This window comes from Battus philenor, unplaced genomic scaffold (assembly GCF_028537555.1).
Source record: "Battus philenor isolate CCGP_79_NKW_IND1 unplaced genomic scaffold, ilBatPhil1.0.hap1 SCAF_6, whole genome shotgun sequence".
Taxonomy (NCBI): domain Eukaryota; kingdom Metazoa; phylum Arthropoda; class Insecta; order Lepidoptera; family Papilionidae; genus Battus; species Battus philenor.
The window spans coordinates 12,596,686-12,740,864 of record NW_027181726.1 but is presented as its reverse complement, the minus strand read 5'-3'; the positions used below and the strand labels follow the sequence as shown (position 1 = coordinate 12,740,864).

Sequence of the window (144,179 nt, the reverse complement as noted above, 5' to 3'; positions counted from 1 at the left end):
AGTACTCGTATATAATTGCTAATAAAATATAATAATAAGAGTTTTAATTTCGCATTTTTAAACTACGGAATCTTTTAAAAATGAGCACACAGATTTTAGAAGTAGAATTAAGGATGTAGCTCTGGACCTCAATTGAAAGGACTTCACAATAAAAGATAATATTGTGCATATGTTAATATAAAATGATAATTAGTTATAACTTTAACTGATTATAATTTTATTTATTCTTAATAATTTATTACCTTTTATTTTATTTAATTTAGAAAAAGTTAACTTTAATTTCCGAAATGTTATATTACCTTTTTGTTTAGAGTAGATTCGTATAGGACGTCTTTGTTATAGGTATTTAATAAAGGTCAATATTATTTTAAATGAATGTATAATAACACTCGAATAATCGATATATCGAAAATAGAAATTATGTTCAGTACAGTTCAGTAACCATACATGAACTAATATTTTTATTGCTGTTGACCCATTTCTAATTAATAAACCGTTGCCTCAATAAAAATTTTATCGAAAAATAAACTTTATTAAGAGCAGCGACATTTTTTTGATAGACGTTGATAAGTAATTATTTTTTTATTTTATCCGTATATGAAAAACCGTAATTCCGAATATAAACAACAAGTTAATTACGTAATAAGTTTATATATTCATTCAAAATTCAAAACAGTTGCATGAATTAAATAAAATGGGAAGTTTCATTTCTATTAAAAAAATACGCCCAATTCAAATACAAAATATTTAAAACCTTTGCGGATTAAGGTGTTTAAATGTTTTATATTATGTTAATAAAACTTTATACAGAAAAGCGAAATATAACAAAATTTACCAAAAGCCTTCTTTATATTTTGATAACTTTCTAAGGGTCATACAATAAAGCATTCTGATTTTCTCACGAACAGAAAATTAACAGTATCAAAGGCTTATTCGGGCTCTCCTTGGCGCATAAAATAGATTTAACGACATCAGCGTTTGGCTGGCCGGCTTTTATTATTTGTTTTATATACGTGCGTCTCTATTTTAGGTTGATATTGTAAGCAAATAGGAACAGTGATCCACTGTATACCAACACCTACCACACTTAAATTTAAATATTTTATATTATATAAACCAGTGATTCCCAAAGTGGTCTATATCGACCCTAGGGGTCTATGACAACCTGCAAGGGGTCTACGTCAGCGAAAAAAAATTTGGGGGTCCATGAAATGAAAATGGGGGTCTTTAAGTTTTTAACAATAAACTTCACTGCAGTTAAAAATTTACAGGAAATCTATATCAGGTAAGTAGGGGGTCTACCCAACACGTAAAAACATGGCAAGCGGTCTACGACACAAATAAGTTTGGGGAACTCTGCCGTAGAGCATTCGGAGCGTGGGCCACCTCACCATCTGTTATATATAAACAGTTTCAGCGCCCACTCGTATCCAATTAAAGAAACTTTTAATCCCAGTAACAAAGAGAAGAATTTGTTTAAAAGCAACATGTCCTTACAGTACCTAAAATTTGGGGAACTCTGATTTAAATTATCTTTCCTAATTTAACAATATACCAAAAATACTTCTACGGATAATAAATATCAAAAACGTTATTTCTATCTATACAAAAGTTTCAACAATTGATTCAACATATTTCTTACGGTTTCCTATGTAACTAAAATAACATTCTCTAGGACATCACATCATAGCATATGATATATATAATGTAATGTTTGCAAGATATTTTAAATCTAAAAATACTTTATCACAGCGTTTGTTCTTATTACGTTAAGTAGCAAAGTTTGGAAGCTACGAAATATCTTATCCAAACTATCGCAATGTCTGAAAACGAACGGTTACGACTTACCAGCACAAGGAGTCTGAATGTCACCCAGAGAGCAATGGAAGGAGCTATACTTGGAGTATCGCTGTAAGATAGATTAAGAAATGAGGAGATCCACAGAAAAATCATGGTCACCAACGTAGATCTAATGGTGCGATCTAGTGGGTGAGGCACGTCGCTTGTACAACTGATGGCCGTTAGGGCCGAAACGTCGTAAGAAATTACTCAATGCAGGAAGCATAAGACTGGTCATCGTATCAATCTTTGCCTACGCCTTGTAGTGGGCGCTTCCGGCCTAAAAAAAGGAGAGGGCTTAATGAATACACCAAGTACGACGGTAATAAACCTAAAACAACCAAATTCTGTACTTAGGCACCAAATAATATTCTCTTTTGCTATAACTACAACGAAAGATCAAACTTAAAAAGAACAGCTTGAAATAACAAAGAAGAAAAAACCTTCTATATGCATAAAACACAAATTTCGTGTAAATATTTTTATTTGTTACAACCATTAACACGGGTCGTAACTTTTGCGGCTGGTTGTGTTTGATACTTATGTCTGTGCATTTGTCGCCAGGTGTACAAACATACGCTGAGAATAGAGCAACAGTCCCGGTTTGCTTAGGACAATACGAACAAATACAACCTAAGCAGTGGCAATTTCAACTTGTGATTCTACTCTTAATGTTTTTCACGATTTTTTTTGTTGCTTGGGGAGAAATAGATGATGGTGACGTTATATTTTTCACCAGAAAGTGATGATCTCCTATTAGTAAACGATGAAATCTCCGTCTCAAAATATAACTTAAATAGCTCAAAAGGTATATCAACCGGTACCCGGGCTATTGAGAATTTACCGCGAAGTGTGTGCGAATGTATTATGAAATGGTTATTTGGCGACTGCAGCTCGTCGAATATATTGCGATATTAAGTAGACACTTTGTGCGAATAAGAGTTTGTCCCACTAGTGGTTATTTTATATTTCATTAGTTAGACTTAAAATTTCAGAACTGTCTGATAAAGTGTTTATTCAAATTCAAAATATGTATCTTTTCAGTTGGAACTTGTATGTACTTTTATATATGTGATTAAGCTACTGAAGGTTAATAATGTTGATCTGCGGACTTTTTCGGCCAGACAGAAAATTTACAGTTACACTTTTTAAAGGATATTTAAGAATATTTGATGTATACATTATAATATCAACCCTGCAAATTAATCAACTAACCAAATTCCAAAAAAGTTTTGAATATCTACAATAAAATTTTACATTAAATAAGTGATTTTTAAGTTTTATTGGCTGTGGAAGTGTTTTTGAATTCCATGTTAAGCTGTCACAAGCTCATGACGCCTTGATGTTCTTAGATGTGAAGTCTTTACTCGCTGTCAGAGGCATAACTAGAGGGGTACTTACATATATTAACAGGAGTTGTAGAGACAAACGACTGCTTATTGTTTCGTGTCATTCATATTAATAAAAATAATTGTTTAATCGACTTGGACGAAACTTGTATTAAAATTTATAATTTTTGTTTTGTTCAATTAATTTGGAAACAAGGCAGCGAAGATTTTCATAGGAGATAATTTTTATGAATTTATGAGATATATTCTTGAACTATGAATTTGATAGACACTAGTCTTTGTAAGCATTGGGGTCAAAGTACGTGTGTGAAGTTCATTCATTTCGTCCTAAGCAAACATTAGACGTTAGCAAAACAAATATAATCACACTATTCCGCTGCCGTACGGTTGTGAGTTTGTTGATATTTTTGTTGTTAGGACTGGTGTACAAACTGATGATTTTTAAGTACTTAGCATATACGTACATCGTCGCAAAGGCCTTTTCTAAAGATATCTATGGAGGGATATATCATATTCGTCACGCTTGGCAGGCGGGTTGGCAGTCGCAGTGTCGTATTCTGATGTCCAGAGGTCGATGCTGTCCATCCTCAGGAAACTGTGGCAAACCTAGGTAATCAATGCGAAAATGTGAATTATATAAGATTATAACCCGAGAATCAAACCAGGGACCTACGATCGCAAGCCTCAAGCTTCTACTGCTCCATATAATGTACTTGCTTGTAGGTAAATAAATTGTTTATGTTCTAGAAGTAGTCCGAATGGCTTAGAAGGAATGCGTATATTAACAAAATTTTATGGCTATTTATACACCTACGGGAAAAACAACACAAAGAGTTTAGACAGTCGGGCGGGTGTTCATTTAAATAATGTCACAACATAACCAAGTAATAGACAATTCTATATGTAATATTTTTGCATCGTTTTCTCATTAATTATTTCTATTATAATCTAATATCTTTATGCTTAAACGTCCTTGGTTAAGGATAACTTTATAACTTTGAACTAATTTATTAGCTACAAAAAGTCATATTTGAATGTACATCAATATTCAATACGTAAATTTATTTTTAACTATTTTTGGCGAAATGTTATAGAACTATTTATAATACTATGTTTTAAAATTGTTAAAAAACTAAAATTATAATCAGAAAAATTCCAATGCACAGTGAATACTTTTATAAGCCATAGTTTGAACCATAACAATCATAGTTAGTGTGAACTATGCTAGTGCATTTTTTCCACTAGTTTCCACTAGACAACTTATCACTTCTATGGTTATCGAACGAGTGACCGAGCTCCCGACTAAATAATCAAAACGCTGTTTCAACCCCACCACTCTAAATCCGTTTACCGGAAGTTGTCACAAAAGAGTGACGGGGTCGAGTAGTGTTGCCATTTAAGAAAAATAAAACTACTTTTTATAAAATTGTTTCGTTCTCATGCCCCTTATATATGTATGTTAATTTTTAAATAATATAACAATTGCCCATATATTTCCAGTGCTTGATATTACTGCCTCAAAATAATGTGAAATTTTAATAGAAATAGAATTTATTAACGATACAGAAATAAAATAATATATATATCTTATACATTAATATAAAAATATAATGGGCAATAATTTAACATAATCATGGTATTTAGCTACTAAAGAGTCTATTACAATGATCCTAACCGTTTAACCCTTAATTAGGCGCATGGGGTCAGGGCCGCTTAAAATTCAAAAAATAATGGCTTACAGTCTTCAGAGCGTACTAACGCTCTTTCTAGCTTCCTCATTCCCCTCGGGGTATGCAAATTAGTCGCATCCAGAACATTAACTCTTGCACACACATCGCTGTTCTTTAGAGACCTGACCCCATGCGCCCAGTTACGTTCCATTTTTTGGCAAAGGTAAGTTTTTACTTTTGTGATTTTTTTTTGTGTTTATATTAGTATATTGTTTACTGTTTATCTTTGTATGTGTGTATTTTGATACGGTATGATTTCTTTATGTATTTTTGAGTTTTTTTCTATGCTTTTTCTTTTTTTTGAATTGAAATGCCTAACGACAAACAAATATTGCAATGGCTGGATGAAGTGCTTGATGAAGAGCAAGATGTTGCTGGTTCGGATTCGCAAGACAAAACTTTAAACGATGCTGTCATTGATAGTGCTCATAATTCAGAAAGCGAAATTGAGGAGTCTGAACATATTCAAGACATCCCTGTATCGACGGAAGATAATTATTTTTTATCTCGACATACTCAGAGAAATGGCCCGAAAGTGAAATGGTGTAAAGTACCACCATCGAACGCAGTAAGGACCCGTGCACAAAATATTATTTTACATTTACCTGAAGTATAAACATATCTGGAATCAACCCATTTGTCATACACAAAGCGAATACTGAGAAGACTTTGACTTATACAAGACGGATTTTCTTGAAGAAAATAGCTGCGGCACATGTGGAAGGTCACCAAAAACGTCGCATACAACTACGTGCTGTACCAGCGACAACAAAAAGACGGCTCCGTGAAGTTTATAATGTGAACAAGGCGGTTTATCAATCAACAGCTAAGCGCGGGCGCTGTTCATCATGTCCTAGAAAGGACGACAAAAAAGTGCCACCAAAATGTTTCAAGTGTCGTAAATTTATTTGTCAGCAACACTCAAGGATTTACTGCGTCGGATGCAGAACAGAAGATTCCGCTGATGAGGCTGAATAAACTTTATTTCTTAAGTTGATCTTGGCTATGCCAAAAAAATTAGTTTAAAGAGAGGTTTACTATTTTTGTTTTTTTTTCTAATATTTTTAATGTCATAGTATGTATTTGTTTCTTAAAGTTAAGTATATTAAAGTACTTTATTAATTACTAAAGAAATCCATTAAGTTTTATTCCTTTTTGATACTCTTTTCTCAATACTTTTTTGGGGTCATTTAAGACCCCATGCGCCTAATTGAGTGATTTTCTCAATGCGCCTAATTAAGGGTTAAAAGAGCGCACGGAGCATTAATAAACTTCTATTTACCCGAAATGATGGGTAAACCCTATTTAAAATTAATGTTAAACGCCAGGGAGCCCTCATTGTCGTAAAATTTTATTTATCTAGCAACACATGTACTGAATAAATATTAGCGGAATTCTAGCTTCGAGTCCGATATTGTTTCTTAAATACCATTAAGCATCAGTTATAAAAATATGAAAAACAGGCACGGGCTGATAAACCTAACAACAATGGTTGCACTTTATAAAAAAGTTACAGCTAAAAATAGCAAAACGGTAATTAAAATGATGCCTTTTAAACTATGTTTCGTTAGTAAGTATTAAAATGTCAAAACAGTCGGACAAAGCGTTTGTACTGAATAAACACTTGCTAAGTTTTACCGATTAGCTTATCAAAGCGTTTCGGAAAGTCCACGCTTCAGCTGTCACAAAATCATGTCCATTTTTAAAAAAAAAGTATTCTTACATCTTTATTCGCGGTCCGTCGAAATTGCCGCAGGGACCTGTAATTCATGCATTTTAATATACGATATTCAAAATTTTTTTGATATCCTTTTTATTTTAATTTGGTAAAGGCAAATGTATACTACTTGCACAGACTTAATAGACATGATTTGTTTTAATTTATCGCTATGAAAATAATTAAAAAATCACTTATACCAAGTTTGTCTAAAAAGTTTAACATTTTTATGGTCGTTACTACGTGAAAATATACTTTATTTATTATTAAACAAAAGTTAAACACGAATAATTAAAAAAAATGAAGGTTTAATACGGTAGTGATCGAAGTAAAATAGTTATCTTAATAATATTAGGAAAACCGTTGGATTTGATTACTACTAACTATATTTTCATTATATATGTGAAAATGTCGATTCGCTTAAATTTAAGAAAAGTAATAAGTTGGAGTTATATCAAATAATCTTATTCCTTCGTCGCTATTTACTCAAAAAAGTGCATTACAAGCGATACAGGTAAACACAAAACGAAGTTAAATTTTAATTGTCCACGTTGTACTTATTCATTTGTTTATTAACTTTTTGTTGTCCATGATTCTAATAAAAATAGGCAAATGACGGTCACAAACATGTCTCGTAAACGGCGATTTGTTCCAGACAACCATTAGATGGACTTAGTTAATGAGAAAAAATATAATAAGAGGTTATAAGTAATAGAAAGGGTTGGGAATGGTACATTATTTTCCATTCCCTTCTGACATAGATTTCTAATAATATGTAAAAAATTGCGTATGTACGTAGTGATACGAGCGTGCAAACCCAGTGGTACAAGACTGAGACTTGCGATTGTAGGTTGTGGGTTCGATTCTGGGGATACAATATTATATAACTTACACTTAGTGCATTGATTAAATATGATTGTCACTATTCAGAAACAAATTTTCTAAGGGAGGGCAATGGCATCCTCTACATACCATAATACCACACTGCGAACGTTAACCCGCCTACCAAAGGTGGTGATTATAATATATACTCCACAGATATCTTTGAGGGAAGCCTATGCCCAGCAGTGGGCGTCTTTTAGTTTCTATTTTTATTGCGTACAAAATATTACAGCGACGAGAAGTAAAGTTTTGCTAACTTCCAATGCGTTATAATATATAATATTCATTTACGGTAAATTTAAACATAATATGTTTTAACTAAAGAAAATCTTTATTTTTATTAATAAAATCATTTATAGCGCAATAAATATTTTCGGAAAATAGAGGTCGTTGTAAACTGTGGCTTACATTGCCGAGATGAGAGGATCAAAATGAGAAAACCTTTTCATGCTGTAAAGATTATTTATTTATTTTACGAAACTTGAAAGTATTTTCCAGAAGAAAATTTTTTAAAATAGCATATTTGACTATTAAAAAGGATCATAAATATTTGGGTTTTTGTAACTTAACTGTTTTTGTAACTTCTGTAACTTTAGTAAGTATCTAATCTTAAATAAATAATGTACACAAAATAATTAGTTTTTTAAGCTTATATATTGCTCAATTTATTATATTTTATTGTCTTTACCAAAAAAATTATTGTCGTACACACAGGTTGATTGGTTATGGATATAAAAGCTTTTAAAGGGGCGAATGTAAAACTCATTTATACGAATGAAAGATTTTTACCTAAAAACAATCATTCTGTATATAGGTTAAGAATCTAATAGATTCACATATAAAAGAGTACTCGTTTTCAATGAAATAAAACACGCTACTTGCATATTTAGTGATGTTAAGAGCTATTAGCCTTACTTAGCTTTTAAAGTTTTATAGCTTTCCTCGAAGCCCACAACAGAACTAATTTATTTTAAGTACTGTGTCTCATATTACAGCTAGGTTAAACATACTGTATACGAATCTTAACATTAAGAAAATCACATTATATACTATATGAGATTCTAGAGAGATACGTTTCTTTAACAATTTACCTTTGAACTAGGATTAGTGATGTATATCGCATGTATGTTGTTACACTGCGGAATGTATAAGCGAGTATCAAAGGGAAGCTTCCTTTTGCTTTTTATATATAATAGATGTACGATAAACGCAGCCTTGAGACATGCTAGCGAATACAAAACATATATATGGAATTGTACTTTTCACAACAGTGTCATGTAATATCTGATACGTTTTACTTCCGATGGATATGGCGTCTGCCCTAAGAGGAGTAGGCACCCTCATTTTGGGGTGAATATACCGAAGCACAGAAACACCCTGTATGTAACACCTAAACCGATGAACAAGTTCTCATTAGCCTAGGTTAGAGTACAGATGTTCAAGGACGCTCACCAACGACGAGATACAGGGACTAAAGAGTGGGACGGTCAACGTCGTTCGTCGAACAACAGACACCCTAGGGCTATATACAAGTATCCATAATGCGGTGGAAGCAACGTCACGTTCCACGGACTCGTGCGTGTATTATAAGGATGAGACTCAAGATAAAATTCATCGATATGGCGAAAATTTGTATATGTGTAATGTTTAGAAACAGGGCATTGTTTGGTAGTTGTGAAAAACTAATCAGTTATTTGAGAACCTAAGATTTATGTTAGGAGCAGAAACGCGAGCATAAAGATTATATAGTCGAAAATATTAAATGTAATAGTAAAAACAATGGCACGGACGCTAACGCCTGTGGAATATAGGAGAAAATACGGTTTACTATAGTTTGTTACAATTATGTAAGAAAAAGACCAATATTTAGCCACTTCCGCACATGCAGATCCAAGGGGCATCTTCGGGGGTTATGTATGTTACACCGATTAGTGCCAAACACAGAGTCAACTCTGGTGGGGTGAAACACGTGTTGAGTGATTTGATGGTGGCAGTTGTGTAATTCGCATTGTTTGCCGCATACGCATTTATCAGCGGGCTGGCGGGCGGTGCACTTTGTTGCACGACTACCACTGCATGTGCGGAAGTAGCTAAATATTGGTCTTTTTTTCCTTAAGATGGACTTCCGCAAGGTAACGCCTGATTCCATTAAATGTTGCAATTATGTCTGTAAAGGAATTAGAGGTTGGCATCCGAAAATGCTGAATGCTAGCTGCTTCCTTCAGTCTTTCCCAAACACTTATAACTAATCAATTTTAATTATATGATTATTACGATCATTAGCATTATTTATGTTATTTATTTCGAGTAATCCATAGCTTAATTCGATTTCACAATATGTCTTTAGTTTGTAAAGTTTTAACGCTTTAAAAAAAATTAAAAAAAATACAAGTTTATTTGGTCTTAAGTTTTTTATTTTATTTTTGTGTATATTTTATAACTATTCAGTGTTTTGCTATGTAGTTGTTTGTTTTTGCACAATTTCTTATAATCTTATTTTCGTTTCCTAATTAGCTCTTTATTAATGTAATTTAATATTATTTTATTATAAAATCACAATGCCCATAAGTGTATAACAAGTCGTACATGTGCCTTAAAAAGTAGCACAATGATGTGGACAACAAAATTATTAAGTTTATGAAGTTTTTTTTTTACGTTTTTACTTATATTGAAGTAAGAAGAAAGTAAGTAAAATGAAAGTAAAGCATTAATTATTCCGAATTAAATCAGACATCTGCAAGTACAAGTCCCGTCATCGGTCCAATCATCTGAAAGATAAACTGGAACTTATGTTATCAGCTTATCTTTCAGATGGCTTTTTAGAGAGACAGAAAAAAACGTAATTTTGGGATATGTATCATATACATATTTATATGCATGTATTAAAAAGCGGTTATTTTAATATTGCAGACAGACACTCCAATTTTATTTATTTGTATAAATATATAATTGTTATTATATGTTAATATTTGTAACTACTACTGACGGTCCTAACTGCATATTTAAACTTTGCTTTCTGCCGCTATAAATAATGTAAAAAAAAAATACTCACTATCTGTTAGTTTCACAAAATAAATAAAATAGAATGGAGGTAACTATATGAATACATTAATGAAAATAGAAAATACTGCGCATAAAACTTAAATATGAAACTGGTTTGCTCCATACAATAAATTCCCATATTTCACTAGAACGGTGTTTAATTAATCGAAGTTCCAGCGACGCCGCCTAGAGGAAAGTAACCGGATATTGTGAGAAAAGCCAGTTAGAGCTTCAACAACGTTAAGAAATTTTCATGTAACAATTAATGCATAATTTATTGTTGTTTATTGATATAGGAATTTGGTAAAAACATATTTAAAAAAACGATGCGTTAATAAAATTAAACGCTTACCCTTACTTTAAACCTTAAATGGAAACCTATGTCTTAAAGTGAAAAAATTGGTTAGATAAGAAGAGGAATCTGGTTTAGTTTTATTGCACTGTAAGGCTTTAGTAAGACTGCTACGCTAGTCGTTAGCCACGAATATTGTAAGTAGTTCGTCTTCATACAACGCACGATGAATTCTTTGAAGAAGAAATTACATTTCTTCTGATATAATACGAAAATTTCTTTCTAATACCGCCTCATCGGTTTATCTCATAGACGCCTTCTACAAGGCCTTCACCAAAGATATCCATGTTGTATATACTATAATCGCCACGTCTGGCAGGTGGGTTGGCAATCTGTGTGGTATTATGCGATGCAGAGGATCCTGCTGCCTATCCTCCGGGAACTTGTATGTGAGCAGTGGCAATCCCATGTAATTAATCCACAAAGTGTGAATTATATATATTTGTATCCCGTGAATCTCGCGACTAACGACCACAAGTTTTAGCCCTTTAACGCTGGGCTACCATTACTCAACCTCTCTCTGCGTTTTAATATGTAGTTTTAGCATATAGACGTACACTACAAAACTCCGAAAAGTATTTATGGAAACCCTAAGCTAACTAAAAATCCTACCATAAGCCTTCACCGATTAAACGTGTCACCACGTTCCTTCCATAAGTCAGATAATTTGCCCATATAAAAAAACTTTTATATTGGATAGACTAAACAAAGATTTGCTGGCTTACTCAGCGCAGTTTAAAAGCTCGCCGTTATAAAAGCTGCCGACGTGTTAGCAACACGAGAAGCTTTTAATAATTTCAAAGTGGATAGCGGGTGAGTGCCTTAGATGCTCTTAAAGTTACGATGATATAATTCTTGCACGGCGGAATCGGAAATTGTTCCCACTGAATGTTTGGAGTGTTATATCATTTTATAAATAAAAAGTAAAGCATAATCTATTCATCAGTGTAGCACCAAAAAAAAAATAATTATCTATTAATAATGAATATAAAATTATTGAAAAGCAATTGAATCTTTTACAACAATTGTATTTTTTGGCGTGGATAAACGACACAAAAATAAAATCTAAGCTAACAGCATACCACAAAACAATGGGGAGAAGCGTATTAAAAATAGAAATAATAAAAACATAAAAAGCAAAAAATAAGTTGAAAGACTAAAATTATAGACGTCTTACAAGCTTAAAAACAAAAATGACATAGGCAGCACGTGTAGCAAGATATAAACACAAAACATGGACGTTGAAGACGAAGATTATATGGCAGAATCAAAAGAAAAGAAAAGAAGGCGCCTTAGAAAAAGGAGGATAGATACATAAAAGCAATAGCAGAAAGTAAATGAAAAACAAAAGCTATGGCTAGTCGTCTGAAACACAGAAGAAAATAAAGACAGCGAAAAAGATAAAATAAAAAAATAATAATTGAATTCACGTATAAACTCATGTTATTGTAAAATATACTATAATGCATGTTACAAAAATTATAGATTGGAAATAAACAGGTTTTATTATTGTTATTATCATTATTATTAATTCACTACCAATAATAGCCGTTTATTATTAAAATATTCAAGCTTGTACGTTTCGTATTTAATAACAAAGCGGAAACCTCAAGGGTTAGATGACAATCACTGTACTAATTGAGTTATGTAGATGCAGTCCCTTTAACTTTGTCCTAATATTAAACTTCATATGCCGCTTTAAATAAATATTATATGATTATTTAATATTGTAAATTGTTTATAAAACTAAAAGGCAATTCGATTAAATCTCTTAAGGTCTGTTTATTAGTATTATGTTTATAAATTTATTATGACACATTGACTAGCAAAGGGTAAATTTCTTTTTAAGAATATATATATAAAAAATTATCAGTATACCATTATCTGTCTTACTATGTTATTTTCTTTGGAATATTTTAAGACTATTACAAAGTCGTATAAGTCATTGTAAGGCGGACTTCTTCAACTTCTTCTTTATAGCCGGCTACTGCAAGGCATAGTCCTACTCGAAAGATCACAACAAAGACCGGTTTTGAGCTGCCGGCATTTAGCGACTTCCCATGACTTAACTATATTGTCAGTATACTTAGTGGGCCACGTCTACCGGCTTATGGCTGCACGAGCGATTTTTCCCGTCTACTGTCTCTTCAGACGAACAATTCTTCGAGCTACGTTCGTGACTTTAGCTCTTCTGCAGACTGTTAGATGGACTATACTATAAATAATAAATTATTTTATTCGAATTTATCCACGTAGGAAAATTTTCACTAACCACTAGGGTACGTCATAAGAAAAATGCCAGAAGGGCCCAGTTTGATAAAAACGAGAATAAAATTGAGCTCCCTTTAATGACGACTAGTTTCTCAAATATGTTAAGTGATTTATCTTATTTTGTATTATAGAAGTGAATACTGCTGGTTTTTTTTTGGAGAATACTTTACTACATACGGTATCCTTTATCTAGTAATCAAAGCATGTGATTTCCAAGCTCTAGTTTATTAGGGCTTTTAAAGCATATTTGTCTCATAATCTTTTAAAATAAATACTTTTATATTCATGCGCAAGATTATCGCACGTATATCGGCAATGTATTTCCATGAAATTTTTATTGATACGCTATATTAATACTGCGCTATTTATACTTATGTAAAAAAATATCGGTTTGTCGATTAAGTTCTTGCATATACACTTACACAACTTGCGTTCTCTTAATAACCTATTTGAATATTTTTCCTCTAAATTTCTGCTACAAATTGTGAAATACCGACAATGCCCATGATACAAGTTAAAACTTGTCAACGGGATGTTACTACATATTTTTTTGTGTCCCAGGGTGATGTCAATTGTATAAGAAAAAAAATTATAATTTAAATGGATAGAAAGTAAAGTGTAATAACGAAAGCATGGTGATCGACAAAGGCGTAATTCTTCACAAGAATCAAAAAAAATTATTCACAAGAATAAAATAGATAATGAAAACTGAATAACTTTAACCAATTTTTGTTCCTTGATCGAAATATTGTATCGTTTATCTATATTCATGGTTAATAACAAAAGCGATATGAATACAGATTGAAAAAGTATACGGAGTGGTAAAAAGATTCGCGTATAAATTGCACGTGGGGTTAGCCGTGAAAGCAAATCAATTTGTCCATTCCCGCGAGATTATATACGGCGAGCTCCATTTATAATACAAGTTCACATTAAAATTTATTAAATATATACATAAATTAAATAGTACTATATACTTTAATAAACAAAAGAATGGTAGTTTTAACCAATATATAGGTTCATTAATTGTTTGGAACCATTGTTTAAATTTTCAGTTGATTATTATTCTGTGAAATCTGAATGAATGGTATTAATATCCTCGTGATTTGTAAACTGCTTTCAACGTCTTTCGATGACATTTTCAAAGTCGTCTTTAAAACTTTTGGAGGGACGTTCTAAGCTTCGCTTGCCCATCCGTGGTTTACATTCTAGAATTAGAATTTCTTAGGATTCCTGCAGCTAACTGTGCCGTTAATATCATGACTATAAATATGGTTGAATAAGTAATAATTGCATCCTCAGTTTTTCAGATTTCACCTTCCTTTATAATTTCATTTTGTAGCAGAAAGAAAAACACGTCGCTTCCCAAGCAAACTCCCGCCCAAATAAATGTTCTCTTACAGTACAAACTTTACTTTCTCCTTTTTTGTAATATAATCTGTTCTGCCTTGGACCGCGCTTTCCCTTGATATTAGGATCACCACAAATTGTTGTACATTCAAATCAAACTTTTGAATTCAGTAGTTATTATCTGAAGGAATCATCACAATATTTAAGATATATTATTTGTTATATATAATATTTATACAAATATATATTTTGATATCTAGAGGCTCGTACAAAAATTTGTTTATCATTATGTTGTTTATATTTCCCGAAAATATTAATTTTTGGACAAAGCGACACATTTTACAATACATTAATTGATAGGGGATGAGTTCTATATTCACTTCTTTAAAGCTTTTATATCTATAACTAATCATCCTGTATACACATGTGTACCTGTTATTAAGCAACTATGGTAGTACGTCAAAGCACTGGTCGGATGCGATTCAGGGATATTACAAAGGAATTGTATAACCGCAGAGCGTCTATGCGGTTGCGGCACGGCACTGATGAAAATGCCGTATTAACACATAGAGGATATTTAATAATCCACCTGGCAAAGCAAACAGTAAAGATATGTTATCAAACGAACGGGAAACTTGTTTAGAACAGGTTAATTAATTCCATTCAAATAAACGTACAAAGATCTATCTACATGTTTATATGGTCGAATGTTTGGACTAACATTTCACAGACGAATAATGTTCACTTATTTATGACGGGCTTAAATTTTCTGTATAATAGTTCTATACCTCTACAAGCTTGTTATAATAACTATTAAATATAACAATCGATCATATGCATTACTCAAAGTAGTTAGTTCCACTGTTGGACATAGGCCTCGTAGATCTCCAAAACACCTGTTGGAAACAACCTCCCACGTCACCACGTTCACGTTCTAAGTGGACATCTTACGTTGCGCTTACCGGTTCTTGGGTTACACTCTACAAACTTAAGGGTCCCGCAGTCTGCTCTACGCACAGTGTTGGCCTGTTTACTGCTATGAGAACTGTTTCGGATATTTTAGTTCGTTCGTTTCCTCGATTCGTTCGAACTCCTTTTTTTCTAATTATATCTCATAGAGCTTATAGGTTACTGACCGACATTTAAAAAGATTTTAAAACTCCTCGATTGTATTTATTGTTTCTATTGGTAATGCAATGAAATTGTAACTCTATTGACGAGATAATGAAATTGTATTTATCAATAACACGGATAAGTTGTATATGGCTAAATTGTATATATGTTGATGATATGGTGAAATGGTAATTTTATAGCTAAACTGAATTTTATAGCTAATTTAATTGTGTAATTTAGCGGAATTAATAAATCATGATTTGCCCATCTGTTTATAACATATCTCTGTTTCTACGAAAACATAAAACATTTCCGAGCTTTTAGCGCGTTTCGGAAGAAACATATAACGTATTATCGGATATGAGGCTAGTATGATAAAATGACCAAAGTTATTTGGGTGTAGAAATTTTGTCAATATAATTGCAAAAACTGCACTCATGCTCATTAAAAACTTTCAAGACTTAAAAAGACTATCTCTTCGAGTAGAGATTCATAAATGTATTAAACTTTAAGAAGTAAAAACACATTTTTATTTATTTAATTAAGGATGTCTTCTTATACAATTTAATATAAAATTATTCATCAGTATTATTGCGTGGCGGTTTTTTGAAAATGAAAACAAACATTGTATCACCGCTAAAACTTTGGATTATTTATTAAAGACAACAATGTAAAATAAAAGGGTACATTAATATTATATCTAGTTTCCACTAGGCTATATCTTAACTAGGCTTTGCCTAGGTCTTAGATATCAGAGAGTTCTTGTGCATATAGAACATAATATTTACTTAAAATATCTATACAATATTGTAACCTTGCAAATTTTAAGTTACTTGTAAGTGTGTATTGTTTAAAAATGGGCAGAAAACTTGAAACTAATTAGACACATTTAGTAATGCCATCGCCCCTTCAAACGTTTGGGACCATAGAGAATGCATTTGTTATAAACAAGAATCGTATTGGAAGTTTATCATATAAGGAATATTATTCTTTAGTGAGGCTTTTAAAAGGTTTAAAATATATGACTTTAAGTATTAAACTTTGAGTTCTTTTCATTTTAATTAAATAAGTGAAAAGGTTAGTTGTTATCTCTACACTAAAAATGAAATTTATAGTTCTATGAACAACAGCAACGATGAGAAAGTATTGCTACGAATGGTTGTATAAAATCGACATTACTTTTATATATAAACGTATAGTGAATGAATGACTTATAGTTTTGTACATTATTTTAATCAACTAAAGTATATATACCGTGATCATAACATTTGACATTATGAATGAATCACATTATTGTATAAAACGCACATTACTAAATTAGTTCTAATTTAAATTAGTTTCAATAACATTAATTTATATAATGCTTTAACTGATTATTAAGTATAAGCCTTCATAATCAGAGCAACGAATACATTGCCTGAATTTGATTCATCATTAATAGCTTTGTGTGTATTTATATTGACATATATGTAATTATAAAGTATAATCGACTCACCATGCATTTATGTAAAAAGTGGGCATCGTTTAATACGAAATCGCCTAATTATTACATTTACAAAAAATTTAAGCCATAATTCATAAAAAAACATTTATAAGCTGCAGCCGAAATACGTATTTTAAATTTTGCTTCTCTATTAGGATACATTGCTCTCATAGAGTCGCAAGTAAATTTATGCGCGAAAAATGCTTTCGAAACGAATTCTGTGTGGCTGTTAAAATTCTCGAAAAAGTTTTCGGCTCGTAATTTTTAAACAGTATCTCGTACGAATTTTGGTATTTTTAAGTTGAATAAATATTTTTCTAAATATTCATGTATCTATTAAGTTTTTTTATGTCGTTCCGTACATTAAATAAATAAAATATTGGTCATAGAGATAAAATAAATCAGGTGCTGTTTTTCCCGCGGTAGTAGATTTTGTTGCAAACTATAGTCTAAATCAAGGTTAATCAACCTTTTCTATCAAAGGGCTTAAAAAATAAAAATTAAAATATTTAAATTTGTTGGCGAGAAAATGCTCATACTTCATAGGAGTATTTAAAATTACATTCATGTTATAAATATTACATTGCAAGAACCTTATATTATCTGAAGAACTTTTGGCCGCATAACATTTTAAAGTGGGTCGCATGCGGCCCGGGTACCACGGGTTGGGGGGCCCCTAGTGATTTGTAAGTTAGTGTTTGGGCCGCGAATGATTTGTAATGTGTCCGCTGCAAGTTTTCCTAAATTTTAATTGATCTTTTTTTAATTACAATAATATGTTGCCACCATTTACAAAGCACTATATTATAGGGGCTAATAATTTACTAATATTATTGTAGCGTTAGTACATGTTTGTTTTTATTCTCCCTCCTGTCCTGTGATAAACAAAAACTTGCTTTCACCGCGCTGAAATTTTTTCGCGGAATTACTTTGAAAAAGATTGACCACCTCTGGTCATTAAACCTTTTCGTAATTCAAAGTATTGCTTTCGGGTTTCCATTTCATTATGAATTGATTACAATAAGAGATGTCCTTTGGAATTTGGATTTCAAATTTTTTAATTGTACAATTTTCTTTTAGTAAAAGTGTATTTCGTTACCATACTTCTTTTGTACAAGGGCAGACGAACGTCAAATTATGTTAAAAGAGTACAATTTCAATCATGATGATCATGATCATGTTTTTGTTCCCGAATCTTTTTCATGAAGCAGAGATATATATTCAGTAATAACATTAATGTAAAATTTATGTGCAGTATCAAAAGTTAACATGTTAAGTTCTAGTCTAGAACTGATAATATGATTTGGAATAAATAAAAGTTATAGTCCTAGTTGTATAGTTTATTTCACATATTTTTTAAAATTTCATATTATTACTTCAGTTTGGGTTTAATTTTAATTAGAAGCGATTTAAATGATGTTTTAACCTTGATAAACAGCGAAGAGATGTAACTTGTCAGTATTGTATGAACTCATCGTGAGACTATCGGGTTCATTGCTTTGTAGGGGGAAGGGAAGGGAGTGACGAGCGTAACAGGTGTGAGCAGGCCTTTTTCTTTGCTATGCATTGCATTCATTTTCATCGACCAGGCTCATCTCCATACCTAAACAAATTTTAAGTCACCCTCTCAATGTTCCATAGGAAGGCCGTTTTAAAATTGTGCTGATGTTCGGTGTTAACAGGCCTAAAAAAAAAAATGTTATTTAATTTTATATCAACCTTAATTTTTATACTGACAATAAGATGTATGATTTCAAAATTGCAAATTTTAATAAAATAGCAATATATGTACATTATAATTAGCATAAACTCAAGAAAGTTAAATATGGCTTTGATAAGTTAATTAAAGGCTTTGTCGCGAATTATAGGAAATGAAATTTGAAAGCTCTTTTTTATTTTTTCTTTAGTTTTAAAAACGAAAAGCACTTTTTAATGGCCGCTTTTCGTATTTTTTTATTTAACTTTACCATTTTTTATATTGCAAAGTTCACGGATTTAAAACATTAATTTTCAACCGTTTAATTTCCTCTTTAATTTTCGCGCCCGTGCAACTACAGAAGCAATTATAACGAGACGTTTTAAATGAATCTTTTAATTTTCAAACACTTTGATGGGTTAGTGAGGTAAACCGCTAAAAGGCGCTCGAATCGAGTTTACACCCCTGAAGTAGTCGGTAATTTATTTAAAAATAGATGAATGAAACTTTTCAAGTTGCCTTTTAATGTTAAAAAGGTTAACGCGATGTTTTTCACCTTTAAAAAAATGCTTGAAGATAAGGATTTCGTAGATAAGATTTTTTGTTGATGGCTTTGTGTCTTTTATTTATTTGTATATTTCGTAAAAATCAAAAAGTTATAAAATGAAGAGACCATCAGTTAAATATTAAATACTAATGGAGTATCAATTTGTATCGAATACTAAATCATACCTTAAATCTATTTTCGTACAGAGGGCTTATCATATAAAAATACCGTGATAAAAAATTTATGAAAAAACCATTTGATGGGAGCATGACATATGAGTAACAGGTTTACATAATTGATTATTCGTTCCATGAACAACAGAAATCAAACGATGAATGTTTTTATATATTTTTATTTGAAAACGTAATGTACGATGAAATAATCTGTTTTCGACGGCAATGGGACGACGTATAATAAAGGGACGACTCTTCAACTCCATTGAGTAGAAAATTATTATTCGCTAAAAAAAATGAATATTTCTTTAAAAAAAATAAGTTTTAGAAGATGATTTGTTGTAGATATAAAATCTTGAAAAGGGCGAATGATTAAATCATTTCCTGACAATTAATGTAAGGTATACTCTTTCCAAAACTCACATTTCGTTATTAATATGATTACCGATGGCCTTTGGGGCAGAAAGATACTCGAGTGGAGACCACGTGCCGGTAGTACGGTAGTACGGTAGTAGAAGCGGCGTGCCTAGCCTCCCCTACTAAGTGGACCGACGATATAGCTAAGGTTGCTGGAAATCGTAAGACACGGGTACCGCAGGACAGGTCAAAGTGGCGATCTTTTGGCCTATGCCGTGCAATAGCCGTCATTCGGTTGAAAATAAGAATGAAAATAAAAAGTGTTTTCAAAGTTCAGATTACTGATACTAACTTTTTATTTACTACTGACCCTGTAGACTCTGTACAGTAAGCAGGTATAAGCATGTCGCAGTCGAACAGAAAATACATAAATATTCGAAAGTGATCGCTTTATACAGGATTGGGAATAGGTGTAAAAGCTTTAAATTTTTTGATGATAATTATCTATGCATTCACCGATTTAAATTTATATATATATATAAAATATATATACGTATGTGAGATGTATAGTTTTTAATGTTATATCGTCACAGTTATTTAATCAAAAAGTCCACTGCTGATCTATATTATACATATGTCTATTTTACTAAATAACATAAATGAAAATAAATCTACTTTCATAACAGCCTAAAATATATTTATTTGGATACGTTATACTTCCCCAGACATTTAGATTATTCGCGGCGAATGGAGCGCGTTACAGGTGGAACGAGTTTTATGAGTGCCACCTTCAACTTTTAGCTCGTTCAAAAAGTCCCATTTTAAAAAGAGAAATCACAATTTATTTTAATTTTAAATTCACATGTTACAGTGATATTTATTTTTAACAATATACGAATATCATTTAATTTGTGTTGGATAATGGTAATGAAGATGTAAATTATACATTTATAATCACAACTACCATTTTTTAAAACTCGAAAAACTAAAAGTAACATAAAACAATAATTTTCTTTTCCAAATTTTGATATATGTATCTTAGACTATTCTCTTTTTCGACGCGGTACTAGTTAACCCATTAATAAGACTTACAAATATTCGTCCACTTTCAATATAAACTTTTAACCTACAATAATAATAAAAAGTAGTAGCCCGGAGTAGTCGATAAAGGATTGTAACTTGCGATCCTAGGCCGCGGGTTCAATTCCCAGGATACAATCATATATAATTCACACTATACGCATTAATTGTATAGGATTGCCGATCCTCACAAAGTCATACATAGAGGATGGGCAGCAGTGTCTTCTGCGAACCATAATACCGCACTGCGATTGCCAAACTGCCTGCCGAGCATGGCATATATGATATCATATGAGAATATATATTCTCCTTAGATATCTTTGGTGGAGACTATGCCTTGCAGTTGGCTTCTATTGGCTGATACAAAGAACTTACACCAACAAATTTTAAATTTGATGTTATTTTACAATGCAGTCACGCAGACAAATATATAACTTTAATGCCACATACTTATTCTTTTCTGTAAATTGATTCACAAAAAATTCTTTCGTTTGTTATTTTTTCCAACCACTTTAAGCATGTCTCATCAGGCATGCCTTTTTATAACTTTTATTCATTACAGTACAACAGACCATTAAGAGGTCCACAGGCTTGTCGCTTGAATACACTGTAATATTGTTATACTTTTTATTTAAAATTTTAACTACGTATTCGCTTCCTCATATGAGGGTTAAGGCCGATCACGTTAGCCCACCACTTTCCTAATTTTAATTTTTTTTACCTGCGTTAGTACAGCGAGTAAATGACTGTTCTCTAACCCTGTTACAATTTACATACAATACGTATCGGTAAATATTTAATTTATTTATTTATAGCCAAGATAAGGAACGAAAGTTTTTTTTTAAATCACCTAGTTAATGCTTTATAGTTTTATTTCTTTGAAGTATAGGACTTGTTCGCACCACGCATAACAAATATTGGGTTTTTACATAAGTGATAGTCAATGAACTTTAATGTACCAAACTAAGTTGAGATATGTACGCTTAACCAGAGCAAGTGAAAGTAACTTTAGTTATTATGCCGCTTAGCTTAACTTCTATTAAACAGTCGTGCTTAATTTAATTTCCTTTCACTTATAATAATTAAGTACGGGTCCAGGTGAGCCATAGCTTCGCAAGATTGAGGTAGTTTTACTGCGAAACTTTCAGCGTTTTAAACTTTGAATCGTATTAAATTCAGAAATGTTACTATATGGGCATAAATTGCTTTTATGAGAAGCAACGAAATGTTGCACGTTGCACTGTTTTATGCAATTGCAACAATATCTCGTTTACATTTTGTAAGGTGTATATCAATTATAAGTCCAATCATGTAATCGTGTTATGTGATCAATGTTATAAAATTAAAAAGAGTATGAATTTTTTTTGAAACTGCAAAATAGCCGTTTGTTATAAAACTGTCCTGTGAATTTTATTTTTTACGTAAATCATCTATTTTATTTTTACATCCTGTAGTTATGTGCGATAGATAGTATGTAAACGAGAGAAAAAAAATTGTAAATAGATTTGACTTTTAACAAACTTTATTCGTAAAAATGATTTTAATATTGCTTTCAGTTATCTTTACAAATTATCCATTAAAATAATGAAGAAATTTATTAATTAACTTATTGACATTATTATACACTTAGAATCATTTATTTGTCATAAATGTTGTTTCACTCAATATGTTATGATCTAAAATTAATTTGCACTCTCCCATATTGAATTCAACTTAAAGCTAGGAAGCCTTACGTGGCAATGAATGAAGCATGACCAAACTCAGTCGGTCTACTTTGTGATTACTTTTACAATATGCTTAACACTGCAGGTATTAATTTCCAATCTTTACTATTATCTAAAATTAGTTTACACTGTACTGTGTCACGATTTTATTTAACCAACTTTTTAAATTTAAAAGAACAATACTTATTCTTTACCATTAAAGTGAATAGTGATGACGTCACAAATGATCATCACATTTTAACTCGAGCACATGTACTTCTACAGCCCTTTTATATATCAAAACTTGTACAATCCAACTAGTCTTTTTTACCCAATTTAGAAGTGTCATCTATATTTGGCAATAGTATTAAACAGACCCGAATATAAGTACGCAAATAAAAAATAAGGGCTTGCCGGAACACGAAATTTCGACTCAAAGTTCGTTATATAAATCCGAAGCAATAAGCATTTACATTTAACGATAAAATGTTTTCAAAAGCATGTTAAGAAAATTATATTATTTATGATTTTAATAGAGTTGTGTATCAAAATTTAGTTTTACATTTAGAGTTAATATTTTATAATTAATATGAAGCTAATATAAAATATTTATATTGTTGTAGTTACGATAGCATGTTAGTAACAGATTTATTGACTATTAGCTACCAAACTTCGTACTGCCTGAAATTTTTGCCCTGGCGCATTCCAATAAAAATATATAATTAATGTTTTATTAATATTCTTATTTTAGTACAGAGCGATACTTTATTTATTCATTAAATGTTAAATTATTAAAATTAAACCAGTAAATACTAAATAAATTTCAAATTGAAGTATCAAATGCGCAACTTTCAATAATCATTGTATTTTTTTTTGTTAATTTCTTAAGTCTCTACGCAGTTGTATATTTTTTCCATGAAAACGTTTAACAAAGTATTAGGAATTTTTAAAATATGCTGTGACCAAGAGAAATGGGAAGAAAAATAAACTGTTAGACTTTTGGCACTGAGGACCTTCGAATCGGAATACTATGTCTCAAGTGACAGCCCCCGACGAAAATCTTCTGTCGAAGACCCTTTCTAAAATCATTTTAATTTTTCCCGTTTTTCCATAGGACCCCTATATAATATATTACAAAGTTTATAAAAAAATATTACGTAAGTGGTGCGTTACGTAAATGATATCTCATTTTCAAATTAAGCATGACAAAAAAAAAGAATAATTTTTCATCATAATACTGAAACCTTTACCGGTCTTATATAAAATGTATGGTGGAGGCCTATGTTCAGAAGTAACGTCCTACAGTTGAAATGATGAAAAAAACTTTCGTCTAACACGTTCTTAAAACATTTTCTGTTACGTTTAAAACCTTAAAATTTTCCAGTTTTATACGTCGAGCAAATCAGACGGCTTGTCTCGCACAAGTAACGCTGAGTAATATGTGACGTATTTTGTAATCGTTTCGCGCTTATTTCCAAGCGCCTGACATCGGGGGAAATTGATTCAGCGACCGTTCTAAGAAGAACATGAACAATTTGAGATAGACATGCGTAATATACTGGAGCTCGTTTAATTAAAATAATTATTTCTTCTCCAAACGTTTTAAAGAAAATTTCCTTTACAAGGTTAGCGAGTTTTTTGAGTATAGGTATTAAAGGTTTTAACATTATTTATATTATATATTATTTATATTTATTTATTATAGGAGTTAATACTATTTGTCAGTAAATTATTTTATAGCTTTTACACTAATTTTCAATTAGCCTGTATAAAGTAATCACTTCAAAATATGTTACACTAAAGTATTTTACAGATGGTTTTTAGATTCTGGAGTGAAAACCTCGGTCCGACAAGCGTGGCGTTGGACGTCCACCCACAAATTGGATAGACGATTTTGCTAAGGTCTTCGGATGAAGTTAAACGCCAGCAGATTCATATCGGTCTTATTCGGTCTTAGTTCTGGTCTTAGTTCGGTCTTATCGGTCTATTAGAGAGACCTATGTCCAGTAGTGGGTGTCTGAATAGATACGAAGAAACTTTTTTATTTCATAATATTGTACATTTCGTGTGATAAAATGTTTTAAAAATAATAAAAAAGTTTCTTAATAAATTTTCTTTTACATTTTAACACGATCGAAAAACACAAATGCCTAATAAATATTCCAATACAAAAGTTGTACGACGAAACAAGAACTTATCCGTGTTTTTTTTTTATTCATGCAATATAAAACGCGTCCGACCGCTAAAACTTTTTAACGACACCTCGAAATTTACCAGCTCGATGTAATCCCATTTCGTAATTGCCTAAATAGAATTACTTAGAATTTTTCATTTGGAAGATTAAGAAGGTACTGAATGTACTGTTCGTTTTACTTACATAAATCCTCTGCAGCATATAAATTGAATTTAAATGTATTAATTCAAATACATTAGAAAACAACTTCTAATATGAGTACAACATTTTGCGAATGCCATGTTTTTAAGTATTTTACTGAACAAGCATTATGTGCAATTTACCTCGGTGAATAAAAATATTATTCTTGAATTAAAATTTTCAATTACTCCGTAACTTTAATAGTAACTATTCCTTCTATTAATATTATCACACAAGACACTATTTGCAAATTTTATAGTTAATGATTACTTATAAAATCTGTTCTAATAATTGCCAACCAAATTGAGTCCATCGCAGCCTTTATACGCTACGGCGATATATAAAGTATCTAGCAGATATAATGACATACGTAAGTTACTGTGATGATTAGACTAGCCATGGTTGTACTGAAGCTCTTCTCTCATGCTTTCGGTTAAAGCCGGCTAAGGAAAATATATTCAGCAGCAGTATCTGTCCAACATGTTTTAAATTAAAAAAAATTGTGATAATCATCACCCGCTCTCCCACACCTGTGAAAGATAAAAAGACTAGGCCTCCAGTCACTTGCAACTTAGCTTTGTTAAAGTCAGAATATGCAGGCCATTTTCCACTAATCTGTAAAGAAGGACTTAGGCCACAGTTGAGGTCCTATGGATTAATTGATGAAGTTGCTGAATAAGACTTGAAGTAGTAGCGTGATGACGTAAGCAAAAATGCAATAATTTGTTTTTCAAAATTATTTATGACTCATGTGTGCATATATGTATATGTATATATATATATATTTATATATATATATATATATATATATATGTGTGTGTGTGTGTGTGTGTATTTAAATACACTCATTTAGTTACTACTAATAACTTGCTGTCATTGTTAATCGTTAAAGTAACCGCCATAACGGTTAAATTTTAATCTTATAACAAAGTCACATAAACCTAAAGATTAATTTTAACTTTGAACCATCATATGGATAATGAAGCTCACAAAAGCACTTAATTACAAATTAAATGTCACTAAAATAGAACGGAATCGCAGTTTGATTCTTTAGTTTAAAGAATAAAACTGCGTTTCCTAACAGTTCAAAATCAATAGATAAAGAACCTCTAATGGGCACCGGCAAGAAAAGCTGATTGCAGTTTTCCGCAGTCTATTTCTCAAGCGTTTAAGACAGGACTGATTCTAAAAGAATTCGTGTAACCTCTTAGGAAATCCTTAATCGTTCCTAGATTGAACATAATCTTTTTAAAATCGTGGTCACGATTGAGAAAATTATGAAAATCGAACATTAATCGGTTTAATGTTTTTCGTTTATACAAACACACACACGGTGGGTGTTATTGACTAAATTGTGAATAATAAATTGTAAAATTACCGGTAATTAAGATTTTTAACTGAAATTATCTCAATCTTCCAAGGTGTTGAACGAATTAATAAGCAATTTCAGACCGCAGGGAAAAGGTAGATAAGACACGTATTGGCTTCGACCCAATCTACGTTGCAAAGGGGAGTTAAAAATATCTCACTTTAATAGGGCAAGGTAACCTTAGTAGGGTAGGATTTTTAATAACCAATATTCACATCGTTTACTTCAGGGCATAACGCTTACATAATTTTATATTTTAACTTTGCCTGTTTTCCAGATTCTGCAAACTGTGATCGTAAAACTTGACTCTTTTGTGGCTTTGAAATTATAAGTGTGTATATATGTGGTGAAAGATTTATTTTTTCAAACTTGAATAGTTTTAATAAAAGCATTGTAAATTTAAATAAAAGTGCGGATTTTTTAAAAAATATATCACCAAAATGTCTTTTGTTGAGTTGTACACTGTCCAACACAAAGCCTTTTTAAATAACCTCCGCTGTTGGTGATCTCAAGTACAACCCCTGTCTTTAGTTCACAGAGACAGTTTTGCTTAATCATTGATTCACACTCTTTTTTAATTTTCTTACTCTTACTCTTTTTACGTCCTTCTTAATATTTCTCACTCGTTCCTTTTTATCCCTCGCATTATTTTCCATTCCTATCCATTCCATTACCTTTCATACCTTGCCTCGAGCCTAATGTTCTGCTACACACGCTGCAATAAGCTTGGTTGAATTGAGCTATTTCTCTACGAATATTTTTTTTTAAATTCACATATGTTTTTTATTCGTTATCTACCCATTATTTATACTTCTACTGTTTCCATATCATAGTTGTCAGTAAGAGATTACCTCGTGTGATAAGACCGACCACTTATTTGCTTATTTGCACTTGCACTTTATTGTTTTATTATTTTGAAACTATTTAAATGTATACTAGCGTGCACATTAAAGAATATTAAATTAAATAAATGAGTTCGGGGATAGTTATTGCAAATTCTCTCGTTAGGTCGAGTGATCTTTGTAACCACAGGATATCCCATAAGCGACTGCCCAGTTTTTGGAGAAAAGCTTCGCGAAACTTTTTATAAGTACTATTGCTGACCCCCGCCCACGTCGTTTAATTGATCAGCATTTACGCAACTCCCTGCGGGCAGAATTTCGTAACATCCGTTCATAACTAGTTGAAAGAAATATTTCTGTGTAATCTTAGGTCTCTAAGTCTAATGGGTCCAGAAAAATCGCGATGAGTCAATATATAAGTCCAAATCACCCATATATAGTATGGATAAGAGTTTATGTGTATAGCAAATTCGTGACATTACTGAAAATTAACTTGAATTATTTCGTATAAAATAGTGATGAGAAACAGTGGTTTTTATTCTGTAAAATATAATTAACCCTTTTTACCATATTTTTAAAGTTTTCATAATGAATTTCTTTTCGTAATCAATTTAATCTCACATGGTACCCATTTAAAGTATATTAAAATTGACAACTGGCAAGGTAAAAGGTTTCGTTGATGTTTACACACTGTAATTAAATTGGTTTCTGCGCTAAGGATCAACATACTTCAAAGTATGTTGATACGGTAATTAATTTGTATTTTATTGGAAATTTAAACCAACTTTTTAACATAACGTGGCGAGATCAGAAGGATGTAAACTGGATGCTGGAGACATTAACGCGTTAGTACTCTGGTTTTAAAAAAAAAAACAAAATTCATACCTCTATAACAAAGGATACCTATCGGTAATAAATACACAATGCACATATAACATACGTACATTATGACCACAGTCAAATAAATGTTCAGTTCTGAAATGTATTTAAGATATTTTACCATTTAATTATTATTATTTCAGTCGAAGGACTTTCCCAGCGGGGCATAGGCATATTACATAGATTTTCAATATGACCGGTGTAAAGCAGCCATAACCGTCGTCTTCAGAAGTTCTTTGTAAGGTTGTTTGTGTTTCTACCTTGTGGGTGGACTCGGTCTTTGGTCTCCAGTCCAAAACCTTAAGGCTTACCGACTAAGCGTACTACGCGCTATACGGCCTTACTACTGCCACTTAAACTTTGTAATCTGCTGGCCTATGGCGACTTACGTTTGTCTATGAATCGTTTTATTACTGAATCGATCCTGTATTGCCGTACCATACACGCAAGACAATCAAACCCATTATTAATAAGAAATTTAATATTTAATTTTTATCAAAATATCAGAGATATTCAAGTATAATTATTTATAGTTATCAAATTTGAATGTTTTTTCCGTTTTAACATTAATTATATGAAATATTACTTACGATGAATAATACGTAACTCTGAGAATAATATTTTTTAATTAATTCTGTAATTACGCTAGTACTAATCTCGTAAAGCAGTGTCTTGTGTAAGCTAATTTACACAATTAATTGTTTTGTCTTTTCGGAGTCATTTACTCGCCGTCTGTTTCTTAATTATAATTTCGTACACACTGAACAAGATATAAATTAACGTCAGATTGAATGTTATTTATTTAGGATGATTTGACTTCTTGGTAGGATACTTTTGTTCTATTTATAGAAAAAAATGTACTTTAAAATAAAGTGATCACTATGAAATATATAACATTAATTTATTTTTTCTATTAGAATGCAAATGGCCAATAAGTTCTACCAATACAGTCTTCAAAAACAGATAAAAAATTATATATTTTTTTAAACATATAACACTTCGAATTTTAAAAATATTTTTTTCTGTATTATTATTACTTTTAGCGTTATTTCTGAAATCATTGATTTTTGGATATATAGTGCCATATATTAATTGACAGCAATTAAGATGTACATTCACTTCTTTAAACCTTTTTCACAGATAACCAATTAACTTGCATGATAAAATTAGGGAATTTAAATTAAAAGCTTTTTTATTATATAATTACGTACTTTTTTTTAACTCTGAAACCATATATTAATTAACAGCAAATAAACTATACTCTTTTAAAGCTTTTACAACTGTTACTAATCACCCTGCTTACCTGCAGTCTCGGGTGACAATAATGTAGTTAGAATATAATATAATTACGGAAACGGTTTCCGGACTATTAACAAATTGTAGCCCCCGGTCTCGTTGTTAGATAAGACACTTATCCCACTGCTTTACACAAAGTCCGGACAGAAATAAAAGAATGCATTTCTGCTATTGCGCTCTAATGAATCCATTTATAGATATTACATTTTAAACTGGTTTTAGAAATATATTTTAACCACCATTTATCACTATTAAAATCTGAGCATGGATTAAAAAATTATGCAGAAAGTATGACCGTATTTTTAATTTCTTCCTTAATCGTGACTTATGTAAAGGTTAATAATACCAATATAAGTACGTAAATGTACTTATATTACTATTTTACAATAATAAGTTAATGGTTTATATGTTATGGTTTATAATGTAAAATATTGAAATTAAAAATAAATTCTTGTAAAACGGACATGATCAGATCTATTAACTTGTTGTCCCGACGAACTTGGTACTATCATAAATTATTGAAGTGTTGCATTCCAACAAAAATTAATTAATGAAACAACTATGCGTTAACTGTTGAATGCAAATGTTAAAATTCAAAGTTTTAATAGTCAGTTTTCTAAAATTTTTCAAGTTTCTGCGCAATTTTGCTGTTTTTACAAATAAAGACTTTTTACAGAGTAATAGGAAACTAAAATACAAATAAAGATAAATGAAATCGGTTATGCCGTTCTTAAACCAAGACATAACCAAAGAAAATAGTACCAATAGGAAAATTAAAAAGATACGGGAAAATTACAATGTATTGCGATTAGTTTGTCTTGTCTATGTATATACTATCGTTACTTACGTACTATGATACTTTGGGTGAATTACTCGTAGAGTTGACGATAATAAAGGCCGAAGTCCCTAGTGATGAGACCAGATATCGTAGAAGCGCAAGTGTTGGAATCAGCTAGTGGATGCAGTTAAAAGTAGCCACTATCATCAACGACCAAAGGAAAATACTATTGAAGATTCTTAAAAAATATTCTTTATGTAACAATCATGTCAAATATATTCAAAGTAAAAATTATTCTATGTATAATTCAATTTCTTCATAAAAAATTATATTTTATATACATGTTCGTTTGTTTGTTAATATGTATTTTTTGTACACGTAAACTACCCATTATTATTATTTTACCTTTTCCATACTATGGTTATCTGTAAAAGATTGCCTTGTGTGATAAGACTGTCCATTTTACTTTTTTTGTATATTATTGTAAAACTTATTAAATTTATCTTAACGTGTACAATAAAGAATATTAAATAAAAAAATAAAATAAATATGTATTATAAAAATTACAGATTTCATTATAACCGATAACTGAAACGAGTCATGAGTGACTAAAAATAAGTCTGATTTAGATTTATTCATTTTGTTCGATATTAGATATATTTTAATACGATACGATTTTGTAAACACGTTGCGATGTGTAGATATATATCAGTTTAATATATTAATGCGGATCTTTACAATTGGTTAAACCGCAATTCGAGAAGGGATCAAAGAGATTCTTAAGCTTTCAGTCTTGAATGTTTACGTTTTGTTTCAATTTTCGCCTCTATTTACAGCCTAAAATTATTTTAACACATAACTTCGATGACATTTAATGTTTACTGCCCAGGGTCCATCGTAGTTGATCACCGTGAACCAAAACAGATCTTCTGTTTAAAGACGGCAGAGTGTAAACAAAAGCGTACTTAAATACATTTGTTTCAAAGACTTCTAAATGCTTGTACTATCCTAAGCATTAGTTGAAGGCGGGGCTTGCTTCCCGAAACTAAAATATTTGAAAGGATCTTCTACAAATACTAAACGCGAAACGACAATGATTTGTTATGGGTGTTAAACAAAAAGTTTAGGAGCTTTTAAACGTATTTTCAATCACTTTGTATAAAGTGACTACTCTTACATATATCATCACATTAATTATTTTTTTTATTGATATGCTACAGATTAATACCTTCTGGCTATATAGAATCTGCAGAGACATTTGACATAATGATTTACTTTAATATGTAACAATACGAATTTTGTAAAAGCTTTCTTCTTCTTTATGATTATTTTCCAAACAAACATTAATTGACATCATGTAAGCTATACATTCACTCCTTTAAAACTTTTACACCGATAACCAAAAGCTTAATTTTACATGAGGTAATTTTAATTAAATACACTTTATACACAGTAACTTTTTATTATTAAATAATTTTAATTACGCACAACTTTTGTAGCAATTTCGCGCTCGAATCGCGCGTGAGTGTAATCACTTCGGCTTCATTACGGAGCGCTGACGACGACCTGACAACTTGATCCATAGACGTAAAGTGACGTATCCAACTAACATGAACGTTATGATAATAGGAATTTTAAACGAGATATATTATACACTGCATTCTTTAATAGTTGTTAACAGGAAACAAATACATTTAAAAAACTTTTAAGTGAAACAGTTTTTTGTTACCCATATTGTGGTGGTTGTGGAAAAATATGTAGCTAGTCCGCGATATTGGAACGACGTCCATCTTGAATTTTAAATTTTGACATAATCAACGTGTTTTACTAGTGTAGCCCTTTCATTTGATACCCATATTAAGGGGGTTAAGGAAAAATATGTAATCCGTCATTTTGTATCGGCGGCCATCTTAGATTTATAATGTTATTGATTTTATTATATTGTATTGTCATCTAAATTAAATGTGTCTACCAAATTTCAGATCAATCTGACAACGGGAAGGTGCTTAAATTTCAATTTCTAATTTTGACCCAAATAAACAAATTTCGTACGGGTCGAACTAGATAAAACCGTTTAAAAACACAGTGAACTCTTAGTAAAGGACACAAACAAAAGTTTACTATGATGTTATGGAATACCAGATTAAAAAAAAAAAAAACAAATACACACACATAAACGCGCACAAACACACATGTGAACTTAAGAATTTATGATTAATACTTAATACAATACGTATGCGAATATATGGGGCTCTTTTGTTTTCATTCCCCTAATCTACTCGATAAATCGATCCAACCAAATGGCTTGTAATGGTTGTAGCATTCACGCCTGAAAGCTTCATATTACTGACCATTGCGGCCACAATACCTTATTTTAAATTATTCTTGCGATTTCGAATTCAAATTCGAATGAGGATATGAATTCAGACGCCGATAGTAATGTTACCGTCATCGTTGCATTTGGACTGATTTTTAGCAGCAAATACATGCGTGGGTGGTAATTCCGATCACTCGGTTTTAAAAGGAAGGTCCCGCTGTCGAAAATAGAACAGTTTTGCGAGAGGCCAAACAAATACGCTTTTAAATTTGTGACGATCCTTTTGGAACGTAGAAATTATAAAATTAAACAGTTATCTATTATTAAGTCATGAGACCAAGAGTAGCACACTGAACGTGATACCCAGTAATAAGGGTATACGACCTAAAGGAAAATCTACTGCTGTTATGTGCAGATTGATCGACAAATTATATGATAATAATATTTCTGTATATTAAATACAAAAGTAAAATATATTCTACTTTTTACAAACCATTTTAGATAATTACTATGCAAAGCGTGCTCAATATGCAACAGCCGAAATGTAAACAATGAATTTACTTGAAAATTTATTGCAAATTTCATTCTAAATTTAAAAGTTTTTTTTTAAACACTCATTCATATTTGGATGATATCACACCGAAGACGTTTGAACATTTTCCCCGGGGAAGTTGCTGAAATATATGAACATCGTTGTTTATTAAATATAAGGTTAACTCTTTACCAAAATATTAAATGTAATAATTGCAAAAAACTTATTGCTGGATAAAATATAGCAACCGATAATTTTTTTTTCTAAATTTCGTTATTTTACGTAGATATTTTAGAAAAAGCCACTTATTATTACAGACAATGCCTAGAAACCAGTGAAAACAATTATAATTTATAATTGACGGTAATAAATTATAATTTGGTATTAAGTACACGATATAGGTAATGTAATCATTATGTTAAGAAAGTTCCATCTTTGTTCGTTTTTTCAACAAGTGAGTGTAAATGTATTTATGAATTCAAATTGTTTTAAGCTAGCTATTGCGAACTGTGTTACTTGCAAAATTCGTTAAAAAAATTTGCGTCGTTTTTATATTTATGGGACCAAAAAGTAAAGTGGTTTCTGTCAACATATTTTAAAGAAAAGCTAATTGATTTTTACCGCTTCGGCATTGAAAATTTGTATACTTATATATATATATGTATTGCAAAAGGTTGTTGATAACGAAGGCAATTTGTTAATTAGATATAAAAACTTGTTAAAAATGTAGCCGTGTGAATTTAACTTAAGATAGCAACATTACTTTCCGGTCCACTTAATATCATGTAGATATTGTTTACAGCCAAAATCAGATATAGAATAAAAACAATCTAAATATAGCTCTTATTACTAGATGTCAGTTTACAGTTGGCTTAATTCATCAGTGAGCCGTGCCAATACAATCCTCGTAGCGGATGCTCAATTGGCTGGTAAATTGCCGTGAACTGCCATAGCGCCGTGCGGCAATCTTACGCTAGTAGCTTGAAAATTACTGCATCGACTCACTATATTACTAACATCGCTACCGCTATTAAATGATTAGTTTGCTAAATTGATCGAGATTTAGATAAAACTTTTCTTCGTCTTTTTCCTTCATCGTTGTTTTCTGTTATTCTTATGTATGAATGCAAAAGTGGACACAGTTGAAATATTGACAAAGGATATTGAACAGCAATACGATAGGTTTTGTGAATAGGAGAAAAGAGAATACAAGAAAAGGTAAATAATTAAAGAAGATATAGTAAAAAACTTGCAAAGGATGACAGAGGATAACGCCAATAACAAATATACTGATCGTTATTTGAAAAAAAAAGTCCCTATCATAGATTTAAGATAATGTAACGAATAAAAAAATAAGGCAGGTTCGCTAACACGGTTACGGATTAAACGTGTTGTATTAATTTAACATTTTTCAAATTTAGAGTACCTATCACGCGAGCTCAATGAAAATGTACTAATTTTCACACAATACTCTCCTTCTTTGTTTAAGAAACGTCTGTTTACCTATCGGGAAAAGAACTCGTCATTTATAGTCATACTTATATTTAGCCTCTTAAACGAAGGATAATATTTAGTGATAAATGTAGTTGTGAAGCTCAGCGGTAGAAAACTGAGACTTGCGATCGTAAGTCGAGGTTTCTTTTTCCCGGACATAATGTTATATAATTTACACTTTGTGTGTTAATTATATACGACTTTGGTACATCGTTCCACAGATACCTTTGGAACAGGCATAAGCTTTGCAGTGAGTGCCTAAAGGCTTGAAAGGAAATAGTTAAAGTAGTTAACTGTAATGTGAACATGTAGTAAATTATACGATTTATGTTTAGGTAAGACCAGAAAACCAAATATTGAAAGTAGCCTTGAACTTTTTACAAGGATGAAAAAATACAGCGAAAGTCATAATAATTATTTAGCGAGTCCTAGCCATACCATTCATCATATTTTTTTTTTATTTTGAACGTTTTCTAAACCATCAAGTAATTTGATTACATCGTTAGATTTTTCACTATTTACTGTATCAGAGATACCGTCTTATTAATGAGTAAATAAACCTTAAATATTTGTAATCACTGACGATCAAGCAAATTTCCTTAATTACACATACAAATGTGAGTATTAGTGAAAAGGTTTAAAGTAAATAAAGTATGTCTTTTTAATTATTTTAATAAATTATTTAAGAAATTCAATCAATAATTCGTCTTGATGTCGAAATTCGCGCAAAGACTACTTTGTTATTTAATCATTGCCACATAACAGGGCCAGACATTTGCAAATATCCGCTGCTGTCCTAACGACAGGCGTCAACGCTATCCTGTCGTCTGTGCAAAAATAAAATTCTCCCTACTTTTTCCCAAAGAATTGTACTTTAATTATCTAATTTTTAACATACTTTAATTCTCGGCCTCTTCCAACGACCACGAAACAAATCACAGGTACAAGTCATTCTCAGCCCTGTGGCAGATCGTACTGTGCTGCTAACCATAATTTGGTGGTGAAAGAGGTCCTCGCATCGTCCCTCTGCCATCACATCTGATCCTGCTTGATTGTTTTCCGCATTTCTCCCAGAGCCTCTCCTATCACATAAAGGCAGGAAACAGTTAGTGGACACCCAGAAGAACTTAAAAAATCGCTGCATTTACAACACAGTAATAAAGCACGAAAGACCATTCAAAGGTATTATAGCAAGATTATTTTATGTCCAAATATTTATTAAATATCACATGCTTCTTATTTAATCAAGTAAATATTTAAACAATCTCAATTTATCTTCACAACTAATTTTATGCAAACATACATTATTTGCTTTGAAAGTCATGTAAATAAATATATTTGCACGAATATTATGTCGTCATGGTGACTGTGATCATTTTATCATCGTTAGCAAAGCATTTTTTATCAATAAATTTTCGTAAAAATTTATTACTATTTTCATTAATTTTTTGCAATAAGAGAACCAGAGCCTCTTAGAGAAAAGTATCGAGAAGAAAATATTATGCCAATACATAGTCGATATATGATAATATTATTTAGGTACATAAGAATATCAATAAATATAAAAAATGGAAATTTACTAAAGATTAGCTATAGATATATAGATAAGCTTGTTACATATTTTTCTAAGCTTCGTAAAATCGGTATTTTTCGCAGATAATTGTCTACGGTTTTAACAATACACAACACTACATACCTTATGTCACAGAATTATCAAACAATAAATTTAAGAAGTTTATTATGAAGAAAAATTTACAATAATTGTCTTTCTGTGTGAATTTTTAAGTGATAATAAAGCTTTGGAATATATTACTCCGCTACAGTATTAAGAATATTGTAAATGTGACGACCAAAAAACCTGCGACTGTCTGAAAATATATCTATAATATGTATATCTCTTACTTAGCTATAAGCACGCTAGTGGTACGACGCATAAACCTTATTAACTACTTATCGTAAATATTACATAACGTACATATACGATCATAAAAGTTTCGAGTTAAAATTACCTTAATTTTTTAAAATTAGTTGTATAAAGATGGTACGTATTAAGTGTAAAGGCGTTAAATAGTGAATGTATTGCTTTTTAGCTGAAAGCTTTCAAGATTTTACTGTTATTTCCAATCACCCCGTATAAAGTAATCACTCCGAAACATGTAGCATTCATTTATTTTTTCTATTGAAATGCACCTAGCTGATTAAACTGTATAAACATGCGAAGTTTAAATCTCAAACCAATCAGAGACGATGTCGTGATCAAAGAACATTCGTAGTAAAAGAGGCAACGTAACGTTTCTAACGTAAAATTTAACGTGAAATTTCTCGTGCAACATTAAACTCAAATCATTTCAATGTCTAATTTCTTCCCGCAACTGCACTGTTTTGTATATCACCTAAGAAAATATTTCAAATAAATGATTAAACTGACACTTGTATTAAATTGTATGTAATGTATTATTTAATTTATTAACATTATTTTATACAGAACAAGACTTGAAAAAAATGATGATTGTACACAATTTACTTTTATATTTAAAACATAAACATCAAAATTACACTAGTTTATAAACTTTTCTATATGAAAGATATGTATTAATAACTTTTTAAAAACACATCAAGAACTAAAATCTTACTTACATTAGCATTCGTAAATAAAATTTCATAGAAGCAGTAAAATAATTCATTTATCACAAAATTTAGGATATAAATATAGGTTTCCCCACAGATTTTAAATAAAACTAGTAGGAAATAGAGTAAATCGAATGTCTTTTGATGGCCTTAACAAAACTTGTGGGTGGACGTAATATGCTGCGCTTGTCGATCTATTGTTTCGATTCCACAATACTAAGGTCTCCACAAGCATCAGTTTCACCTTTCATAAAAATTAATGAATTTAAGTTTATAAATTCTTTTATTTTTATATAGAACAATGTTTTAGATTCTGATTTTACTAGTTGACTTATTTGTCACTAACTTTTCAGCAGATTAATAAAATTTGATAGAAAAAAAATCCTGCTAACGTAAATGGGAACGTAATACAGCCTTAAAATTAAGGTTGCATCACTTAAGCCATGAAGGCAGAAATTTAAAAAAAAATTATACAAGATAATAATATCCTTTATTAAAATTAATAATATCCTTATTATCCTTTTGGATGTCTAACACCCAAATGATGAAACTTGTAAGCAAGATGGGTGGGAAAGAATTTGTATATTGTATTTTACCACAATATTTACCGTTGCATATATAATTTGATATACATTTAAACATGACCTTTAATAATAAGGATATAAAATTCATTTAGGTTCATTTGCGTGATCTGTGGTCAGCCGGTCGTGTTGGATGAGCTGCATGCGCGATTAACTTGTTTATTAATATCCATACGGACAAGGCTTTGACATCGTCGCACACGGGAGGTGGGAACGATCATAATCCACCTGTGTAGAGCGCTGCTTATATTATCATTATATAAAGTAAGAAATAAATATCGCATGATCTTCGTGGTGACTTGCACATATGTTACTTATATTGTTTACAAGTTATGTTTACATGTAGAACATGGCTGACAAGGACTTTTGCCGGTATATTTTTATAGAATCCGTAATTTTAAAACTTAACTAAGCTTAGCGATCCCAGAGCTATCATGATGAGTCAATGCTTAGGTAATTAAGTTAATCTCTTAAGCATATATGCACATTACATTGTACATTTCGGGAACCGGCTCCTGAAACAGCACAGGTAAACTTAGTTACGCAGAAAGAAAAATCTTGAAGATGAAGATAAACGGCAATACTTTGCAAGGTGTCCTTAAACCGGATACTAGGGTTCTCAGCCCCGACTACCGTACATCGGCCTATTCCACGCAATGGACCCGACACCCGCACGGTGATTCCATGGAATGCAGAGAAGTTGCGTCACATTTCTCTTTTTAGGACATAATTTAGAAATATCTTTAAGTGCTTATTTTCATTTCTATTTATTTTCAATTTATTGATTTATTTTTCAGTTTTATTTAAAGCATTTGTTTTTCTCCAGAATAATGTTATCATATAATTTATTACTTTAATATGTACTAAAAAAATAAATAAAAATTAGGTTTATTCATCCCACAACGAAAAAAAATAAACTATTAAATAGTTATTTAAATACTTGAAAATCTGTTAAGTAATATTATTATTTTGTTAATAAAACACGTAAAGCGTTTTTTATTCTTTATTCATTAATTCATTCATGTCAGCCCTCTGCGAGACATTGTCCACACCGTGTCTACCGTCTCGTGGTCGCCAATCAAGAACCTTTCGGCCCCGATGGCTGTCGGCTGCATGAACGATGTGACCCGTTGACTGCCACTTTACACGAGCAATTTTTCGAGTTAAGCCTGTGGATTTCTTATATATAAGAAAACTAATTATACGTTATTTTAACCATACATTTCTTTTATGCATATAAACAATTTATTTTTGGTTATAAATATAACACTTTTATAACATCGAACAAAAAGTTTTCAACTTATATTTACATTTAAAGTTAAATTAAACTCAAATTGTCTCTTGTATCCCTGTTCAGGTTATTTGAATTTATGAAAACAACGAAACGGTATAACGAACCGTCTTTTTGTTTACCATAATAGAGATTCTCCGAAATAATTACAGCACTACGTTATACCAACCTATTTAACATTCTACAATGTTTACAATGCAATATTTTCATTGTACATATTTATAAAAATCTTAACGTACATTAATAATAATAAATAAATAAATTCAGTAAGTTGGTTACAATTTTTACTTAAAATATGTTAGTAGTAAATTATTGTTCTACAAAATATAACGATAAAGATCTATTTGAAATTAATATCTACATTGTTGAGCAGTACAAATGAACAATATTAACACTTGAATAAAATAAACTGGACACATAGCTAGCTAAACACATAGGACTTCAAGGATCTGGAATAGAGACCACAGGCTGGCAAGCGCAACGTGGGACATTCGTCGACAAGGTGAACAGGCGACCTTGTCATGGTTAGCAGAAGACGCTTGATGCCACTTCCAGCTGGTTCTATAGACACTCTATAGGATAAGCCTTTCTTTAGCAGTGAGCGTCCTATAGCTGCAATGATGATGATGATAAAATAAACAGACAGATTAAGCTTAATATCTCTTTTATTTAATATTATATTACATACACCATATCGCTTATACTGGCTATCCTTTTCCTCGCAGTCGAGAAGGAACTAGGCGCTTCGGTGATTTCTATTTGTATAAAGCGTATGAACTCGTACTGTATATAAGAAAAGGATTCATATATAGCTACTTCCGCTATGTAGCAGTAGTCGCTGATAAATTCGTATCGATTAGTGCCAAACACCGAGTAAACTCAGTGTAACATTACTCCTGAGGATGCTCCGTGGATGGGTGAAACACGTGTTGAGTGATTAAACGGTGGTAGTTGTGTAATTCACATTGTTTGCCGCATGCGCATTTATCAGCGGGCTGGCGGGTGTTGCATTTTATTGCACGGCTACTGCTACATAGCGGAAGTAGCTATATATTAGTCCTTTTCTTACTTAGGATGGACTTCCGCAAAGTAACGCCTGAATCTATTAGATATCGTACAGTTAAATCAGAATGAGTACCATAATGATAAATCGAGTTTTCTTATTTCTAAATTCTAAGCTATAAGCTCGTAACAGCCATGTTACAACTACTAGCAATATATTACTATCGAAACTGCTAAAATTCGTTTTTTTGGCCCCGTTATTAAAGGCCTCTAGTTCTCTTCAATCTCATTTATGGACAGGGAACTAATAATTTTTAATTAATTATTTCACATCCCTCTTTTTATTTCTATTCCCCTCTTTCAGTCTTCTTAAGATCATTCATTCGATCTTCTAACATACTTCACATGATCTAACAAACTCATTCATTTTAGTTTCCTCTTTTTCATCACCTTGCATACTTTTTCTCACTTCTCAATTATCATAGGTATGGGGGTTTCTTATCTTTTTATCTCAATTTATTTAGGGCTTAAACAATTTTTACTAATTAAATTTATAGGTATTGTCACAGTTGGTATCACATTTAATTTTATTTATTCTTATATTGAAACGCGCGTTAGGAAAGCGCGGTAAGGAGGAAGCTGAAGAAGAAATATACTATGAAAAAATATAAATATACTACTTATATAAGGCGCGGTACAGTGTTATATAAACACATATATTATATCTGCTACCTTCGTGAGATCGTCATTGTGAATACGGCTGTTTAGTTAAATACTGAACATTTCACGGACCCTTTTGTTCCATGGACACTACCGATGAAGCTAGATAAACTTCCAGAGCCAATAGCACTAACATCATCCGAAACACAGGCTGGTAGCACTATTACATCAAACCAGCTGTACACTAAGTTATCTGCAATCTGTACTTAGTTACCCGTGTAATAAAATAAATCATTGTACCAATTTACAAATAAAGTATGTGATATCTCGTTTTTGTAAATATACGCAATATAGTATTAGTAGCATAGTATTTATTGTACATATACAGTCACCGCAAATAATAAAGTTTGACACAGATAATTTTATTTCGTAGCTGATTTCATTTAATATCAGTTTAATATTGCATTAAAACAAAAACAGTGGAATAGTGAAATAAATATTTATTCTTTCAAATAGGCTGTGTTAAGCACCTTTGAAACCTTCCTTAAACCTTAGAAAAATCAAGATTAGAAATGTTAATATTATGTACATTTAAATATGTTTTTATTCTAGTGCACCAATGGATGCTGTTTTACTTAGTTATAAACAAAACAAAAAGGAGATATTATTAAAATACTAATTTAAATAAACAGGTTTGAAAAGAAAGTCTTAAATTTTAAACAATACATACTCATTCCCACGGCGTTTGAGACATAGGGTTGTTTAGTTTTGATAATGCGATCACATGTTTGGGTACCACGGTATGACTTCATCAATATGCAAGATGCGTGTTTAAATATTATCAAAAGCAGCAAGCACATGACTTGATACCGTCCTGTGACAGATCACACGGTTGATAACAAACATGTGAAAACTGTGCTATTGACTTTGATTAAATATTAATGCACATAAACAAATTGAAATGTATAAAACAAATAATTATTTAAAATTACGTATAATCCGTCCATTTAACCACTTAGGAAATTGTAAATTAAATTTAAAATACTTTTAGGTATTTAAAAGGATATATACAATTTGGATATACCTTTACTAAATTCCAGTCTTGTTTAAGCGTTATTCTACAGGATGATTAGTTATAAATGTAAAATCTTTAAAGAGGTTTACGTGTAGGTTATATATCAGCAAAAAGTTTTTGCAACCAATTCAAACCACTCTCTATAAAATGATGACTCTAAAATACGTTACAATCATTTTTTTTCTATTGCATTGCGACGGATACTAACTTCTGATAGTACAAAGTCTACAGGGACTGATTTTTGAAAACGCTTTTTCTTTCTATTACATTAATAACTTATAATTACATTATGTATTATTTCTCAATCAACAGATTTTTGAATAGGGTGTACCTTACACTAGTTGACAGAGTGAGTAAACTGAGCTATATGTTCATTCCTTTAACCCTTAATTAGGCGCATTAAGAAAATCACTCAATTAGGCGCATGGGGTCTTAAATGACCCCAAAAAAACATTGAGAAAGGAGTATCAAAAAGGAATAAAATTTAATGGATTTCTATAGTAATTAATAAAGTTCTTTAATATACTTAACTTCAAGAAACAAATACTTACTATGACATTAAAAATATTAAAAAAAAACTAAAACAGTAAACCTCTCTTTAAACTAATTTTTTTGGCATAGCCGAGATCAACTTAAGAAATAAAGTTTATTCAGTCTCATCAGCGGAATCTTCTGTTCTGCATCCGACGCAGTAAATCCTTGAGTGTTGCTGACAAATAAATTTACGACACTTTAAAACATTTTTTTGGCACTTTTTTGGCGTCCTTTCTAGGACATGATGAACAGCGCCCGCGCTTAGCTGTCGATTGATAAACCGCCTTGTTCACATTATAAACTTCATGGAGCCGTTTTTTTGTTGTCGCTGGTACAGCACGTAGTTGTATGCGACATTTTTGGTGATCTTCCACAAGTGCCGCAGCTATTTTCTTCAAGAAAATCCGTCTTGAATATGTCAAAGTCTTCTCAATATTAGCTTTGTGTATGACAAACGCCAGATATGTTTATACTCCAGGTAAATATAAAATAATATTTTGTGCTCGGGTCCTTACTGCGTTCGATGGTGGTACTTTACACCATTTCACTTTCGGGCCATTTCTCTGAGTATGTCGAGATAAAAAATAATTATCTTCCGTCTTCCGATGTCTTGGATATGTTCAGACTCCTCATTTTCGCTTTCTGAATTATGAGCACTATCAATAACAGCATCGTTTAAAGTTTCGTCTTGCGAATCCGAAGCAGCAACATCTTGCTCTTCATCAAGCACTTCATCCAGCCATTGCAATACTTGTTTGTCGTTAGCCATTTCAATCAAAAAAAAAAAAGAAAAAGCATAGAAAAAACTCAAAAATACATAAAGAAATCATACCGTATCAAAATACACACATACAAAGATAAATAGTAAACATTATACTAATATAAACACAAAAAAATCACAAAAGTAAAAACTTAGCTTCGCCAAAAAATGTAACGTAACTGGGCGCATGGGGTCAGCTCTCTAAAGGACAGCGATGCATGCATATGCGTTAATGTTCTGGATGTTACTAATTCGCGTACCCCGGGTAGAGTGAGGAAGCTAGAAAGAGCGTTAGCACGCTCTGAAGACTGTAAGCCATAATTTTTTGAATTTCAAGTGGCCCTGACCCCATGCGCCTAATTAAGGGTTAAAGCTTTTACACCTTTTTACAATTATTCCATATATTTTAAGTTTTTACTGATGTTTCTTTATTTTCATTCATGTCGACGTTTAGTATATCACAATAACGCGGCCTCCCAAAGTTGGTATTTTATGTCCTCCCTTCACTGATTCATATATTAGAAAGAATATAATCCTAGTTTGGCCGCAATTTACTTAATTTCTGGACGTCTTCTGATAAAGAGATCAGATAGAAAATGAAATTTTCAAAATATTTAATATATAGTTTTGAGACTATTCGACATTTACAAACGCTGTATTTTATTACCAGTAAATTATGTAAATGTTTTTAACTAACCTTGGGGTTATCTCAATTATATTAGACCTCTTTGAAGATGATACATAAGTTGGTTACATGGATTGCTTTAAGAACTGACCGATTTTAATTTTGATAAAGAAAAAGGAACTAAACTTTTTTAAGTAGATCATAAGTCAGTAAAGCGTCGCTGCAGTGCCTTTCGGGAACAAAGTTACAATAGATTTTGCTTAACTTTAGGTGATAAAGCTCCATCTCGTGCTAATATTTACAACTATATTAACGAGTTCAAAAGTAATAATCTCAATATTGATCTGTGTGAGGAACATCAACAGGGTCCTACAACAGTTCTTAAATATAAAATGAATCTTACTGTGACTAGTTGAAGGCATACTTTTAAATATTATTTTAAATTCTTAACACGTGACTTTTTTGGGGCCTCTCGCTTTACACCTTTCATTAGTGGATACGATTTTTCTTTTTTATTTCGATACTTATCTTTTGTCCTTCTCAATATCTTTCATTCTTTCCTTTAACTTCTTTCACAATCTATTTTCATAATCGATCTTTCATTGCTTGCCATATTTTACTTAAATACATCGATCTACTTCCTTCGCCCAACCGGAGCTCTACAATTTTACATTTTTTTTTATTTCTTATTATTATTTATTTTGTTATTGTCTATTTCGCACTTAATTTAGATTTTTATTATCGCTCCAATTTATCATTTTCATTAAATCAGATTAGATTGATAGCATGATTTCATATTACAAATATACAATTTTTTTTCTAGTATTTAAAAAAAAATTAAATGCAGGCATTTTGAAGTTTTCATCTGAGAAAATTCCAGTTTCTTATCATATTTGATTTTTATTATTGTGAGCAGTATTACAATGTGAGTTATATTATATAGTTCATGTAAGAAATGCAAACTCCGGGAGATAATCCCGTCTTTGACAATTGCAAATTTCTTCCAACAAAACTAGCACTGCGAACTATCATAAAGGTTAGATAATTAAAGCTAAAATTGAAAAAAAAATTAATGCGTTGATAAGCGCTGTACACACGCACGCACACACGCTGTACACACTCGAAAGCGGTTCAAATCATTAGACTACTTTTTTAAATTTTAAAGTCATTTCACGTCTCCAATCAATACGAACCGTTTTTAAGTTTAGAATAAAATAAGAGGTATTCATCCACTAATACCAATGCCCAAGCTTGCTCTAATTTTCATATAGTTTACTCTTTTGTTAGACTTTATTATGAGCCGTAGAACTACGATGTTAATTTAAATATCATCAGTGAAATTACTGCAACGACCATTGAACTTGTTAAACAGGTAACACAAGACAGACCTTTATCACCAAAATCTAACCGAAGTTAATCGTGACTAGCTTTATTTTACTGACAAAAATCCTTAGATTATGCAACGAAAATTTTTTGTATGATGATTGATTATGTATGATTTTTAATTTTTTCAAATTGAAATTGATTGAAAATTAATGATGGTTAGATTTAATGTATAAGAAAGGATTAGAAGAGTCTTTTATTTTCAAATAAAAGTAAATAATATGGCTTTTGAACGGGCCAGTTCTGAAAATTTTCAGTACCACTTACTTATTAGGCTGGTAAATTTCTCATTACTCTGAACTAAATCTTTCAAAGGGATGTTCTGAGGGCCCAGAATGGAAAGTAATGGAATAAATATCACATTACTTTCAACATTTTTTGTAGTAAAATATAACTGATTTCCTTTTCACGTCTTTCCTTAACGTTTGCTTGCAGTAACAATATTTTCCGTCTTCATGTCAGTAATTTTAGAAATCGAATCTATAACTTCATATGTAGTAGTTTTCATCGCTAAGTTACGACAGATTTATAAAAAAAATAATCCTATCACGAGCGCTATAGTGTCACTAACCCACTTAATGAAATATACTAAAAGCATGACGTAATATTTATAGTGTATTCAGTTGTAAAAACAATGTAAAACTCATGTGAACCCATGTTTACTAACACACAGATAATGACTCCATTGATGCCTTCTCACTAGATAAAACTGTTATATATACATCGACTAGAAGGTGGTAGCCCCTAGTACGCATACGTTCGTCTTCAACTTCTATGCTTTAAAAAATAAAATCATTTTTGTATACATATTAAAACACAAAAATGGCTCCCGGTATTATTCAAAACACTGACAATATTTTAAATGATCCTCTCACTCTAGCAGTTGACAGTAATAAATTTTTAGAAAAATTAGTGACGGTTAAATCGTGTCCTATCGATCAAACGGAAGGTGCTATTAACAGTGATGTTCCTGATATCGAAAGTAAAGATATTTCGATTAAAGCTAATGCTGCAGTTAGTAAAATTGAAATTACAAAACTGGATAAAAAGGTACAACGCAAAGTCACCAGACCAAAGGTCCTGAAAAATATCGAGTCTACGGAATACTTGTACGACCGCCTTTACGATACAACGTGCCCTAGAATAGTAAGTATGAATATTATTAAAATCTATATTTTAAGTAGAACAAAATTCCATTTGTGTGTATGTTAGAATATAAATTAAACAAAATTGGTTGAAAAAGTGGTGCATTTCTTTTTTTGTCGACGATAGGTGAATTTTGTTATTATTATTGGTTTTATATATTTTCATTGCTGATAAAATATGAGGAATAAGGTCTTACGCCTTTCATTTTGATTTCCAATAAGATCGGTCAGCGTATCGTCCATCTAGCATTTTTCTCCCTGGTGATAGATGTCTTGCACTTTCTTGGTCTTGATTCCAAAACCTTAAAACACCAATGGCCATCAAATCTGTGCAGTATATTGCTTAGCAACTGCCCTTTCAACTTACTTAACCGCAGGGCTGCGTCCTTAAATCAATCTTGTAGCGATATCCCGATCATATCACATGTATTTGAATTTAGTAATTTTATAGAAATTGCGTATTATCAAACTGTGCTCAACGAGCTACTTGGAGATCTTGTTGCAAAGGATGTTTGTTAATCCCTCTTTCTTTTTAAATTATCGAGTACAGCAGTTTATAGATTTTCGTTTAAGCCTATCATGACAGTTTCCTTCCTGTGGTGCAACCAACTTATTTCTTACGATTTTGACTCGTTATTATTATTCCAAAAAAAGCTAATCTCTATTATTTTCCCTCTTATATAAAATAATAAACAAGAATTAAAGGGTAAAATTAACAGTCTATTATTAATCCCGTTTTTTGATAAATCTGTTTTTTTTTTGTAGTATTTTTAGTTGATTTTTAAGCAATAAAATTAATAGTTATTGCTCCTATAAAGAACAAATTCTGAATCTAGGAGTCGTATAGAGTGATATTATGGTATTTATTTCGTTTTAAATAATCCTTAGTTCTTCGTTTACGGGATTTATTCACAACATCTTGCGGATTTTCGTAATGTGTTAGTTAGCTAGAAACGAAATCGATTGAAACCTTAAATCTATTATTCTCACTACTTAACTCTTCATATACCGTATACATTTATTACATATTCATTTATTATTATGTATTCATATACAGTCACTATATGGAATTTTGCCAATATTTGGTTTTATCCGATATTGTAATTTGAAATCGTCAATCAATATAAAACTTAAACGCAGCGATTACTACGAGTGCAATCACTATATTGATATAATTTGTGGCTACGAGAACGAAAGCAGTATACAATGTACAATGTACTGAGTAGCGCACTATAGTTAAAAAAATTTGAATCTTTATATATTTTTTTTTATTTAAGTAAAAAGTAGCAGTAGTCAGACATGCATTTTTAAAAGGTTAATATATTTTTTAGAATTCATGTTCAGATTTTCGTGTGTAAATTTTTGTCATATCCAAAATATTCGTAAATTATATTTAAATAGTAAACCATTAAATGCTAAATTGTGCCTGTGTCGCCAAAACTAAAACAAACTAAAACGTAATAAACCCCGTCACGGCGTATTGCTAATTTTATTATTTGAAGAATTAGTACGTTCAAGCCATAAACTTACCTTTGTTTTAGAACTAATGTAGAATTTGTACAAAAACAACGATTTGCTACATTTGTACAGCCAATAACGACCTTTAAGCGACTTATATGTTTTAACTTTGTGTTTACTTAAAACTTTACACATGATCAATGTCGAAATAACTTTCAAAAATGGAATATCAATTATCATTGTTAATGACAACCGCTAAAAACAAAGTTATTTTCTTTTAAAAGAAACGCCTAAAAGTAACTTAAGCACCCTGCTATATTCATTCTTTTGTAATTTATAAGAAATAATGAAATACGTATATTTGGGAAAATCTATCTCAAAAAAGATACAATGCATTGAAAAGAATACTATTAATTTGCCCTTTATGGCTATGGTATCGTCTTTATTGCCAATATGGGTCTCGTGTGACTAAGCTCTTAAGATAGATCGGTTTTTACTGAGCGTACATTTGTTTTATCATATTCTTTCTTTTTTTAAAGATAGTATTATTGTGGCATTTTACAATAAAATTTATGATCTTATAAGCATAATTTTAATATATAAAATTTGGAATTAAAAATCGTTTTATTAATAGTTAGGGTAAAAATGATATAAATGGTTTTAAATTTAAATACTTCTTCCGCACATGATGTTATAGACAACAACTCATAGTTTTCAACGTCCATTTCAAAACGTAGAATAACTAAGACAAATAGCGATGTAAATAAGTTTAGCACAAGAAACAAAGATAAGCTAGTTATATCTTCTCTGGTTCCATAAAATTAGCAAATCATTTGTGGACAACTGTGTTACAATATACTTTCCAGTAATACCTCCGAATTTTTAAAATTATACATAAATTATAACTTATCGACATGTTTTTTATATAAAATTAAAAACTCATTACCATTAACAAAGCCCGCTGATAAATGCGCATGCGGCAAACAATGCGAATTACACAACTACCACCGTTAAATCACTCAGCACGTGTTTTACCCCTCCACGGGGCATCTTCAGGAGTTATGTTACATCGATTAAACGTTGTTGCCAAACACAGAGTCAACCGGGCTGCCGGGCGGTGCACTTTGTTGCACGACTGCGACTGCATGTGCGGAAGTGGCTAAATATTGGTCCTTTTCTTACTTAGGATGGACTTCTGCAAAATAACGCCTGATGCCATTAAATATAAAAGTGTCAATTTAACAAATATATCAGTAATATAAAGATTGCGCACCGAATCTAATTCGGATGGGCAGCGATCGGAAAACTCCGAAACATCTTCTTGTACAAAATAACGCAGGGTTTAAAGAGGTAGGTCTTTTACCTGTGTCTTGCCTTTGATGACATATGGACTCGCAACGTGCTCTTGATAAGAGAGCTGAAGTTCATTCAGAGAGTAATAGGGAAGGGCTATGTTAAGAGTTTCGCTGCGAGATCGAATTAAAATTGACAATATCCGCAGAAGATCGAAAGACATGGACATAGCTTAAAAAATTGTCTGAAGTGGAGCGTCTAACGTCTGAAAATAAGAAGAATAAAATAAAAAGAAATAATAAAAGTAATATTGGTGAAAATATATTATAACATTTCTATGTTATACGATACAAAAATAGATATGTACATAAAATGATACTTACAGTAATTGCATTCTGATACTCGGCTACCAAATTCAGGTAAATAATGCCGTAATTTATCGAATCAATTTGCTCGATTACAATTTAATACTATTACTCCGAACGTGACAAATTGCTCTTAACAAATGATAATTCGCTCAATTTGTAACCCCGTTTTCCTCCAAGTAATCGCGCGCAGTTTCCTCGTGAAAAGCGTGCTTCCATTGTATCGTATAAATCTTTACACAACTGTCGAATTATTGCATGTTATACTTCAACATTTTGATTATTATTATTAAAAACTTTTACAAATTTATTAGTAATGAAATATACTAACTTAAGCATGTTATTTAATATAATTGAAATCGAATATGACCTTATATACAGCTATCTTTATATATTTAGTTGCAATAAGAACAATAATCAGGTTGAAAATGTTAATAGTTAAAACAGAAAATTTAATCTTATGATTAGTTTTTGTATGTGTGTCTGAAAGGGGAAAACTATAAACGACAGTTAAATACACACACATACACACATATTTATATGTATATATATATGTGTGTGTGTGTGTATACAATCGATATCTTTTTATTGTTATTTTGTCGTCTTTATTACGGGAGTTTCGAAATTATTATTTTTCAATTCCGTAATTTTGAACGTATACCCATATTATTGACATAGAAGATGTATATAATCATTTTCGGTAAATTGGCATAAATATTTAACTGGATTAAAACTTTTTTGGTATTTGTTTATCACATTATTTTTTTATTAAATTTAAGTTCATTATTCGCTTAAAAATTACTTTTATATATATTTTTATATTAACAATCATGGAAATTGTTTTAATAATTTATTGCAAAGGTTCTTTATTATTAAATTATTATTAAAGTGACGCAAATGTATTGTTATTATTTGTTATTTTCAATATAAGATTATGTTGTGAAACGTTCGGAACAAAATTTTCACACATTATGTATATGACCTAGAAATTAAATATTCTTAGATTTTACATACGTCTTCTTCGCGAATCTTTAGAACAGACAATTTACATATTCACGAATACCGTGCAATTGAACAGAATGTACGCTTCGCTTCTTAAATCCCATTTGGAGAACATTGTGCTATTTTTAAAACGGACACATTTTCTTGCTATCTTTCTTGAATAACAAGCACTTTAACTATATCCGTTTGCAATGATATATTAAGAATAGCTCTGCAGACGTAACAACAGATAAATACATTTTTCATTCCTGTGTCTTCAGTATATGTTAAGTTTATTTTATTTTTTAGCAATTCTTTCTTTAGCTTATTTTGACAGGTCCACTATTCTATGTTATAACACCCCGGATATGCATATTAGCCATTGAATGCAGTAGTAAAATTTACATATTCACTGATACTATTATTATGCATTTAAAACTAATTTAAAAAGTATGTACAAGAATTTGTGATTTTCTATAGATTCTTGTTGACTTTAAAACCCGTATGAATATAGAAAGAAGAGTTCGAATAAATAAAATATGCCAAACATTTACATATTTAATAAACGTAGAGTATATTATAGTTTCAAGCATAGAAATAGTTGATTAAGGTCCAGTTTGAGAAACAATTTACTTAAATAGTCCACAAATTGCATTAATATTATCATAAATGGCACAATTTATAAGCAAAGTAGTGATACTTAAGTGACTTAGAGAATCACTTACGAATTATCTTATCAAAATCTTTTCTTTGTTCCCAGCCTACACTGTGCAATGAGAGGGCATGCCTCGGCAGTTTGATGGCTATCCCTGGTCGGGGTGACGTGCCGAGGGAGCCTGAAGAGGTTCTCAACGACGCTAAGGACTTTCTTGGACAGTATTTTGCATCTATACGTAGGTAAGATTAAGCGAAATTATGATCTGTATCTCATAGCCTAATTACCGTATTAAAATATTATTAATGCCATAATAAAAATGCATGCATGTAAAAAGAAATAATGGATTTAATAAATTATTCCAAAGGTAATAGTTGCGCCTCAGTCTCATTGTTTATTGGTTTTTTCTTTCAATTTTCCGCTGATGTTTATCAATTTTCAATATTAACAGATACGTGCCTAATTATAATTTTCAGATTATTTATTACTTATTAATTTTAAATAAGTTTTGTTAATAAATTAAAACTTATTATAAACTATTACCTTATTTTTTGTCATCAACGTTTCAGCCCATAGACGCCCACTGCAAGGCATAAGCCTTCCTCAAACATGTCTATGGATATTCCTCATTGATATGCCAGGCTTAGCGATTATGGTATATCCATACCATAATAACCATGCTTCGCGGTATGCGGACATCGCTGATGCCCATCCTCTGATAGCTTGTTTATAAGCAGGTGCAATCCTATATACTGAATGCACAAAGTGTGAAATATTAAGTTTGTATGCCGGATATCGAACCCACGATCTACTATCGCAAGTCTCAATCATCTACAGCTGGGCTACCGCCTAATTTTTAATTTAAATAAATTATCTAAATATTATCTTGTGAAAGTTACTTTGCTAACTTATACCGATATTTATCGTTAATTTAAGTTACAAATACTTTTTTCTCAAAGGTACTTCGAAATTTATTGCCGATTGTTTAGTAAGGTTTTGAAAAAAAAATTCGCGTTAATGCGCTGATAATCGATGTCGATTCCTATTGCAGAAGCTCATCTACTATATCGCTGCCAAGATCATACTGTTCTACTAAGTAGCAGAATCCAAATATATATATATAATACTCTTAAAATTTGAAAACCTTAAAATAACTATTGGCTATATTATGACCCAGTTTTTAATCATTTCATTTACATTTACACATTGCTTTATTTCTATGTAATATTAATTTTCAGATGAAAATACAAATTGTTGTTTTGGTCTATTAAAACAAGTTAATGTTGAGTATCTCTTTATTTATTTTATACAATTTAGAGCTAACACTCCAGCTCATGAAGCCCGGTGGAAGGCAGTTCAAGAAGAAGTCATCAAGTCAGGAACCTATCAGTTGACCACAACTGAGCTGGTGTTCGGAGCGAAGCTTGCCTGGCGAAACGCCAGTAGATGCATAGGCCGAATACAATGGTCAAAGTTGCAGGTAAAGTAGTAATCGGTGTTGTTTTTGCTGACTACATTTCTTACTCAAAATGTAATTTAAGTGAGTCTGAAAATTAGGAAAAATATCATAATAAATAAGTCCTTAAAAATTAACATCAAATTTATTTATTTAACATTGAAACTTTTGACAGGACTTATTGATCGTCAAACTTTTGTAATTCTATTTTATTTTTGACTACACTCTGCCTCGCACGGTGTTTTAGTTGTGGAGATGAAGCAAGAAGAAACTTCATAACTACATATGTTTTAATAAAGTTCAACTATAAATACAGATTACTTATATTATAATTTCTAGCTGACTAATAATTGCTCATTAAAATCCTATTTTAGAGACTTAGACTAGGAAGTGCTCTTTTACCATAATTTTGGGTTTGGGTTATTTTTTACTCTGAGGTTTATATGAGACAGAAAAACTGTAAATTTTAGTATTTTTCGCGCAAAAAATGGCATTTTCCCATGAATCTTTAAATCTGTTTTCACCGTAACATTATTACATAATTTCGTGATGTCTTTATCGTGTTTAGCTTAGCAACAATTATAAAGAATTATTTTTATTTATATAGATATGTTATTTTGTCTTATAGTAAACAGAACTGTAGTATTTTGCTTAACAAATAGATTGAAATGTTAGTAAACGTTCAATTAGCAAAATCATTGTTTATAGATATATTAATTTATCTTTGTAGCGATAAGATAACGGAGTGGTGGTGGAATAATAGTTAAGAATTATGTCTTTATATCGCAGGTAGCGGATTTAATTCTCGGCCGGCACAGTTTTTGTGACTTGATTAATATTCTTAAAAATATTACAAAGAAAGCAGTATATCCTTGAACTGAAAATTATTGATTATAAAGTGACTCTACCAATCCGGACTGGGATCGCAAGTTATGCCAACATAACCTTTGTTAGATATGCTTGTCTCAATTGTGGATATATGGCTAAAAATGTAGCAGATATTTTTTTTAAGAAATATATTTGCTTGTTATAATAAGTTAACAAGTTCACAACTTTTTTCCTAAATTAATAAACGTTTCATATTCGGGAAACAATTTAAACAGTCGTGTATTCAAATCCCTGTTGACATAACCTAAAAAAGTTCATCATAACCAACGGAGATCAAAAATAAAAATCTAATTTACATGTAAAGTGGCTTAGGAAAAAAAACTTTATCAACAGTTTGCCAGTTGGGGATAAAATCTGTAAAGTTTCTTCTTTTAAAATCTATCTTTTTAACTCTAGAAATTTCCATAACATATGCGTTTAGTTTTTATGCGAACCAAAAGTGTCATTGTTACACAGTTGTAAATCGATCAAATATCAAATTGTTGTCACAAAACTTTTCAATCAGTTTAAACACTTCTGTTTACTACTTCATAAAGAAGTTAGTGGGTTAGTTATCATTTATAGTCAGAGAAAACGCATCACGAAATATGGGGGATTGATGATGATATTCTATTTCCGAGATACATTTGTAAAATTTTTAATAAGAAAGAATATTATAAGCCCAATTATTTTAAATCGAAGGAAAATTAGAGTACAAACTTTTAAGACACGGTAAATAAGTGTATATAACAGAATCCAAACTTCTTATTCTAAATCTCTTTTCACTGCTGGGTGATAATATAATGATATGCAAATATAATAAATAGGAAAAAAATTACAATTTTTTTACGTAGTGGTGAAACATAGACAAAATTTTCTCTACGACTATAAGAAAAGTAAATGCAACATATACAATCTTTGCTATTGTAATTGAAAAGGTAAATTGTATAAAGTTTAATATTATTATTGCGCCAATGAACCATTTTCTAAGCTTGTCGCGTGTTTATTAACTTTGGACACACTACAACATTACCTTATTTTCTGTACCAGTAGCTACAAATTTTATGGAATATTACATTTCCGTTTACATCAGTATTAGTAGAATTTAAACAAAAAACTATAACACAGTATGTTAATTTTAAGGTCAAAATAGTGTTACTACATGCAATGAGGTACTTTAAATCAAAAATATTTTTTTTTAGAAAATGTCGCTTTATCACGTGTATGTCTTTCTTTATTTTATTTTTATGGTTCCGTTATAACAAGAAATGTTTCTTTTACAAAAAATAAAAATTATTTGTAAATGACATACGAAGTACAAATTATATATCAATGACATAATAGTCCATTGATATCTGTTTTATAATAAGTATCTTTTTTGTCACTGGATGATGATACAATGCAAATGAAAATATAATCTAATTTAATGTTAATTTTAAATCACGTATATTATACATAAATGGACATTGTAATGCAATTTAACTGACTACGTGACCATCAAAGAAATTCTGCATCTCATTTATGTTAACAATTCTGTACATTTAATTGTTTTTTTTTTCTAATTAGACACCCCGCTTGAGTGACGAGCGGTACAGCGACGTTCCAAATAATCCATTCATTCATTCATTCAGTTTTCTCAGCGGTCGGCTGGGATGAGCGCGACTTAAATCGGTATTACCAGACCACTTTTAAGTCCTTCTGATGTTCACGAGTATTTTCATTATCGCGCTCTTTAAATGGATTGGGGTTAATCAGAATGAGAGATTAAGGCTGGTTTATCTTGTTGAGGAAATTTCTGAAGTGATTAGACGTCGAATCTACCTATCTGCTTACAAAAGACGCCTGTCATTATTTTTTCTTTGAAATTATAATTTTACATAATTCGGAATTTAAAATATAATTTCATCTTTTAGTTATTGACAGACAAATGTTTCGGAAGTCAATCATAGTCATCACGTCCGTAAAATGTTCACTGCAGGATATAGGCCTTCCCCGTTTATTTCCAATAACATCATGTGATAACAGCGGCATGTATCCAGATGCAATAGATATCAATTAGCCAATACAATACGTCAGGCATCATATCTAACGTAAATTTTTTTTCTTTGATTTTTTTGGAACCTTTTAAAGCCAGAATAGCTAACAGCCCTCAAGTTCATTCGAATGTTGAAACGCATTCAGTGTTTTCTATAATTTATTAAGGTCGTACCTTGTGAGTAGGCGTCCATGGCTGCACTTTCCAGTCTGTGATCTTCTCTCCTAAATCTAAAGATTTCGGCGGTGATTTGTTTTTCATCTTATGTGGTCTGGCCACTGTCACTTCAACATATCTGCTGGGTCGTGCTGCCTTCGTTTAACTAAAGATCTCCTTTTCACTTAATATCATTTGAAATTCCACAATTAATCTGTCTACCACCTGTCACAAGGGCGGCAATACGCCAAGATATTAAAGTTTTCATTAACCAAATTGGAATTGTTTCTATCAAACTGCTATAGTCTATTGCTTTAAAAAAATGATTATTTATTGTTTTTAAATAAAAACATTATATACATATATACACGTTCAAAGTAAAAGTTCTACTTACACAAATTTATGTGTAAAAAAAAAGTTCTCTATTATTTAATACAATTATACATCATGTGAGACAGATTTTATGGTTGATAGAATCTAGTATAACGTATACACATTACAATACTCATTAGGTTATGTTTTTCAACTTTTTCGCAAATAATATTATGAAAACATTTTGTTACAGGTATTCGACTGCAGGCAGGTCACCACCACCAGCGGAATGTTTGAAGCGCTGTGTAATCATATTAAATACAGTACTAATAAAGGCAATATACGGTTAGTACAATATCTGTAAAAAATAATTTGTTTTAAATAATTAAAAGTATATATACTATGATGTACTATTAAAAATTTTATTATGTAAAACAATAATCTTATTTTAATTAATTGCGAGGTTATAATTATATTTTATTTAATCGTTTAGTTGAATCTAATCTAGGCGCTTATTTGTACAATAAATTTTTTTGTTGATTATATTTTTTCAAATGTGTAACGCAAAAATAGCATAATTTATAATTACGTATTTAACTATATATAAGTGTCTTTATAATATATATATATTCCATATGTTTTATTGCTGGATTTGTATTTTTAAAAAATCTTTGCTAATCATCTATTGATTTTATTATAAAAATTTTAACAAATTTTGTTAGTTGAATACAATAAATGTATCCAATGAATTTAATAATAAAAGTTTTGTATTCAGACTTTTAAGTTGCGAAATAAATATATAAATTAGATTCTTTTTTCAGATCTGCTATAACGGTGTTTCCTCAGCGTACGGATGGCAAGCATGACTATAGGATATGGAATAGCCAGCTTATAAGCTACGCTGGTTATCGACAGCCTGATGGTACTGTACTGGGCGATCCGATGCACTGCGAGTTTACCGAGGTAGATTCAATTGATCACTCATGTATATTTTAAGATTGTTGTGAATGTACAACTATTCTATTTCAGGAAAATACAAAGAATAATGCGAATCGATCACATAAAAAATTACTTTATATCTGATTACTTTTACGTTAAGGCTTTATTGTAGTGAATTGAGAATGAAAAAAAATGGTATTCAACTTTATATCGATGCATTCATAATAAATTAACAGTAATTAGCTTTTGATAAACGTCGACAAATAGGCTGTGGGCTGTGAAAATGAAAAAGTTCAATTTACTCGCAGTTCGCCATTAATCACTCGAAATTGACTTATTGGAAAATCGACTGCACCTGGCCCATCGTGTTTACAACATTTTCAAACTGTCGTTTATTTTTCATTAATATTTATACGTTGAAGTATCTTCTTCATCATTTGTGTAAAGTTCTTCGTTCTGTGTATTAAATTATCGGTAAAATTTATGATCACTTTTTTATTAATTACACTATTTTTCTATTGTACTTTAATTGCTTTACTTATATAGGAATACGTTCCAAGTGGTGAAACAAATGAACACTTAATGAATATTAGCAATCTATATTATGTAGCGGCCGGAGCCAAAGCTGCCAAGGGAGCCCTCGAACTATACTACCTAAAATAGGTTCAAACTAACAGTCAGCTGCGCTTTGCACCATCGAACCTGCAAAAACCGAAATTACCATTTACGTAGCATGCAAATAATATTCAGAGTTGAGTTTTGATAATAAAAAACAATTTCAGTTGTGTCTTAAACTTGGATGGAAGCCGTCGCGCACTGCCTGGGATATCTTGCCCCTGGTTTTGTCTGCTAACGGTAAAGATCCGGATTATTTTGAGATTCCACGTGACCTTGTCATGGAAATACAGATGACCCATCCAAAGTAAGTATATTATCTAAGCGTCACTTTGTTTATTATACTGTGGTTAGCTACTATTATGAATAACACGTTTCTAATTCCAAATAATCTAAATCATAAATAAATGTCTTCTTTGAAATTTGTTGCTAAAAGGCAGCGACGATGTTCTGCAGGATTCGGGTCAGTCCCTAAGTCCTGATGATCTGTCCAATAAGACTCACATCTGTTGTTTTATTACGTGAGCAGGTGCACATCTACCGGAGGATAATACAGAAATAAATTTAAGCAAAATTGTTATATACATTCTATAGAGTCACTGAATTTGAAGTATTTTTAATATTGAAAAATACGTTGACTAAACTTAATAAGAGATCTTCGACTAAAGTACACTTAAAAATTTTATTCCATTGTAGAAACATTAACAACATTCTCCGTCATTTATGACACGGACTAAGTATTACACGGCTGCTTATAAGTACGCGCCGTCGCTTTCAATCAGAGATTTATGCGCACATAAAAAAGCGAAGAATGCATATTGTGCCGCCAGAAGTAAAACCCGCGAATATGCGACGACAAGCCGCCCATACGGAGTAGATTGCTTATCATAAAACTGTGGTCCAGTGATCTCCAATCTGCGTTTATGGGCCATAAATCCGAGCCCATTCAATAATGTATCGCTATTGATATTGTTAACAGGCGTTAATGTGTTATAAAAAAGCGTGATAAGTTCTGATTGAGAGGGCGCTGATGGCCTCGGCCCGGAAAATACTCGGATGATAAAGATTATAAAAACATCTTTACATATATTGCAAATTTTTTACCGACACATGGAACAAACCCACCCTCTTCTTTCGTTATTGCCGTAAGAGCTGGCAATATTCCATGACGATGGGAGGTAGCATCTCTTGAACATTAAATTAAAAAAATCTGCGCTTGCCAACCTGCACGTCGTGTGGCGATAATTGCCATACTCTTTATATGGATAAAGATATAAAGATTAATCGCAAGTCCCTGCCAACTCTTCTATTTCTGGAGGGAGGTACAGCCATAGTAATAGCACTAAAAATCACCGCCAGAAGTCTGACACTTATCATGAAAACTCCAATGTCCAACAGAATACACCCTATGTTTGAAATATTGAAAAATAAATTAATACATTAGAGCTTAATTTAACATTAATAGATAAACCTTAATTTTTATACATTATATCATTCCACTTTTAATGTATCAGTCGACTCCCCTCAATTATAATACAAAAATTTTCCCGTTCATCCAAAGACTGTGTGTAAAAAATCACATGAACGTATATTAAAAGTTACATAAATAAGTAAAATATATAATTGCTACAGTATTGGCAATGCAATAAACAGCAAAATATATGCATTTAAAAACTAATTAACACTACCTTGTTAATGAATAAGATATAATATATATGTATGATGAGGAATATCTGTTTATTATATGAGAGAATTGCTAGCCTAGCGGTGGAGGACTGAGACTTGCTACCGTTGATCGCGGTTTTGATTCCCGAGATTCATTCTTATATATAATTTCACACTTGGTGCATTAATTATATAGGATTCCTGTTGCTCACAAACAAATTTCTAGTGAATGGGCGGTCGTAGCGATCTCGGCGTACCATAATACGCCTGCCATGCGTGGCGATTACGGTATATCTCCCATCGATATCGTTGGGGAAGGCCGATGGCTTGCAGTGGGCGTCTATGGGCTAGAATGACGACAAGGTCGACGAAATATATATACATGATACAATAAAGTTAAATATGAGTAAAACAGGTCTAAGTTTCAATGTAACATTGTTAGGAAGTCTGTTAAATTTCTCTTGACTGTGTTGCACCATGTTTGCCTCGTTTCTAAGGATATGGACTGTGAAATCTCTGCATGCCGACAGACAAGACTTTGTTCTGCTAGATATCTGAATTTTGTGTTAACAATTTGCAAACATTCATGCTGGTTTGTAAATTTTGACGACTATATTGTAATAGTTATTTAGTTTTTAAATTTCCATTTTGTCTTTATCTTTTTGACAAGTTGAGGTATATTAACAATGTTAACATAAAGATATTTGAAAATCCATATACATAATCTTAAAACGAAAGTTTAGATTAATAAATAGTTTTCATTCTTATTTAAATTTGGAACAATTAAGAAGGATTTTCCAATCTCCGTCTGTAAGATAACTAATAAATCAGAAAACCGAAACAATAATTTAGACATATTAACAATGTTAACACATATAGCCATGGGATTTTCATATGTTATATGAAAAGACCCATCGTTAATCTTAAAACGAACACTTCGATTCATAAATGTGCATTCTTATTTAAATTTGGAACAGTTGAAAAGGTAATTTACAATATATAAGCTAACTAACAAAAGAGAAAACAGAAACAATAATAGGGGCAGAATCTTCGGTAAATAAACGTTTCGTTGATAAAAAAATATACGTAATTTATGTAATTGCTTTTTAAGCCTTTAAATTTTATATATATAATTTTATATAAACAAAAAATAAGTTACAAATTCGTCACTCATTATTATTATAAGGTAAAGTACAGAACTGAATATGTTCTCAGATAACGTGGAAACTATCACGTAGGGATAGTGACGCAGTGTTTCAACTCAGGTTTTCCTTGTAGTTACGAATGGTTCGAAGAACTGGAACTCCGCTGGTATGCCTTGCCAGCTGTATCTAATATGCGATTCGACTGCGGTGGCATTGAATTTACTGCGAATGCCTTCAACGGGTGGTACATGAGCACGGAAATAGGATGTCGCAACTTCTGCGACACCAACCGACTGAATATGTTGGAGGTGAGGGTTAGATATAGTTACGGTATAGTTTTTTATATTTTATGCTTTCAGTGTATCATAAAAGTTTTTGGTAAGTAGTAAACAGAAAAAAGTTCTGGGATAGAGACAACGTACCATCATTCTAAAAGTTTTAACGAAAAACTTTACATTACCTTTACGATATGACATAAAATAGAAATAAAATATAGTAGGGTAGAAACATGTTTAATCACAAGATGTAGAACTTCTTACTAGTCCAGAACATCCATTGATGAAGCCTATGTTCAGCTGCTTGACATGTGACGTTCCACGTATGAAATGTTGATGATGAAAAACCAAAAAAATTACATACTAAATCAATTTTTTTTGTTGCAATGCAAAGGGTAATGTATTTTTTAGCTATTAAGATAACTCTTTCTTGGTAAAATTAACATAAATGCGAGATAAAATTTATTTTAGATTTTAGTAAATTTTGTTTAAAAACCCGTATAATTTAAATTACATTATTTATTACAATTAAATTTTACCGATATACGTGTGGGCAGGTGTGATCGTTTTTACTTAATTTTGTGTCTGCTATTATTGCCTAAAGCTGAATCGGAAATTCGGAAAAGGAAAATTTTATAAAAACTTTAGTTACGGTTGAGCAAAATGAGCGCAAGGAATTTAAAATTCCCTTCTAGAACGAAAAATTCGAATTTAATCTCCAACATCCGGGACCAAGTTCAATTTACTTTTGCTACATACCAGAGTCGACGTCTGAAGAAATACGATTACAACTCTCATTTTAGATGTGTTCTATTACAAAGATTAAACATGTCATGATCTTTTAACATTCATTTAATTATTTTATTACTATAAAAAATATTTAAAAAAATGTTTAACTACACTTATCAAGGTTTAAATTTTTTTTTCTCGTTTAAGATATGGACAAGCTTTTTGATTTTGTTATTGTATTTTATTAGAAAGTTGCACAAAAGATGGGTCTAGACACTCGAACTCCGGTCAACTTATGGAAAGATAAGGCTCTAGTTGAAGTGAATGTCGCAGTACTTCACAGCTTCCAACAGCAAAACGCTACAATTGTCGACCATCATACAGCCTCCGAGAGCTTTATCAAACATCTAGACAATGAGAATAGATTGCGGTAAGTAAATATTATATTAAGAGTATAATTACACTGAGAGAAATTACATTTTTTAGTTCTTGTGACATGAAAAAATTTTGTGAAAGGAACGATTTCAAATTTGTTTTGATATTATTAAGCTCCAATAATTGTTTTTTTTTCTTCTGCTACACATTGTTTTAAATATTTTGACAACAATTAAAGCCTCCAATTATTTATCGAATTTAATACGTAAACTTAATCTAAAGATTGAATGGACAAGGAGATACTATGATATGTACAAGATGTTGTCTTTCATCGCCAACGCATCGCTCTTAGCGATTAAAGCTTTGAGATATTTTTTTATCAATGGAAATAAAATAATTTACTAATAAATTACCAGGTAAATCACGGAGTATTACTAGTGTTTGAAACAAGTAATTTTTTTTCTGAGACGTTATTTTATTTTTGGAGGTCCCACCCTGGCCTTGATAGAATCTATCAAAAGCTCTTTCAATACTCTTCTATTCTCTTCTTTGCTCGGAGTTGTAGCAATGATGAGTACAGTTATTGATTTTTGACCAGTGGGTAGGAAATTATATATATATATATATATATATATATATATATATATATATAGGTCTATTATTCTTACAACCAGTAGCCAGTTGAATTTATTTTCTGGTTGTTTACCGGTTATGAGGTTAATATAACTTATTACTCGTTGATAGCATGCTTTGGATAGCCGGATCTTAATTTAAAGTTGATTATGGACGGACGGAAAGTAAAATTGTACATCAAAGCATATCTTTTACCATCAGGGATGTCCGTTCTTCTTGTCACACGACGTAATGATATAATAAAATATAATGATATTGTTAGTCATAGTGTTACGTCAACTAGAATTTCCATATCTAGTTTTTTCCTGTTTAAATTATGTTTCGGTTATTAACTTTGAAATAACACCTGTATAAGAAACAATACATAAATTTACAACTATTACTCAGTGTTACATGTTGTTATTAAGTATAATACGATGTATGATCTAAATTTCGAATTCAAATATTTCTGAATTATTTTGAGAATATAATTTTTGTCAAAATATTGAAAAGGGTTTAAAGAAATAATATTACACATAGCGCTCAATAGAGTAATAAAACCATCATCACAGCGTCCTCGAAACGTGTGATGTGGATACAATAAACAACAAGACACATGAGTCGTATCGTGTACAAACAAATCAGCCACCGTCGTGTGATTGTTTGCGTCTAGCAACTTTGTGCGCACTTTAATCAAAAATTAGGTCGTTCGATACATTTTCGTAAACATGATGTATGTAGTGAACGACATTCTGAGATATTTTTTATTTTCATCTATATATTGCTATTGCTGTCAATGACATATTTTATTTCAATGTTCATCTTCATAGCAGATCTTGATAATTGTTATGTACATCGCACAGGATATGCTATAACATTAACATAGTAAGCATCATTTTCCGGTCGTTTATTTTTTAACGCAATGTGACTCCGATTGTAAATGACTTCATTAAATGTTAATATTTATGCGTTTTAATTTATCATTTTAATATAAATTACGTCACAAATACACAGCCCTACTTCACATTTTTCAGCACTATTTAAAATTGTATTTGAAAAAATAAACAATATGAATCAGATCGTTAGCCTTATTTGGATCTTATTAAAAAAACATATCTCTTATTTTTAAGATAATCATTTTTTTTTATTTCAATTTTTTTAATACATTGTGTAATAGCCAACGAAATGTTTTATAAGCTGCTAGTCAATTTAGAGTGGTGCACAGATAAATCTTTATTTGCTATAAACTTACTCTATTTTGTCATTAAAACTTTTGATGTAGATCTGGCTGCCCAGCTGATTGGATTTGGATTGTACCACCGATGTCGTCCTCTATAACTCCCGTTTTCCACCAAGAGATGGCGTTATATTACTTACGCCCTGCTTATGAATATCAGGTAAAACATACGCTCTGCGAAAATGAAATTAATTAAAAGTCTTCATAAACTGTAAACTCATTCAAAATATTATAAGACGACGTTTACAGATTTAATTTTTTTTTCTTCAAAGTATCGTAATGTGTGGTGATAATATTTTTTTTTAAATAAAAGTTATAACTTGCCAGGAACCAGCGTGGAAGACTCATCAATGGCAAAAATCGAAGCCGATCACCGGCAAGAGGCCTATTAACAGAAAATTCCACTTCAAACAAATTGCACGCGCCGTCAAATTTACGTCGAAACTATTCGGCCGAGCGCTGTCTAAGAGGATTAAAGCAACGGTCCTATATGCGACGGAGACCGGCAAGTCTGAGCAGTATGCTAAGGAGCTAGGAGTCATTTTTGGGCACGCATTCAACGCTCAGGTAATTACAAGTAACACAAGAGGAACAATTAACGACTTAACTTTATTATCTGGTCTCGCGGTTGAGACATAACCATTTAACATTATTGAATTTTATGGTACATTCGTTTCTAGCTTTAAGACATTTTTAATTCGAAACTAGTATATTTATCTCAGTAATCAAAATTAATTATGTTAGTGATAAAAATACTGGCCAATAATAAATTTCGAATACGGATTGCATTAAAAATTTTAAATATGTATACTAAAATAAGCATATAAATTTAGTCAGGATCATACGCCTTTAGAGTAGTTAATCATGTTATGATATAAAAATCAACATTATTTGTTAGGTGCATTGTATGGCGGACTATGATATAACTTCTATAGAGCACGAGGCTTTGCTACTTGTTGTAACATCGACATTTGGAAACGGAGATCCTCCGGAAAATGGCGTGGTAAGTAACAAATCTTTTAAAAAAAAAAACTTTCTACTTACTTTTAAATATTATTTCAATTTACTGCTGCCCCAGAACTTTATCTAGATCCTTTATACTTTTAACTTAAATTAAATAAAAAAATTGCATTTAAATTTACTTAACTACTGACTTAATACTATTTCTAAGCCACGAAGTTTTTAATTGGTTTTTTTTTAATTAGGCTTTCGGCGAACATCTCTGCGAAATCCTATATACTGATCAAGTAGGAGGTGAAGATTCCACAGGGTAAGTGACATTTTGTGGTTACTAGAACCAATCTTTAATCAAAAAATAATAAAAAAAACTTTCTATTATTTTAGCTCTCAAATGCTGACACCTAAATCATTTATCAAAGCAAACAGTCAAATAGAACTACAACGCTATGCGTCGGCAAATCCTAAACAACTAAGCAGATTGGAATCTCTTAAAGGTAATTTTTAATTGTTTATTTCAAATAAAGAATCGTATCAATAATTTGAATGATGTATTTATTCAGCTTTTTTAATTTTTAACAGCAAAGAATAGGTCGTGGAAAATCAAATAGCCGACCTGAAAAGTCTAAATCAATTTCCCTAAATAAAACTAGAATAATTTGGAATAATAAAAAGTTAAGGAAAGGTTTAGGCTTTTAAGTATTAAAGGATATGGTAAATGTTCCTTTGCAGGAAGTACCACGGATGCCACGTCGATTGACAGTTTCGGTCCTCTAAGTAACGTGCGATTCGCTGTATTCGCCCTTGGCTCCAGCGCCTATCCAAACTTCTGTAACTTCGGCAAGTACGTCGACAAATTGCTAGGCGATCTCGGAGGTGAACGGATTCACGAAGTTGCAACTGGTGACGAAATGTGTGGACAAGATCAAGCTTTCCGGAAATGGGCGTCCAGCGTCTTTAATGTACGTTAATTTATTTAATGTCGTTGTTCAATAAACAAAGGCTTTGGTGTTTTATTTTCTCAAAAGCTAGCATGTAAAAATTTTTGATTATACTTTTTTCTTTTTAATTTTCCTTTTTTCGCGTAAGAACTTTCGTTGTGTGATAACAAATGAACAAAAAAAATTGCGGAATTAATAGAGCCGTTAAGTTTTGCGCTTAACAATATACATGGCAATCTATTTACATTTATGTATTTCAGCTTTTTTTGTCCGCTGCTGGGATACAAATCTATACTCAATCATGTTGTAATTATGAGAGTTTTGTCATTATAATGTCGTTTAGTGTTTGTAAACCGTGACGATATTGTATAATTCATAAAATGTCTGTGAGAGTTCTGGTATCAAATCAACTTTTATCCTTAACCACCAAGCTATTACTTCTCCTATAGTAACTAAAGAGTATTAATAACTAATAAAAGTCCATATAACAACAGGTAGCTTGTGAAACTTTCTGCTTAGACGACGATGAAACTTTACAAGAGGCAAAGAGAGCATTAGGATCGGTCACTTTAAGCGAAGAAACTGTAAGATTTGCTCAACCGGCTGGTCGTCCACTTGCGCTACCCGCAGCACTAAAATCTGCTTTGAATCGACAACTCGTGACATGTGTTGTAAAAGCTAACAAGGATTTGGGTGATTCTTCAGCAGAAAGATCAACTATTTTTATTGATATGGAACCAAAGGTAAACATTATATACTTATTTTAAATTTTAACTAACCTGAAATAACAGATCAAACTCAGTCTTGCGTTTTCTTTATTAGTCCCAGTTTTTGGTCCCGAATTTAACTAAATCTATTACCTCCATATAAATTAGAATTAGGCTGTTGCTTCAGCGTTTTAAAAACTGACGATGGGTAGATCTCTTTTTGATATATTGTATGATATGGAAACCATGGGGTTTATAAAGTGCGATGTGAGTTTCGATCGAAATTATCGGAATCCTTCGTCATCCTCAATCGTTTTAGTTCGTAGGAATCTCACATAAATCTATGTTTTACCCGAAAGAACTAAAAAGAATATAACTAAACTTACCTTGAATATGTAATATAAAACGCACGCACAACGACACAAACACATTATTAATATATATCAACATTTAACAGAGTGAAATCAAGTATGACCCAGGAGACCATGTAGGAATTATTGCTTGTAATCGAAAGGAGCTTGTGGACTCGCTTCTAGCACGATTAAAAGATGTCAATGACTACGATGAACCTGTACAACTACAAATGATGAAAGAGACTCATACCTCAAGTGGTAAGAATAAGAATAATTTAAAAAATGATGTAACAATCTTAAAGTGAGTAAAAGTGTGAACTATTTAACAATGACAATGTATTTTAGGACCAGTCAAATCATGGGAACCTCATGAAAGACTTCCTGCAATAAGCGTACGAGAACTATTCACAAGATTCTTGGACATTACTACACCACCCACAACCATTCTATTACAGTATTTAGCAAAGACATGTGAGAACGAAGAAGAAAGGAAACAACTTAATATTCTGGCTACTGTAAGTAATAGAGACTAGACTACGAAAAATTTAGTATGTTATTTTAAAATTACCATTAAACATAAGTCAATCATCCGTAGGATCCGGCATCGTACGAAGATTGGCGTCATTTCCGTTTCCCAACGCTCCCTGAAGTATTGGAACAATTTCCATCAGCGAAGCCGAGTGCATCTCTATTAGCTGCTTTATTGTCTCCGTTGCAACCAAGATTCTATTCGATCTCATCCTCACCCATCGCTCATCCAAAACGTTTACATCTTACTGTAGCAGTTGTCACTTATAGAACACAAGGTAAACTATCGTAATAGGTTCAACCGAAAACAACTTTTGAAATAAATGATATCAGAATCTTAATTAATGCAAAATGAATCCTTATTTACAACAAAATAAAATTATTAATGAGATTAAAACGTAATAGATAAACATGAGAATTATGTTTATATTCAATAGACAAGGAAATATTAAAATGATGTCATGTTCAAACAGATGGTGAAGGTCCGGTCCATTATGGTGTTTGTTCAAATTATCTTATGGATCGTAAGCCCGGCGATGAGGTTTACCTATTTGTAAGAAGGTAAACGTTGTATCTAATTTTTATTTTTCTACTCTTTGGGTTATAGCATTGTGATTAATTCTACTCTGAATAATTTTTAGTGCTCCGAACTTCCATCTACCACAAGATTTGTCTGTTCCTCTTATACTTATTGGACCTGGAACCGGGATTGCACCATTCCGAGGATTTTGGCATCATCGCAAGACGCAATTGAACTCTCGAACACGTCCCACAGCTGGACCAGTATGGCTATTTTTCGGATGTCGAACTAAAACAATGGACTTGTATCGAGAAGAAAAGGAACAAGCGCTTAAGGAGGGCGTGTTGTCGAAAGTTTTCCTCGCATTGTCACGAGAGAAGAATATTCCAAAAGTAAGTTTAAATACTTTTCTTTTCAAACAGTTTTATTATAAAATTAAAAACTCCACTAAAAAATTTAAATACGAAATCTTTTTTCAGATGTACGTACAAGAAGTAGCAGAGAAGGAGGGTTCTGAAATATACGACTTGCTGGTGAACCGCGGCGCACATTTCTACGTTTGCGGAGACTGCAAGATGGCTGAAGACGTTCATCAGAAACTGAAAGGAATCATGAAAAAGCACGGAGAAATGACAGATGAACAAGTTCAAAATTTCATGTTTTTACTAAAGGTAATATTGTTAATTTTCTCTGAGGCAATCATTTCTTAATTTTTATGTTGAACCATCATTTCCACTAACATTTTTAAACTTACGAATTATTACACCATACTATATTATACATATAGCTTAGCTCTTTAGACTTATGTGAATATTGCTGATAAAAATATAACAGGTTTCTAATCGCAATTTTTTAGGTGGTTTAGACCTTCTCATAACTCGGAAATATGCTTATAAAATGACGATATAATTCACTAAAAATAAATTGTATTTGAATATCCTTTTATCAGTGTATTGTATAAATATTTAAATGCAATAATTGTCTTATATAAATAGGTCATACTTGTATTTACATGTGCACCAATTAATGCAACGTCCAGTATAACGCAGTTAATTGGTTAAGGCCAGAAGGATATTACGTTTATCATAATTATGTATAAACGTAAAAATAACCTGCGTATGTGTTTACAATAGAGCTATTGAAGAAGTAACTCTAGTGATTTATTATTATTTTAGTTGTAAGTTAAAATAATTGAATAATAGGAGATAAAAGAGAAAAGATTTCAGAAACCTTTGTAGGGATATGATTGAAAAATAATATTACGTTTTAAAAATGTCTTATAACTTAATATGAATGTTTAATTTGACTTTAAGATTTAAGAACCTATATACAGATTATTAAAATATATGTCAGGTCTGATGACATTTGTTACAAAAAATCCAAAATAATTGAATCTATCCGCTTTGTTTTTGACAGAAATGTTTGTCTTAATTAATTGAAACATGTTATCGTTTGTTATCCAAAACCAAAAATTATTCCATATTTTTAATTTGTTTACTAGATTTATCAACAGATATCACCAGATATCGGAGATTATTGTCTTTGACAGATCAAAAAAATATATTTAATTAACTTTCGATATATGTCCACCATTGAAACTTAGAAATATTTGTTTATCCTGTGAAAGATATTGAACACTAAAAACAAATAAAAAATTAGACAGATTAATAATAGGTAAATAAAATTATTATTTCTGTCCCTATCCGATGTCTTTGTTTATAATGTGCATTTTGTTTGTTTGTTGCGTAGGAGGAAAATCGCTATCATGAAGATATATTCGGTATCACACTTCGCACAGCCGAAGTTCACAGCGCCTCTCGGGAGTCAGCTCGGAGGAACCGCGTCGCCGCTCAGCCATGACGCCGGTCTTCTCGTTTCCCTCCCGACATGCTCATTTAACCAATTCGCTTCGAATAATTCGGTGTTGCTTCAATTCTTATAAGCAATGAAACATTTATCAACTCAAACAGTTACGTTTAGTAAACAAAAACTTACATTTAACACTTACGAAAAAAAATCCTTTTAAAAATTTTTAACGAATTACTGCTTCGTGAGTTTTAGAATCTTAAAATGTTTAAACTTTAAACAATCATTAAAGTTATAATACAATTATTCTTTTAACGTGATTCGTGTCTTTTTCAATCGAAACTTTCAAAGACTTTTCTTCTAATTAACAAAATGGTATTATAATGTGTTATTAATAATTTACATAGAAAATTTTATTTTATTGAAATGTTATTTTTTAGATTAATACTTTATGCAGGGATTTATATAATGTTAAAGCGCACAAGTGATAATTTTTTTTAAACACACACTGTTTAATTTCTGCATTTTCACAATCTATTTATATAATCGTCAAATGAAAAATTTATTCTTGATGTTTTTTATCTTATTTTCGTAAAAATATTATATGCGGGTTTTACTAAAAACACTATCTACTTGTTAGTATGTTCATTTTAATTATTAAAATAATACAATCACTACTACAACGATTACTTTTTTTCAAATTGCCTAACTTTTTAAAACCTTTTGGTCCACATGTAAATATTTCCTTTACAAATATTATAAAATAGCAAAACTATTCTTTTATGTGTTTAAAGAATTTTAAATATTAATGATTTTAAAAATCACCATGAAATAGCATAAACGAAGCAAAACATTTTATTTATAATCTAGTTTTTTAATATCAATGTATTATAAATTCCTTTAACAGTAATTGAATTATCGCAATATATTTTTCTTCTCGTATTTTAAAATATATCTCTTTTGCTACAGTCGTATATTGAATGTCATAAAATTTGTGATTATAAGCTAGTCCTAAGAAATGTATTCATATTTTCTATTAATCATATTTTAAATTTAATATAATGAAACTTCCTAATAACCAATATTTCTGTGTTACTACAATATAAACGAACATTGTACTTGTCTTCTAATTCTTAAATAATGTAATTTTATCAAAGAAATTTTTTCGAAAATATAATTGATAACTTATATTTAATATTTATAGGTATAATTAATAATCACACAATTACGTATTGCACCATATCAAGTAGCAGTCGAAGTTATAATTTGGCTGTGTATATGATAAAGAGATTGCATTATTCCGGTCTATCAAATATTCGTCTGTTATTTATCAAATAAAGTTCCTTCGTATTCATCAATTGTTTTGTTTATACATTTCCCACCGTGTCTCGTTAAAACCACTGATTAAATTAATGAGTCATTGTATTTTTAACACTATCAAAATTAATTGACTATTTACATTATTGTTGTAAGGAAAATCTTTAGTAATGTCATATCACACGAGATTAATAACCCGATAATCCCTTAAGACAAAAACATAGGTTTTTTTACTTCTGCATTTACACATAATATTTTTTCACTTAGGATCATTTACACTAATCACTTGTATATTAAACTATAAAATATTTAAAGAATAGAAAGCATAATTGAATTAGGCTCATCAATAATCAGCGCCCAGCATCCGGCTTCTTTCGATGACATTAACAAAATCGTCTGTCCTTGTCACACCCCACGCTGCGCATACAGGTCCGGGTTCTCTACTCTAGACCTTCAGGTCCCATGTGTGGCCTGACGACTGCTTCCACTTGCCAATGCGCTGGGCTACATAATTATTATTGTTCATCTACGGGTCTCTTCATTCCTTATTCCAACGAGTCTTATTAGAAATCAGAGGCCATTGTTCAGTACTGGATGCTCTATAGTTGAATTGATAATAATTACAACGGAATACTTTGAAAACAAGCCATAATCTAAATAGTGTTTTAGGCAAATGGTGACTGAAGTTGGTAATTAAATAAATATATGATAATAATTAATGTATCAAAAACATGGCTGTTATTATCGCGCTGCCTGTAAATGTCAAACATTGACATGCAAACAATGATGTTTTCCGGTTTGAACAGTTGTCCGTGAAAGGATTTAATTATGAAATAGCATAATCTTTATATCTTTACCTACAAATTCACCTATACCAAGACTCGAATGACATTTATATGCACAGCGTTGGTAAATTTAATAAAAAAAATTTCGAATTTGGAATAAAAACGTTCTTGGCAATATTAAAATAAACTTTCGCAGCATCGATACATTTTTATATATAATTCACACTTATGCATTATTATGTAGAATTGTCAATGCTCATATACAAATTTCCAGAGGATGGACAGCAACGTTCTCTGCGTACCATAATACCACACTGCGATCGCCATCGCTGGATACGGTAGCGCAAGACTTGTCAACGTGACGATCTTTGGCGACGGCTTATGCCTTGCGTAGGGCGTTTGTCTGTTGATTTTTTGATTAATTACGAGTCAGAAAAGAAATAGAAAAGCAATTTATATTAAAAGTTAGTGTCTTTTTGTCTGCTAAATTTTTTGTTTCACGTTTACACTTATTACGTATATTTCAAGGCCATGCCAGTGTCAGTGACTGTATCTATTATTCGACTCCGTTTTATTTAATGCCAAGAACAATTAGCTGAAATATGTTTCTGAAACAAATTAAATAAAACCATTGTGAAATCTTTAAATAGTATTGTACCAGCAGATGGCGTCTAGTTTTTGAGTTAAATTAATATATATTAATAAAATAAGTAATGATAATGATAGACAACTCTGGTAGTAATGAGAGACAAGTATTTTTATTGTGAATGCTTGTCACGCAAAATGAGCTCGCATGTCAACACTCACACGAGTGTCATAGGTCGCCATCAATGGTCCAGCGACTTTAATTGTTTCCGGGAAATTTTACACAGCATGACATGTCACGTACGTTAGAATCCGATAAATGAAACCTAATAACGCTACTGTCGGTTTAACACTATCGAAACAGGACCATACCTTTTCCGAAATTTAATAGGTTGAGCAAGCAGTTAATAAATTTATCTGAATTGAAATATGGTTTTACACTCAAGGCCTCGTTGGCAATTACTCTAAGAGCCATGCTCGGAATTTCACCATGAGATCGAATCTAAAGCGAGGAGATCTGTGGAAGAATGAAAGTAACGGACATATCCCAGTAGATTGAAAAGTTAAAGTGGCAATGGGCAGGCCTTATAACATTCATAACAGAAGACCGCTACGGCCCTAATGGTCTGGAGTGGACACCACGGACCAGCAAAAGCAGCGCAGGACGTTCTCCAAAATAGTGAACAGCTATTACGAGAAAGATTTCATATCCATTACATTATTAAGAAAAAATTATGGAAAAAGGACACAGTGGAGTGGATACATGTCCACTCATTAGTTAAACAGACGACCTTATCAAGGACCTTGACAACTATTTAAGTCTATTGGAATTTCATGGAGGAGGTTTATGTCCAATTGTGGACATCCTAGCGCTGAAGTTATTTTGATGATGATAAAATTTATTTCGTCTGATTTGCGTGTAAAACTGTAATTTATATTGTCATTATATATTTAATTACCATTCTAAACAATCACCATCATGCCGATAGCATATTTTGTATAAAAAAATTAACAGGATACAATAAATTTTAAGTTTTACCTATCTTATAAGTCTGAGAGTTATAAGAAACGTAAAACTGATTTCAACTTGGCTTTAAAAAATTAGCAAAGATTTTATTTATGCTAGTTAATTCTGTTTAATGTATTATAATAATAAATACAGTAAAGAAAAAATGTGTGTGAGTATTGTTAACAAATAATGATACTTTGCTTAAGCAAACGATTGTGACGTTAATGTGAATGACAGGCCAACTGTCTGATAAAACAATTGGTGAATAAGTGGAGGGATTTCCTGGTACATCAAGTCTTTCCTTAACAATGACTCAAATTATTTTATGTTCTAATGTGGTTTTTACGAAATTATTCATTTTTTCACTTGGAACTTAAAATATTTTTTTACATCGTTTATTAATACTGTTGTTAGGTGCGCAGAAGCAGTGTCTTACAATACCATGTTTGCGCTTGTTACAATGAGATTGGGCTCTAATTTAAAGTTGACTGCGCTGGTTTATCACCATCACACAAGCACTTGAATATAAATAAGCAGCATAATTAACCTTTACAGAGGTATCATTCTAGAAGACGTCTTAAAGAGATCACTGCATATGTCCAATGACGTCAATGAGATATTTGAGAGAACGTCAAAAGTAAAGTGAAATTGTCATTTAAAACTCCCAGGCATTAGGAAGACAGGTATTTTTTCTTAGATTGTTAGAACTGTCTATAGACATTTGCCAAGCGTCTGTTTTTCTAAAGTTGGGATATAATTTGGCTCAGCCCAAACTATTTTAATGGATTTTTTGTGTTTCAAACGCGTTAAGTCTCGATTGGTGCCAAAATAGCTGAATCTTTTAAAAGAAAAGCGACAAAAACTCGATTCATATCATTCTGTAATCATCAAATTCGCCTGATTATGCTTCGTGCAACTTCTGGCTATTTAGCAACCTCAAAAGGTCATGATTTTGACATGATTAAGGAAATAAAGACCCAATCGAAGAAAGTCTTGAAGGCTGTACCGGAATAACACTATTCCCACTGTTTCAAGGACTGATAAAACCGTTGTCAAATTTGCTTTGAAGGGTTTAAAATTGATTTGAAAGAATAAGTGAAGAATGTACATCTTGTGAACAAATTCATCTTACTTTTTCATTATAGTATTATATGAAATTCACAAAAAAATTTTAATGTAAAATCTTTCTTTTATCTTTTTACGTAATCTAACGTTGCAAAGTATACTACATAGATAGGCTAAAATCGTTGCGAAATTTTTTATCATCATAATTATCATTTCAACCGCAAGACTGCTCTGCACTACTGGATATGGGCTTACCTCGAAAATTTCTACTAGAATGGGCTGCAAGTGGCCTACATTCAGCGTCTTCCGCCAACCTTAACAAGGTCTTCTATTGGTCGTACTCTCTTTCCAGGACTCAGCGTACATTTATTCTGCAAATGATAACGACTGCCCACTATTACTTTAACTTCCAAATCCTTTGTGCTTTATCAGGTACTGAAGTCCATATAATGGTAAATATTGTAAAGATAAATAGTTTTACGAGACATTGATAATCTTTACTTTTCTTTACTAATATGTACATTTATAATTTCATATTTAAATTAGCAATATATAATTATCCAAAAGAACCGGATATATGCGTACCGGTTTCCAATAGCAAACCAGTTTTCTGCTCTACATCAATTTTTTATCATGGCCACGTTTTTATACTTTATAGGTTAAATCCTAATTTAAAAATTATACTCATCTTTTTATAGTTGTGTATCAAGTTTTTTTCTCATCGTCATATCTGTCATCGTAAATTAAATAATTAAATTCAATTTTAATAAAGATTTGAAAGAACTATAGAGTAGTTAATAGTGTGTATAGCTCATTAAAAATGTTATATACAAAGCCAAAGATTTTGTCAAAGTCAATTTCGATCAAGGAAACGTAACACGTAATGGACAACTTTTTATTGACGTCTTTTACCTTGGCCAGGGGTGCTGGTGTCCGGTTTATCTAATACATCGTAATGCTGTGTGACGTGTGATTGTTGATTGTTTTTTGCGTCCGATGTTTAGAAACCCGGCCCGTTGCCGAGACAACCGCGTAGTCTCAGTTCTAGATCGGACATACCGCCGTATGCATATATATTATGCTGCATCTATTGTTACGGTCAGTCCGTGCCGCAATAATTTCAGTGATCGTGTTACGGAAGCTCTGAATAAATTGATTTTACATTAGCATTTCGTCTGTAATGTTTAAATATTGTTGCGTGAAAGACGAGAACGGAAGCGACGGGAAAATGGAGCACGTGAACGGTCATCACAAAGCGCCCGTTTGCCCTTTCCGAAGTGATGTTGAAAATGTTCAAAGAAACGGTAAACAGAATTTACGTTTGAAAGTTCCGATGCCTTTAAAACTGAAGAACCACTTGGTATCCGAAGAAAACTTCGATATCCTGCATTCAAATCTTGATGAAGTTGCAAATTTTGTAAGTAAATCTATACTACACATTCCATTGATCATTCAATAAAATGAATAATTTTTTTATGTACTAATTATTAAAAGAGATTCTATTATAACAAGACATAATAATTTTTTTACATCAAAGAAATTTTTCTTTTGTTTTGTTGAATATATTTCAAAGCGATCAAATAGTAATTAATTTATTTTGTTATTTTAATTATGTCTCAAATGAATTGATTTAGTCGTTAATTTATTTAGAAAATGCTTTAATTATTAAAATGGCTTCAAAAGTAGAAATGTTTATTAATTATTAATATTTATAAATATTAATTGTTATTTATTTTACACGACATATTTTAGTTTAGTCGCATATTGAATATTACTTTTATAAATTATTTAATTTAAAGTTAATATTTATCTAGAATTATTTTTTCATTTGTTTCATGTTTATTTGTGGTAAATATTAGGGTTTTTTCACTATTTTTTTCATATAATATAAATTTGAGACAAAACTATTTCCGATTCATAAGCTTTAACCAAGTCTTTTAACAAAATTTATTTTTACTATACTTTGTTTTTAAATTTATGTTTTTCAAAAATGATTGTTCAAGAAATAAGTATCTTAAGTGTAAGGAGGCAGAACATGCCTTACTTAAAAATATATCAAATATAGTATGAAATATTCATATATAATATTAAATCAAACAAAAATAATCATAACAAAACACAATCAGATCAAATAACAATCGACAAACACTGCTCTCCATTATTTACGTACCGATACTTTTCATAATTTTTTTTATAATTAATTTTGATAAAGAATTATCGACTTTATTTATATAATGATTGCTTATATTTATGTGTTCGTATAATTTTCAATAAAATTTTACACTGTCCTAGAATTTACTCTAGTTCCTCCAACTATATAATAAACTAAAAACTTTCTATCTGATACTCTGGTCACTATTTCTGTACTTGCAGCAAAGTGCCTGAGGCTTATTGACATTTACTGATCACTTCTTTGACTATAAATATTACATAAGAACCGCAGTGTAAGATAAAGATTTGTTCAAATCTTCGTTCGTTTAATTTATTGGATACATATACCGTCCATAAGTATTAAGTGTTTGCAGTAATTTATGGAATGTTACTCACACACGCGATTTTAATTTACTAGACTTCTGATTTATCGTACTGTAAAAGATGTTTGCCAGTAAAGTCCTCTACAAAATGTGTATAAATTAATTATTGATAGTGAGATTTTATTTATTGACTTATTAGGAAACAATGTTTACAACAAAAAAAATATTTTATATTTCGGACATTAAAAAATTTGTAATAATGTGATTACATTTTCATTGTAACGCTTTTAAATAATTTTTAAATAGTTGCATCATAGTACGTTATTTTTTTTTTATGTACGATACATACGTGATAGTCAGAGAAAAAATTTAAATATATTCTTTTAATTTATTTTGCACCTTAACAAGAGCTATTTCAGATTTTCATTGACGTTAAATACGTGATACCCATGAAAATGAAAAAAAAAATACTGTTTAAACGTATTTTAGTATGGTTACATCCTAATAAGCCTTTTTGGCCTTTTCATTGACGTTACATAAGAAAAAGCTAGGAAATAGTAATGATTTTCTTTATCATTTTTCATTTAAATTGTCTTTTTTTTTTAATAAATTTAGCTGAATTATTTTGGCCCCCGCCGAAAATTGTTCGTTGTACCACATTAGAAAATGTATTTTATTTGCCATATATAGATTAAAGTAACAAAACAATTTCATAAGTATATATCTACGTTAAACGTCATCAAGGAATAACAAGAAATATTAAATTCATATAGTCGAAACCCCGTCAAACAAGTGCTCTATGTTTCATTCGATTGACGATTAATCATCAAATCGCTAAGCGTTTTCCTAAATATTAAACAATGCACTATATCTAAATATACCGACATCTCAGGAAATCTGTTTATAAAGCAATGTTTGCACATTTGTACACGCAGTTAAATTTAGATCTGACGCGTATCGGAACTACATAACTTGCGCACAGATTTTGATATTGTTCAAAAATGTGATTAATCTAATTTCTGAACATTACGCGATCGTCGTAATGTTTAAAATGCTCCAACAATATTTTATTTACGTCCTGATATGATTTGAAATAGCTTCAACGGTTTGCAAGATCTATAATAAAGAATCGTGTTTGCGAAAAGAAATTAATATTTCTTTAATTTACTAATGACTTTAAATATGACTTATAAGATGATTTACGCTTGCATCACCATTTGTCCATCATGATCATTATCATCATTTCAGTCGAAGAACGTTCACATTTGTACATGGCCCTAGCTCATAGATTTTAAATAGGACCGGTAGGAAGCGGCTTGCATACAACGTCTTCCATCCTGCTTAGGGGTAGACATTCTACGCTACACTTGCCGATCCTTGGCTAAGATTCCAGATTCATAAGGTCCCAGTGCCATTTCTTCTGTGCGCTATGTGCCCTATTATTTCCACTTCAATACATCTTCTACATCTTCTTTCACTCTTCTAAATATATTTGTCTCATTTTTTTTACGTATTGAAACAGTTTTGTAACGAAGGCTTGTAATCTTGTAAATATTATAAAGAGCTAAAGTTGGAGATAAGATTCCTCATTAATGCAAAATTGCATGCTTAATTCAATTATAGAAAAATATTAAGTAAAAATAGATGTACACGTAATATTTACAAATACATTGATTCTTTTTAAATGAAGCCATCAATTTGAAAGGATATTTCTACCATGAGATACGAATATTGCAAGAATTAATAGTGATTCTTTTTATATATAAACAATTGTTAAAATGAAAACAATATTTTTAATAGAAATACTTGAAAATTAATAAAGTTTTTATCTCAAAAATAAATTCCATGAATAGAATAAATTAAAAACTATTTTTGTCAAGAAAATTAGTCGTAACATCTATCGATGCCGTCATATTGCCTAATGATTCGAAATAGCAATTAGTATAGCACTGTACAAGATATTGCGGCGTTCACTCTCGGTTTTTTCCAATTTGTTATACGATACGTTTTTATTCCGAATTAAATAGTAAATATTTGTTACAATTATTTGGATCACAGAAGGAAAACAAAGAAAATACCTTTATTACTCAATAGACTAAACTAGAACAAATAACGAAATAATTAATACGCACACGCAAGATAGCAATGCGGATTTTTCCGGATAAATAGTTCTAACATTTAATAATGAACTTAAGAACAAAGTTATAGCATATCATCATAAAATAACAGTTCTGCATGCAGTCATAATCTTGCCTGCTTGTAACTTATTCATTCATCTATTCATTGTTTTAAGTTATTGTCCATAAGGATCGATGCTCGGATTTTTATAAATATTTTGTTTCGTAAAAAAGTAATACAATACTTTTACTATTTTTAGGAGATGAAACGTGGTATTGCATTCACTTGATTATAAGTGATACGTTCTTTTATAAACGAACTAATTCTAGTCAGTCTTTAGATATACAAATGAACTGATAATCTAATATTGCCTTGCCTTAAGAAAATTCGTGAAACATTCGCATGATCTTACGTAATTGTTAAAAATGAAGCCTATGGGAACCTTCCTGAATTGCGAAGTGCGTTTAAAATTTAACATAATCGTCACATGTGGTTACAATATGCTCAGTATTTATATTATTTTAATCTAGTGTTTAGGGTTATGTGATGCCTCAAAACACGTCTGCCGCGTTGAGTTCAACATAAACACGTTAGAAAAAAAACAATTGACTGCTTTACGATTTGCAAACTGCCTTCGTTATATGTGACTAAATATTATAAATGTATTGTACATAGAATCAATTATATGAAGTCAGCTTCATCTTAATAATTTATAAATCTATTATTTAAATTTTTTTTTAACTTGTCTATAATTGGAAACCTCACATTTTAATTTTAATCGCCTATTGCCTTTTCTGTTTTACTTCAACATTTTACTTCGCTTATGACGATGATTATAATAATATACCCATTGTTTCTTTTGGATGGCGAAAAATAGAATAACTTAATACATTTTAATTAATACGAAAATGTAATTCGTACATTAGCCTACAGTTGAAAACGTTCAATAAAAACAATAGGCTGTTTCGTTTTCGAATTAAACTACTTTTAATTCAAAATTGTTATAATAACTGTTTTGACGTAAAAATAAAACAAAGTAGTTTATTCCGTGATCAATTTGATAGAATTAAATAAACGTTTTTCTTCTATATTTTATTTTTGTGTTTGTTGCTTCACTATAATAACTAAGTCAATTCTTCGTTGTCTCAAACGTAAGCATATGATCTCAGAAATCTTTGACGTTATAATAAATGTCCTTAAAAACCAGGTAATTTTAAGATGCGTCAACCAAGCTGTTAACCTGTCAAGCTATGCGAAGTAAATGATTTTTAATAATTTGTACCCAAAACCACAAGTTAAATGCTATATCTTTTATGAATGTTTTAATTTTCGTTATGTTAATTAGATAGCTTTAAATATGTTTTAATATGTTCAGGAAGAAATATTTTTATTTATATTTGTTACAATATGATAAAGACTTAATTTTGTCCGCAGCGTGTCTTCTAAGAAATAATCAGAGAGCATATTTCAAATGAAATTTATTAGGGACTCTATCACCTTAATTAATATTGCCGCTAACGGCGCGATGACGGTGTCACGGAATTAAATGGACAGGCTTCATTTTTCGCCTGATAACACATATCTCAGTATAATTATTTATTTGAAACGAAATATTAAAAACGCCAGGTCAACAAATTCGTGTTACTTTTGGGTTTTTCAACGTCATATTTTAATGTTGTATGTCTTAATACCTACATTATTCGGTATATACATTTGTTTACTATTAACATCTTTTAAATATTCATAGCGATGTATTAGGGGCACCTTTGCGGTAATGTCGCTTTTTTAAAGTTAAATTCACCCAACCATATTTTAAAGTATTAGATACTTTACAATTTATTCACTTTCAACAACCTTTTTCCATCTAGTATACAAATTTTCCATGCCAAAGCGGTAAAAAACAATCGGTTTTTCTGTAAAATAGATAGACAGAAACGACATTACTTTCTGGTCCCTCTAATATATTATCAAGATTTGGATAACCTTCGCCTTATCTCTAAGATCTAAGCTCAACATATTGTTAAACGTTCATCAAAATTATAAGAATATTTCTTGAACAATGAACCATTGAAAAGGCGGCCTTTATATTTTTTTTTAAATCTTAACCAATCTACTGAATTGGTTAAATTGGTTACAATTCAGGGTCCGTAACAATATTGAACCGAGAATGAGCCAATGAGTACTGATGACTGTACAAATTTGCAACACTTAACAATGTTATCATAATTTGTATCGTAAATTCTCTTCAATAGAAAAAAAACATGATTTCAAATTTAATTAATTTCTATATTAACTATTGATTCCCAATACGTATACGGAAATGTATTTCCACAAACACTCAGGTATTTTTCTAGGACATGTAATGTACAATGTAAAAAATCATTTATCATTTCAGCGGTAGGTGCATTGGATATATTCTACCACCAGATTCCAATATAAATACCAAAAGCAAAAACAAATTATATAAACATATAAATCGACTTCTTTGAGTCAGTAAATATCTTTACGCGTAATGTATACGTATAATATTACCACTGGTTCATAATCATCATATGATCAGAAAGCAAAGCTAGATTATAAAAATTTGAAAAAACTATATACTACAAAACAAATATGTAATTTTGAAATATTTTAAAGAAATTGCGTAGCTATCCTGAGTTTCTGTGTTTCATGTTTTAAGTATCCTGAGTGTTGTTCCTTTTTAGGTCTGAGGCATTTATTTTTCGATGGTAAATTCAGTTAATAAGATATGGATTACCATTCATATAAAAATATTTGAATTTGAATATTAAAGTATCTCGCTTATTCAACACGTAAATAAAATAGTTTAACTTTATTTGAGATATAACTTACTCATGGTGTGTTTTTAATTGGAGATATAATGAAAATGTATCGATTTTTCCACTTAAACTCATCTTGTGGCAATGACGTCAAGATAGGTAAATATATTGAAATATAAGCAATGGGTACATTTGATAGTTGTACGTCGTTAAATTTGTCGAAAGCAATATATAGGCTTCTATTCAATCCTCCATATACAACAGTGAATGTCTTCCGACCGATTATTTGCATTTTTAAAGCTTCATTTCAATCATTTCACATAAACTTTCACGCATAAAATTAAAGCGAAAAGTCTATAAGGAGGATAATAAAAAAAAATAACGTGAAAATGGTGTCGAAATATTGTGGATAATATTATGGTTATTTGTTAAACTTTTGTGTATTTTATACCGTGTACTTTTTGAATGGCCCCAAATAAATAAGTAAATAAAACTTCAGTACACATTGAACAAATTTACTAAGTACAGTTCATTTGTTCAATAAAGTTATGGTTGATGATTGGGTCAGTAAGTTCTCACTTACTTCTACCTTCAGACGTCCGCCGATCGTGGGAACAATGCCCATGAGTGGATCGTGCTAATTCATTAACAAAGCAGCTCTTGTCGAGTTCGGCGTTCGCATTAAATAATAACGTTGGAGTTTCCCGAACACCTTGTTAGTATGTTATTATTAATTTATTGCTCCGCTTCCCGTATCGCCGTTCGAAGGCATTCCTACATTTTAATAAAACGATAAGCTAACCTTGATGGACAGCGGTCAAAGGATATGCCGATGTTAATTAAGTTGTAATAAACAAACTCAATGAATATTGATGTTTACATATACATAGTTAAAAAGAGGTTTTATGTGACAACTCGTTATACCTACATAGGACAAATTTTTCCTTAATGCCTTTTTAAAATTTAAATTGAGTAATGCTCAAAATTTAATATCAATTAAAAACACAACGCATTATTCCGAAAAAGTCAGTTAAAACCATCTCGACCGAAACTATCGTTCATCGTGCCGTATAAAAATTATAATATGTAAATAAATAAAATTCGGATTTTAAAAAAAGAACGTTGTCGATTTTGTTTTTAAAATATTATTAATAATATTTCATTTTTTTTAAGTGAAATCGCCCATAACCATAGATTTTTAAAAAAATAGTTGGCAGTGGCCTGCTTGCAGAGTTTTCTGTCAATATTAATAAATAAAAATCAATAACATTTATAAATAAAACGAAGGTAAAGGCTAAAGATAAATATTTGTCCATAAATATTTGTTAGGATTCTTTTTCTCAGAGGTTCTCAAGGTAAATGCTACTGCTGATTATGGACTGCTTCGTTGTCAATTGTAAATAGTCACTAAGTATGAAACGTATGAAAGGTTTTAAGCAAAGCTATGTATTATATCCTGTATAAAAACTAAATAAATGTATTCATTTTAACCGGCGTATTTTTTGACGTAGTCCACTTTTGTTTTAAAATTGTTCTCTACGAATCTTTATAAGCAACATTGTTACTTCACCATGTGCCATTAGTCAACATCAGAGGGAAAATTTTAGCTAATACAAAGCAAAGGCTTCTGAGAATTAGAACAAGGTATCAAATAATTCTTATCACAGTCGAATTAAATGACGAAAGAGCCCGTGTAATAATAAGCAAAGAGAATGCGCAACGAACCACGAAGATCGTCGAGCCGGATGCGGGGAATACCCTCTCCGAGATATAATTAGATGTCTATAGCCTTAGTGAAACACAAAACTGTTTTCGAGATAGCAATCAGAATTTTATTTTAAGACCGGCACACGTTTTGCTGGTGATGGGTTTTTTGAGTGGAGACCGTATAGGCAGGTACGGATATATGACAATATTTAATGCAAAAAGTACACATTTCAAAATTACTATTTTCTGGTTAGATGGATTTTGGTGCACAATTACAAGATCTTGTACCATCATTTCTAAATTTATAGAACTGTATTAGCATATTGGAAAAAATCATATTTTATACTTTTTCTTTTCAGCCAATAGGCCCCCACTGCAAGGCAAAGGCCTCCCTCTAAGATCGCCACAATGACAAGTCTTGCGCTGCCCGCGTTCAGTGACTTTCTTGCAATCTTAACTTTGTCGTCGCTCCACAGAGAAGACGGCCATACCTACGTCGCGTCTACCGGCTCGTGATCCATTAATTGCACTAGCTATGTGCCACTCCCCCTGCCACTGCAAATGAGCAATTCTTCGAGCAACGTCGGTGACTTTAGTTCTTCTGTCGATCTCCTCTTGTCTGATCCAATCTCGCAGCGAAACTCCAAGAATAGCTCTATTCATGTCCATATTTGGCGTCACAAAACGTGACAAAGCATATTGGCACTATTCACATTGTTTGCAAATAAATAAAACTTTCTTCGAATAGCAAAAATAGAATAGGCTAATGTTAACCATTTCATCAATAATTTTATTGTAATTTAGCATGTGCGAATTATGTGCAATGGACTATCAGTTGGTTTTAAATGTAAACAAAGACGAAATGTAACATGAAAGATAGACAAGACTGAAAGATTATGTGAAGAACGATAGAAGAGAAAGAAAATAAAAATTCTGTGAAAAAATTATATTAAAAGATTAAGTCCCTGTCCCACTCAAGATAGGGGAACGAGAGGCCCCCAATAGCGGGGGTCATTAAAAAAAAAAAAAAAAAAAAAAATGTAAACAAAGAGTTTAAATATTAATTGTGCTGACGGAGTTCAAATGATCTGAATTACAAATTACTTTAACGTTTAGAAACTGTTTTATTACTTTTTTTTATCAACACGCGCGTTTTTTAAAACTTAATATTAATATTCTTAAAAATATTCAACGGATTAAAATATTTTAAATTCATTGTAACGAAAATCTTATATTTTTAGTGAACCATTTATAATTATGAAATTGCGTGTATTATTAATCACATTAAAGTTATTAGATTTGTTAATTTATCAGTACGTTTCCTTACATTTATAATGTTCCAGTTCTCTAAATATTCCATTCATTGGTTGATTGGCATTTTTCTAAGGAAACGTTATTAATTATTTAATCTTCTACATGTTGCAAATATTCCAAGAGCCTGTGCGTCAGACCTTAATTTAATAAAACCTGAATAATTTTCAGTGCATGCTTCAAACACAAAAGGTGAGGGCGACTGTAATAAAGTATATCATATAATTGATATTTTCTTTTTGTCATATATTTTCAATTTATTAAATTGTAACGAACGTTAAAGTATAAAAGCAAAATTTTACATGTCTTATTTGGATAACTATTAAAATATTCTCCCTTAATAGACAGTTTTGATAGTTGTTTGTTACCTGTCAAAGCCACGAGTCAAACTTCACAGTCGCCTACGCGTCGACCAGTGCTGGACTTGCGTTGAGATATTCTCAGCTGTTATACAATAAAGTCGGTCTTACAACGATATGAACAGAAATCAATTCAATGACGATCAAAATTTTTATTTTAACAATTATAATATATAAGTATTATCTGTACCAGAAATTAGTAGTAAACACAATTCTTTACTCTTTATCTCAAAGTAAATTTTACGAACACAGTTTTAAACGAACGTTATCATAATGTTTCCAATATTTAATTGCATTTAAAATATACGTTTATTAAATTTGAGGACGGTTAAATTTGAACTCACATATCACAGTAGTTATCGCTATAAAACTAAATGACATAATTTTTAAAGTCGACATTATAGATAGAAACGAAGAGATGTACTCGTGTTTAATTATGTACATAGATATTTAAAAAGTCAAATCATAATATGCGATTTTAGGATGATGACGTAACTCGTCGCATTATTTGGATAAAAAAGATAAAAATTACTTTTCGAGAGACATTATAAATAAATCAACACCCAATCAAATATGAATTGAATTTTATATTCACGGTTATTAGCTATAAAAAGTTAACGGATGTAATGCGATCAGAGATAAAATGAGTACATGGCAACATAATGTTTGATTTCCTCGTATCAGATAATGACGGCGCATTCATTGATCGCGTATCATAATGATGTAATCATGTTTTTATATCTTATCATACAGATTGTTTGTATTATGACCAATACGAAGTAGTGCGTGACACGAGCTTTTGTTGTGGAGAATTTTGTGTCTAATTATGGATGCGTTGTCTGTAACCAAAATTATATAAAAACATTAAATAATTACTGAAGATTGTAGCTTGTATCAGTCTATCAGTCAGATAGTTGACAGAATTCTGTATCATAATCATATCTGTATTTATATATATATATAAATACATATGTATACCTATGTATATATGTAGATGTAAGTATTCTTGTAAGTATGTGCATTACTATACACACGTAAGTAATGTAAGTATTTGTATGTACGTACACCATACACTGCCCTTTCCTTCATGTCTCTTATCTCTATCCAAAGGTTGTCTGGTAGAGATTGCTTCGAGCGATAAGACCGCCTCTTGTACCATATGAACTTCTTTTCTCTATTTTTTTTCTATGGTGTACAAAAAAGTGTCAATAAATTAACTAAATGATTGTCAAAATATATATAATATGTTAGAAAAATACAAATTTACAAACAAACGAACATAAACGTACATAGACATATATACTTAAGCATACATACTTATGTATATAACATATATACTTATAAAAAATAAGGTGTAATACATATTATAAATATAACACAATAATAAATAAAAACATCTAACTGACTTCGATCAGTATTGATTTGATCGCACTTGCCTCAGAAAGAAACAGAAGAAGAAAAAGAAATGAATTAACAGATACATAATTGTAATTGTATATTGTGATATACTTTTAAACAATATACACAAAGGAGATCGACGGACAGTGATAGTAAATAGTGATGGACTACCGCTCGACCTGTTGCACTATTTCTTTGCACGATCATTCAGTCCTTTGTTCAATAGCAGTGCTTTTCGGCACGATCCTTTGGTCAATTATTCTGCGAAGGTCAGGTATATATATACATAGTCTTGATCGTATAAAATAGCAATAAGAGATCTAGAGTATAACCTATCTAATTATTTTTAATAAAGACAATAAATACGTAAGTGTCATTGTCAAACTTTTTGGAAATTACACATAAAGAAAAACCATTTCAGCACTAAAATTTAAGGAACACTACAATAAGTTTGTAATAATTATGAGAATATGGGACTTACCCGCAAACTTGTTATAGTGTCCATTTTGGACTCGCGGATAGTCAATGCGAACATTTGAATACTTGAATATTTTAGACTTAATAGAGAGTTAATTTTTATTAGCTCTAATTTTTTAAATCTTGTATTAATATTCTTTCGTCAGTTTTAAAAGGTTTTAAATGTTATGTATAGGTATTTTCGTTGCAAATACAGAAGTAATCATATCTGTTTTCGCTATATATAAATGTCCAGAAGAATTTTTAATGTTAAATTAATTAGTTTCTAGAGTAATCACCTTTTTAACATATTGTCCGAATAAGTCCGCATTTGAAATTTTAGTATATTCAAACTATTTTGATAATATGAAGCAATTTACTTTTACAAGAGAGGGAGAGATCATTGTCACTTTTCACTCAAATCTTCTCCATATTAATTAGATCGATCTATCACGAGCATACAGTTGAAATGATCAAGTATCGCTGTCTCGATTTATGCAACCTTAAATGTTACATTCCCGAAAAAACTAGAAAACTCTGGTCAAACGTTACTTCCAATTTACGACATAATATAGCTGAACTATATGATAACTGCTTTTGAAAATTAGAAAAAAAATATCGAGTCTATATGCAAATAACTTTTTATGAGCTATTATATCCCAGTGATAGAGAAGTGACAAGTCGCGAGTTGGGTTCCCGAGATACAATCTCAAATAATTCACACTCTTTGCATTAATTATATAGGATTGCCTCTAATCACAAACAGAGAATTAACAGTTGTATTTTTTGCGTACCATAATACCACACGCCACCGCCAACACGCCTGCCAAAATATCCCCACTAGATATCTTTCGGGGAGGCCTACTCCTGGCAGTGGCAGTATATTGCCTGTAACGACATCGTAGAGATGTGGTAATAAAAATCGACGACTATATCCTAATCAGCCCAGAGGCATAACGCAATTCATGGTTTTTTAGGATCTCTTAGTAAATACAATAGTATGTTCCTGAAATCGTGTACAAGATTAACATTTAATCTTTTCTTACTTTAATATAAAAACATCTTGAAACTGTTAGAGTGTCACGAATTGAAGGTTAACGCTGACGTCATTTTACGGTTAAATTGAGGAAATAATTAGTCGTTTCTAAAGACGAATCCGAAAGGATTTTGAAAAAAATCCTAAACAAAGAAACTTGATCAAACCTTACTTCCTGTAGATTAAGAACTCGTAGTATAACTAAGTTGCGTAAAAACCTAAAATTAACCAAACGACATGCGTTAGGCGCAACCTCACATTCTTAGAATACCATAATAAAACTAAAGATTAAAGATGAGGATTTGATCAATGAAACAAAACGGACTCTACATAAACCGAGATGTACTTAGTAGTACAAAAAAAACACTACGTTATTAGTACAACGTAGTGATTTTGCATATAATGATGCAAATATAAAAATTATACAACAAAATTTAACAGTTTGATTTTGGTTGTGTACCACCTTCGTCTTCATCTACACTTTCCATCAGGTGAGGTGGAAGACAAACGCCTATTCCATTAATATATAATCCACTAAAAATGAAATAATAAACTTATACTATAATATAATTTTTCTGATTTACTTATTAACATTATCAAATTATAAATATTATACATATGTATAAAATAAATAATCATAAGTTTAAGGAGAAAAAAATTCTTCTAATTTCTGGTTACATCGAAACCTCAAAAAATACTCCATCGATATTAACGATCTCGTATATTTGCGTAATTTATACCACAAGTTGGTGGTTATTTACGTCGTTTATATAAACATTAATCACAATTAAAATATACGGTTAAATGATAAGAGAACAAGTTGTAATTACCAATTTAAATAGTCATTCGCCGCAAAAGGACGCATGCAATTATTACATACGATGAAAATATAATGTTAGTCTAGTTACATTCAACGAATATCAATTATCATTTTCCATTGAGAAGTTACATTTAGATGAATGTTAATAAGTCGAACAAAAACGGTGTTGTATAACACACATTATAATAAATAATATCGCAGAAGTACAGATTTCAAATTGTAACTCACAAGTACTTAAAGAAGATCATCAATATATGTAATTTACTGACCATTATTCAATGTATGTATTATAAATAATTGCATTGAAATAGAATCCATTGATACGAGGAAAACTTATTCATAATTAATGAATCTAATATAAGAACACTTTTAATTTGTTTATGCAAAATATTTTTATAATCCACTACGGGACAAGAAGCACGTATAAATAATTCAACTTATCTCTGCGTGCGGTTCTTTGTGTGCGTTAAGATAGTACAGATACAGTGATTATGTTTGCGTGTGTGTAGGTACAATTTAAGTACAAAATTTATTATAATACAACAAAATATGTAATATTTATTTCGTATCCACTTTTGGAATAATCTTACTGATATTATGGACGCTATAGTTAATAAATTTAGATTTTTATTATGAATAAACTCGCAAACTGCTTTGTCACGTTTCAGCACATAGACACACAAGCCATAGGCCTCTTTCAAAGATATCTATGGGGAATAAAATAATCATAACCATAATCGCCACGCGTTGTAGGTACATAGAGAACGCTGTTGCGCATCCTTTGGAAGCTTGTTTTGTGAGCAGTGGAAATCCTATAAAGCACAAAGTGTGATTGTGTATTATTGTTTCCAAGAAATCGAACTCGCGACCTACGATCGAAAATCTGTCTTAAAAAAACGTAAAAACGTAAAGTAACCAGCTTGACGGATTATTATTCAAAAAATGTTTCTATTTTGTTAATAATAACAATATAAAAATAATGTGATCGTCCTAGAAATTTTATTGTGAATAATTAAGGAAATCGACTAGTCATTTTTAATTGCGAGTTTTCCTGCGCAGCTATGCGGCGAGTTGCTCGGACGACGACTGCCGCATTACTGCCACAAAGCAACATTATTTGTTTACTAGCACAATCACACATAGACCTAAGCACCGTGATAAATTAAAGGATCCATATATAATATTATATTACCCCAGCGCTAAACCAATGCTTTAATATACTAAACGTAATATTATATATACTCATATCATTAAATAATGGTTCATCACCTCCCCTTCTTTTACCAAGCAAATTTGAAATCAACGAAATGATAAGATTTGCTATTACAATATACGCGATGTACGGGAGACACTTCTCAGACCTATAACTAATAAAAAAAAACCATTTCAGAGTGTATGTACATAGAATTTTACTTAAATATATTTTAACACCTCCAATAACATTTTTTTGGAAAATTTAACTGCTATACGTCATCGTTGTCTTTCAATAACAAACCGATCTCGTCGGAAACAAACCCGGATCGCAAATCACAAGGGGCTCGTTGGTGGAGTTTTATCGTCACTACTTCTCCCAGCGCTAATGCTTTCTAATGTGGTAGTAGCGTTATAAACCAAGCAATAGCACCCAGCCAAGTTGAGGTTTGGCTCTCTCTCTGGTGTCGAAAGCCGAGGTCCGCCCATGGAACATGGTCACTTCTTAATCCAGTTAAATAGTATTATGCAGCGGTCCTAGTCAAGGTGCCTCCGACAGCTTTTAGGTCAGGTCTTAGACTTGGCACCCCCTGTGCTCTACCGCGTCGAAAGTCTGCAAATACTGTTTAGGCAGGCCCTTGTTCTACACGCTATTTAGTCTTTAAAGTAATTAATTTATACCTTCCCATCAAAAATATCTAAATACAATGTATCTGCTCTTCGGGGTAATAATAGAAGATCACTTCAAAGATATAGTAACCGTACAAGATACCTTATTGAGTAAGTTGAAACAAAGTAAATGCAATTGTTTTGTTTCAGAACACAAAATGCACGGAGAAGATTTGCCAATCAAGCATAATGGATATACCTAATAGAGGAGATACACCAAGAACACCAGAGGAAATTTATAAAGATGCACAGATATTTTTGAAAGAATATTTTGCATCCATACGCAGGTAAAGCTTTTTTATTAACTCTAACATATTTTATGCTTAGTAACACCTATTTTTTCCAATGTCAATTATTATTTCCTTTATTGAGATGCACGCATCTACTGATCAGGCAGGACAGGGTTAAACTCACTTAAACTCACCGTTGTGGCGCTGTGTCTTCTATGAGGGACACGGATTGAAATCCATTAGGAATGCTTCATTATTCTACAGTCCCTCACGCTGTGCTGTTCTGGAAGATCCTTGCAGGGTATACATTATTCACTCAACCCTTGAAACTCTCGTGAAGCTATTAAGTGGATTCGATGTCACTACGAACCATCGTCAGCCACAGAATCGCTGAAGCTAGTTGGCGTTTACTGTCCCCACCTTAAACACCCGAGATCCGTATCATCTTATCAAACCTGGACCAAAAAATTTATATTAAGGAAAAAATATATATGTTGAAGTACTTTTTAAAACGTGTGCTTCCTTTTTATTTATATTGTCAACATCTTACATTAACTGCCTAACGAAACTTATAATAAAGTGTTATTTTAGTTAATCATATGGTCTCCGCCAAATGACAAATATATGTATCTGTCAATTAATACTTGGACGAAATAGTTTTAGATAAATGACGCCGTAGTATTAAAATTAAAAATTAAATAAATGGTAAGAAATGCATCGTGTCGTATATAAAAGAAAGATTTTGTTTTACAAGACATGCAGTCGTAATATGTCAGACGTAATATGACATGAAAGGTAATTGATACGGAAGGGTAAAATAAAAATTACTCATAATGAGATCATAACATTTTGAATATCGTCAATTTAAAGTATAAATTCCCGGGATGGGACCATATGCTGTTTTCAAAGATTATGTCATATTTAATCACGACAACCATAAAATCTAGAGACTTATAAAAAACACCTATTTATGGCCAACTAAATGCTTTCTAGTAATTTCCGGAAATCCTCAACGGGATTACGTTATTGCCAAATCAAATTTGTAACTCGAGTAACTAAATTCGTCTTTACGCTTAAATTTCTTTCAGAAGCATCTTCTTTATTAGGATTAACGAAATAGCAAGACTAGCAAATTGAACGACGGTTTCAAATTTAAATTGCGTTCTAGAATCATTTGTTTCATTGTACAAAAGAAAAGTGGCAGGTTATTTTCTAACCAGATGACATTTGTTTTCGATAAAGATAGCGAATGCATTGTTATTCCAACGAACTAACTGGTATCTCGGAAATGTATTGATGACAACAGGGCTTTTTATAACGAATATATAAACGAATGGTTCTTACAAGAATTCTAATTTATATTATTTAATATCTAGGTGAACTACCACTCTGGTGAAATTTTAGCACCATGAGCTGAAACTCCCTTGGGAACTCATCAGTTTTACTAACTAAAAGCTTTCCAAGCCCTTGCCACTTGAATCGCTTAGGTCAGTTAAGACTTGTCCAAAAATAATAATAAAGCTATTTCTAGAATTGGAAACAACTACAACTATTTTTTATTTTCGTTAAATATTTCACATAAAAATTAGAATTGAATTAAATTAAAATAATTGTACAAAATATTATGACAGCAATTTTTTTGCAGAGAAAATTCAGAAGCTCATATAGCAAGACTGAAAGAGATCGAAGCAGAGCTAAAAGAAAAAGGTACATACGATTTAAAAACAGCAGAGCTGGTATTTGGTGCAAAACTGGCATGGCGCAATGCTACAAGATGTATTGGGCGAATACAGTGGAAGAAATTGCAGGTATGTCGCTTTGTTAATACTTATCGAGTCAGTACTGAAATATTTGTTCAGATAGCCACAGGTTAGCTTCACAATAAAATGTCTAAGATAACCTAAAATAATTTATATAAATTAATCCCTTTATAACACGATACGCGTGCGCACTTTCATATTACGCGGTTTAATATCTCCCATATTATGTTTTCCATACATCGTCCATTTTCTATAAAGTGGAAATTTTCACGTGATATTTCAGACAGATTTGCATACACGTAAAATAATGTTCTTTGTTTGATTTTAATAAAACGCATTTATCACGCTTATAAAAAAGTTTATTTTTAATATTAGATTTAAACCCTCTTTATCGAATAAAGTTAACCATGAATTATTTGTACGTAATGTTTTACATTAAATTCTACAAACACGTTAGACGGAAATTCTAGTACAATCCCTTTTCATATGACGAAGTAATACACCGCGTTTTAGGGCAGAGTACTATACTACTCTAAAATCTTAGTATTGCTTTTGTAGAGCTATGACGAAAATTACTTTATCTTTTAAATTAAATTAACAGGAAAGTTTCGAAAGCTGTTGCTTGACGGGTTAAAGGAAGCATACCAATAGTTGGATTTTCATATTTATCATATTTATATAAATAGTATAAGTAGATATTTAAATATATATTTATATATAATTCTATTATATATTAGCCACTAGTATATCTACATAATATGTTTTAAGTGATTATTTAACTTCTCGATTTGATTTTAGTTTTTTGTTTTATTTTTCGTGATTTATGATATTAACTAGTTTCACCTACCTTTATTAATTTACCTCTGCACCGCCCAAACAGATAACTAGCAGAGAATGCCTCCGGCATTTAGTTCACCGTTATATGTAAAATGTATAAAAGAATTTTAAATAATTACTTTTTTAAGTTTTGTAATTTTTCTAGTTTTGATGATCAAGCACAAGGTTCTTCTTAGAAAACAGGAACGAAATAATCCACTATGTAGGTCCAGTATTGTTTGCTTTATAATGCAGATGAATCTGCTTTTACTCTTACACGTTCCGACTTCGTTATGATATTTTTGGTTACTTACTCTTTGCTTGAGTGGTCACTACTAGGGGACCATGAAGCACAGCGTACAACGTCCAACTCTGTCGTCTGAAGATGCTGAATGCAGGCCGCTATATCCAGCAGTCGTCTACATCGACGTTCTATCACTGATATGATGATTATTTCTTACCATATATAAATCCTAGATGTACTAAGCAAATAATATATATGTAATTGTGCAGAAAAACCGATGACTACATTTGCACATCAGTCAAAAAACCCTAACAAAATTGCATATGTTCATCATATCACACACTCTAATCTATATAAAGGAAAAAAAATTCTAAAGTGAAAAAGTGTAACATTTTCCGTAACGTTGTTGGTAATAATGCCGCATTCAAACTTTTAATTAGGGTTTTAATGTCTTCATTTGCCGTGTAACTCGGGAGTGAGTCGTTTTGTTAACCAAATCACTTTTTAAATGTTGTTTTCTCTTGTTAAAAAAACCTTAATATTATTTATAAATTCGTTTGTATTTGAAAATAAATGTGATTACAAAGTGATGTTATCTTTTAAATTGGATCTGTAAGTATTGCGAAATAAAGGATTAGTTCATGTGTCTCTTTTGCTAAAGGTTTTCTAAACTAATTTTGTAACAGCACGTTCAGTTTTGTACGTAGAAGTAATTACATTGTTCGGTCTTTGACCTGATCTATACTGTAGGTGTGATGACGTGATAATGACACATCTGAATATTAAGCACATTTCAATACATGTCTATAAATTTTCTTAGATAAATATAGGAATATATCATTGAAATAAAATTTATTCCAACAGACATTTGACTGCAGAGAAGTAACGACTGCTAGTGGTATGTTTGAAGCACTATGTAATCATATCAAATATGCCACAAATAAAGGAAATATAAGGTAAACGTTTCAATATATTTTTAAACCCAAAATTGCGCTTGCTAAATATAGTTCAATTTTTCATATAAATGCATTATTATATATAGCATATAAACGAATATTTAATGCACAAAAAATATTAAATTACATAGTGAATATTCAAGACAGTTTTACTTCCTTAATCATTTGTCGTCGACGACGTTTCTTCTCATAAATGCCCACTGCAAAGCTCCAAAGATATCTGTAGGTAGATATACCATAATCGCCACGCTTGATAGAGAATTGGCAATCGCAATTTAGTATTATGGTACGCTTAGGACGCTGCTGCCCATCCCATAGGAACCTGTTTATAAACAGCGGTAATTCAGTATAATTAATGCACAAGTGTGAATTATATGAGATTGTATCACGGGAATCGAACCCGCGACCTACAGGTTTCAGTCAAATCAAAATCTTAGTTAGTATATTCTTGACTACCAGTGCCACATCAAACAGATCTATGTCCTCTTTCATTAATTCTCATTTCTACTTCTAGCGTTAAATGGTACTTGTTATACAATTTCATTTTAAATTATTTAACTTTGTGTCTTTTATAGCAATTTATATAAATGTAAATTCAGATGGTTTTCTCGTATTAGCTACTATCGAAAAGTATAACTGTCTCAGTATATCTGTCTTATAATTATGTTAAACAAATGAGAGAAAAAATTGTAAAAACTTTTATATGATAATTATTATTATGTATTATGTACGTTTTAATATTTATATAATAAATATATTCATGAGTGCCGTGATATGTTAAAATTGTTTGTTGTGTGATTCGTTTGTTTTTAATGGAATTAAGTTCTAAAATGGAAGTCTAATTGCTATACTATATAAATCAATATTTGATTATAAGATGTAGAAGTCATACTATGACCTAAAATTAATATTTTATACGAGTCTATTTAAATAAGCAACTTTTATTAATTTCAGATCAGCAATAACAATATTCCCTCAGAGGACAGATGGTAACCATGATTACAGAATATGGAATCCGCAGCTTATCAGTTATGCAGGCTATGTAGAACCAGACGGCTCTATTGTAGGTGATCCAGCTCGTGTTGAATTTACAGAGGTATATTAATATTTATATTAATAGATTTAAAAAAAGGTTAGCATTACAATAGTAGTAGCGTAATTGATATGAATGCAAAGTTAAATGATATAGGCCGCGGTTTTAATGTAACATAAGAATATTGACACAATTTTTGTGCTACAGATGAAAGCTATTCGCGCAATATGAGAGCCTAAAAGAAAAGAAATGTACATAGTGAACATACTACATAATGTATACATTTAGCTATGTCATCTATGTGAGAAAATATAAATAATAATAATACGCTTTATATATTTAAATATTGATCATCTTGCTTTAACGGTTATTAAAAAGGAACTATTAATAATAATAAAAAAATCTCCATTGAAGAGTTTTTTATACATTACCTCTACTCTATTGTACAAAGAGATCCGGTTGATATCACAATAGAGCACAAAAAACTGCACCGTACCTTTAATGCTATCGTTCCATCTTTAATTTTTAACTCATGCACGAAATTACATTTAGTATTTATAAACGAAGACAAACCTTTTTAAAGTTGAATAAATATATATTTGATTTTAATTAACTGTTACTTAACTTAGATTAAGTTAAAATGTGGTTTATAATAATAGCTGAAATGTTAGTTACTTTAGCGCTTGATCGTGCTTAAAATTATTAAGTTACTTGTGCTTAGTCACATGTGATTATGTACATAAATCTAATCCTGTGTTTCTTTTAACTAGGTCGTAGTAGAAAGATTTCATTTTATATTATTATAATTCAATATAATACAGTACTTTTTTACATTTACTTAATTCTTTACATTTACCTAACATATTAATAAAAATCAATTAACAGGTCAATTTTGAAATCAAAATGAAATGTTTAAAAACTATTTACTAACGTTTGAAATGTATTAATATTCTACAGAGTTCGTGGAAATAAAGGGAAATCAAAAATTAAATTTTGATATTGATACAATAATTTCAAACGTAAGATGGCCACTACTGGACTTATGCTTTCCACAGAGATTCTTAATAAGACCGGTTATATTTAATTAACACCTGTGCATTCAGTGTATAGATCTTAATTTAAATACTTTATTTATCGAGATCCTTTATTTTAGGTATGTATGAAACTTGGTTGGAAATCTGCCCGCACGCCGTGGGACATACTGCCTTTGGTTTTATCTGCCGATGGAAAAGACCCCGAGTTCTTCGACATTCCACGTGAAATAATAATGGAAGTGGAAATGGAGCATCCCAGGTATTACAACCTTAATTTTAAGCCATGGAGCCATACACAATAGAAGATACATATATTTTACATATTTTATTATAAAACAGCTTTTGTTTATAGTACTCGTATTACAAAACAAAAAGGGAACAAAAGAAAGTCTGCCCAGTACACAAGAGTTAAAAGATTTGAAATTTTTCAGTCGTTTGTAACCGTCGAAGCTTCTTTCAAAATCAGAAGCTATGTAGATTATACTACATGATTGGTTATAGGTGTAAGATCTTTAAAGAGGTGAATGTAAAGCTTTGCCAATAATTTAATATTTAAAAATCGTTTTCGTAATTCATATTACTAGATATTATAATTAATTTATTATTGTTTACTGTCTATCTCTGCAAACTTTGTATTGCCAGAAATTATTTGTCTATCGCATTCCAATAAGAAATATTAACTAATCTAACGTATTTCAGAGTGACCTTAAATAGGTGTAAAATATTTGAAGTACTAAGCGTACTTATATTCCTTTAAGTCATTTACACTTATAATCAATCACCCTGTAAAATTATTTTAAGCGGTCATTATTATACAGTCATAAAAATAATTCCTAATTGAAAACATTTTAATTAAGACTAATTTACTAATACTAATTTATTTGGTAGATCCAGATAGAATACATCAAGTTGGATAGTTCACGAATTATAATGTAGGCATTTAAATGTATTGTCAATTAACAGATATGATTGGTTCAAAGACCTTGGTTTGCGTTGGTACGCGTTGCCAGCGGTTTCAAACATGAGGCTAGATTGCGGCGGTTTGGAATTCACCGCGACGGCATTCAACGGTTGGTACATGGGCACTGAAATTGGATGTCGCAACTTCTGCGATGCGAACCGTCTTAATATTATTGAGGCAAGTTTTTTTTAACAATTACAATTAATTGTTTCGTCCGTGTGCGGTCTTTGTCGGTACTTTTTTAGTCAATTAAAATAAATTAAAGGCAACAATGCCTCTATTGTTTCCATAAACAGTGCGAGCAAATCGGTTTATCACACAAATATTTAGATAGATAGCATTTTATTTTATATCCATGATGTTAAAATTTATTTTATACTAAAATCCGAATTATCGCGATAAAAGAGATTTCTGAAACAAACAAAGGAAGAAATAACTACTCAAGTACAAATGTTAAACCCCTATTAATGAAATAAAAAATACAGGCTCAATCTTATAAATAAATATAAACATTCATATGTATTTATAATCAGCAAAAAATGATTAATACTTAAACTTAATTATAAAAAAAAAATATTTTTTAAAACTGGCATAAATTTAATTAAAACTGTCTCAAGATAAAGCGAACAATTGTTTTTTTTAAAACTGATCAGTGTCGAAAATTGTATTAAAACAGGCACTATGTTCCATTCTTATTGCTTGAACAGTAAAAGAACTGCCCATTTTTACTGTATTTGATTAGAATATAAGTATCTAATTCGAGCTATCGATGGCAGTTTGATTGGAATAATTTAAATATTGTATAAAATATTTTCTTCTTCCGCCAATTTAAGGTATATTAATGCTTAATGACCATTTATAACCGTAGTCTCTTTACTAATAGATAATTATATTCATATTTCTTTAGTTTCTTTGTATCGAAAAGATTAAACCTTTTACCTAATTAAAGTGTTCCTCATAACATGTCAAAAAAGTGTGTTTACTTACAGCTATATAAGATAATTCATCAAAACAGGCACAAAGCAATTTCTTTATATTTCGGTTTTACAGCAGATATATTGAAACTAGAGTTACCTATATCACATCTAGCAAGAAAGTCGTCATTCGATGTCTGAATTTCAATAACTTTTATCTAAAAACGTTATAAAATTAAATCTTAATTTACATTTTCTAAATACTATAATAACAAAAATATATTTAATATTACAATGGACCTAGAGGGAGCGTTTACACTTATTCGTTGGCGAGCGTTTGACTATCAAAATATCTATCTGTTGGTTTGGCAAATACGTTATATATACAGGCCATTAACACAATTAGTGGGCGATAAACTAGACAGTATTCGTTCACAAAGCTAGGTTTTGTACTAGATTGTTTTAATATTTGTGTCAAATTACAGGCTGTTGCATTGAAAATGGGTCTAGATACAAACTCATATGTTTCACTATGGAAGGATCAAGCATTGGTAGAAGTGAACATTGCTGTCCTCTACAGCTTCCATCGGGACAATGCTTCTATTGTAGACCATCACTCAGCATCTGAACAGTTCATCAAACATTTGGATAATGAAAATAAAAGCAGGTGAAAAGTTTTATAATATATTATAATTAAAGAACAGAACATTTAAAAGTTTTGACAACGAAAAGTAAAATGCCTTCGCCATACAACCAATGGAGTCAATAATTTATCACGTCTTCTTGTATGTTGCACATCAGTTTGTACGACTGTTAACAAAGAATCATAGTTTAATCACTGACTTATGTAGTGTTGTTATGTTTAGTCTCCTCTTGTCGTTTTAATTATTGCTAAGGTAAGAAGATCGCTTCGGATCTGTGTTTATATATGACATCCTGGAGTGCAGCAGAAAGTTTGGTCATGACTATTTGGATGTTCGCCTTAGACTTTTCTGATCACCTTCAGTAGTTCGACATTAAATTCGCCCTTTCCATGTGACCTACTACTCAGTTCAGGCAGATGGTGGAAAGCCTGATTTTTAATTCGCGAAGAATGTATTCGCATGTGTAGGTTCGAGTCCAGGCAACCTCTTCCTTCAGTGCCACATCCTATAAACGATTTAACACATCTTGATCGAACTTTTTCAAGGTTTTTTTTTTTGTCCCGTAACATAACATGGAGAATACTAATGAGTTGACTCATTCTTATATTCAATCTAATCTAATTTAGGTACAAATGTTGTAAGTTCTTAATTATTTTTTATTTGTGGAAATTTTACTAGTCTATGGATAAGTCTTACTGCCATTGGCGATATATGTATTGATAAACTATCTGCTTCGAATATATAATAAAAATATTACATTTACAGAGGAGGTTGTCCAGCTGATTGGATTTGGATAGTTCCGCCGATGTCTTCGTCGTTAACGTCCGTGTTCCACCAAGAGATGGCGTTGTATTATTTTCGACCGTCTTACGATTATCAGGTATCAACGCAAAAATAATACTAATTAAAATTTAAGACTGGATGTCCGAATAAGCTGGTCAGTATCTTTAAAAGATTGGAATTGACTAGTAATAAATATTCATATCAAAATCAGGAAGTCGCTGGACGCGGGCAGCGCAGGACCTGTCGCGGTCGCGATCTTTGGAGAGTCCAATGCTTTGCAGTGGACGTACATCGACTGAAAATAATAAGAAGAAGATTCATATAAATAAATCACCTTACTCCATTTATTGATTAAAACCTGACAGATGTTTTTATTTAAGAGGAATGACAGACGGCAGATTTCACAGTTGAAAGATTGTAATTGCTCTTCTCCTCTTTCCTGAAGTCATGAAATACTGTTGATGGTTTTAGAAGTATATATATATATATATATATATATATTTATTTATATATACTTCTAAAACTATATATATATATATATTAAAGTGTATAAGATAAATAATAACATGTTAAGTACGAAAAATGTTATTAAATTCAAAATACTATTTTTTTTAATAACATTATCTCGCTGATCAGTTAAAAAGGAAAAATTTAGAATAGTATTTATCAAAAACTTGATGATCGATAGTTGCATCGCTGGAGTCGACCATTTCTGCCAGTGGTGTACCTTTTCCAAGTGTTGAGGTCACTTAGACAGATAATCAAACGACCAAGCCGACACTTTTCCTTTTCGGGTGCGCTTGAGTCGGAATGCTAAACGTGTACTGAGTGTCAGCCGAATTTGAGATCTCCTTTTGGACGTTTCTGCGCCTGCACACTTCACGTCCGCCAAAGCGATCTACGGGCTCGGCAGCTTCCAATTCGGTTAATAATATAATATAACGGCCAGATCGATATGTTACTATGCTGAAGTTCCTGAAGGAGAACATGAGTTTAGTGGCTAAAAAGTGATTTAGTAAACAAAAAGGTCCCTGAGAATTGTAAACATACTAAAGCATCATTTTTGATCCTAAAAAATGTTTTGTTATTATATCTTGTAAAACATGTCATTATTATAACATATACTGCATACTTATTCACAGGAACCGGCGTGGAAAACGCACAAATGGTCGAAGTTGGAAAACGACGGCAATGGACACAGAAAGTTTCATTTCAAGCAAATCGCCAGAGCTGTTAAGTTCACTTCGAAACTATTTGGGCAGGCTCTTTCTAAACGCATTAAAGCGACCATTTTGTATGCCACTGAAACAGGAAAATCCGAGCAATACGCCAAAGAACTTGGCGTTATATTCGGGCATGCTTTTAACGCGCAGGTATATTTCCCCTTTCCTATATTAAACACACACTGCCTTACTTATAACGAATGCTTGCATGACATTTTCTTTAATAATACTTTTCAATAATAGATTTACTGTTTTTATACAATATTCATGTGGCTATTATTCATATCTATGGGGCCATTAACCAGAGATGTGACGTGGCCAGTATTCCAAGGTTTAACATACGGACATATGACCAACAGACTGTTGGACGGCGGAAAGTCCCCGAAAGAAATTTGATAAATAATGATTTAGTTTTTACAACAATACATCATCAAATAAACATTCATTATGAAATTTTATTTCGGTGATGCGTCTGTCGACCTAATATCCGTTGTCAAATGTCTATGATAGCGAGACTAGACAGTAAAAACACATACAACATACAAGCAATACATTTAATACGCTAGTCGTTTCAATCACCGTATTATATGAAGTGTAAAAAATTTAAAGTGTGTATTTTTATTATTTGACACAGGTTCAGTGTATGTCAGAGTATGATATGTTCTCTATAGAACACGAAACTCTTGTTTTGATCGTAACTTCCACCTTTGGCAACGGAGAACCTCCTGCGAATGGCGTTGTAAGTACCATTTATATGTTTGAATGTTCGAGAATTTTCTTGTTTGTTAGGTATTGGAATAATGCTAGTTCCTTTTTTAAACTATTATATGAACTAGCCATACAAGCCAAAACTTTAAAGAGTTTCACTTAATATGCTGTATCAATTTAAATAAGGAACAAAAGCACAAATAAAACACATACTGCGTTATATAAACATAACGCCTTAATACATAAGCTTTCAAATATATTTTTTTCTTCTTTATGGTCAATATTTGTGATACTTAAAAAAAGATATTTCATTTAACAGGAATTTGCCGAACATTTATTTCAAATGCTATGCAATGAAAAGAAATACCAGGAAGATTACACAGGAGAATTAACAGGGTTTGTTTACTTTTATATTGCACTTACTAATTACGATACTCAAACATTTTAAATAAAATATTTTTTTACTTGGTTCACAACATTAATTACCAGAAAAAAAAACTCTTACAACTCTTTAAAAACTGTCAATATAAATTTGAAGACCTTATTATAGACAAACACTTTTTAATGAATGTATTCCCAATCTAAACTTAAAACATTTTCACAGGAATAATAAAATTCCAACACCAAAGGCTTTAATGAGAACAAATAGCATGATGACTCAGAATAATGAATATAAAAAGCAGTTGTCCCGTTTAGAATCTAATAAAAGTAAGTAAATTGTTTCATAACCTGTTCCGCGACTTCGAAATAGAATAACCATTCATACGATTGTAGGTATTAAGCACCTTAAAGTGATGCTTTAAAAGATATTATAAAACATACAAGAACATAATTGAAATTTACACAGTAAAAATTATTTCCAGGTAGCATAGCAGGAACGTCATCAATAGAACATATAGGACCACTCAGTAACATTTGTTACGCTGTCTTTGCACTTGGCTCTAGTGCATATCCAAAGTTTTGTAATTTCGGAAAAACAGTAGACAAAGTACTTGAAGATTTAGGTGGCGAAAGATTACTTGACTTGGCATGCGGTGACGAAATGTACGGACAGGAACAACAGTTTCGCAATTGGTCTTCTAATATATTCCACGTAAGTTGTTTAATAAGATATCATAAACAATATCAATAATAATCGTCGTCATTTTAGCCGTAAGACATACAATGCTGGATCTAGGCCGATAACATAGATAATATATATATATATATATATATATATATATATATATATATATATATATATATATGTATATATATATATATATACATATACACACACATATATTTATATATACACATATATATATATATATATATATATATATACATATAATAAATCCGATGCTCTTAACAGGATTATCAGTCCACCTTGTCGGTAGACGTTCCATGGTCTTCATTCCGGAACCCTAAAATTCCAGTAGTCATCTGTTCTGCGTACTTTGTGGCCTGCTCATTGCCATATTTTCTAACGGATCTCCTTACTCCTGATCCGATGTAGTATTAAAATTGCGAGCTCTCTCTATTGCTAGTTGAGCGACTATCAGCTTGACAGTAAATCCCTAAATGATAGACTAACAATAGTAATATAAAATATGTTTCAGGTAGCTTGTGAAACTTTCTGTTTAGAAGAAAATGATATGGTGAAGGATGGAAAAAAAGCCCTGGGTATGATGCCACTCACGGAAGAAACTGTAAAGTTTGAAATCCCCGATAGGATATTACCAATTAATTCAGCGCTTGAAGTTGGTTTTAAAAAACAACTACTTACATGTGTTGTTAAAGAAGTCAAACACTTAGGTGATGTCACTGCGGATCGTGCTACAATATTCGTTGATATGGAATCAAACGTAAGTCTAAATGGAAATGTTAATAGAAATACTACTTTAACATAATTTTTTAACCTTTAATGTTTTTGTAGAGCGAATTAAAGTACGATCCTGGAGACCACGTAGGTATTCTTGCATACAATCGTAAAGAAATTGTTGATGTTGTATTAGAAAGACTAAAAGACGTTGAAGACTGCGATAAACCTGTTCAAGTACAACTTTTAAAAGAAACATTTACCCCTTCAGGTAAATTTCATTGCATCTTATTATCAACAGTATTGAAACAGCTTGAGAATTTATTAATTTAATCTTTATTTCAGGCATAATAAAAATCTGGGAGAATCATGAACGACTACCGGCTGTCTCAGTGCGGGATATTTTCACAAGATTTGTAGATATTACTACACCACCTTCCACAAAGGTTTTAAAATATCTAGCCACTGCATGCAGTGAAAAGGCTGAAATTGATTTTATTAATGAACTGCTAGAGGTAAAATTAAACATTATTTTTAAATTTAACTTCGTTTAGAACGAAATTAAACAATTTTAAACTAAGAATGTTGACAATCCGTCTTTAATTTAACCAAAAATTTAAAAAAAAATCTATTATTGTGTTAAATATTTTTTATATGATAATAAAACTTTCGATTTAATTGCTCTACTGCTGAAATAAGGCTATTGTGGAAATTATCACAATAAACCCTGTCTGAGTTTATTGTGAGTCCATCTAAGCTCATAGTGAATCTTTCTACCTTTAAATTAAAATTATTAGACTTTCTGTTAAATATAGCTTTTCGAAAATTCTTCTCTTGACGTAAAGGAGTGCTTACCGTAAATAACCCTAGCTTAATAGTAATATGAATAAATTAATGATCCAAGTGTTTTGTATGTTGTTCAAGGATTCCAATAAATATGATGACTGGAGACATCACCATTATCCGCACTTAGCTGAGGTGCTAAATTTAATTCCTTCGTGCAAACCACAGGCGTCTTTACTCGCCACATTGCTACCGCACTTACAGCCAAGGTTTTACTCCATATCTTCATCCCCATTGGCACACCCGCGAAGGATTCACATAACAGTGGCCGTTGTTGTTTACAAAACTCAAGGTGAGTTCTACGTTTTAACATGAACGTGTAGTTTTTTTTTTTCATTCTAAAATTGGAAAACGTTTTTTTCTAAGTTGTCCAAGATTCTTCAAATATAGAATCATTTATCTGAACTTATGATAAGGCGGGAAAGAAGATAAATCACTATCCCAAAGATATAACTACCTGCGGCTTGCTCAAAATTTAACTAAAGCAATGCAAACGATCTTTTAGGTAATTAACTAGTGATGCCTGTATCCTACAGTGGACGTGCATAGCTTAACATGATGATGATAATAATGATGAATACTTAACTTCTATTTTGGATCACATCAACAATATTTGTAATTGAAAATTATTAATTTCCAAGCTGAGACTCCAACAGAAGTAATTAAACTTAGTTGCAAAAAAAGGCTTAAGATAAGTTATCCTCCGCTGAAGCTTTGAGGCTTAAGGAAGCATCCAGATACTTCTCATTCGTGTAAACTGTAGTTCCATCAAAACAAATGACCTTCCGCTACGAGAGAGTAATTTCCACAGCGCGGTCCTATCAATCACCAATTTATTTAATTTACAGATGGACAAGGATCAACTCATTATGGAGTATGTTCTACATATCTACAAGATCGAAAACCAGGAGATAAAATAACAATATTTATAAGAAGGTAACCTTTCAAAGAAAAATTACTGTTGATATCTATATATAAAATTGAAATTAATTTTTGTTGTTTTCTTCAGAGCACCTAACTTTCACATGCCTCGCGATACGTCTGCTCCTCTCATTCTGGTGGGACCTGGCTCTGGTATTGCTCCATTCAGAGGTTTCTGGCATCATAGGGATTGTCTAATTAAAAATTCTGAATCGAATTCTATAGGACCAGTTTGGTTATTCTTCGGTTGTCGATTCAAGAGCATGGATTTATATAAAGAAGAAAAAGAAGAAGCCTTAGCCAAGGGCGTTCTTCAAAAAGCTATGGTAGCTCTTTCTAGAGAAGAAGGTATTAATAAGGTGAGAAAAAGATAAATAAACAAAGAGAGAGATATTAACCGTAATTCAAATAAATTAATGTTTTTTTTTCACACAGAAACATGTACAAGCGTTATTGGAAGATGAAGGTGCAAACGTTACCCATATGCTCACAGAACAAAAAGGTCATTTTTATGTGTGCGGAGATTGCAAAATGGCCGAAGAAGTAAAACAGAAACTAAAAGAAGTGATTAGAGTCAATGCTAAGATGACTGAAGATGAAGCTGAAAATTTCATTCTAGATTTGATGGTAAGTATAAACAAATAATATAGGAAATTAAGTGAATCACATTTAGCTATTGGGTTGTCTAATTTGAAAGAGGTACCTTTTTCTGTAAACATACAATAATCGGCTGGTATTACTTTTTACCAGTTAGATGAAACAATCGCTGACAGCATTATAAAAAATGGTGAAAGAGCACTTACTTCGCTTTTAAAATAGGATATATTTGTATTTATGTAGTACCTTTCCCACAAAAATGTATATATGTATATGTATGTATGTATATATGTCTTGATATGTATGTACACCCTAAACTGCTCTCTCCTTCATGTCTCTCATCTACGTCCAATGATGGTAGAGATCACCTCGAGCGATAAGACCGCCTCTTACCATATGAATTGTTTCTTTTTTTCCTATATTTATTGTGTATGGTGTACAAAAAAATATTAATAAGTAATAAATTAATACTTTTTGGTTATTAGAAATGTTACTACAAAATGTTACATAGACCGTTTTAAATATCAAATCATTTTGCGCACACTGCTGCAGTGATTTAGTAACATATATCTTTATATACTATAAAATTACGAAGTGATCAATGAATAGAGCATTCAAATCCTTGGAAGCCTATAAAACCGTTGTACCGCCTCTTAGGTATTCGTTTTGCGAGATGGATGGAAGTATCGGAACGGAGACGCCATTAGTCTGACGTGAAGTCACGCGGCGCTTTCCCAGGACTTGGTAAAGCAGTTCCGGTAGCACTATACCAGATAGTCAATTTATTCAAGTAAAAGGAATAATTTTTTGTGATAAAAAATTAGTTATACTATCACCAAAATATTTACTTTTACATTATTGTCTAATCTATTTTAATTTTTTAAGGACGAAAATCGATACCACGAAGATATATTTGGTATAACTCTACGCACAGCGGTAGTACACAGCGAATCACGAGAATCAGCAAAACGGACAAGACTTGAATCTTTGACTAATGTTAAAACATAATAAGCATTAATAGATATATTTAATAATAACCCTTAATGTACAAAGAATAAAAGAGTATATTTTAGTTTAAGTAACATCATAAGATAATTTTTTTTTTTAAATATTACTCTTGATTCAAGATTTAAGGTATTGTTACGTACTATAGGTTCTGACATGGAATGAAACACCACTGGTTCACAAGAAGTCCTTTATTCATAAATCAGATGGTCACCCTACTTTAACACTAAGTATACTTTCGCTTAGCCCAAACTTCGCTTCCAAATCGTTCAAGAAATCCCTGTCTAAATAAATTACCAAATAGTCACTTTTTATCACTGAGCGTCGATCTTAATATTACAATTGAAAAAACAACACTGAACTGTCGACATAGAGAGTATACCTATTTATACTACGAATAAGGTTCTAGTAAGTTCAAGATAGTACTCGGTTAGAATTTCCGAGAACCGTACACAAAAATTTATAAATAACTTCAAGGTCACGCGTATTTACGAAACTTCTTGATCCTAGGGTTTCGTGTTTATTCTTTAGAGGGTTCTGTAACTCGTGCTTTATAACAGTATGATAATTTGAAATACTATAATCAAAATTATTAAGTATTAATTTAAATTAAATTAACGAATAAATAGTTATCGTAAAAATGTATGCATTTATTATGAATTAAAAAACATATGACATATCCGTGTCTTTTTTTCACCAACTTTTCGTCCATCTTGGATTCCAATGTTATCCTTAGTAATTCTGTGTTAGAAAAAAACTCTTTTCAAAGCTGAATGTTTTCAATACAAAAAATTCGCGAGCAGTTACAAATTACCTTTACGGATTTTAAATCGTCTGATTCACCATTGTCTGGATTCGGCTCATCCAACAAATGAAAAAGAACATGAAAAAAATTCTTATTTATTGGTATCCAGGTAGCTAACGTTTATCAAGAACAAAAGTTGATTATTTTTTATCTGTGCAGTTTAGAAAATAAAACCTAGAGAGTGGGTGCAGAATTTCAGCTAATGGCCATGTTGCTTATGGTCTGTATTCGTCAGCCAAATAGTAAATTAATATTTAGAGTTTTTATTTAAATAAACCAAACTTTATTTATACTTTTTTGTTTTATATGTGTAACTTCTTTGTGTGTTTATTAGTAATTAAATATTAATTTTAGTATTTTTAATATACATATTATAGCACATTTGAGCAATGGTAGCGGACTCGTGATCGTTGGTCGCTGACTCAATTCCCTGGATACAATCTGATATAAATTACATTTTGTTAATTAATTATATAATATCGCCAATGCTTACAAACAAGTCTCCGGAGGATGGCAGCATACTTTGCGTACCACAATGCCATACTGCAATCGGCAACCCGTCTGCCGAGCGTGGCAATTATGGAATATTCCCTCATAGAAGGGGGAGGTTAAGACTTGCATTATGCGTCTATGGGCTGGAACGTCGAAGATATTTATAAATATAGTACTTTATAAATATAGTAGTTTATTTTTCTATAATATTCTCACATCTTCCTATTTGTTATCTCTGCACCACCGAGTTGACCGGTACAGCATGGCTATACGGCATTAAGTCGACTATAGCACGATGTATAAAAAGATCAGTGTTAAATAAAACAAATCAAATTAAAATTATTTTTTATTCATTAGTTGTATTGTTTTACAATTGTTAAGATTTAACAATTAAATAATTATAATGTAAACTCCTTTTATAAATCAAGACAATCTTTTTCGAAAATTAAAAAATCAAATGTAACAAAACGTGATTATATTGTGGAACTGCAATAATCAACTCACGACTTTTTACGAACCACGTGATCGTAAATCTCGATTTGCGTGTACATGGGGGAGTATATACGTCTCTTTGTAGAGTTTTGCCCAGGCTCTTGATCAGGGTTCGGGCATATTATCTTGTGGTCATGGCGATTTTGAAACAATAGCCCCTGTTCCGGATCCATTACCGGCTGAAAAATAATTCAGATATATCTCTCTGTTCAGAAGCAATTTACTAATAATTACGATGACTATTATACGGCTTATCAAATATCAAATTGCGGTTTTTTTTAAATGATACAGGTCGATACCTATAAATAAGTCACCGGTACAAAATATACGACTTCGCAATACTTTAGTAATATATAACACTTGATGTATACGACCGATGTAGTGCATTGGCAAGTTGACGTGGCAGTGCGCAATGGATAGCCATTGGGGCCTTAAGAATCTAGAGTGGAGACCGCGGACCAGTAAGGTTGTCTCCCATAAGATGGACAAATGACCTTGTTAATATAAGCAAATGACGCTAGAGGTATGTACAATAGTAGACATTCTACAACACATCAAAAATGTTCCTCGTACGTTATTTCTTAAATCTAACTGTCTGAATTTAAATTCATTATATAAAGTTGATTAAAATAGATCTAATATTAGAATCAATTTAAGCGGGTCTCACTTTACATCTGCCGTCAAGTTACTCCAATAACTATCATGGGTATTTAATATACTCGACAAGACAATTTCAAGTAATATTTTTAGTAAGCATATAAGAAATTATGGGTGAGCCATATGACTCATTTTCGCGCGTACACGCTGTTCACATTGCCACATTATTTTTTAAATATCTACCTTGGAACATCGCATAGTTGATGAAATTTTGTTATAGTAGTGTGGACTCATATTTTGTAAGCATCTGATTTATAATTGACTATGTAAATTGCTTGTTTATTGGTATAAATAAAGAAGTACCGACGGCTCTTAAGAGAGTTGTCCTGTTCATATCTGAAGACATTGTTATGCAGTTAGTCAAATAAAAGAAAAATTGTCGTAACTGCGTATTATTTACCAAAATTGCTAGTTATGTTGGCCAAGCTAGCCATTAACACTATTTAAAATATATATTTATTTTTTTGTACTATATTGACATAACAGCTACAGTTTTATTCATCAGTAGAAGAACGAAAAGCTTGAGTGGTAAAATATCCAATGCGCGAGAAAGGACGACCGCAAAGAAGAAAATTTAGTCAATAATTTTAATATTAACCTTGTAATTTCTGCTAATGTTGCTTCTAACGGTACCATGACGCCAATGGAAATAACCGAGATCATCGTCTTTCGGCCAAAGCATCTTCTTCGTTTTAAAAAATGGCGCCCAATCTTGAGTGAGCAGCTTATGTGCGTAATCAATATATCCCGATATTTCAAAACCGCTCCTTGTAAAATGTCGTATAAATATGATCGACTGAAAAAGAATGACGAAATCTATAATAATAATGCAGAGCCAATATTTGAGGCACCTTTTTTTCAATATTAATGTCTAGTAAAAGACTATGTTATGTAGGTTTAGGCACTTCCTTAACTAAATATTCATAATTATGTATTAGAGAAGGAATTAAGGCAAAGTATTATATATATTGTAGGTTTTGTAAACAAAACTGTCACTATATACCCAGTCCAATATTATAAAAACTAAATAAACTAATAGGGTACACTAAACAAAATATAAACAAAACTATACGCGCCACGGACGGTTATTCAAAAACCTGTCATGGCACCTCATCAGTCGGCGAAATATAAAAGCAGTTGCCGATCTCAATTCTCCGCTATCCTATCGTACTACTTAATTTTGTCACATAATATTTTCCGTAAATTTTCTTAAAGGTTTGCAGTACTTGACAATTTAGATTATTTACATCAAGTTTGATATGTGAATCTAGTTTACGTTTAGGTAAGTACGTATAGAAATATTTTCTCTGAAAGTTGTACGAAAATTCAATATTATTATTGTTCAAAGTTAATCAATTTTGTTTTATCAAGATAAACAAATGCGAGAGTGTTGTGTCGTAAAATATCTCATACACTTTTTTACGCTTACCTGTAAAATACCAATTCTGTTCGCACGCTCCCTTATCGCCAATTCTCTTTTAAAGGGATCTTCCAAGTCCGCACCTTCGCTCACAAGAACGTACGGTTTTGTTATTGGGTATACAATGTTATGAATAACAGAACGTCTGGCGTAAAAGTCTTTCTCTGACAAAGTGTCGCCTAGAGCTCTGAAAGAATACATTTCGATCATAAATTTATCGATTAATATTATTCAGTAATCATTTATATATAAAAAACAAATCCCATATTTCCTTATGTAACGCCATAACTTAAGCACAACTCTACCGATTTCGTTCATCATTTTGATGTCCTAATTCACTGTAGAACGTCTTATGATAAAATAAATAGAAAATAGCGTAAACTAGCAAAATTTTAAAACTCAAACGAACAAACAAGCAACAGAATTGATTGTTTTATTTCAAATAGGCACGCTAATAGCTTATGTACATTGGTTTATTTAATTAAAGGCCAAAATCAAATATGTCTGTCTAATATAGGCGTTAAGTTAAACAGCTCTCTAAGTAATAATTAAATCAGACACGAACAATCTATTCTATGTTAATTTAATTTAAACTAAAAATTTTTTCTCTGGTTACGGTGATATTATAGAACAAATAACAGGTAAAGTAAATGATTTACGTGAACCGTTCAAGCGTTTTATTTATATTATATGAATAAACAAATAGGTCACTCTGAAATAAGTTATATTAATTTATATTTTCTACTAGAATGTGACTGAAATTTTTGTAGTACAAATCCGTCAGTGCAACTAGTTAAAGGTAAAACATTTCATATCATTACCTGTAGCCAAGAGCAGCGATAGTTCTTGCCGATGGAATGCTCCGAAGGTTCCGCAAGTCAGCAATATCTATCAGAGAATCTAAGTAATCCTCCCACGTTTCAAACGGCAGGAGTCGCCTGTCGGCTTCCACTCCGGGAGGATACTCGTTTTTCTTTTCAGCCATAGCCATTATTTCAATTTATTATTTTCTTCTATCACCGGAGAATTATTAATAGATTTATTTTAAAACAAATACATAATGATTGTAAGGTAATATACGATACTGGCAAAATCAATTTGTCACTTGTTTGACATGCATTCGTGACAGAATCTGGTAAATTTTTAATTATAAAATTTTCATGGAAATAAACAGCGATCTAAGATTAAGTTCAGACACTTGTTACTTTTACTTTTTATTTTATTAAATTAAGGATAAAAATTACAATTAAAAAATTTTCGTTAATTATAAAGCCAATGTCTAAAAAGCTATTTAACTTGAACATATGCGTACAATGAACGATTTAGAATAGTCGTAACATTTGTTCGCTATTAGTAGCGACATCTATTAGCTGCAAGTTATAAAACATTTACTTGCATTTTTAGTCAATAGATGGCAATGACTATAAAAATTACTTTCTTGACGTATGTCTGCCGTCCCACGGCTCACATGTTTAAGGTTATTGTCATATCCGTTCACACTATATTTCACCCAGATGACTTATACATTATATATCACATCAGCGATTTTTTCAGGGTACGATTTGTGCTTCTTATGTTGTACATCTAGCTAATTTTAAATATCTGGCTTTTACTCAGTCTCCCGGTCTCTGTTCCGAGTTTAAATCTTTGTGCGATTCATCTTGGAATAATGATGTAGCATCATAAACTTGTCTGTAAATAATACAACGAGCATCAAATAATTCTTAATCAGAGATACTTACGTTCAACTTTTTGTAATAATTATCAAATTACGTCTTAATCGTCAAGAGAAATATTGCAGAACAAATCCCAAACAAGCGAGTAAGCGGATTACATTTAAATAAAATATTGATTAGTTCCGTTAATTCAAAATAATAAATACAAAAGACTGTAAACCATAGAAATCATGATTTTCAAGAAGAAAAATTAATAAAGAATTCCTTTACTCTTAAGCCTTACTTATCTTGTGAAACTAACAGTTGTGAGAAGCAAGGTGGGGTGTGCGACATAGCAAAGTGGAAGTCGAGGTTTAAATTTAGTTTCATGACCGTGATGCACCTGGTGAAAGACAGTTCCGCGTTTGGAGGGCTTCGGTCTGTCATTGCGATAGAGCCAGAAGAAAGAATTAAGGCAAGTAACGTCGCGTCCCTGGTGGGCGAAGCAAAAAAATCGCCTCATATTCCTAATGTATTTATAATAAGACTTACTTACGTAAGGCAGGGTCGGATAAGAGATCATTACTGTGATTCTTTAATGAAACGTGAGATGAAATTTATAATTAATATCGGTGTTTACTAAAAACAACAAAAAAACAGATATGGAGGTAAGTCGCAAGCTGCTAAGTCTGTGATAGCAAAGTAATGTGATAATTAAAACAAATCTGTGATATCTAAGAAATACAGAAGAGGGATGTAATAGGAAGTATGAATGAAATACAGAAGTTGTAAAGAGTGACAGATATTGTTAAGAACGAAAGATGCCGAATAAGAAGATATGAAGCACAATGGTAAAAAAAAATAAAACCCAAAATTGAAAAATCATTGACCTTTGTAAACAAAGTCCCTATTCCATATGTAGGGGTGACCGATAACATATTATTTACATTAATATAATTAGGTGTTATATTTAAATTACTATAATTAGAAATATAAAATATTATCCTCGGTAGTATAGTGGTAAGTATCCCCGCCTGTCACGCGGGAGACCGGGGTTCGATTCCCCGCCGGGGAGATATAACATTTTTGACAAATTATACGATACGACAGATGGATCTGGGGAGGCTTTAATTAAGTAATTTATACTGGGTTATTAGTTACAGATGTAAAAACTATAATAGGTGAATGTGAGCTCATTTGCCATCAAATTTTTTTATACCTCACCTCTTTCCAATCATACCGTATATAGTAATCGTTTTGAAAAATGTTACTAATTAATTTTTTAACTTTTTATTTTATTAGAATGCTACAGGCCAATAAATTCTGGCAGTACCTTCTGTAGGAACAGATAAAAAACGATAAACAGGTGTAATAATAGGTTGTCAAATATCTCCCTTCCGCCTTTTTGTCTTTTGAATTTCGCGGCTATGTACAAAGCGCTACAGAGCTCGTATCAGGCAATACCATACATAATTTAAAAGTTCTTGACATAACCTACAGCACGACGCTATGCATGATTAGTTTGAATATTGCGTTCAACAGTTATAGACGTGTAAACATGGAGTTCACTAACGCCGAAATTCGCGCTATTTTAAAGTTTTCCTTCGTTAAAGGCAAATCCGCTAGAGAAACGTTCCGTGAGATTAATGGTGTTTTGGGGGATGGTACTCTATCACTTCGAACCGCGGAGGAATGGTTTCGACGATTCAGAGCCGGCGAAAACGACACCATGGATAAGCCAGCCGGCGGAAGACCTGTGACGACAAATACCGATCAAATCATGGACTACATCGAGTTAGACCGGCATGTGGCATCTCGTGACATCGCCCAGGAGATGGGAGTTAGTCACCAAACCATGTTAAACAATCTGCAGAAGGCTGGATACAAAAAAAAGCTTGATGTTTGGGTGCCGCATGATTTGACGCAAAAAAACCTTCTGGACCGAATCAACGCCTGCGATATGCTGCTGAAACGGAACGAACTCGACCCATTCTTGAAGCGGATGGTGACTGGCGACGAAAAATGGATCACATACGACAATATCAAGCGAAAACGGTCGTGGTCGAAGGCCGGTGAATCGTCCCAAACAGTGGCCAAGCCGGGATTGACGGCCAGGAAGGTTTTGCTGTGTGTTTGGTGGGATTGGAAGGGAATCATCCACTATGAGCTGCTCCCATATGGCCAGACGCTTAATTCTACCATCTACTGCGAACAACTGGACCGCTTGAAGCAGGCGATCATTCCAGAAGCGTCCAGAATTAACCAACAGGAAGGGTGTAGTGTTCCACCAGGACAACGCCAGACCACACACTTCGTTGATGACTCGTCAGAAGCTACGGGAGCTCGGATGGGAGGTTTTATCACATCCACCATATAGCCCGGACATAGCGCCAAGTGATTACCACCTGTTCCTGTCCATGGCGAACGCCCTTGGTGGTGTAAAGTTGAAATCAAAAGAGGTTTGTGAAAAGTGGCTGTCTGAGTTCTTCGCAAGTAAGGAGGGGGGCTTCTACGAGGGAGGTATTATGAAGTTGCCGTCTAGATGGAAACAGATTATCGAACAAAACGGCGCATATTTGAACTAAATCCGATCACTGTAACACTTTTTATAAAGCATTGAATAAAGAGCAAAAAAGCGGAAGGGAGATATTTGACAACCTGTTATGTAGTAATCCGAATTTTGAAAACTCTTTTTCTTAGGGTATTATATTTCACCTGAAACTATTACTTTTTGTTATAGGGCTTATCATACATTAATTGACATCAAATCAGCTATACATTCGCCCCTTTGAAGCCTTTACACCAAGAACCAATCGATCCTGCAACGGACGGCCATTGATGCCGAAAAGATCTCCAGTTGCGACCATTAGCAGGTAGACGTGGCGTGGGTAGTCTGGGTGGACCGATAACATAGCTAAGGTTGAGGGAAGTCAGTGGATGCGAGCAGCGCAACGCGTTACAGTGAGGGTCTATCGATTGAAAAGAAGAACATATCATCCGTTACATCCAAGTTCTTTAACATTAAGTTTTGCCTCTCTTTGCTGTAAGAGGAACTATGTTCAGTTACATAGACAGGTCATAGACGAAGATCCAGTTTGAGATCATATTCATGAAAATTAAAAGGATATGAATGTGAAATAATATTCTAAAATACTACACTAATATATTCACATTCACGTAATTGTGTATTATAGTCATTTTGTGTAATTTGAAGTATAAACTATCATCCTCGGTAGTATAGTGGTAAGTATCCCCGCCTGTCACGCGGGAGACCGGGGTTCGATTCCCCGCCGGGGAGGCTTTTTTAAGGTAAATTACACATTTGTGTAAAAACGATCAAAATATTGAAGTCTTGCTAGTAGTATCACTGTAAATTTGCAATAAATTAAAAATATATAAACGTTAATGTTTTTTTTAAACACCGATTCAGTGATTTTGGCTCGAAATAACCGCTTTTAAATCTATAAATTCTAATTTTACTCTTCCCCAATAATAAAATTTTCAGTTTCGTTCACCCTTTTGAATAATTCACTATTTCGATTACTCGCTTTGTTTAACACTCCTTATAAATTCTCGAAAAGAATTTCGATTCCATTAACTTGGTGGGTAGCAGAAGGGTGCTGTAAGATGATCTCACTGTGTTATAAGAACCATTTCTAACCTTCCTTTTTTATTCGAATCGTGATTACTTTTGAAGACGAACAACACAAGATAGGAAATATATCTATTATGTTAAACTTTTAAACTCCTTTTAAACTGGTTCCCGTTTTATCATAACACGTTGGCTACCGAACTGTGAACCAACCAAACTAAGAGGAGCATACATGGTCGGCCTGCCAACCCTACACGTTGTAGTAAGGAGGTTGTAGTAAGTAGGTGATGAGCCCAATTCAGAGGCAAAGCAAGTGTGATCCACACAGGCAAAGTCGCAGAGAGAAATAGTTTTTTTATATTGTGATGACCTGATCCGCCGTAGGGGACTGAGTCAAGGATGTTGTGATTACTCGTTCTCCGCTAAGCCTGAATGGAAAAACTCATGGAAGTCCGTAGTCCGCATTAGGTGAAAAGTTAACGAAGTAATTACTGGCAGATTAGTCAGGTACGCCATTCCTCGAAAGTAGAAAGGTCGATTTTTCACTCACGAAACAGAGTACAGTGGGCGCCCAACCCTGGCAAGTCTGCTGATATTTAGTGATATCCTTTGTCACTGCTATACATATAGCAGGGCAATATCTACCGCGGCTCTGTCCAACATTTAATGAATTTTAGTCGGTTGAGCCGACTTGCAATTATTACCCCCGCAAAGAAAACAGGCAAAAAGTTAAAAAAATATGTGAAAATCTTTTTTAACTTTTTGTCTTTTGTGTTATTAGAAATGTACTATAATTTTAGTTATTATCATTGTAAATAGTTTAGAATAAAGAACCTGCTATTAACAATACATCAAAAAAATATTTTAAAAAATATATACTTTCTTCGATTCTTTGCCCGTAACGTAAATGTGTTAAAGTGACCTTACCTTTACATATTTATATAACGCATTTAGCTTTCGGTTTCATAATAAAAATAAAGCGTGAAGTTTACTTGGATAAGGGTCAGGGGTCCGAATACATTAAGAGATATATTTCGAATATGTAACCAATTTCAGTCTGTAATACTGTATGTTTATGTATTGCACGTGAACAAGTTGTTTTTGTGGTGTTTATTATAAAATTGCCTGTTCGATTAATCTGTTGAGCTACGAAAAACAATAATTATGAATTAAAAGCTGGTCGGGAAAAGGTACGTAATGTTACGGTCAATATACAAACTTCGTCGGAAAAAATAAATATACAGTTAATTTGAAATAAATATTCACCACTATTATGAAACTTCTTATGATTTATTATGATTTTTTTTCTCTCTTTCATTTTGATTTCATTTTTTACGTGTCTTATGATATTTATAGTTTCATCTACCTTTATTAATTTATCTCTACACCGCACAAACGGTTAACTGGTAGAGAATACCTTAGGCCGTTATACCTAAAATGTATTAACCTTTTTTAAATAAATAATTATATTTATGTATAAGTTATATCTATAATTATATTACGTATGTGCTTATATAAGACATATGTACATAAAAAGAATAGAATATCCGTTAAGAAATAAGTTATAAATAAGTAATTTTAACAACCACATATGCTTGTCAAAGACTTTATTTGATAAACAAAACAGTGATGTCTTGGCTTGTCTCAACAGGTTCGTTTCCGCATCCAAGCGACACTGTGTTCAAAACCAGTGATATTAAAATGGAAAATGGTGCTCTTCCGTCCCGATCATAAACTATACAATTTGGTTCATAAATTTTTAAGATAATTTTCGTATAATTTAAGTAGCAAATGGTAAATTTAAATATCAATATAAAAAATACCAATTTATAATTATGGAACGAAATATCATTACATGCAATTATATTTTCGCCGTCGCTTTTTCAAATATTTATAACGGAGATTTACTTCGCTTTATGTTTCACTCAAAGACAGTTGTCGGCTATCTCTAAATCACAATATTTTTTTTAATAATTTTTAACTAAATTACACAAAACTTCTTGACGTCAAAACTATGAACATAGGCATTGAATCTATGTTAATATTGTCACTATATTCCTTTCCCTGTTTCACGTTGCAAGCCGCTGCTATTCCTACGCAACTGTATCTGCTCAATTTTTATCTCTCCATTCATATCTGCCGTCGTTGATTCACTAAGTGGCCGGTTTTTCAAAATTTAGATGGCAGGTTCAAAATTTAATGATCATTTAATTGTTGTACACATAGGATCATTTATTTGGACCTCTTAGGTACGCTGTAAGAACAATGCCAATTTGATAACATTATATTGAGCTGCTTTATAACGGCATGCTTCAACTTAAAGCTACGAGAGTTCCAAACAGGGCGCGTTCTGAAAGAGACTACAATAAACTCAAACAGATTTCTAACGTGTCCACTTTTATAATTACTCAGTTCAGTAATAGAGTAATTCATTTCCAAGAATTACCTATCCAATAGTGATGGTATTTTTTATTAGTTAGAGGTTTTTTACAGATTATTGTTTTATAAAGTTATTAATTTATTGCATTATAATTACGAGATATGACATAGGAGATAGGAGTGTATTGTAATACATATATAAACATAACACAGTTGCCAGTAAAAGATTTACTATATGCTAATCATTATTTCTATTGCTAATCTTACATATATCACAATTTTTTCTTTAATTAATATTGCTATGCTCTAATATATTATATAATATATGTTAATTAATATTTTAATGTTCTAGCGACTCTGTAAATAATTTAAATGTTTTCAATAGAGATATTTTAGATGTAGAGTTTACTGAACAAATTAACAAGGGGGCGGATTAGCATGCAAACTACAATCAAGCGCTGTTATTAAACGGACTGGAGCTGCATTAGCACTCGAATGCCCGACCTACCTGACAATAATCCGGACACAGCAATACGCCTCACAAAGGAATACATTAGCACCCGAGCACCTCTGCGGATGCCTTTTAATCATTCATGATTACGTACACTTTGTAAATAAGGACTCTCGGGATGTTTGTATAATAGTAGCAATTCTGTACATAAATTGCATTCGCCAATGCCCCAGCACAGCGAAATGAATGGAGTTGTCCGTTAAGGTAGGTATTATCCGGAGCTAATCACAGAGTTAATTATTTCTAAATTAAAATTAACGTATTTAATCCCCAAGAGGATAACCTACTAACATGTCGCAAAAGACATTTTGTTTATATTACAAATCGTCATTAAATAAATAATCATGTAATACTTGCTTTTGAAAGTATTAAAAGGGAGGTTTTTAGAAAAAAATTGGTGACATAGTATCAAATAATAAAATAACAAAAGAAAAGTAAATAAATAAAATAATTATAAAGAGTCTGTGATCAAAAATAATCCATGATAATTAATGTAAAAAACTGTGATTTTGGAATGCAGATGAATGAAGGAGATGCGAGAAAGAAGATCTGCAAGCAAAGCTTAATAGATGATGTGAAGCGTAAAAGGAATCAATAAAAGATAATGTAAAAGAAGAAAGAGAATGTAGAATAAAATTGGAGAAACTCATTTTACTCGAATTTGTAACATCCTTGCCCCACACAAAGAAAACGAAGGAGAGAAGCCAAAAACGGGGAACATTCTATTAAAAAAAAATACTTGGTCTTGTTTCTGACAAATAATATAATAACATTGACAAAATGCATTTTACTTAGTGAATGCCTCTTCAACAAAAAAAAAATGGCTATCAACTTCGCAATAGTACGACCCGACTTCGTCGTATTATATTAGGGGGACCGGAAATTAATGTCTCTTTTTCAAGTTAAATTTACACGACTACTTTTTAACAAGTTTTTTTTCTAATCAACTATATATACAGGCGAAACAGATGACAAAAGGTTGTTGATAACGAAGGCTCGTTATCAACAACCTTTTGTCATCTAGTATGCAACGTCTTCCAAGTACGTAATGAGCTACCGAATGACAATAAAATATCGATATACGCAGAAACGGCACTTGCATGACTTCACTTTTAAGAAGCTAAAGTTGTTTCTTAGTTAATTCGAGAGAGAAAAAATATATTTATTCGGTTCAATGAAAGCGACTGTTTTATTTCATTAACGTTAGAAAATTTTAGTGTTAACGCACTATAAGGGCAACATTACTAGTAACATACTTAGCCAGAGCTGCGCTATCCAGTAGCTGTAGCCCCGCAGTAGGGATCCGTGACTTGAAATTGACATGGAATTGCCAGTGCTCACAAGTTTATAGATGATTGGCAGCAGCAGCCTTTGCGTCCCATATAATAACACGTTGCGATCGCCAAACCGCCTACCGAGCGTGACGATAATGATAAATCGCCACATAGATATAAAATATCTTTGGGAGTGGCTTATGCCTTGCAGTGACTATCTAGTTAGAAAATAGTTTTTGAGCCAATTTTAATTAAGGAATTAAAGTAAATGTCGTCGACTTGAAACTTTGAGAACATTGTGTGGTTAGTTGACACGAGTGAATTGAACTCCAACGATTCGAAAGTTAGTGTTAGCTAGCAGAACCAATAACTGTCTGCAAGTGTTACTCTAATTGAATTGGAAAAAATGGAGTTAAAAACAGCGAGAACCGTAGTTCACATCTGATTATAGTTTTACAATTGATTGCAGATGACAAAATATATATAAGAAATAGTTAAAATAATACAAACTTTCCCCAATGATTATAACGTTTTGTTAAATATACCTATTGTAATCAAAATGTGACAGTTAATATCCATTGTATTATTTTCTTATTAACCTTCGGAACAAACACAGACAAAACCAACAATTTTTTAGTTCCAATGATTTACATATTTCAATAAATCTGTGCAAATTATAATACAGCAAGTATTATAATTAAAAATAACCTAACAAAAATTATAAATTGTTATTACATGAATTGTCTGTCTGTTAACATTTGTGGTATATACAAAATGACGATTTTCGCACATTTCTGTCTGTCAACTGTTAATATTACGATAATATTCAGATGTACTAAAGAATCATGCTGATAATTGTAACGACATAATACAAAAGCGGTAGCTAGAAATAACATTCAACAAAATAGATTTCAAATCCGTTGTCAGTACAACAGAGCCAGTGTGTAACGTACAGTTTATTTAAATTGGAAATAGAGATATGAGTGAGGATTTATCACGAACTCGCCAGTGCAAGAATGTATAGCAAAATAAACTGCATTTGAAGACGGCGGTGTTGCCGTATACATACAAATCGGAATTTCGTAAAAGATACGTGGGAAACGGACATCCAAGAATTCTAAAACTATTGTAAAATCTGTTATAAATAACAGTTTGTTGCAAAAACATTAAGAGTTCTACTGAAGATATGCTCTTATTGAATATGTTAAATATTCGCTATAATACTTGTATAAAAATGTATGTTCACAAAGACATTACGGATTTACTCTGAAAGTTTGATATACAGAATGTAAATACCAAAGAAAAAAAAAACAATTTCGTGTATCTAAGACCCAATTTCATCGAGTTAGTTTTTAAGCGGTTCATCTTCTGGTAGGTTTTGCAACAAATGAAATATTTCGGTGTCTTGAAGTTTTCGATTATTGTTTACAGTAATTTATTTACAGTACTCTAAATAATAGGAATAAAATCAAGCACGCTACAATAATATCATAAATAAGGAAATATAATTCATATGTTCACAAAAAACACCATATTACTAATGTATACATAACATAGATTGATGTTGAGTCAAATGGTGCTGTTTTTGTCGCGATATCGGCTTTATGAAAGCAAACATAGAAATAATCCTATTTTTTTGTAAATATATATTTAAGCTTTTAAATAAATTAACAAAACTCGTAAATTATCAGCAAGTTTACTTTAAAACTTTTAGAATAGGCAAAACATTAAATTAAAAATGCGGAAAAATTACTCATCCTAGTGTGAAGGCACTGAGGAACTGATATTAGACGAAAAGATGTTCTATAGTTTCTCTAACGCTGCCTAACCATGTTAGAAGAATGACCTCTACATTTAATTTTTTTTAATTAATGAAAATAACGTCTAATTTATTATATATTTTCCATTGTACGTTTTCTTGAGCAAATTTGTAGCAAATTTCATTTCTCTTAGATTTTTATGATCTGCATGTGACCAAAAACATTGAAAATTTTTAACCACCTGAGTGTGAAATGAGAAAAGTTTATCTCCAAACACGTTCCTTTTTTATTTTTTTTATATTTACATGGAAATAAGAAAAGAGGTATTAGACTTGTAATGATTGTATCGCTTATTATACGAATAAATTAAATTCAAATAGGCATATAAAATTTACAATACTCTATTTTTAAAATTTTCCTTAAAAATAAGTACGAACATTTTTATTTAATTTCATAAGCAAATTACGCTATAATTCACTATGGTGTAATTTAGTTAATGATAAATTCGATGGTACCTAAATATAGCTATACATGAACCTTGGACATTCAAATTTATTTATTTATTTACTTTATTGGAGATAAACAGTAACAAAAGGCAGTAAGAAAGTACAAACTTAGAAGCTTAGAAATATAAAATTAGTTACAGTTGTTACCTTATAACTATCTCACTGAGAACATAAAAAAAATATATTAACTACATATGAACTACATAAGAGTTAAAAAGCCAATAATCTTAGCAAAGGATTTTTCGTCTAAAGACGATGCATACTGAAAAGGAAATTAAAATTTATTGCATCAATATTGAAACACATTTCTTCTCGCGTAGACCAAGTTTTTGGTTAACTATAAAATGCGCAATATATCAACAGTCATTACATATTTGCCCATATGAACCTTATTCATAGTATTAGAAAACTTATAAAGAAAATTAATAAAATTGGTACTCCCCATTTAGTTAAATTAATGGAAATAGCAATACATTTCTTTGGCGAATTTGTTGGAAATCCATTAAAAGGTAGGCACATGCCTAGTAAATACCGGATTGTTAAAAAGTAACTATTGAAGGGGGTGAATATAAACAAGTTAATTGTTAGGTAATAACGACGCATCGACGCACAAGGGAGAGATGTTTCGTTGATCTCTAAAGACGTTTTTATAACGTTGACTTATTATATGTAAAGAAAATTAAAAAAACGCCATTGAGGCTATTTCTTCGACATGTATATTATTTTTAAATTAGGAACAAATTCTCAAGGTAAACATGTTGTATAAATCTAATATCATAAGCTTACGCTTGTATCTGTTCCATTAGGGTCGATGCCGTTGGAAAGAAATACAAAATAACTTAAAAAGACAAGGTTGTTTTTAATAGCAAAAAGTACAAAAAGTCCTTTGTTACTGGTAACCTTTATCTAGCGACTTGGCTCACTGCTGACTTGCTTATCTAAATAAAATACGTAATTTATTTCTACCCGGGACCCTTGTCTACGTAAATCATAAGGATTTTCTTGTTTACTGAAGGCGATATAAAGCTACATGCAATCTGTGTGTTTGACTTGTATTAAAATGAACCATTTATACTTTATTATTAATTTTTAATCACATATAACATATATTTTGAATTCACGAAATTATGAGAAATAAACTGATACATATTAGACGTTGTAACACAATAAATGGAACAGATTTTAAATTCTTCACGAGTGATATTTTTCTTATACGCAATTTCAAGCGATTTTCGAACAATTCTTTTAAATATAGTTTATATATTATGATTACGATTGGTAAGTTACTTTATCTAATAAAGAACTAGATAAAAAAGGAACTCCCACTGCTTTGCCAATTTTGCTAATCCACGAAACATTAAGAAAGTTTCAAATAATTCTTAACTATCAGGCGTACAATTACCACGATTTATTTGATGAGCCATAAAAGATTATAGTTCAAGTAAAGATTTATTTAATAAAAACATTATCTCTCTACGTGCTATCTTTGTTTTGCTGACAATAATACATTTCATTAAGATCAACAACAAAGTTAATATTAAAATATACAATTTCCTTATCAGTTATCAATATTTAGTTTCACTCTACATTTGAAGCATGTCTAGGGGTACCTTGTATATTTACATGTATAATGGGTATAATGTACTTATTCGGTAAGTTTGTATAGTTAAACTGATAATATATTCAAATAAATTTGATATTTAAAATAAAAAAAAAAAACATGACGAATGTATTTCAGTGATATGTTCAGTGATTTTTATTTCGGGGCATCGTAATATACAATAATAATAATAAAAAAATATTTTAATTCATAATTTTATATTATAAAGTCGATACAATCAAAGCATTGGATAATGTATATTCTTTTACAGTAGTTTGTTTACAACGAATATCAGTATATTTAAAAGGTTATTATTAGCTGATATTTATTTTAATCGTTCGACTATAATTATTTATTGTCATTAACATTATACAGCATTTTTTCGAAAATTCAAAAATAAATCACAAAAAAAACATCTTCGCTTCTTAAAAGGGAGTCGTGATGAATGAGGTATCAGATATGCAAACAAAAGGCAGCGCTTCATTATCCTTGACAAAATTTGAAAATAAAAATGAATTATGGTATGGGGACAAGCATATTTTTTATACCTTCCTTGTAAGGGGTCAGAAATGTTGCAGGCAAATAATTCAATTTTATAATTCAAATTTAAAAATTATTTGTACTATACAAATAATTTTTAAATATAGGTTAAAATACAAATTATAAATAAGGGTTTATGTAAATCTTTCTTTCTTTTTCAGCCTTTATAAACCTCATTTTTGACAGTGATCTTCGTTGTATCATTTCTTCATCATATTTGTGGCCTTTCTCGTAATCCATGATCTACATTTAATCAGGCGCTTGCATTAGATATCTTGTTTTCTGGCAAAATGACTGGCCCGTATCCATTTGAGTGTAACCATTCTAATGCCGATATTTGTGTCTTTACTTTTATTTCTGTACCTTTTGTTTGTCTCTAGGTCCCGTAGTTACACCCATTAGCCTCCTTTCTACTGCCTTTTGTGTAAATTATAGAATTGACGAGTACAATAAAGTCACTAAATAAAAAAAAACTTCTTTATCTCTTTAAAGGATAATAGAGATTCGATTTTATTTGAAACTAGTTTTGATATTATGATATTCTCTTACCATTATTTACATTCGAACTGCATCCGGAAATTCCACCGTGGTTATTTTGTTTGATTAAAATTAATGAATTATTGGCTACAGGCTTTAATCAGCTATATTTTTAGATCAAAAGTTCTATCCTCTCTCTATGACTACGGCATCCGTAAATGAATGGTACGAGAGGGTTGGCTACATCTGTTTCTTTGAGCAACTCATCGATTTAATTAATATTCACTTAGAAAGTAAAACTTATGATTTTATTAATATCAAAATTAGTGATAACTAAAATATTCATCATTTATTATCATCATTTCAGCCATAAAACATCCATCATTTAAGACGGAAGACGTTGGATGCAGAGGACCTTGTACGCGGATGATCTCGGCTGAGTTCCGCTCCAGGACCTTATCATCTTAGCGACCATCTTTTCTGCGCGCTTTGTGACCTACCCTCTGCCATTTGCCAACCCGTGGAAGAAAGTCGACAAAAATAATTCATTTACGGATCTGCTCATTTCTGCCCAAAAGCTTGCTTTTGGGAATGATTATTTGTTTTAGACATTAACTCTATTTAAGTACAATTATGAGGACGCAAGAAGTAAACGATTAATTTGTTTTTGTAATATTTCATCAAATACAACCAGTTTCAATAAATGAGTAACCAGTTAAAAAAGAGATTTCTCCCCGGCGGGGAATCGAACCCCGGTCTCCCGCGTGACAGGCGGGGATACTTACCACTATACTACCGAGGATGTTATTGCATTTTTTTAAATTACTGCTAATATTGTAAAACCAATGTGAATATATCAAAAAAATTGTAAATGTTTTTAAAAATATTTTTAAAAAAATGGGTGATAGAGTTTCGAACATTACAATAGTGAAATCTTTATACATAAACACGCTAAAAAAGTAACGTCTCTCACGCATAAAGCTAGTATAATTCAATTAAAATAACTTTCTCATACATACGTGTAAAAAATGAAAATATGTATTTAGAAATATTTTTATGAATTATTTTTTATCTTCTTACTCCGTAACTCAACCAGATTGTTCTTTCAGCCCATAGACAGCCAATGGCCTTCTACAAAGATATCTTCAGGGCCAAGCCAAAACCGGCGCGCCAGGCAGGTAGGTTGGCAATCGCAGTGTGGTATTATGGTGTGCAGAGGACTCTACTGGCTATCCTCTGGAAACTTGTTTGTGGGCGCTGACAATCCTACATAACTAATGCACAAGTTGTGAATTATTCAAGAAAATGTCTCAAGAATTCAACCCGTGACCTACGACTGCTCGACTAGATAATCGGTATTATTTTTTAAGACGTAGCTAATAACATTATGAAGCTATAAAGACAACATCCGTTATCTCAGGAAATGAGAAACACAATGACACTAGGGACTTTTTTTTCCAATACTGTAAATCTTTCCATTGCAAAACTATTTGGAATTTATTTATGTTGAAACACTTAGTTGTGAACTATTAAAACACTGCATTAATTATTTGTATTACATTATTTGGATAGTTCATATTTTGTTAGAATTCATTAGCGAAAAATAATTGTGCCAGTGTCCGTTGAAAGCAAATATGATGCCTCGTTTATTACGCCGCTGTAATCGGTGAGTGAATTTGATTGGAATTTATTATATCTGGCAAGGAACCGAGCGTTTGCGCGATCGCACTGAAACTTTATAAATCTTGTTTTACTTTTAGTCTGTGAATTAAATTTTATACTTACTTTTTATAGAGTAACCAATAACATAGTTTTTAAATATCAATGCATAGACTAATCGCAGTCCATAGACATTAACACATGAGTAACATAAGCGGTGTTAAAAACGTCGAATGAAACCGACAGTTATTACAGGAATCACTCATCAATAATAGAGAATGAAAATCGACTCTAGAGATATGTGAGGTGAATATATAACACATTTGCAGTCAATTAATATATTGCACAACCTATCCACAAATAAATGGTTTCAGAAATAATAAATAACATAACGATAATATGGTAAAAAAATACGATTTCAAAATTCGGATAACCAAACATTACAATTAACTAATGTTTACTGTCTGTCCCTGCAGAGCTTGTTCTGCCAGAACTATTATTGGTCTCTCACATTCCGGTAGAATTTCATTGGATTCATCTGTTTAACGCTTTCACATCTTTAAGTAATCAGCTTGTATTAAGACAGTGCGTTATATTGTATTGTATTGTCTATAAAATTAGATAGAAATTAATATATGTATATAATTATGCTTTGAAAAAAAATACTTGTACTCGAGTTTATGGCTTTTTATATCCTACATATTACATTTAGTAAAGAGATTACAAAATTATTATTTTTAAAATAATATACTTTCGTACTTAGAAATACCCGTATGAAGATAAAATTATAGGTCGTCATCGCATTTAGTGTTACAATTAGAAATTAGTATAGTCAAGAGAATTGTTGCCATTAAATGATAATGTATACGTGAGCATTACAGTATAGATACGGGAACATAGATAATGACAAATCCATAACAATGCAATGATTTCATAGTTTTTAAAAAACAATTTTTTTATCCAAGTTATCACAAATATATTCAATACTATTGAACATTGTTTCTGTTATAGCCATTATTCGCTTATATTATAAACTAAATACAATAAATATAATCTCACAATCAGCTAAATTACATCAATTTAAAATAAATAGGTGAAAGTTTGGCATATACCTACGTGATCATATGTAAGATGTATTGATAATGTTCCGTATACCCAATTCATACTTGTTAAACTGTCTTCAACTACGGACCAAAGGATAGGTTAGGTTAGGTTAGTTATTTGAAGCCATGTTCAAGAAGTAACGACGACTCTATACGAAAACAAATCAGAGACGGTAAATATACTACATAAGGTGCTATCCTTTTTATTACTCCCACTAGGTGGGCCAACGACATATTTAAGTCGCGGAAAGTCAATGTGGATGATAGAACCATCGTGGCGATCTTTGGAGAAGACTTATGTTTTGTAGTGGGCGTCCATCGGGTTATAAGAAGAACTCTCCACGTGTAAAGATCTTGATTGCCATTCTCTAATAAGAACTTTTGTGTTTTCCAAGTTATTTTCTATTTAGTTAAGTTATCTAATTCTACTTTTCTTCAAATTATGTTTAGTAAGAACTTGAAATATTCGTTTACCTATTTGATACAAAGGGCGATTTCTTAAAGGTATAAAAGCTTTAAAGGAATAAAAATCTAGCTCATCCGCTGTCAATTAATATAGTACACACTTTCCAAAAATCAACGATTTCTAAAGCAATGTTAACGTAATAATAATATAGTATAAAAAAGCTTTTTCGACTTTTTGCATTAATTGCTACATATTAAAATTAATTATTGTCTAGAGAAGAGATAGCTCTTCCTACAGACTTTGTACTGCCTGATGTTAATGACTTGTTGCATTCCAATTAAAAAATTAATATACCATATTTCAGAATGATCACTTTACATTGGTGGTTGAAAATAAGTGCAAAAAATTAAAAGCTTTTTTGACAAACTCTTTTTATTATGACGTTTTAAATTATTGAAAGATTTCGTTTCTAAAATATGTTAAAATCGTGTATATAATTACGGAAACTAAGCTTTTTATTACGTCATGGCAAGGTGTAATTAGCTTAAAAAAAGAATTTCCTAATTTATAAACACCGCTTTATCTTGGCACACGGTTTGAATGTAATTTCGCTAAACAGCATGCAGTTTTTTTAACAAAGGCGCTTCCACAATAAATATATAAATGTTTTTCATTGTTATTTTTATACTTTTTATTTTGTTATGGGAGTTTTTTTTCATATTTCGTGCAATTGTTTTTCTGTTTTATTTATACTACGTAAAGGTTCACATTTAATGATATACCAAATGATTACTTATATGTGTAAAAACTTTAAATAGATGTATAACTCATCTACTGTCAATTTATGTATCAAAAGATCAATAGTTTCAGAAATAATCAGTAACGGATGTCGTAAAATTCGTTTTCAAATTTCGTTAAGTAAAATAAATCATTGTTAAATCTATCCTTGCAGACTTGTTCTGCCAGAAGATATAGGCCTTTCGTGGTCCATTTTAATTTTTATGTTTAAATCATTTAGTTTTAAATATTCATGTTGGTAAATATCCTATATCTTAAATATCTTTTACACTTATAGCCAATCATAATACAGGTCATAGAAATATAGTATTTTTAAGATTTTGCGGTGTAAGCTTTGCCGAAATCTGTAATCAAATTTTAAATGATTGCAACATATTTTACTTCCAATACAAATATAGTTTCAGAGTTTTTTTTTTATTGGACCAAACTTTCAATCACAGAAGGCGGGAGGGTGCAGAAGGCGTCTAGCCTAAGGCCTCTTATAAGGTAGCGAAGTCTGAGGACTTCCAGAAGAGGCACTGCACGAGCCTCACATACTATATATTTCACTGGATAAGGATGCCGCCGAGCTCTGAGATTGCTTTAGACGCTCCATAGAGTGGCTTGGCTTAAAGGCCGCCAAGTGGGGACCCCGACATAAGGGAGGCCGAGAGGACTGAACTTCGACTTAGTCTCTTGCTATTGCCTGATTTATATCAATACTTTCACTTGGGAAAGCGTTAGCGCTGGGAAAAGAAGTGGCGGAATAATCTCCGACAACGCTTCTTTGTAGAATGGTCAGAGGCTTGCAATCCCTGTAGTATAATTCGGTCTCGATTTCGACGAGACCGGTTGGATGGCGTTATTGAATGGCGAAACTCTGCTTGATAATGTCATCAGAAATCAACGTGAGAACTCTTCTCTTCTGTTATCGATGCGTCGTTATTTATGCCCATCAGAAGTTATTAGAATAATTTAATATATATCAAAGACTTCGATTGTAAGTGATGTTTTATTACTTTACAATTATACATGCTTATGTAAAAAGTAGTAAGAGAAATAGAGATCCTCTCTTGTTGTACCCATCATACCACTTGTAAACACGGTTTTACTAAGCGCGGCTCTTTAAGCTTTTATTCTGTTCGCATACAAGCCAGAATGCTAATTACTAAGATAAGTTTAAAGACCGTAAAAAACTTTGGTTTTTTAAACTTTTATTGTTACAAGAATAAACTAACTTACTATTTTAATAATTATTACAATAATATGGTTAAAGATCTGAATTACTTACTTACCAATTTATTTATTTTATCTTATTAATACTTTTTTATTCTACTTTTACTCTTTAAAAATTTTAATATCAAATAAAATATTGATGTTATCAAACCACGTTAACATTTATAGGTTGTATTTATAAAAAATCTCGTCGTCGTTGTTGTCGATACAACCCATAGTCGCATATGCAAGGCATATGCCTCCATCAAAGACATCTATTGGGGGTCGCGATCACAATAAGGTATTACAGTACGCAGAGGGCGCTGCTATCTATCTTCTGGATTTTTTTGTGAGCTATGGCAATCCTATATAACCGATACACAAAGTGTGAGTTGTATAAAATTTTGTACAGGAAATAGAACCCGCAATCTAAGAGAGCAAGTATCAATCCTCTACCGCTAATATATAAGCTATTTATAATAGCTTGCCCTTCTCCTCTTTTTGCTTACTTCCTTCTCTTCTTTTTTTAATAACCTTCAATATTTAGACCGTCTACTGATTTCTTTTATCTTGTTATAACTCTATCGTATTTTCTGGCGTTAAATAAATGAAGCCATTAAATGGTTGTATTATTTTTAATTTTATTACAGCATTATATTCTCTTTTAGTTTTATTTCTCCCAAAAACAAAACACTTATATAACTCAGAGACGTTGCGAAGCGATTCTCACGATATTTACGTGTCTTTAACGGCTTCATTGTCGCATCTTACAACCCAGTTACAATACTAAAGGACATAACGAGAACTTTAAGTATACAATAACTATATTCCAACTATTATTATAACAGTAAGTGGAAAGGTTAACTGTCAAATAAAGCGTCAACTGACGTCAATTGACATTTTGTATATGTTGTAACTTTTAAATTAATAATCTGTGAAATATTTTTGTAAATATTTTCGTAAGCATTTAAAAAAAATCTTAATGTTTAAAACTTTTAAAGGCACGGCTCAATAAACCTTTTTTTTCTCTCTCTTCAGCCAATAGACGCTCAGCACAAGGCACGGTCCTTCCTCTAAGATCGCCACGGTTACTAGTCATGTGCTGCCCTACCGACGCCGTGTCTACCTACATTTGGTTGCCATGAGAACCTTTCGACCCCAACTGCCATCGGTTGCAGGAGCAATGTGCCAATTTAGACAAGCAATTCTTAGAGCTACGTCGGTAACCTTAGTTCTACGTTCTTCGTCTACGGATCTCCTCATTTCTAATTTGATCTCGCAGCAGAACTTCGAGCGTAACCCTTTTAATTGCTCTTTGGATTGACCTTGAGCTTTTTATGAAGCTCATCGTAAGCGACCACGTCTCGGATTTATTTGTATTCCGCGTATTACTTTTACGTTTACCTGTATAATTATTTTTTTAAAATTCTAACCTCTTTTATAATAATGAAATTCTAAAAACATTAAACTTACATTTGTTTTCCAAATCAATAGAAAAATTTCGTACTTCTAGATTAAATAAAGATAATATAAAATTGGATTAACCTTTTTAAAAAAATAACAAAGATTTTTCCTGTACATATACTAACTGTTGGTAACTGTTAATTCCAGATGAAAACGTTTAACAAAGTTAAAAGTGTGTAAGAGAAAAAAATCACGACTTACACTTCATTTTCACACGTTAACGTGGTGTAAAAACAACCAACGGGTAATAAAGCTTTTAGAGTTTGTTGCACGCTTTGTAAGTAGATTTCACGGGAGTTAACATAATGGATATCATTAATGCTAAAAGCAATTTTCTAATGTAACAGCTAACTAACTTTGTAATATGCTATAATTTTAAATTAAAATCTGACTACGCTATTTTTTAAAAATAAACCCACTGGAAGTCAACAATAGATAGTATATAATACTTGATATGTTTTGTATATCCATTTACAGGGTGAGCAGGCTTTGTCAAGATTTGAAGAGGCTTTCAATCTAATTTTTCAACTAAATCCAATTCTATTGGAAATCTAGGGGGGAGCCATTTGTCCAGCGGTGGACCTCATATGACGAAAACGACGATGATGATAATATACTATTTTGCAATATTTCAGTACCGTAACTTTACACTTTAGTTAGCTAATGGTGTTATTTGGCGCTTGTTTTTGCGAGTCTTTTATATTTGAATTTTAAAATGCTTAGAATGATAGTCTCATTATAAAGATACTTTGCAAGAATTTTTTTTATAAAAAATTAATGCTTAAACCATAAATATAGGCATAATATTACTCGGGAAACGTCTATTAAAAATCATGAAAATTCTTTTCATTTTTAATTGAGTGCCTACGTTTAGTTTGCATATCTGAGAGCTCATTTATCAAGACGTTCTTGGGAGACACCGCTATTACTTTAAAATATGATTATTTTTCCGAACGATCCATCAAGTTTATTGGTTGTGTTTTTTATATACCCATACTCTATACTTTTTTAATACTCATCTGAAATAAGGCGGACGGAAAATTAATAAATGCATATGCATGAACCTGAAGCAGTGGTAGCCCAGACGTACAGGACTGAAACTTGCAATTGTCGGTCGTGGGTTCGATTCTAGAAAAACAATTTTAAATAACTCACACTTTTTGCGATGCTTGAACCTTGCATGTTCAAATAACACGTATTTCTTTACAAGAATCAAAATAATGTTGCAATTTAAAAATGTCTATAATTAAATTCTTCAAATATACAATTCATGTTCACATAACAATTTTTGTGGATCTATTACGTTTATTAATGTATGAAATTTTTAACAAAAAACTTAATGCAATATATGACAGTAAATATGGAGTCTGTTGTTAAACCTGTTTCAGTCGACGTCCACAACTGGACAAAGGCTTCATAGTTCCATAAGAGTGGGATCAGCCTGCATTTAGCACCTCCCAACGATTTTAATGAGAAAAAAGTGCAAGTTCCTTTTAATTTTAATAAAAAATAAGAAAACTTAAAATAACTTTCAACTTTTATATTTAAATTGGATTGTATTAAAATGTATATTTGTTTTTATTAATAAAAGTCTAATAAAAATGCGAATTGTTTCCGATACTTTATGTGGTTGTATGGCGAACTGAAATTGTGCAATTTGTAAGAAGAAAGTTTAGATTGAGGTTAATTAGTTTCCGCCTAAAGAAAAATATATTTTACAAAAATGTGTTCCGTAATGACTTTTTGTTTACGACAAAAGTTTTTTGTTCATCTGCATCGTCTGGTGAAATAACTTTGTATATTGCGGGTGTTCGTCTCTGCCCTACATTGGGACCATAAGAAATATTTTTATATTACTTTCCTAACATTATTTTATAGATAAGCATTTATATGCAAACGTTTTATTAGAAGGCAATCAAAACACAATTTTTTAACTTTTTAACAGGCAAACAAATTAAACTCTTTGTTGTTTAAACATTTACCAATTTTTTTTTACTTTACCTGTGGTTGGACAGGTTATGTCGCAATTAAACGACAACAATCTCCACAGTTTTTGTAAATCATCACTGTATAGAGACCCAGTGAACCTTCGTAAAACTAAATACCTTACCCAAGGAAAACCGGCCACTATAAATGTAAATGTAATTTAATATTTTAAAGTGTAAATTTCGTGCAGTGAAAACATAGTTGAAGATAATATCAAAATTAATTATTACTAACCAAACATAATTTAATAAATCTTATGAATCTATAAAACAAATAAGTGTCCAATAAAATCTTAATAACGCTGAGCAAATTTATCTAAATGTCCCAAGACAATTAATTTCGAATCACCCTCACAACGGTATTGACATTGCAAAGATGAAAATCAAAGATTGACATAGAAATGTTATTAAACAACGAAATCTTACTTAAAAACTTATTCTTGTAGATAATCGACAACATTGTGTTGTGTCTACGAAGTTCTCCTATTATTATACCTTTATAGTTAAAATCCAAAAAACTTGTATGTTTTGAACAGCTGTGCTGCTGCTATTTTTTGTCATTGACAATTGTAACTAGCGTAAACGTAACTAATTTACTTATTCAGGCCGACGGACCCTTATAGGCCTCGGCCAATACATATTCCACCTGGGATGGCAGTCCTACGATGCCTAGCCTAGACTTCTTCATGGTACTGGATTTGTCGTCTTTCGATTTAATACAGTTATCAGAGTATTTATGACATATTCAAAAATTTCTTAATTTTCTAATATTATATTTCTTTGCCCTAACTTATGATTATCATATTCATAGGAAGTAGCTTGTAAATAACGAATTAATATTGTTTCATATTTTGTGTAATATCAACTTTCCAAATTGTTTCTAGTCTACAAGCAGTTTTTCAATATTATTTATGTTCAAACGTAGTGTTATGAGCATAATTGTTATGTACGAGTATATCGTCGGATAAATACTGCATGTCTTTACTTTATAGCAACTACAACAGAGACTAAACTTACGAAATAAATTTTCCAATCACATGGCACGTTATTGTAATGTATTATCGCAAAAAAATAATTGGTCTTATACTTTTAAAGAACTTTAGAACCTAAGATCCATCTAAATAAATAGTAACATTTTTTCGTCAAGTACTTATAATTAATAAACATATTAATACAATATCATGTTCCGAAGTAGCCATAGTTGATAAAATAAACTTGCCTAGCATTTACTTTCATTTCATTTAGTCAGTTTCTTGAGTTTTCTTTATTGTTATATATCAATATAACAATAAAGCATTCCCAACTTTAACCTTAGAAGCACTGCGTCATTAATAATAAAAGCTAATTTCCTCTATTGATACAAAGTACATGAGGATATTCCTATATTTCTCTTATATTTATTTATGTAGAAAGATGTTACAGAATCAATGTTTAGGTTGCAATGTTTTATTATTCCTTTCATGCAAATTAAGTATAAAAATTCTGCAACGCATTAAGCAGAAAGACACGTCATGATAATATCATACATCTTTCAGCTTAGTTTCCACTTACATCATTTTTATTATTAGCAGAGGGTAATAGTCATTTTATTTGCGCTGATCGTGATCTAGAATTTCTTTAATCAAGCTCTGTCCGCGTATAATGCATTCTCTGAGTCGCTAATGTTGCCATATTGAACATTCATCTACTATGTAATATTGACTAAGTTTTTACATCAAAGATATTTTTTATGTAGAACATATATAGGTTTAAAAGCTTCAAAAAGTTGGATAGAAACGGTATATTAACGCTCCCTATCCATCCATTCGAATTTATAAATCACGTAATAACGATACATTAAAAAAATCGAATTACCAAAAATCAAAATTAATTATTATGTACTATCTCTCCTTGCAACCTTTTCCAGAAGATATTGGTTTGTGCATGCCTATAGAAAAATTAAAATAATGTATCACATTTCAGACTGATAAAGATGTAGAATGACTGGAAATACATGTAAAACCTTAATAACCTTTTACATCTATAACTAATCTCCCTGAATTCGTGCAAAATATATGCAATTAAAAAAAAATTATCGGTAGTATATATTTTTAATTAGCACAAACCTAGTGAGTACCACATTTATACGAACTAATTATGAAAGAAGTAATTTAAAATAAAATAAGTTTCTTTTTCTCCTGCGCGCAAAAAAATTAGTCTTAAGTTAAATAATTACATAACACATGTTGAATGTTTCACATATTATGGTGGTTTTCTTGCCTGAGACTCTTTTTAAGTTCAAAACAGTTAATTGCATTTCGTGCTGTGTAGTTTGGGTTAAGTTAATTAGAAAGAGTCTACTACGTTTCCCTCCGTCTGAGTGTATGTAAGAAGTTTTAGTTTTATTTAGGTACTGCAAAGACGAGCATGAGCATGTTTAACAAAGAGCTTGTTGTTTTAACGACTCTATAACATCTAAGGATACTGACTTTATTGATATTTTTTATTTTAAATATTACATTAATAACGTAAGTAGTTTTTAAGAATCTTTATTGAAGTCTTCTGGGTGTAGGTGTGTGATAAGATATATTTTAAATGCCGCAACCGTCATATAGTTTCTGACTTAATGTTCCTTATTCACTATAATTACCCCCGTACAATACCAACCACAGATTACATCACCCGATTTCCAGAATGTGCAACACCCACAAGCGGCCGATACTCCCTCCATTCCGCAACGCGCATACGTATGACGTGGTAGATCGAATTCGAAAGCACTATAATGGGTAGTTTTACAGGTCTTGTTGTATTAATCTATCTTGAAGAATTTGATTCAAACTTTTTGGTTAAATGAACGGCTATCGGTTATCTAGATAACGAAATTAATGTTATGAAAAGCCTTTTTTGATACCTTGAAGCGGCTTAATTGCCAAATAGTTCATATGACGTCAATAATTATCAACATCGCAAGAATGCACTCCAAATTTAAAAAAGTTTGGATATTCTAGCTTGTGTTTCAAATTCACTATACGATACGCTCATCGTAGCGACCTTAAGGAAAAGCCTATGCCTTGCAGTAGACATCTATCTCCTTACACAATAAATTATTATATAAGATATTTTTATAGAAGAAATGAAGATTATATGAATATTTTCACATACTAAATTACGTAAGCATGCGTATTTATGATGAATAAAATGATAAAGAAATGCAGGATTGTTTTCATTAATTTAAAACGTATTATTTTACAAACGAAAGTTTCCGATATAACCCAGCGAAATAGCAAGTTGTAGTGGCCACATAATAGATAGCCGCTGGTACCTTAAGGTATCTTGGCTATTGGAGTGAAGACCACGGACCCGCAAGAGCAGCATAGGATGTCTCGTCGCTTGGTGGACAGTCGATTTTATGGATTATATAGTCGTCAAAAAACGCTGGATCCAGGCCGCTTCTAACCTGCCCTATTGAGTCTATGTGGTAGACATATGTCCAGCTGTGGACATCTTTAGACTAAAATTATAATGATTACTTTACGTTTCATACATATCAAATAAGCTTTAGAAATGAATACCAGTACACAAACTGACAGTGATCAGTACAAAGCGACGTATGCACAAAGGAATACATTAATAAACAGGAGAGAACGTGTGATCTACCTTAATACATAAGGCAGTTTCGCTTCAGAAATCAAAGTCCAGATGACCTTTAGTTTGCAAGTATAATTCAGTGACAATTTTTTCTCTCTCAAATATTAACGCCACCGCGTGTAAGATAACGTCAGGAAAGGTTCTGATTTAAAATAAAATATATTTTATGATTTGGTTTGATTCAGGTATGTGGAATGGCTAAACTTAAAACCACCAAGGTGTGAACAAGTCAAAATTAACGGATAAAACATTAAGAATTTTTCTAAAAAAACTTTTTATTATAATTCAATAAAATGTAATATTAAATTAGTATCAAGGATATTTAATAGCTAATAGAAAGTAATAAATAATAGTAAAAAGTAATAAATAACTGTATCTGTAGGAGTTGAGGAAAGAGGTGATTGAAGTGAGGCGACGCATGAAAGGAAAATTAGTATTGTATGGAATGTTAGAACAATTGTAGAACGTAAAACGAAGAAAGAAGTTCCTACGACAAATTAAATATGAGCCAATAAATAAAAGATTATGTGAAAAAATTAATATGATTTTAATGCCATGTACAATAAATACGATAGGGGAAAACGGTAGCCCCCAATAGCGGGAGTTATTGAAAAAGAAAAAATATATCAAAAATTTAACAAAACTATTACCGTGTAATTACGTTATTTTATCACAATAATAGTTTAATAACAATACATGTCAGCAAATATATATTGTATCTAAACTTTTATAGTTGAGGGAAAAAAACCAGCGCCTTTAAATTGGTCAAGCAATTTCCTAGTTCATGGCGTGGAAAATTGGACAGCTCCTATTATCCCTCTCTAATCTAGGCTATAGTTCCTTGTTGCGTTTATACAATGATTTATAAATTTAAAAGAAAGTAAAATAACATAATAGATACGCTTATAAAATTTATTAATACGTAAAATATAGATAAACCAACATATGCACATACAAATAATTTTAATTTTAAGTTACTTGTGCATAGGAAGTATGATTTGGATAATGTTATGTTTAATCTTTTATGCAAATGTACAGGTTGATTGGTTAGAAGTTTTAAAAGGTGAAAGTATAAAATTATTTGTTGTCGATTAATGTATAAGACACCCTATCCAAAAATCGATAGTTTCCGAAATATTAAATACGGATTACTGCAAATTAAAATTAATCACTGTTTACTTTCTGTCCCTGCAGTATTGTGGACCGCTAGTGTGCAACTTACTTAGTGGCTTTGCGAATTTCAATAAAGTTTCAGAACGATTGCAACTTGATAATAAGTGTAAAAAGTTTAATAGTTTGCTGAAAAATAAGCTGTACCTTCACCTCTTTATACACACCATTTATTAATCAACCTGTATAATAACATTGTTATGTCAAAAACAGAGGATCAATGACGATTCGGGTAAATTTACAAAAATAACTTAATTAAGTTAAATTAACTTAGGTAAGTACATCTCTGGTTAAATAACTTTGTAAATTGTGTTTTGTTAATTTCAATAAAAAATTATGTTTTGTGTGATAATTTTAATATATACAATAAACAACAAAAATTGTTTTTCAAAGTTTTCTTTTCATTTGGAAACTTCTCGATTTTAATCCATGAACCCATTTACGATTTTAGTTCGTTATATAGGCACGAAAAGAGGGTATAGACGCGTTTTGAAAGCTTTGTTAATACATTAACAATTTTTGAAGTTTGCCGCCGGTATATTCATAAGCCGATTCGATGTACGTAACTTTTCCATTAAACTCGTTCTTTTTTTAAATGTGATTTTTAAACATATTTTTTTTTAATCACAATACTTACACTTTCCCTTTTTGACATTTTCATTTTCAGATGAGGGCAACTAGCCTAAAAGTCGGGAGTCGAGACTTGAACAATTACATCGTCATTTAGTCATTATTTATTTTTAAACGGTTTTATTAGATCGACCCGTACGGAATTTGTTTATTTGGATCAAAATTAGAAATTGAAATTTAAGCACCTTCCCGTTGTCAGATTGATCTGAAATTTGGTACACACATTTAATTTAGATGACAATACAATATAATAAAATCAATAACATTATAAATCTAAGATGGCCGCCGATACAAAATGGCGGATTACATATTTTCCTTAACTCCCTCAATATAGGTATCAAATGAAAGGGCTACACTAGTAAAACACGATGATTATTTTTAAAAATTTAAAATTCAAGATGGATGCCGTTCCAACATGGCGAACTAGGTACATATTTTTCCACAACCACCACAATATGGGTATCAAAAAACCGTTTAACTTAAAAGTTTTTTAAATGTATTTATATGATTATTTACAATCATCACATGTGTTAGCTATAAGAAGAATGCCAGAAGAGACTCATTTGATACGAACTAGAATCAGATGAAGAATTCATTAAAATATTCCTTCAATTTAATGCTGCAACGGTTCCCAAAGTACCCTGATCTCAGAAGAACCCATAACAAATTAAGACGTTTTTTTTTTCTCACATAGACTTTTACTGTATTGGTGCTAAAGCAGTGTGAACAATTTTGAACAAACGATCCTTTTTAAATTGCGCCCATGCAGTTATTATTATTCTCAAATAGTACCGTTCTCTACATTATATACATAAATTTCATTACCTCTTTGATGTGACCTAAGTAATTATAATGACTATATAAAGATCATCATCATTTCATAGGTTATAGACATAAGCCTATTGATAGATTTCCAAAAGGACCGCTTGGAAGCGCCACACATCCAGCATTTTCCGACAATCTAAAAAAAATCGTCTGAAACCTGGTAGGCGTATTGCATACCCTATATGATGTACCATGTTATGTACCTACTCCCATTATAATATATATTTAGATTTATTTCGCATGCGCTTGTTACAAAATAATTACAAAATTATATTAAATATATAAAGTGTACCTTAAATTATTGTCAAGCCGAATTCGGGTATGGTAACTCTAGCCTCAGGAAATAATTAATGAAATCTATTTTTTTATTAAGTGACCATGTACTTAAGTTGAACTTAGTGATAATTAGTGTTAAAATGGTTCGAAAAAGAGAATTTAAAAATTTGAATTTTAAATTATTATTTACAGTATCGTGAAAGTAATTAAAGGGAAAATTAATATTTAGTAATTGATTAATTATCTATATATTAATAATTTATTTATTTCTTTTAATAATTTAAAAATAGGAGCATTGATTTTTTAGGTTAGTTTCCGGTCAATTTCAAGTTTGACGTTGAGTTATGGGAATTTTTTTTTATTTATTTCTTACAATAATTTAAAAATAGGTGCATTCTTTCTTCATTCTTATGTTAGTTTCCCGGCGGTTTTAAGCTTGACGTTAATATATGGGATAAATTATTTATCATTTATTTATTTAATATTCTTTATTGTATACGTTAGGATATATTTTATTATGATACATTATTTTATATATAGGATAAATTACGTACATGCACTTATATATATACATATTTTTTCATAAATGAATAAGTGTGGGCATATAGTGTATTATTTATTTAATCGTTATGTAATAAATGACATAATCAAGCTATTCTTACTTTAAAATACCTGTTAAACCCGGAAAACGTTCTTTATCTACTCAGTTTTCTGTCTATCTGTTCTGTCTATTCTATCTAAAGTACTCGTGATACTTTTTAAATCCAGAACGTAATCAAGTTTCCTTCTTCTGAATTGCTGCTCTATTCCTTTTCTATAAAATAAAACCTATTTTCCTTATCGATTAAATTCAGTTACGCTGTCAAGACGATTTTAGTTTCAATGTTAAGGTACTAACTTCCGCGGAGGAAGTTACGATTAGTTAGCAAAGCAAATGCAATTTACATAAATGAGGTTTACTTGTGTAAAACTTTGGTTCAATTGAATGTCATCGGGCATATTGCAAATAGATTCAACATCATAAATAGTGTGCCCAAATATTATCAAAGAATTTTACATAATCACATCTTTCAATATTATTTTTTTTTATATAGCGTATCAAATAAATGTGTTTTTGGATCGTGATCATTTAGACTAATAATATGTTTATACAAAATGTATTTTTTTTAAACGGCTTCAATTATCTAAGGTTAGATCAGATAATTGAATTAGTAGATAGAGAATATTTTCTTATAAAACAAGCTGTTGGCGCGATATTCAAGCTTTCTGTTAATAAGTTTTCTTTTTAGTTTACATGAAAATAAACCCTGTATATTATTAGATTAAAGTGAGTTAATTCTTCTTCTTAGTCTGCTTGAAAGGTAACGATCTATTTTAATTATACATATGTATGGTGTCCTTAAAGAAGTTTGTCTGTCAACCTTATGGGAAGAGCTCCTATGCTGAGCGATCGGAAGACGTTTGAATCCAACCAGTTTCAACCGACCCTGGTGAAAATTTACGGGGTAGGCCATGTCCATCAGCGAATGTTCTGCAGCTGAAATGATGATGATGATATTGCCTCGATTAAATAAAAATATTTATTTCGATTCCAACGGTAATATTTAATTAACTTTTTTTCCGAAAAATAACGTAAAACGTAAAAAATTCCCGTGTACTACTAAATTATTAATTCCTAATATAGTTAAGAATCTATTATGTAAAGTAATAACTCATTTTGAGTCACATTTAAAGAATCTAATCCAGAAACTATGGCTCTGTTCTCTTTCCACAGAAGCGCTTTTCACGTTGATTGTAGCGTGACCCGCGGACGTAACTCTGAAAAGAAACACGCAGGATGATGAAATAAACATACACATTTATTGACTATACACGCAAGAATAAAACTACTAAATGTTTACACTACACACATACTACAACTAATGAATTACAAGCTAACTATACTATGTTACGAGACACTCTTCAGAAAGTTTTTCAAAACTATTCCTTTAAAGTTTTTTTCCAAAGAATAAATAAATGATAATAAAAATAACACAAAAACTTAGAAATATCAAATTGCTAGATTATTCTCGGAGGTTGCGAATATTTAATAACGTAAAACACAAAACTAAAAAAAATAGATGAAAAATTTTATAAACATTAAAGCATTCAGAAATATATCTAAAAATATTAAATGGAATCAAATCAACAAAGACGCGAAAATGTGAGGCCATAAAATAGTCTATTATTTCTGCGTTCAATATAAAATTATGTAAATGTAATTACGTACTATAACATCTATTGTCGCAAACTGAACGCGTGGGTCGAAGCAAATCTTGTCTACAAATATTTGAGGAAGCGGCGGAGAAAACATTTATTGCCAATTAAGTCGATATTTATTCGGTAATGTAATTATCAATTTAAATTGGAGATTTTCAGATTTAACGAGAGAAATATTATACCAACGTCAGTGGCGAATTAAAACAGCACGTCTGAGGAATAATAAAGAAAATAGGTCATTATAAAATTTCAGGCCAGTTTTAAAAAATATAACTTCAGCCTATACATAGTTTACTTTCATGACAGTGGGCAGATCTCAGACGGTCGCTTGAGCCTAAAGGTTCTGAAGACTTACTTATTCTCTTTTTTAGTTGTTGCTGTTAACCCGAGCTTTTACTGCTTCATCGGAGCTGAGTTCACGGAGCGGGAGGATCCGTGTCCGAGTTGCATAAAGGCGTACCAAAGCGTTCTATTTGTGTAGAGCTGTGTGTTGTTTGTATTGGTGTTGTGTGTATGCAGCTTGTGACGGCAGCGTCCACGCTGGTGGTCCACCGCGAGCGAGCCAAGGAGGGATCCAGATGCTCGGTTCGCCCACATTGTTCGCGATACCGGAGTGTGCGACCGCTCGTTAAAAACGGGTTTTGTGGTGTGGTGAGTAGCATTTGGTTCTGCTGTGTATAACCCGGTGGCCTGTGAGGATTGTCGCAAGTATAGTGGGTTCTGAAGAGGAGACTACGGATCTACACGCGTAACGTAGGACGTATACTCAAAAGATAGAAAGACCATGTTTGTCTTCGGAAAACGTTAGGTGAAGGCTGCTTCCCTCCGGTCTTATTGTAAATCTATAGGAAAGGCTTTTATCCAGCAACAGGCATCTTTCTACTGAAATTATGTTTGTGGTGGTGGTAAGGACGATGATGTAATTGTCAGGATATTAAAAGTTTTCGTAAAAAAATTAATGTGTACATCAGGAAAAATGTTATTCTGAATAAAAAGTCGTAATACATGCAAACCTCTGACCCTATTCACATAAATCAGGTAGTTTATTTTTATTATGAAAACGAAAGCGAACTTCTACGTGCTTCCAAACATACTGATTGCATATAAATATTCATGGCATACGGTGGTATTAACTTGAACTTGTATTCCGTGGAGAAAAATTAATCCATTTTGTTACAAAATAAATGGGCTATGCATTAGAAGACATTGATATTAGGTAGTCGTGCAATAAAATTTTCTTTTCTTACTTAGGATGGACTTCCGCCAGGTAACGCCTGATTCCATTAAATACATTGATATTAGTTACAGATGATGATTTTGGAATATTTATAATATTTAGTATTATTATTTTTCTGTCATACTCACTAGAATAGTACCCCGGTGTTTCTATAAGGAACAATTTTTAATAAACAAAAAGTTTAAAAATTGCATAAATATTGCTTGGATATTACTGTAATAATATCTAAATTACTTATTACAATACCCTTTAATCTACCATAGACATACGAGTATGTCATGAATAACTTTAAATTTGTGATTTTTAAAAACAGGCCGGCGTGTCACAATATGTGTGATAGATTATGTCTTGTACCCTGTGCAACGTTTTTGCTCTCCACACTTTTTACCCACTATTTAAAATTTTAATGAACTTACTATTATTGCTGAATAGCTAAGTGCTGATATGTATCAGATATAGACTCGTATTGGTACATATGTGGACAGCCTCGACCTCTAAAACATATCTATAATAATTGAAAATCATTAAACGACGTCGATTTAGATAACCAAATAAAAATAAATAAAGGTCCGTTCCTAGGTTGCGTGTTTTGAATTTAAAAT

The 144,179-nt window shown here is 31.4% G+C and overlaps 3 protein-coding genes and 3 non-coding genes across 6 annotated transcripts; 4 read left to right on the top strand and 2 right to left on the bottom strand.

Annotated features, from left to right (window-relative positions):
• Positions 1–51,130: 51,130 nt before the first annotated feature.
• Nos (Nitric oxide synthase) lies at positions 51,131–69,427 on the top strand. The gene is made up of 21 exons (XM_068773911.1): positions 51,131–51,243; positions 52,319–52,481; positions 56,081–56,172; positions 56,649–56,790; positions 57,549–57,688; positions 60,325–60,499; positions 61,444–61,625; positions 63,465–63,579; positions 63,747–63,986; positions 64,318–64,422; positions 64,625–64,689; positions 64,764–64,873; positions 65,109–65,338; positions 65,812–66,060; positions 66,482–66,635; positions 66,723–66,892; positions 66,973–67,183; positions 67,379–67,466; positions 67,547–67,817; positions 67,905–68,096; positions 69,175–69,427. The coding sequence occupies exons 1-21, from the start codon at positions 51,146–51,148 to the stop codon at positions 69,283–69,285; spliced, it is 3,303 nt and encodes a 1,100-aa protein (XP_068630012.1). The 5' UTR covers positions 51,131–51,145; the 3' UTR covers positions 69,286–69,427.
• A 5,643-nt stretch (positions 69,428–75,070) lies between these two features.
• Positions 75,071–107,424, top strand: LOC137930564 (nitric oxide synthase-like). Its single transcript, XM_068773856.1, has 22 exons — positions 75,071–75,409; positions 90,462–90,598; positions 92,187–92,349; positions 94,226–94,317; positions 95,272–95,413; positions 96,504–96,643; positions 97,348–97,522; positions 98,745–98,926; positions 99,669–99,783; positions 100,829–101,059; positions 101,544–101,648; positions 101,937–102,013; positions 102,222–102,325; positions 102,481–102,710; positions 103,219–103,464; positions 103,536–103,689; positions 103,764–103,933; positions 104,343–104,553; positions 105,110–105,197; positions 105,271–105,541; positions 105,618–105,809; positions 106,665–107,424. Exons 1-22 carry the CDS (start codon positions 75,173–75,175, stop codon positions 106,785–106,787), a joined length of 3,585 nt encoding a protein of 1,194 aa, XP_068629957.1. The 5' UTR covers positions 75,071–75,172; the 3' UTR covers positions 106,788–107,424.
• A 1,157-nt stretch (positions 107,425–108,581) lies between these two features.
• On the bottom strand, positions 108,582–111,641 carry LOC137930630 (cilia- and flagella-associated protein 299-like). The gene is made up of 4 exons (XM_068773932.1): positions 111,472–111,641; positions 110,660–110,837; positions 109,829–110,026; positions 108,582–108,752 (listed from the first exon to the last, which is right to left on the bottom strand). The coding sequence occupies exons 1-4, from the start codon at positions 111,639–111,641 to the stop codon at positions 108,582–108,584; spliced, it is 717 nt and encodes a 238-aa protein (XP_068630033.1).
• Positions 111,642–113,308: 1,667 nt separating this feature from the next.
• Positions 113,309–113,380, top strand: TRNAD-GUC (transfer RNA aspartic acid (anticodon GUC)). Its single transcript has one exon. It is a non-coding gene; the product is annotated as a tRNA-Asp (tRNA).
• Positions 113,381–115,531: 2,151 nt separating this feature from the next.
• On the top strand, positions 115,532–115,603 carry TRNAD-GUC (transfer RNA aspartic acid (anticodon GUC)). The gene has a single exon. It is a non-coding gene; the product is annotated as a tRNA-Asp (tRNA).
• Positions 115,604–125,674: 10,071 nt separating this feature from the next.
• On the bottom strand, positions 125,675–125,746 carry TRNAD-GUC (transfer RNA aspartic acid (anticodon GUC)). Its single transcript has one exon. It is a non-coding gene; the product is annotated as a tRNA-Asp (tRNA).
• Between the last annotated feature and the right edge of the window lie 18,433 nt (positions 125,747–144,179).

What these genes read in the sequence shown, in the direction of transcription:
- LOC137930564 (XM_068773856.1), top strand. Translation starts at nt 75,173, where the DNA reads ATGTTTAAATATTGTTGCGTGAAAGACGAGAACGGAAGCGACGGGAAA. An exon ending in ATAACAATATTTATAAGAAG is followed by an intron (nt 105,198 to 105,270) that starts GTAACCTTTCAA and finishes TGTTTTCTTCAG; the next exon opens with AGCACCTAACTTTCACATGC. An exon ending in ATTTCATTCTAGATTTGATG is followed by an intron (nt 105,810 to 106,664) that starts GTAAGTATAAAC and finishes TAATTTTTTAAG; the next exon opens with GACGAAAATCGATACCACGA.
- Nos (XM_068773911.1), top strand. Translation starts at nt 51,146, where the DNA reads ATGGCTATCCCTGGTCGGGGTGACGTGCCGAGGGAGCCTGAAGAGGTT. An exon ending in TATTTTGCATCTATACGTAG is followed by an intron (nt 51,244 to 52,318) that starts GTAAGATTAAGC and finishes TATACAATTTAG; the next exon opens with AGCTAACACTCCAGCTCATG. An exon ending in GAGAGAAGAATATTCCAAAA is followed by an intron (nt 67,818 to 67,904) that starts GTAAGTTTAAAT and finishes ATCTTTTTTCAG; the next exon opens with ATGTACGTACAAGAAGTAGC.
- LOC137930630 (XM_068773932.1), bottom strand. Translation starts at nt 111,641, where the DNA reads ATGGCTATGGCTGAAAAGAAAAACGAGTATCCTCCCGGAGTGGAAGCC. An exon ending in ACAGAATTGGTATTTTACAG is followed by an intron (nt 110,027 to 110,659) that starts GTAAGCGTAAAA and finishes ATTCTTTTTCAG; the next exon opens with TCGATCATATTTATACGACA. An exon ending in ACATTAGCAGAAATTACAAG is followed by an intron (nt 108,753 to 109,828) that starts GTTAATATTAAA and finishes ATTATTTTTCAG; the next exon opens with CCGGTAATGGATCCGGAACA.